Raw genomic sequence first — 129792 nt, 5'->3', positions numbered from 1 at the left:
CCACCACCACCACCAACACCACCAACACCACTTGATCTGCGCTTGGGCTGAATCAAATTCTTCTTAGTTTAGTAAGATTATTAAGTAGGAAAATAGTCCAAAACTAAAAGTCAAATTATATTCCATAACACCTCGGGATTTAAGAATTTAGCAAATTTCATAATTTGAATATCAACACCTTTAGATTTAAATTTTGACTGAAACTTGTATAATACTGTTTCATGATAGAGTTGATAGATTACTTATTAGTTACATATAAGTCAGTCTTTGTCTATAAAGCTTTAAAACATGATTATAAAACATATCTACAATTAAGATGTGAAAGTTAAGCAGCTGATTCAAGATAAAAATACAGGTACAATAAATCGAATAACATTTTTAAGGTTTAATATTTCTAAAAAAAACTTACGTCTTAGGTACCCTAAAAATTTACCGGATCTAATAATAAGCCGATTTTGAATATAAGCCACTTATTTCTTGCACTGAAAATTACTCCAAAATAAGCCTGGTTTGAAAAAACGCGAGTCATGAGTTGACATTGTCATTTTGGAAAGATTATAGAATACTTGAGGTCTTATGTGCAGCAAACACCTGTGTACTTTATGCACTCAAAATTTTGAGTGTAAGCCACTGTTCCTGTGCATTACACGCATCCTCTAAAAGAAGGGATTTTATATTAAGATATTTTAAAGTCATCGATATGCACGCGTTGATAATGTATTCAAATCGTTTAAAAGTATTAACGTATGTTAACTTTGTGGATTTAAACTAAAACAGCAAACAAAGTTAAATATCTAATTTATAAATGATTCAACTTTTTGATTATTGTAACATAATCATTGTGAAGAAACGGCTGTATGTCGAATGTCGTCCTTATCAAGTCGTTTTAATGATCGGTCTATTTTTAACAGTGTCCATCAGTATGCAAACCGATTACCACAGAACGGGGCCTAAAGTAGATAAGTAATGTTTTTAATCAAATCATAATTATTGCTTATCATCCTATACACAAATTAACTGTAAAGTCCGACTAGAAAGTGCATGCTTTTGACACCGAAAACTGTTAAACAAACATTGGCAAGTCAACAGATGGCTGGTTACGTAATGGCGAATACACTGGCTTAAACTTGCAAGATGCAAGGGACAGTGGTCGGAATGGATGTATATTCTAATGCATGAAAATAAAATCGAATTAAAGACACTTGACCACTGTTCATTTAACTCGCCGGACAGCTACAGACCTATTGCCTTACTTTCGTGTTTCCTAAAAATCTTGGAAAAACTGCTGCTAAACAGAACTAAATATGCAACCTTTCCTAATCTTCAACAACAAGGTTTTCAGCAGAGACTTGGGTGTATAACTGCCTCCTTTAATCTACAAAAGATTCTTTACCATTGTATTGAACATAGAAGTCCTGCCTACGTCGACTCCTAGACACCCCAAAACAGCGCTCGATACAGTCTGGGGACACTGCCTCGCGTACAAACTGCATACACTCGACTTGAAGGGACGTCTGTGGACCCTTATAGACGGCTGCCACGTAAATACATCCTGTTCAGTCGTATCTAATCAGTCGTACTCTGACTGGTTCCCTGTAGCTCAAGGAGTCGGGCAAGGTGGAGTTCTTTCTACATTCTTATACCTTGTGCATATCAACGATATGCTACAAGAACTTCAGTCCATCCACATTGGTATATAGTTACAGATTTTAAAGGAAAAAAATAGAACTATGTTCAAGTATTAAGCATTGGTTTTTTTTATATTTTACATGCATATAATTTGTATATATGATAAAGTTTATCGTCGTTTTGTTATTAAATGACCAATTTCGATTTAGTAACGTGTTTCAGTCCATCATTTTAAAAAATCAAACAAAGCAGAAACATTCAGAGTGAAGAGTTGAGAAAAATGACATAACTAGCTCAAGTCCAACATTGGCTGATGACATTTCTTTAATAGCACTTTCGCCCAGCGGTCCTCAAAGAACGCTAGAAATAGCATACGACTACTCCAAACGATGGAGATTCAATTTCAACGCAAACTAATCCAGTATTCCCAGATTTCGCCCATTAGAGACCCCTATTGACTATTCATTTTTATGGCAACTTGTTGCTCATCCTCTTCACCTAGCAACATCGTAAAACCACCTAGGAATTATATTACACTAAATCCTATACCCTTGTGAACGAAGACCAAACGCATGTAAAAGAGGAAGAGGAGCTTATTTTGCACTGAAGATTATCTAAATCCAAGAAATATTTCTTAACTCTACAAAAAAGTTCTCCTCCTCTCCGTCCTTCATGGATCTGAGTTATGGTGCGACTCGTGGCAAAAGGATACTCACAACACTTTTCTTATTTAATCTGCAAACATGCAATGGCGCTTCCATAATGTCATCTGTCATTGTGTCAACTCAGAAACAATTTATGACAATTTTAAGTTCTTGAACTAAGTGATGCATATTATCAGAGGTGTGATTTTCATCTAATTCACATATTGTGCAGTTCGTTTTTGTGAATGATCATATGGTAAACATTGTTGTATCGCGTAGGAAATGTATGTATCCTTTAAAAAGCATATGTAGGATATGAAGCACAAAGTTCCATTACCAAAATCGTGGATTTTAAATAAATTCAAAAAACATAATAGTTCAAGACGTCAGCGACAATTCCGAATAAAAACTAATCTACGAGATTATACTTTAGAAAGATTATAGAAAAATATATAGGTTGATTATCCCCATGGCTTCTTTTCCAATTGCATTATATTTAAAAACATAAAACGCTATTCCATTGCACATTTGAGTTAAATTACCAGAAAATAGCAAGTTCTGGTCCTGAATTCAATTTTGAGTAAATATAAATATATAATGTCTACTCTGGTCAATGTCGAGACAAAGATTGTAAAACACATTCAGCAAAATATACAAACAAACCAAATTTAACCTGACACAAACATCCAATAAAAACCTAGATCCCAAATATCAACTGACCAACTCATGATCAACCAATGCACTTAGGATACATGTATAGGGGTAAAAAAAAAAAGGTGGATCTAGCTTTTTAATTGTATATTGTTAAATGTATCTTATAACAATAACTTTATGTATTTATATAAACAATTTTTATACTCGTACATCTATAATTGAAGTGTTGCTCTAAGTTTGACCAATTAATGCACCGCCTCTTGTTATGGCAGGTGTGACCAGTCAGCAGAGAAAGCTCACTCCTCCATGGCACCTGATCCTACCTTAATTTTTGTAGAGGTCCATGTTTGTTCTGCTTCTGTTTGTATTTTTAAGGTCTTCCGTTGGAAACGGAAGACCTTTCTATTATTGTGCGGGTTAAGATTTTTCTTATTAAGGTCTTCCGTTTTTAAGGTCTTCCGTTTCCAACGGAAGACCTTTCTATTATTGTGCGGGAAAAAAATTAACATTATTCTTATTTTTCTTTTTTTTTTTTTGTTTCCTAGACGCGAACTTTGAGGCTTCATATCTTGCTCATTTCTGAACGGTTTTTGTTCAAATTTTCAGGGCTAATGTACTTTACAACACACTATCTTAAGCAATTCATAAAATGTAGAATTCCTTTTCCGTTAAAGAGTTATTCCCCTTTTAAATTTTTTTAGGGCCTTTTGTTTCCAGACAAAGGCTCCGAGACTGTGATAGCAGGGAATAGAAATCCAACGAATTTGAATAACAGAGACATTGTAGTTGTGCACATCTGTTTTTGTTTTTAGATTACGTTTTTTATTTAGGAAAAGGTAGGGGGTCAAAAAACTGGATTCAAAAAAGTGCAAAAATTTAGACATGTTTTCCTTTATATCTTTTAAACGAAAAACATTTTGTTAAAACATGTAGAATAAAAGTTGTGCAAAATATCAAGGGCTTTCATTTGACACCAATAAAAAAGGGCTGGTCCCTTAAATTAAGGGCCAATGGCCCCTAAAATATTTTGCTTGATAACTCAAAAACGGTTAGGATTTTGATATGGCTGTCGCTGGAAAAGTTGTTTGTTGGAATCTCATAAAGGTCGTTACAATGTTATTTTGTATGAGATTTGTGTAGTATGAGTGTAAAAAGCTTTACATGTTAACATGTACCTGTTTTATTTTGACAAGTTAACGAAAGTCTTTGCGCGTACAACTGGCATAAAGTTACCGCAGAAAGTATGATGGTTTATACAAACGGCATTAATTCATAAGAATTTTTTTTTTAGAATGCGTGCTTTATTTTAGGAGTTTAAGTCATTGTTGTTAAGTTCTTATTATGCACAATCCTTAAAAACGGGATTTGGGAAACCAATCATTGTTTTTCTTTTCTAGTAAACCACAAAATATGGAATGAAAAAAAAATCTATGCATTACATTTTAGTTATTAACTCCATGCATTTAAAATCTACCTTGAATCAGAGCTGTGTGTGTGTACCATTACGTAAGCTCTCCCTCGCCCGCGGCCGAGAAAATCGGTCACCATAATCGCGGCTGGACTACCTAGCGGTCAGCGGTTATCTAATACACGAGAGTTGCTTCTCTCATATATGAGTTTATTTATCCGCAAACTCAAGAATTGTTTTCGTTTTGATTACACATATTTTTTTATGGATTAAACGATTGTGTGTCAATTAAGAAATCGTTCAGTTAATTAATAAAGGAATGTCATTTTCAATCTAAAGCATTAATAGACATAGATCAATTGTGGGTTTTTAAGTTTAAAATACATAACTTCTATTTGATAGAGTAAGGTCATTATACTGCAATCTTTTCAAAGCTTCCTGGGTTTGTGCGTTGTACCTTTACGTAATCTATCGTTCGCCCACGGCCGAACTCGAGGATCTCAGCCACGGCTGCACTACATAGCGGTTATTTAATACACGAGATTCGCACACCGAGACGCACACTTCCATGCATATGAACGTGTTTGAGTTAATTTAGCCGTAAATACAAGAACTGTTTTAATTTTATGTTATCAAAGTTTGTCCATTTTGTATTTATTTACAGCGAATTACAGAATACCGGTAGAGTTTTCAATAGCTTGTTGGATTGCTCAATAGGGTATTCAATTTGGTCAGCAAGGTATCACATCAGGTTTAAATCTAGGTCCTGTGGTTACTCAAGTGTAGATTGTTATTTTGCACTCAACCCATTCATTTTACACAAAGAAAACCTCTAGAACACTCCCTCCTATTGTTAGCTATTCTATTCATAGACTTTTAAAAAGAATGTCCACCTTGACAGCACTGGATTCTATAGAGCATCAATTCTGCTTGGAGTAATTTGAATTTTGTTTTCCAAAAAATGTAATTCAAAAGGCAGTTCTGAAGAAACACATAAAAGAGAAAAGTATAACTTTAAAAAGGAGGTATTTTTCCCTGCAAAAAATCATTAAAAATTTTGGTTCCCTGATTCCTGGTGCATCTTACAGCACTAATAGTTTTTTTTTGTGCTGACTGCTTAATTAGTTCAGACTTTTTTAGCAGTAATGTAGGATAACAGAGAGAAACAAAAAGGCCCAAAACGTGCAAATGTTAACCAGATTAACTCACTCTATTGCTGTCATACCTGAGTAATCACATGACCTAGATTTAAACCTAATGTGATACCTTGCTGACCAAATTGAATACCCTATTGATCAATCTAGCAAGCTATTGAAAACTCTACTGGTATTCTGTAATTCGCTGTAATTAAATTTGAGTGTACATGAATATTAATGAACGATATTACTCCAAATCGGAAACACCGTCAGACATAAATTAATGGTTGGTTTGTTTATGTAAAATATTTTATAAACTGTACAAATAATGCTTTAAATCAACAACAACAACCCCTAAATATCAAACATTTAAATGATGATCATCCATCGCACATGGCTGAGGAGATCCGGCGCGAGTAGACAAGTGATCCGCGGTCGGTTCGTGATCTTCTACATGTACCTTATCACGCGTTCATGTTTCATATTTTTGCACGGACACAACTATATTTTATTATGTTTTCAACTATTATATTGGTTTAAGGTGAAAAGATAAATTTATTTTACTTGTACAGTTGATTAAGCATTGATGTATACGATAGCGTACAAGGTAGTTTAAAAATCAAATCAAATTATAATCAAAGTTCCATGTTACATGTTTGCGGTAGGTGCTAGCACGATAAAAGAATGTCCTGAGTTGAGGCATCCGATGATTATTTAAAAGGATATTCACATGAGTTTTAAACACTTTAGATTAGATTCTAATCACTTCTGTAGTTTTTCTACATGTTCGTTTCATTGTGGAAGCGAACTCATTGCTGCCCCCCCCCCCCTCCCGCCCCGCTGAAAGGAGCTCGCGCTGTATTTTTTTTATTTTTTTTTTATTGGCGAAACGATATCAAGATCTGTCGAAAATCATTTTTGGTGGCTTCTCATGTGTAACATTTTGTTTCACTTTCCCACCCGTTTGTTTATTCGGTCAGTCTGTGTTAATTCAACCGCCACGTGCGACCGAGAATCTTGTGTCGCTTCAGCGCACACAGCTCAGAACATATACAGCCCCGGGTCATCAATTGTTATGTTAATTGAGAAACAATTGGAATGGTGCTTTTACTACATAAAATAATAAATAAAAAATATCATCCAGAAAAAATGTTACCCTAACTCAATAGTCAATTCCAAAAGTAAAATCCGCATGATTACAAACTGAAATCGAGTTTTCAGTATTCGGCGGGATTTGATTTTTCTTCTAACATTAGTATTTTTATTGGTTTCAGAGAATACGATGTAAAAAAAACAAACAGTAAATAAATCTGATATTATTTACATTGATAATGTTGGAAAACATTTAAAATTAAATTAGTCACATTCGTTAGAAAACAATTTTATACAAACATCCGTTAATTTTTTCCTATGTCGTATCATTCGCGTAAATAAATATGTTCTGTACATATCCATGCACCTCAGAAAAAATTCAAATGATTAAACAAAAAAGGAAGTTGTAATTACTATTTCGGATTTTTTTTTCAAAGTAATTTAACACTGTATTGAAAAGAACAAGAAATAAAAATGATTTAATTTTTTGACTCAATCTTCGTATATATATTACCGGCGCTCCTTACATGTACATGTACATGTATAACGGCGTACAGTGTATAGATTATCATGATCTATTTGAATTAAGTACTATACGTAAAGATTCCCATAATAATTAATTGCATGACTGTGTACATTGTAGGCAAATCCCTGTGCGTTAATTACTTTTAAGACCTCTTGTTTTCCGTTAACAGTGGTTTAAATAATTAAAATAATTACTTGTAAAAATATCTATAATCGGGATTCCAAAGAACTTACTTCCTGCAATTCATAGAAATTATCAGTATGTTTTCTTTCTATGTGTACATTTAATTTTGTTCAAATAATTAATAAATTTTCTATCATTTAAATTGTGTGCTTCATCAAATACTGATTCCGATTACATTGAAGTCATTAATTTTTCCATTGGCTATTGACAAAAAAAAGAGACGCTTGACCATCAAATGAAAACAAATACACAGAGTTTGATTGACAGGTTCAGCCAGGTGCAGGTCTCACCCGATGTCAATTCAATTCAATTCTTTATTCGCTCAAGTTCACTGGTATTTGAGGTTCAAAATCAGTATATACAAATGTACACGAATACAGTCAAGGATCACATGTACAGAAGAAGTAATAATGACCAAAAAAAGGTTAAAATCACAATACAATAGGTTGTTAAAGTTAGTTTCTGGAAGAACAGACTATGAAAATTTTCTTAATAAATATTGACAAGTTTTTTAGTTTTTCTACATTAAAAGTATTCATGTCCGAGGTTATGTGTGCCGCTTGTACAAAGCCGAATGGTCTTAGTAAGAGTTATCGATGTATATAAATAATAAAAAAAAAATACATGCTTATCAAAACATGCTCGTGTAAGTTAAAGTTGATTAAGGCTTGTTCCAACAGAAATCATGTTTTGCTAATTGTATTTAATATTTTTTATGTATAGCGAATTTTAATATTGTACAGTCATTTTACCGGTAACGAATCAGTATGCGGTTTCGTCGTGCATGCAACTATTATTACCGGATTTCCAAATGTTTTTATTTTATGTTTAAATCGCGTTTCTTTGTCCTTCTAAACTGTAGTATCAAACTTCCGAAAATATAAGGAAGTAATTTCAACACCCCCTCCATTTTCCTAGTTTTGAGAATTCGTTTCCCAGTATCGAATTAAGCGTCCTTTATCACTTCTGACCGAATATTTTGAGGCGAATTAATTTCAAAAATATACTAGAGGTACATGTTAAAGGACTTATAAATGAAGAAGGAAAAACAATTGTGGGAATATGTCATTTAAACAAATAATATGATCGTTATTTTTATCATACCGTTTTCCCGTCAAATTAAAACTGGACTTGAACAGTTTTCATTTGCGTTACTTTATAATATTGAATTTTCATAAAAAAACACTTTATAATAGTAATTGATGATAAGAAGTTGCCATTTTCCTTTGTTTTTCCCGTATATCTATCAATATATGCAGCCAAATAATACTTCTGTCGCAATGAACCGAAACTAGGAAAACTACACGTGGTTCTATTTGAAGTCGTAATTTCATTCAAAGCTCCATTATTATTTGATATGATGCATTATCTTTTAAAATGAATTATATTTACTAATTATCCACTAAATAGGGATCAATAACAAACTTATTTTCATAGTTAGGCTTAATTGTTTTCACACTTTCGTTTTTTCTGCTTTGAACTTCCGGCAGCTCATATCTGGGTCACATTTTTCATTTGTAAACTATTCGGTAAATAATCGTGCAAATGGCAAACAACTTCACGCACTGATAGAATATTTATTTCTGTTTTATAATTACCTAGCTAGGATTTTTTAAAACCTCAACTTCGTCTTCCACTAGTAATTTTTCTAAAAATTATTCGATACTGGCAAATATTCGTTACCGGTAAAACGACTGGACCAGTACTGAAACATCGTATAAAAACGTTATATATACATGTACTCTGTAACTAGTCGTCTTTTAATACATACACCTTTCTTTTGTTTGTTAAAAATGAATTCAATTTTGTAAAAAGATAAGTATATCATTTCCTCTAGATTTTTTTTCCATGAAAATACCTACAAAAGAGTTTTGCCATTTACAAACAATTTAAAGTACATGTAATGTAAAACACGGGCGCCATTTTGAAACAAATTGTCAGAGAGTTCCGAATGAAATCTGATGAACGTTTCACATGGTTCTCGCACGCTTTGCTCGAAGCGATTTACACGCTTCGTCCGAAACTCTGCACGCTTTGTCCGAAACGCTAAACGGTTTACACGAAACGCTACACGATTCACACGAAACGGTTAACACGAAACGTTTCTTGCACGTAAGTCGCACGCTTTTTTGGTGTAGTAGTACGTTTCAGGGTCTGTACATTTTGTCAGCACGCAACAATTCTAAATAGTACATTGTTTTCAAAACTTTAGAAATATTTAAATAAAGAAGTTATCTTAGAGAAAAGGTTACGTGTTTTGTAAACGGGTTCGGTTTAAAAAAAAAAAACCACAATTCCTGACATGACCCATGAGTACATACTGTTTACAACAATGCTTGCTACCCTCTGAAAATTTAACTCGCCATTAAATATTTCATTTTTAGCTCACCGAGCTGAAAGCTCAAGTGAGCTATTCTGATCACATTTTGTCTGTCGCCCGTCTGTCTGTCTGTCTGTCTGTCCGTCCGTCCGTCTGTCCGTCTGTCTGTCTGTCCGTCTGTCTGTAAACTTTTCACATTTTCAACATTTTCTCAAGAACCACTGGGCCAATTTCAACCAAACTTAGCACAAAGCATCCTTAGCCTAAGGGGATTTAAATTTGTGAAAATTAAGCATCACGTCCTTTTGCAAAGGGAGATAATTAGGAATTTATGAAAATTTTCGAGAAATTTTCAAAAATCTTCTCTCATGAACCATAAGACCAGGAAAGCTGAAACTTGTGTAGAAGCATCATCTGGTAGTGTAGATTCTAATTTGTGAAAATCATGACCCCCGGGGCTAGGGTGGGGCCACAATGGGGGGTCGAAGTTTTACATAGGAATATATAAAGTAAATCTTTAAAAAATCTTCTTTTCATGAACCATAAGACCAGGAAAGCTGAAACTTGTGTGGAAGCATCCTCAGGTAGTGTAAATTCTAATTTGTGAAAATCATGACCCCTGAGGGTAGGGTGGGGCCACAATGGGGGGTCGAAATTTAACATAGGAATATATAGGGTAAATCTTTAAAAATCTTCTTCTCATGAACCATAAGACCAGGAAAGCTGAAACTTGTGTGGAAGCATCCTCAGGTAGTGTAAATTCTAATTTGTGAAAATCATGACCCTCGAGGGTAGGGTGGGGCCACAATGGGGGGTCAAAGTTTTACATAGGAATATATAGAGTAAATCTTTAAAAATCTTCTTCTCCTGAACCATAAGACCAGGAAAGCTGAAACTTGTGTGGAAGCATTCTCAGGTAGTCTAAATTTTAATTTGTGAAAATCATGACCCCCGGGGTTAGGGTGGGGCCACAATTGGGGGTCGAAATTTAACATAGGAATATATAGAGTAAATCTTTAAAAATCTTCTTCTCATGAACCATAAGACCAGGAAAGCTGAAACTTGTGTGGAAGCATCCTCAGGTAGTGTAAATTCATAGTTGTGAAATTCATGATCCCCAGGGGTAGGGTGGGGCCACAATGAGGTGTCGAAGTTTTATTACATAGGAATATATAGAGTAAATCTTTAAAAATCTTCTTCTCAGAAACTAATCAGCCAGGAAAGCTGAAACTTGTGTGGAAGCATCCTCAGGTAGTGTAAATTCAAAGTTGTGAAAATCATGACCCCCGGGTGTAGGGTGGGGCCACAATGGGGGATCGAAGTTTTACATAGGAATATATAGAGTAAATCTTTAAAAATCTTTTTCTCAAAAACTAATCAGCCAGTAAAGCTGTCACTTGTGTGGAAGCATCATCAGGTAGTGTAGATTCATAGTTGTGAAAATCATGACCCCGGGGGTAGGGTGGGGCCACAATGGAAGGTCAAAGTTTTACATAGGAATATATATGGTAAATCTTTAAAAATCTTCTTCTCAGAAACTAATCAGCTAGGAAAGCTAAAACTTGTGTGGAAGCGTCCTCAGGTAGTGTAAATTTAAAGTTGTGAAAATCATGATCCCCAGGGGTAGGGTGGGGCCACAATGGGGGTTCAAAGTTTAACAAAGGAATATATATGGTAAATCTTTAAAAATCTTCTTCTCAGAAACTAATCAGCCAGATGATTCTTTATAATTGTTAAGACTTTGGCCCCAGGACAATTCTTTGGCCTCACAAGAAGGTTCAGAGTTTATGTACGTTTATATCCCATATATAAACAATTGTTAAGGATCTTTTTGAGAACTGCAATACTCAACATATGATATGACTATAAAATCGTCCTGTTAGAAAAGGGACTAATGATTATAAACATAAGAATATCCAGGGGAAAATGGATTTTATTTATACGGGATCTACATGTATTATTGTACATTGTCCAGATAGTTTGTATTATGACTCCATTAAGCTGATTTTATCATACCTATTGTTCCTCAGGTGAGCGATGTGGCCCATGGGCCTCTTGTTTAAATAATGTTTGTTACGATTACATAAACTAAAACATTTTCTTATTTTCTTTTTCAAAACACGTTTTATATGCAGGATTTCAACCACAACACGTTTTTATAACAAAAACAGAACTGAAAGTTTAGAAATTATAATCGTTTGACACCACATCACATATATTTTCAACTCGCAGCAACAACGGAAGACCTACTCGTGGCTTTGCCACGAGCTCTGCTCTAGTTTTTCTTTTTTTGTTTTGTTTCCTAGACGCGAAATTTGAGGCTTCATATCTTGCTCATTTCTGAACGGTTTTTGCTCAAATTTGCAGGGCTAATGTATTTTACAAAACACTATCTTAAGCAATTCATAAAATTTAGAATTCCCTTTTCGTTAAAGAGTTATTCCCCTTTTAAAATTTTTTAGGGCCTTTTGTTTCCAGACAAAGGCTCCGAGACTATGATAGCAGGGAATGGGAATCCAACGAATTTGAATAGCAGAGACATTGTAGTGGTGCACATCGGTTTTTGTTTTTCGATTACTTTCCTTATTTAGAAAAAGGTAGGGGGTCAAAAAACAGGATTCAAAAAATTGCAAAAATTTAGACATATTTTCCTTTATATCTTTTAAACGAAAAATAATTTGTTAAAACATGTAGAATAAAAGTTGTGCAGAATACCAAGGGCTTTTATTTGACACCAATAAGAAAGGGCTGGACCCTTAAATTAAGGGCCAATAGCCCCTAAAAGTATTTGCTTTATAACTCAAAAACGGTTAGGATTTTGATATGGTTGTCGCTGGAAAAGTTGTTTGTTGGGATCTCATAAAGGTCGTAACAATATTATTTTGTAAGTGATTTGTGTAGTATGAGTGTAAAAAACTTTACATGTTGACATGTACCTGTTTTCATTTGACAAGTAAATGAAAGTCTTTGTGCGTACAACTGGCATAAAGTTGCGGCAGAAAGTATGCTGGTTTATACAGGAGGCAATAATTTATTAGAATATTTTGTTGTTGTTGGAGTACATGCCTTTTTTTTAGGAGTTTAAGTCATTGTTGCTAAGTTCTTATAGTGCACAATCATTAAAAACGGCAATTGGAAAACAAAACATTATTTTTCTTTTCTAGTAAACCACAAAATATGGAATTAAAAAACTCTATGCATTACATTTTATTTATGAACTCCATGCATTTAAAATCTACCTTGAATCAGAGCTGTGTGTATGTGTACCATTACGTAAGTTCTCCCTCGCCCGCGGCCGAGAATATCGGTCACCATGCTCGCGGCTGGACTACCTAGCGGTCAGCAGTTATCTAATACCCGAGAGCTGTGCCTCTCATATACATGTATGAGTTTATTTAGCCGCGAACTCAAGAATTGGTTTCGTCTTGATTACACATAATTTTTTATGGATTAAACGATTGGGTGTCAATTAAGAAATCGTTCAGTTAATTAATAAAGGCAATGTCATTCTCAATCTAAAGCAATAATAGACACAGATCAATTGTGGGTTTTAAGTTTAAAATAAATAACTTCTATTTGATAGAGTATGTTCATTTTACTGCAAACTTTTCAAATCTTCCTGGGTTCTGAGCTGTGCCTGTCTGTGCGTTGTACATGTACCTTTACGTAATATATCCTTCGCCCACGGCCGATGAGATCAGCCACGGCTGCACTACCTAGCGGTAATTAAGCGGTTATTTAATAGACAAGATTCTCACACCGCGACGCACACTTACATGCATATGAACGTGTTTGAGTTAATATAGCCGTAAAAACGGGAACTCCATCTTGTATTTATTCAATTGAACATTTGAGTGTAAATGAATATTAATGAGCGATATTACTCCAAATCGTACACATCGTAAGACATAAATTAATGGTTACTTAAATTTTTTAATGTCAAATATTTTAAACACTGTACAAATAATGTTTTAAATCACCCCCCCCCCCCCACACACACACACACACACAAATAGTAAAGCTTTAAATGGTGATCGTCCCTCGCACATGGCTGAGGAGAACCGGCGCGAGTGGACAAGTAATCCGCGGTCGGTTCGTGTTCTTCTACATGTACCTTATCACGCGTTCATGTTTCATATTTTGCACGGACACAACTACATTTTATTATGTTTTCAACTAGTATATTCGTTTAGGATGAAAAGAAAGATGAAAATATAAATTCATTAAACTTGTACAGTTGATTAAGCATTGATTTATAGATAGCGTACAAGGTAGTTTAAAAATCAAATTATAATCAAAGTTCCATGTAACATGTTTGCGGTAGGTGCTAGCACGATAAAAAAAAATGTCCTGAATTAAGGCATTCGATGATTTTTTTTTTTAAAAATTTTCACATGAATTTTAAACAACTTTAGATTAGATTCTATCGGTCACATATTAATCACTTCTGTAGTTTTTCTACATGGTCGTTCGTTTCTTTGTAGAAGCGAACTCATTGCTGCCCCCCCCCCTCCCGTCCCGCTGACAGGAGTTCGCGCTGGATTTTTTTAATTGTCAAGATCTATCGAAAATCATTTTTGGTGGCTTCTTTTCATGTGTAACATTTTGTTTCACTTTCCTACCCGTTTGTTTATTCGGTCAGTCTGTGTAAATTCAATCGCCACGTGCTACCGAGAATCTTGTGTCGCTTCAGCGCACACAGCTCTGAACATATATAGCCCCAGGTCATCAATTGTTATATAAATGAGTAACAGTTGACATTGTGCTTTTACATAAAATAATAAAAAATAAAATCATCCAGAAAAAAAGTTACCGTAACTCAATAGTCAATACCAAAAATAAAATCCGTATGATTGCAAACTGAAATCGGTTTTTCAGTATTCGGCGGGATTTGATTTTTCTGCTAACATTAGTATTTTTATTGGTTTCAGAGATTACGATGTAAAAACACAAACAGTAAATACACCTGATATTATTTACATTGATAATGTTGAAAAATATTTAAAATTAAATTAGTCACATTCGTAAGATAAAAATGTTCTACGAACAACCGATTATTTTTTTCCTATGTCGTATCATTCGTAAATAAGTATGTTCTGTACATATATATACATGTATTTCAGAAAAAAATCAAATGATTACACAAAAAAGAAAGTTGTAATTAGTATTTCGGAATTTTTTTCTGAAAGTAATTTCACATTGTATTGAAAAGAACAAGAAATAAAAATGATTTAATTTTTTGACTCAATATTCGTATATATTACCGGCGCTTCGTACATGTGTAACGGCGTACAGTGTATAGATTATTATAATCTGTTCGAATTTAATACCATGCGTAAAGATTCCCATAATAATTACTAGTAATTGCATGACTGTGTACATTGAAGGCAAATCCCTGTGTGTTAATTACTTCTAAGACTCTTTGTTTTCCGTTAACAGTGGTTTAAATAATTTTCAGATAATTAATAAATTTTTTGTAATTTAAATTGTATGCTTCATCAAATACTGATTCCGATTACCTTGAAGTCATTAATTTTCCATTGGCTATTGACAAAAAAAAAGAGACGCTTGACAATCCAATGAAAACAAATACACAGAGTTTGATTGACAGGTTCAGCCAGGTGCAGAAGACACCCGATGTCCGAGGTTATGTGTCCTGCTTGTACACAGTCAAATGGTCTCAGTAAGAGTTATCGATGTAAATAAATAAAAAAATATATATGCTTATAAAAACATGATCGTTTAAGTTACAGCGAAGTACATTGAAGCGTTTTTAGGGGTTTACTCCAGAAAAGTTTATACCTAATGTTTTGACTGACCTTTGTCCAATCAGATCGTAGCTGGGCGGAGTTAAGACATTGCCGCTCGTGACTTGAATGAGAGAAAGAAAAGAGAGAGAGATTATAAGTGGTGCCGATAAAGGAATAATCATTAATTATAAACTTGCAAACAAATTAATTAAAGTCTGTATGTAAAAATTACATGTATATCCTATATTGTATAACTTTAAAGCGTTTTAAAAACGATTGTGAAAATTTCTTCGGCCGCGCGCCGTCGACAACATGCACATGGATAAGAATGACGTAGCTTATATCCAACTAAATTTCCGAGCATGGAGTCCGAGAATACGGACATTAAATATTTTGAAATGCGAACGAATGATCACTTATGAACATGATGAATTTAGATGTAGTGTAAAGGAAAGGCAACGAAGGCGGATGCTTAGTGGAAAAGTAAAACGTCTAAGGTAAAGAATGTTTCACACTGAGTAACCATGAAGAAAGTTTTTATACAAAGTAAATTTACAACCTATGTTTAATTCCAGAAAGATTCGTCAAACTTTGATTTGATTATTAACGGTAACACTTGTAATAAAAACAGTTTCTTAAATATTCGTACAGTCTTCGATGTTTGACATTACCTTATCCTATTAAAGTACTGATCTATATCTAGATATCGTTGTTCCCTGGTTAAAGAATTTCAAAACACTTCAAAGTTTCATAAATTTATAAGATATACTATACTATGTCCCGAGTTTTTTCTTCCACCACTTTTTGCTTGATATATTCAATATATGATTCAATAATAGTAAATACCTTATTGCTCAAACTACGTTCATCCACTTACATGTATATGAAAAATGTCCAGATTATGTGTTGAAACGCCCCCTCTACCGCTTCAGGTTTCAATACACATCCCAATATTGAAAGTCTAAGGGGATTTTGCATTGCATCAGCCATTGATAAGCCCGGATGATAACGTTAAAAAATTGCGCGAGGTATCCCGATTACTTCCGAATGAAGAAAAGATGTTAACATTTCCCATTATAAATATCCGTAAGAAAATTGTTTGCGTTCCTGTGAAATTTTATGAGTGAAAATTGTTCAATAAAGATAATTTGATATATTCCCTTTCATCAATTTCAGTTGTGTTTCTTTCACAGGTATGTGTATTTTTATTAAAAATCATCAAAAATTGATGGAAACAATAACTTGGGACATACTATAGACCGTGATTTGTCACTTTATACGATAACTATTGTTGATAGATAGTTCACTCATCTGCGTCATCTATAATTTACTCCATTAACCAGTTAACTCTCTCTCTCTCTCTCTCTCTCTCTCTCTCTCTCTCTCTCTCTCTCTCAAATTAAGTCACGACCAGTATTGTCTCAACTCCGCCTTCTACAATCTGAATGGACAAAAGTCAGTCAAAACACTACGTAACAACCTTTCTGGAGGAAATGCCTATTAAAAGCTTCATCATTTCTTGTAGAATTTTTTTCATTAAAATATCTACATGTACAAAAGAGTTTTGCCAATCACAAACAGTTTAAAGTAATGTAAAACACGGGCGCCATTTTGAAACAATTAAATTGTCAGAGAGTTCCAAATGAAATCTGATGAATGTTTCACGCGGTTCTAGCACGCTTTGCCCGAAACGATTTACACGCTTTGCCCGAAACAGTAAACGGTTTACAAGAAACGCTTCACAATCACACGAAACGCTAAACGGTCTACACGAAACGTTTCTCGCACGTAAGTCGCACGTTTTTGGTGTAGTAGTACGTTTCAGGGTCTGTAAATTTTGTCATCGCGCAACATTCTAAACTTGCACATATTTTTAAAAAATTTAGAAATATTTTTAAATAAAGAAGTTATCTTACAGAAAAGGTTACGTGTTTTGTATGCGGGTTCGGTTTTTAAATCAAAGTACTGATGTACTGACGGGAGTTGATTTTATCGAATATTATTTATTTTAAAATCAACGATATGCTAGTTTGCTTGGCAAGTAGTTTGTAATCTGCATTTAAATTATGCACATTTTTGTAATATGATTTCTGACTTTTCCGACAAGAATTTCGAGAAAACCTCTAATGAATCATGTTGTGTTATATTTTGTAATAGAATTGATTTCATCAAACTGTGTTTTGGTATTCCAAATATTTCAAAAATTGTATGGATCCAACCAATAATGAACTCTAGTCTCGTTCAACCAGATCTTCGGCTGTCTCCGTTAATCTCCGACAAGTAAGAGATACCAGGTCACGTGATAGCTTGATGATGCGACCTCTAAATATAGACTGACTCTCTACTTGCCGGAGATGTAAGGAGACAGCCGATGGTTGAACGAAACTATATATTGAACTCTGGCGTAGGAATACACACGACTACAAAAAACTTCTAATTGTTCGTACCATTAAAAATCTGACTATTTCCAAGGTATTTATAAATAAGTTTCCTTTAAAAAATGCTTCAGCGTATATAACATCGAATTTATCGATTATTTTCAAGAACGAAGTCTTGTCAGCGGCGAAGATTTGTGCTTAGGTGCAAACACAGTTTCAGTTTCGGTTTGCTAGAGTAACTGCATAGGAGAGATGATTAAAATCAACTCCCCAAAAACACATTTCCTGACATGAATCATGAGTACATGTAACAATGCTTGCTACCCTCTGAAAATTTAACTCCCCATTAAACATCTCATTTTCAAAAAAATGTTTGAAACGATTACATAAACTGTGTTCGACAGATAGTTTTCCTTAAACATTTTCTTTCTTTCTTTTTCAAAACACGTTTTATATACATGCTTTCAATCACAACACATTTTTATAACAAAAGCAGAACTGAAAGTTTAGTCATTATAATTTATTGACACCATATCACATACATTTTCAACTCGCAGCAACAACGGAAGACCTACTCGTGGCTTTGCCACGAGCTCTGCTCTAGTTCCTTTGGACTTTTGATTTTGTAACACTATTTGTTATCACCACTTTTTATCTCTAGCTACTTTTACATTGTACATGTATGGGTTTTTTTCTTGTTTTAATTACCATTACGTTGTAAAAAATATACAGATATGCATGTTTAAGTTTTTTTTAGAGCAATGAATAGAGAACAATTCTAATTTGTTTATATTATCATTGCATTATACTGATTTTTTTTATTTATACTGTTGAAATATAATCATAATAGTAACATGCCACGTTCCATAATAATGCTGCCCTAATTTGAAAATAAAATTTATTTTATTCTATATTACAATTTAAATATATCAAAATATTCTGGCTCTAGATGGATATATAATTATAATTGTCTGTTGCTTTAATTACTGAAACTGTTCGGTCAAAACAAAATGGTTTATCTAAATACTATATGGGACACTTAAAAAAAATATATCCGAGATTTGCAGCTCTTTCTTTTAATAGCTTATACAATGACGGTTTTGTACCCGACTATTACTAGTAACTATGTAATTTTTTTAAGCCAAGTTCACCTTATATATAACCAAGCTGTTGCAATTAAAATTTTAGAAATCTTAAAAGACTACTTTCATTTATCCGATATAGGCCTTAACAATCAACGTAATCCAGAATAAAAATAATCTTGTGTCCTCCACATTTCCAGATAAGTCCTCTCGCAAAGAAATCAAAGGATGATATAAAGTATATATTATGCATATAAAGTATAACATAAAGATTAAGCTGTTGCAAGACAAATGGTATTTATCTAATATACGCCAAATCTGATCTAATACGATTATCCTCTTCTTCTCGACTTCTGTCATTCGTGTCCAATATAGTTCTGTATCTTGCTAGAAGTTGCGACTTGAATACATCTGAAACAGGCGCAATGTTTAACAACTCAAACCAAACAGCGTAATTGAATGCACTGACCACGCAGCGGCCGTGCGTCATCATGTCTTTTAGCCCAGTATTGTTAGCTTTAAAGTCGGCTTGGGAAACAAGTGAATAATGCTCTTCACTTTTGCAAGACACCCTTCGTATCTTGTACAAATTTGTGACATAAAATACCATAATAACGTGAGTGTTTTCATTGAGAAACTTGATCAACTGCCTGGCGCAGTCGTGACCCTTGTTTGAGCAAGGAGAATTATTTGTATATATGGTTATTGTGGTCAACAACGATTTATCCCTTTGATTCAGTTCATCTAGCAATAGTTCCTCTGCATGTTTGTTGCCATGTGCGTTTTGTATTATCAAAGGGGTGTCTTCAGAATTGATCCTGCAGATTAGATATGTTGTCATGGCCTTGTTCCATCCGTGTCGGTGATCCAGAACTGTCTCATACATATGCCGTATCTTGGAATCATTGTGTTCTGTGTATGTATTTAAAAAAAGATTTTAAGAAAGTTAAAAGAAATCTGACAAAGTAAAAATTCATCCTGAAAAGTGGGGAAAAAATTAGAGTATTAAAAGAGTTTGCTTAAGCCTACTTCGGCTATTTCATTTAAAATGCAAAATTTCAAACCAAAGATTTGAAATACAAATAATCAACCTTTGACTTGTTGCAGACTCGGTTTTATAAATAAGTTTGTTGGCAAATTGTTGCCATTACTGTATACACGTATCAGATATATGTTCAGCCATCACTAAACTATCAGTAAAAAGTCAAATAGACACTATCAATTACACCGAAACATAATGCTCCCTAACACAGAGGGTTAAAGTATTCAAAACACGAGTAGTCACCACCGGGATGCCAAAAATTAAATGCATCTATACTACTATATAAAATTATAGACTCGACATTTTTAGCTTTAATACCGATAAATCGGAAGAGTAGTGTCTTTTGTTTTATATATTTTAAACATCATTGGTACTTGAAGATTACCAATTTGTTTTTATTTTTTCTCAATCAGGCTTCTTTAATTAATAATCAACGAAAATTCCTCGAAAAATCCCGGAAATCATCTGAATTTTTTGCATTTTATAATCTTGCGCATGCGCATTACATTCACGCTAAATCACTAGAGGCTATATCATATTTGCATGGATAAACTTGGAAACGATAAAACAAATGTGTGTTAATTTTCATTGGAAATTTTTTTATGTTCATCAAAGGAAATACGGGAAATAACTTTTAGACAGTGTATTTACTAAAAAAAATCCCGAGAGTTTTGAATGTCAACAAGATGTGTTAAAAGCGTTGTTGAAATATGTTGGATTCTGCAATTATAGATTTAAACTTTTCGAGGAAAGGTATTTCAAGCTTCAAAATGGTTTTAGTGAACAATTTGACTGTTATATTCAATGTAACTTAATTTTCTCCAAAATCGTTTTGGAGCGATTCAGCAATTTTCTGCTACATTACGGGTATATGGGAGGTATTTCATCGTCGGAACCCACGGGTTTTCTATCCGTTGCACTGCAGTGTAACGGATAGAAAACCCGTGGGTTCCGACGATGGAGGCATTTTGACTGTGATGAAGGCATTTCCCGAGACACAGTTAGATTATTCCAACTCAACAGTGTACTGAAATTAATAGCATTATTGTAGGCTTGAAGTTTCGTTATGCAAATGTCAACAATATACGGTGTTTCGATGTATATATTTTGTAAATGCCCGATATCATATGCAACGTTAACCCGTGCACGCACGGGTAAAAGTCTAGTTGTATTTAAATCCATAAAACCCCTCTACCAGAATTGTAAAATTCATGGTCCCTGGAACAAAGGTTGATGTCCTAGAGAAGGGGCCAATATGGTCATACAGTGAAAATGTATTGACTCGTAGCCACAAAATCAAATCTAGAAAATCTTCCTCACACGTACATTCTTTCAAATATTAATTGCATAGTTCTGATTTCCACGAATTCCCTACCTACATATTTTTTGGTGAAATATATGGCCCTAAATTGCGGCCAATATTGCCATAGAGAGAAAAGGTATTAAATCTTCTAAAAAATTTCTTCTCTATTCCCATGTATATTTGAGAAAAAATAAATGTATGATTCTGATATCCACGAAGTCCTCTATCAGATTTCTAAAAACTATCTGGTTAATGAGACAGGGTTTCAGTACCTACAGAAGGGACAATATGACCATACAGTTAAAATGTATTTAATTTTAGTTTCTTCATCTTTACTCCTTTAATATAAATGATGATTTACCGTTTGTGTCGCTGGATGAACCATGCAATTACTTTTTTTGATAGACTTCTTATTTCGACACATATTGACACCTTGAAAGCTATATCTTATGTTGTGTATGTATTTACGGTGGAAAGTTGAACTGATGAAGACTTGACGAAGGCTGCAATAAGTGCGACGGTAATTTCATGTAGTTGGTCGATATTATAACATTTCAAAAGAGTTTGTCATAAATCGACATGTACATTAACTAGTTATAATTTTTCAATTATTTCCAGCTTGAAGATGCATGTATATAAACAACATCTTTGCAGTGAATATTGCAATTATTTAAAATAATTTCTTATTGATGTGATTTTTTTTTAAATTAACTTACCTATTTCTATTTCGCCAGGCATCATCCTAAATGTAAATAAATTAAATGCATTTTTAATAAACAAATTTGAGGTCTTTAAAAATTTTCTTTCAAATTGTTTTATTTAAACATTGCATAATATTCTAAAAACTGCTTCAATTTTAAACATTATTCTGAATACTTTAGTTCTATTCAATATCAATTTCTTCGCCGATTTTCTTAATATTTCACGGTTTAAAATTGTAAATAACATACTCTTCGTTAATTGTCCATACTAATGTTGATAAGGGTGTAAGTACATACCTTGTTGTACCTACACTGGTTATAACTATACATGTTTTTTTCACGTTATGTACATGTACATGGATGTACCTACCGTTCCTAAAATAATTTCTAGTTTACAAAAACTATATGATCTCAAGATTTTCATTAGTAAAAGACAAGTCATAGATATATATATATATATATATATATATATATATATATATATATATATATATATATATATATATATATATATATATATATATTTTAAATATAACTGTCTTTAGCTAATTAACATGCACTAAATGATGTCAATGAATTTTAAATATTTATATATCTATTTATTCAAAAAAGATTCTGTTCACCTACGATAAGTTGGGGGTTTTTTTCGATTAGTTGCAATGCCTGAAATTGTCATAAGAACTAGGTTGTACTATCTGTAGAGCTACTTAGTGACACAGTTGCGATCATTAATTAACTTATATGCAAATGCACAATTACTCACTATTTTTATAAGTATTCTAAATTTATTAAAACTATATTTACCTGCACGATTTTCCGAAGGTTCAATCAAAGGTTGACAATTAATATTTTCTTTTCCTACGGTTTTGTTTCTTTATATTATCCTGCTGTGATATCAAATGGCCAAAAAAAAAAGATATATTAACGAAGGAACAAGGTAGGGTTATTACACAAGTAAGTGTTGTAACTTGCCTGCTTTGGGTGCTCTTTTCGTGCCCGAGGCGGCTATGGAACAAACATTTTGTCGCATTTTCTTACACTGTATATTGTAGTTTACAAAAATTATCCATGTTCAATACGTAATGAAGACTGCATATAGGCTTAATATTATTTGGTGTCTCTGCACTTTCCCTTTTCCTTTTCTTTCCGCTTCTAGTCACAAATGATGCCTGTGAGATATAGTTTGTACTATAAGTGTTTCAATTTTTACTAAGTATTTTACACAGGTTGAGTGTTTGCCTTTGACCTTCTTACTCAAAATAAATTATTTGACTTTTCAATCGAGGCAAACTGTGAACAAACTTTTCACGCCGCAATGAGTTATAAAATTGGTTGAAAACTTCTTATTTTGCGCAAAAGCACATTTGCCCTTTTGTATCATCTTTAACAATCACAAAAGACGGCAAGGTCGGATGCAGAACGATTCATTATTGCAACGACAAGGTCACTGGGGATCTGAAAAGATTTTCCTCGTAATTAAATGGAAACAATGTCCACAAATAATTGGAAATAGTTTGTTATACTTTTGATTTGAAATAATAATAAGGTAATACCTTTCTTAAGAATCACTATCTTTTGATTTCCTGGATGCATCGAGTCTTCAATAACAACACCCCCCCCCCCCCCCTTCAAAAGGCATGCAAAGTGTTATTAGATAACAAAGGAGAAAACTTTTTATAATGGTAAAGACATTTTTTGTAAAATCTCTGGTATAGTACTAATTTGTATTATTAGATGGGAACTTGAATAATGATCAACATTCATCTTATTCACCTTTTTCATTGGCTCGTTTTCTTAAGATCCATGACGAGTTGTCGGATACATTCAAACAGTATTCTTTTACTACATAAAAATTCAAATGTTGATCAAAGATGATAAACCACATTGCCACTAGTAGTCTTTATCGGTCTCCATGCATGAGCACGTAATATACATGTACCTTGTTATAGTGGCGGTTCTTATAAGAGTTCATGTCAATGGTGTCCTGATAAATAGAGTCTTTGTAGTAGTGTTATTTGAACTTTCTATTGACATGGTTACATGATGTAGAATAGTGTGCAACTCTTTTTTCTGTTTGCACAAATCTCTTCAAAGAGGATTTTACGCCCGACAATTAAATATTTAGCTAAACACGTTTACAGTTTAAGTGCAAGGGAAGAACTATTTGATTTTGTTCAACCTTATTAAATCGTTTGTCGTGCATATTAATTGCATTGTTTGTATTGAGATCCAGTCGCTATTAAAACACTGAAGTATTGATGAAGCATTAGAATTCACTGTAGATTCTTTTTGTTATTATAAAGTAAAGTTATATTATAAAGTAAAATCGGGGACAATTGAAGGAATTGATGTAAGAAGCGTCGAATGTAAAGGAAAACAATAACCCAATGAAGACGCTGGATTAATAAAGAAGCATCAGAGGCACTAGGCATTGCTCACTAAGTAGTCCCCTACCGATGATCAATGTGGGGGGGGGGGGGGGGGGGCTACAATGAATTTAATCGCGGTTTGTCAGTTATTCTATTTAAACTATGTAGCTTCATTATGTCCAACAGATAAAATATGAATATTTTTACTTTTCACAGCGTAAAGCTCTGTCATTCGGTCGACTGAACGATGAAAGGAAAATACTCAAATGAGATTGATTTTTTAAACAATTACGCTGACTTTCTTGTCTTTATCAATCTAACTTAAACTTCACTGGGAGAAAAAACGGACTTGCACGGACAGATCTCTGTCCTTTAAGAAGTTATATTAAAAATTGATACCCTTGACATGTATGGAAGGATTTGCTGTTTAGTCTGTGTAACGTGCTGATTGGCAATAAAGACAATTTTCGTAAATTTTACCATTTTGTTATAGATTATAGTAATTGAGGAAACATTCTTATATAGCTGTAAAAATTGGGGGGGGGGGGGGGGTTCTTACTTATTAGGTAGTGACCATTGTATACAAAATTTAAAAACTTGATTTTAAAATTTGAAAATTTCCTACCCTTAAGTTAACCGATAAAATTATAAACTTAGAGATGTCCCTTTTATGTCATTGTGGAAAATAACAAATATCTTAAAAGGTAAAATAGAAAAACCGTCCAGCCGATAAAAACAAATGCAAATAATCTCAAAAATAGTTTTCTTTAATCGTGTTAGTGTATACCTGTAAATTTTTGCATTATGATAAACATATACAAGTTTGTTTTGGCCTAGATATGCATTATGTATGTGATAAAAAGAAAAGCAGGGATCGGAAACAATTTTACCGGTATAATATGAATTTTTGAAATTATTTTAAAAAAAATGAATGGAAATATCTATGATAAAAGGCGAAGTTCCAGTAAAGTAAATTTCCTTGTGCTTATTGTATACAAAGTTAGTGTACAAATTTGCTTACATTTAATTTACATTATATCCGAATACACATTTTTGCATAAATTAAAATGTTATACATATGTATCTATAATTGGTTATTTTCATATAATCCAAATCTGTCTGAATACGTTTATCCTCATCCTCTCTACTTCTCTCCTTCCCGTCTTCTATACTGTCGTACAATGTAATTGTTATCCAATTAGTTAAATATACCTATTAAATTTACCGTTTGATCCTTTTTATTGCCTGACCTCAGTTCTCGTCTGCAAAGCAAATAAAATATTGCAATCAAAGAATATTTCATTTAACCGTGCTTGCTTGCTTAATAATACTCTATAGTGTCGAATCATTATTTTCACAACGAACATATTTGCATGACCTGTTCAAGGTGTATAGTTTTAGCAAATTTGTATTTCACTTGTGCGTATATATAATATTACCATAAGTCATAATAAACGATCAGGTACTGAGCAAAATGTATGTGACATAAAAATAAATCTGCAAATATGCCCTGTTTTAGACAATGGAAGTAATCAAGTATTTTATCTTATTTATAATTATGTAGCATTTGATCAATATACGGATTATGGATAATATTTAACAATAATGACCCTGCTTGGTTAGGAGAGGTTATAATCGTCCCGATTACACAGAACATTTTGTTTATCTAAAAAATGTTAAAGATTACAAAGCAATTTACAATTTTTTATAATGTGCATCTAGAGGAAAAATACAAATCATGAAATTACTCTGGTACATGTACTGTTAAAATGTATGATGAGACTGTATCTTTGGAACCAGATTTGATGAGAGTGGAGGATAATCATTAAATTTCAAACACATATTACATGTATCAATAAGTTTAACTTGAATATTATATATTTATCTCCAGAGAGAAAACTTCAATCATATCTTAACATTTCATTTGTCAATCATAAAAAGTTTAAATTTAATTTTTTGTTTTTAAGAAATTTTTTTTTTTTTACCAGTTTATAAAGTGTTTTCGACCACAAATTATATTTTAATTTCAATTGATGATCTGACAATTATGAAAAATCTAAGTGTAAGATTTCTTTTATTTTAAGAAAGTAAAACGTTATTTTGTTTACACTTTAAGGAGAGATGAGCGTTAAATAAATCTTCTGTCACCACTTGTCTACCAGGATAAAATTAATATCTTAAAAACCTTATTGCACGTCTATAGGACAGCCCCTTTCATATCACAAGATACATGTATGATGTAGCTATTCATTAAATCATTAGAGGAGTTCCAGGAAATAGGTTTTCATTTAAAAACAAAACTTTTAAATCCCTAACAGTAACTCCACCTCATTTCAGTTAGACTGTGAAAAGACGTACTAATATTTTTACACACAAGACTCCGTCAAAATTGTGTGTTATTTAATGTAGAACTTCATAGATGCAATATAACATCAAGCCCTCCCTATTCGCCTGGAAAGATTGAAGACGCACATCTCGCTTTTCCTTAGTATGCTACTGTTAGGGTGGAACATTTTAATAATTCACGTGCGGAGCCTGTCAAGCGAGAATTATATACTTCCACCTTTTTATCGGGACGGACCGGAAGTGAGACTGTTGAAATAAAATCAAACTCGCACAAATAATTTTAAAAGAAAACAACAAGAGGGACAACAATAAAATGCTCACTCAATTTATGTAATCGAAGATAATTATGCAATGTACATGTATCCATTAATATAATATGAAAGCAAATGACAGAGGAAATGTTCATATGTATATTATAATATTCATGGTCGTCTTGACGGCTTTGTTTGACCTCTGACCTCTTTACGAAGTTCAAGGACATCGATTTGGCATCAGTTTAATGTCATCCATCGCTATTAAACTGTTACTCCATATGAAATAATGGCCTGAGCTTCCCTCGGTGCCTTGAAACCCAATCTATGTATTAAAAGAAGAAAACCAATACAATTAATACCCAGGTGTCGTGCATTTGACATTTAGATCATTAATTCAAAATGTTTAAACTTTTCTACTCCTAACGACGAATTTCTTGTGTATAATTAATATATCTTTTCAATTAACTTCAAGTCAAATTTAGGGCTGGTAAGTACATTGCTGTGAATGTCAGTGACCTCCTGTAACAAGAGCATTCATATAATAATTTTTTTGCTAGATTTAACAAACGCACATATGCAGTAAACATGAAAATCACTTCATTTGGTGATCAAGTACATTTCATTGTCTCCTGAACCTTAGAACATTATGTTACATTATGTTAGGACCAAGTGCCGATGTAGAAATTAAATTACACAGGTGCAAACTTTATGCAAGAATAAGACTTAAATCAATTACATTTAGGTGTATATTTCAATGCTCTCTCTCTCTCTCTCTCTCTCTCTCTCTCTCTTACAAAGGTTTCCTGGTCCAGATGGATGTCCAGATGAGCCCTGTGCCATTGGTTTCCCTGCGTTCCTTGTTTCTTGAAATGCACTTGGTAGTCATCCTTGTAGGTAAACACCATCAGATCCCCCACGTCCTCTCCACTCATGTAGTAGGCGAAGGTCAAGCAATAGTCTTTATCTGCAAAAACACCCAACAAAGTCAGAAACTATAGTAGAACGTTAAGCGTAAGTCTCCATCAGCAGAAAAAAACACCCTACAGAGTCAGCAACTTTATTGAGTTGCAAGTTTTTTTTCCGGTTTTTTGTTTTCATTCTCCACATATACGTTTTAAGATACATGTACATGTATATAAAATACCATTTTGTATCCCCTTTGATCACAAGTCAAATTCTTTCGATAGGAAAACGACAATACCTTCAAAGGCAATGTTTTTGTCATAGAAATAGTTGTTATCCCAAGAGGATAGCCAAGATGTATCAAGGTACAGGTAGTGATGTCCTTCGAATGCTGTGACTGAGCTTCCTGCCTGCAAACAAAGACTCAGCTGTAACGTATGTTTTGATTGGTTAACTTGTCAATTAATGGTTGGCGTTTATGACGTTTCATGATCTAGGTTATTTCCAAATTCATTTCAGCACCCAAAGGTAAATTACATCACTAGTTCGCGTTGAACTGAAATTGGAACAATTCATCTCCACAAATCAAGAGTTTGCGATCCGCTCCGCTCTACATAAAATTTTTAACCGATTAGGCAGAATTTGACGGGGTTAGAAACCTTGCACGCTGGTTGATGTCATACAAGTTCGCATAATCTAGTAAGAAATGGTGTTCAGTAATGATGTTAATTGTGAATTAATCAGTGTTGAACCGTTGTCAAATAAATTTGAGACGGACTAGTAAGTATATGACTTTCTGTTATCGATTTTTAGTCAGAGTAAATCCACATTTTCTACAAATTTGATTTTATTTCATTCATGGGAGCAAGCGATATTGCTTTATTGTTTCTGTTTATAACGTATTCTCCTATTGGTCAGAACAAGAGGTCACATATTTGTTGTCTTTTCGGTCAAGGGTTTATGTAGAGCGGAGCGGATCAGAAACCCTTGAGATGGGAAGATCTTTCAAATTATGACTATTTAGAAAGGCAGTCCAATAGTTTTAGAGGCGCTGTCTCTATCTGAATACATTCATATCTTTGACCCGCTCGGACAATTGCCGGAATGGATCAAAGATCTGATTGATCAGATTGGCGGTATCTAGAAACAGTATTTGCTCCATAAAGTAGCTTTTATAATCATAATTCAAACTACCTATCATATATATCATTATTCGAATATATAAATAAAGCATTAGTTATAATGTTACATGAAAGAATATAATCAATTAATTACTAGTACTTGAAATACAGGACAACGAATCTCACAAAGAATATAAATCCTGAACTGTAAATGTTATCATAATTAATAAAACATAAATATAACGATCGACTGTTCTTTGTTTTTTTGGTTGTTTTTTTTTTTTTGGGGGGGGGGGTTATTTATTAAAAAAAAATTGTGCTTCTTTTGTGGAAAGTTAGATATAAAAGTATGTTTTCTTGTTTTCTAGTTCATGTAGCCAAAACTTGCAGATAGACTACAAACAATCTCCATAATGGAGTAATACTCCAAACAGCTCTTCCCGGGGGGGGGGGGGGGGGGGGTGTCACTTGATCACAAACTTTAGTCGTATCAGGATTTGCATGTGCATACTAAATTTCACTTGCGGATATTATTAAAATTAATTTAAAAAATTAGTCTTATTGTACATGTAAAAAAAATTAGGGAATTTACGAACCGAACTTCTATGCCAGGCTGAAGGGTCAGTATCAAGGAAACATGCAGAGTCGTAATCCTCTTCAAACACGCAGACACGACCTAATTAGAAGAAAGATAATTATGATTAATTAAACTATGAGACGGTAGAATCTGAAATATTCATCAAAACTAATTAAACCCATTACACGCTGCTCAATCGCACTTCGATGCCCAGAAACATTAATTTGTTGGTAAAGGTGGCCCACTACATCGTGGAATAGTTTCTAAAATCAGCAGAAATTTTTTTGAATGTGATATTAGATTATTATAGATGGCATAAGTGAGTATAAGTAAGTACATTATATAAGTCAACTATGCGAATGAACGTACAATTTTGGATAAAAGTTATTTTTCAAAAATATCCCAAGCGGATTAGAACTCATGATCTGCGGTCCACAAGTCCGATATTGAGCTATGGTGGTATACAAGCATATTGGTTGATACAAACAATCTAACAAAACATTTTTAAATCGCAATCTTGTGACGTAGTGCCTAAAAAAGTATACGTCTTACATGTATGCGTGTTTTGAACTCGATCTACACCAAGATACTGAAATCCATGTAAATCTTTTTTTGTAAACTGTGAAATCAATAATATTCGTGAAACTGTATCTTCATACAATATTAATAAAAGTAAATCCACAGTTCAATGCCAATGCACCTGTAAACAAGAGGCCCATGGGCCACATCGCTCACCTGAGGAACAATAGGTATGATAAAGTCAGCTTAATGGAGTCATAATACAAACAATCTGGACAATGTACAATAATACATGTAGATCCTGTATAAATAAAATCCATTTTTCCCCCTTGGAACTCGGATAGCCCTGATTGCTGCCAATATTTACAAGAGCAGACTTAAATCACCGCTCCTGCACATATATAGGGACTCAAAGTTACGCAGGCAGGGATGACCGCACACCTACGCAATTCACAGGTACCAACGTTAACGCAAGCAGAGATAACGCAAGCAGGGATGACTGCATACTTGCGCTAGAAAGGCCAGAACACCAGAAGGGATGACCATACACTATTGCTCCGCTGCAACCACCACCAAGACAAGCAGGTATGACCGCACACTTGTATTAATGCGATACAGGGCAGGAAGGACCGCACACTCTGTATTGTAGCTTAGAAAAACACGAAGATTAGATAGAGCAAGGATGTCCACACCCTCAATCTCTCCGTACCTGTTCAAGTTTAACCCCAAACAGTCGCTCGTCGCAATGCAATATACACTGTCCCTATATATGTGCCGGCCTAAAATAATTCATAGTATCTAAAAATTGGAAATCAAAAATAAACAAACTAATCCGGCCTAACCCAAAACTACTTATGCAGAACAACTTATATACATTGAATATTTATTATTGTATAAAAATAATCATCACAATAATTGGTTAACAGTGGATGCATTAATTAAAATAATCAAGAATCAATAAATCAAGGGCAATAACTCAAAACAGTAATACAAAAAGATTCTAATGAAAAAATAGCTGCCTGCTTCAATTTTATAGTCATATCACATGTTGAGTATTGCAGTTCTCAAAAAGATCCTTTACAATTGTTTATATATGGGATATTTAGCTACATCAAACTCTGAACCTTCTTGTGAGGCCGAAGAATTGTCCTGGAGCCAAAGTCTTAACAATTATAAAGAATCATCTTGCTGATTAGTTTCTGAGAAGAAGATTTTTTAAGATTTACTCTATATATATTCCTATGTAAAACTTAAACACCCCCCCCCCCCTCATGTGGCCTCACCCTACCCCCCAGGGATCATGATTTTCACAACTTTGAATCTACACTACCTGAGGATACTTCCCACAAGTTTCAGCTTTCCTAGCTGATTAGTTTCTGAGAAGAAGATTTTTAAAGATTTACTCTATATATTCCTATGTAAAACTTCGACCCCCCATTGTGGCCCCACCCTACCCCCAGGGGTCATGATTTTCACAACTTTGAATCTACACTACCTGAGGATGCTTCCACACAAATTTCAGCTTTGCTAGCTGATTAGTTTCTGAGAAGAAGATTTTTAAAGATTTACTCAATATATTCCTATGGTTAACTTCGACCCCCCATTGTGGCCCCACCCTACCCCCGGGGGTCATTATTTTCACAACTTTGAATCTACACTACCTGAGGATGCTTCCACACAAGTTTCAGCTTTCCTGGCTGTTTAGTTTCTGAGAAGATTTTTAAAGATTTACTCTATATATTCCTATGTAAAACTTCGACCCCCCATTGTGGCCCCACCCTGCCCCCGGGGGTCATGAATTTCACAACTTTGAATCTACACTACCTGAGGATGCTTCCACACAAGTTTCAGCTTTCCTGGCTTTCTGGTTCTTGAGAAGAAGATTTTTGAAAAATTCTCGAAATTTTTCATTAATTTCTAATTATCTCCCCTTGAAAACGGGTGTGACCCTTAATTTTCACAACTTTGAATACCCTTTGCCTAAGGATGATTTGTACCAAGTTTGGTTGAAATTGGCCTAGTAGTTCTTGAGAAGATGTTGAAAATGTGAAAAGTTTACGGACAGACGGACGGACAGACGGACGGACAGACGGACGACAGACAAAATATGATCAGAATAGCTCACTTGAGCTTTCAGCTCAGGTGAGCTAAAAATGGCGATTAGACTTATTAATTCCAGCCGATTTCTATTAAATTTTATATTCTAAAAATTATTCTTTTAGTTTTTAGTATTGTGTAAATACAATCATTGGTAAACTATATCTTTAAAGTGCAATTATAACGCCATTGTTAAAAAATTGAGAAAAGAAGGTTAGATACGATTTACTACCCTCGCGCGAAAGACACCAATTGGCCAATTGTTTTTAGCAAAAAAGAAAAGGATTATAATTGTAACATAATTATGATGAAAATATGAAAAGTTTTATAGATGTTTAAAAGGTGAACCAACCTTCACAATTCCGGCCGGGAAAACCTTGTTCACAGTCACATCTGTAAGGGTTTTGTTCGTCAGGTGTTTCGACGCAACTTCCGCCGTTTTGACACGGAGAAGACGAACAGTGATCAGATGGAATGGTGATCTCACATTCATCTCCTGAAAAGCCTGGTGGACAAGAGCAGTAATAGCCAAAAGAATATGAGAAACAAGACCCGCCATTTTGACATGGATGCGGATCGCAATGGTCAGTTGTCAGTGACGTGTTACATGTCGGTCCCGTGTAGTCGCTCGGGCATTGACAGGAAAAGGTAACTTTTCCGGATGTACATGTTCCACCATTCTTGCACGGGAAATCTACACAGTAATTTTGAACTACAAAGAAAACGAATATTTCAAAATTAATTTTTACGTACCTATAATTTAGCAGAAAGAAGAAGAAACCAACTTTCCGATGCCAGTTTTTAGTCTGGCACATTGTGTAAACAATAGCCTGGTTATAGCTACGGTGTACGGTTTACCGGATGTTGACTGAACAACCGTTGAAATCATTATCCGCACAAAAATGTAGCTCCAACTTAAAGAGAACATGGATTCCCATCCTAATAAGTAAATGTGATCAAGTCCATACAAATGATCTGTAGAACCGTGGTCAGCAGTGGCATTTTATTCATATTTCTGACCCGGAGCAGACAGGCTCCTCACTGGACTTAATTACTCATTTCTCATTGAACATAAACACTTAAACCGAGCGCAGCGAAAGGCTTAATGGTAACACATATAATTATATAAGAAAATCAGTGAAAGATAAAAGTTGAATCAAGGGTACAAAGGGCTAAAAAAAAAAATCTTCCAGCCCATGGGCGCCGCCATTTTGGTCGCCATTTTGATCGACAAAGTTAACTCATTCATTAAATAAGTGGCGCTTTTCTATATTTATTGTCCAATAACTCTATTCAAGCTCTCCAAGTTTACAATGGAAAGTAATTTAAATGAAAATGATTGAATTTGCAAACCAGATAAGTTTCATCAGTGCTTTAATCAGGAAATAAGACTAGTTTCACGTATGTCTTATCAAATTATTAAATGAAAAATAAAAACATTAAATATCAAGGAACCGATCTTTTAGACACTGAATAATGTATAAATACAAAATAGATAAGTATTGAAAAAGAAATAAAAACATCTCGGAATTACGTACTTTTCTTCGTCTATTTCCGAAGACACAACTTTTACGTTTTACGTATGAAACATGACGTCGTAATGTAGACAGCACGCACAGCTCAGTCAAACGTTGGTTTATGATTTGATTAGGCAGGTAGATCCTACTGTCTGCGTTTCAAAGCATAAAAATCTGCGCTCGGTTCAACGGTCACACCGTTAACATATTAAGCTAACTGTATAACGTATATGCTTTAACCAATTTCTATAAACGCTATGTCATTGACAAATTCAGCCTGCGGGCTGACTAATTAAGTTGGGATGAAACTGAAAATGCGCTTGCATAAATTGGAATTCTGGAAAGGAATTAGACAGACTGTGTTAAAAAGAATTTTGAAGAAGTTACGGAACTGATCAGTTTCTGGGTCAAACTGCGCATCGTCGTACTGGAAGACAGGCGCCTCAATGGACTTAATAACACATTTCCCCTTAAACAAAAACAATTATACGTATACGCTCTATGTATAACATATGTGCTTTAAACAATTTCTGTAATATTTCCGTGAAGATTAATCGACCAAATAAATGTATTTATTAAATTGTATTTATGGCATTTTCCCTATAAACTGAAATGAGTGTTTAAAATACATAATACACACAGGTCTCCTGAGTTACTAATGTGAACTTTTAAAAAGCAAAACCCACAACTTGAAGAAAATACGTTACGTTCAGGATATTTCAATGTGTATAAATCTGAGCTCTACTATTTATATGAATACTGTAGTGAATATTACCATCGGGTTCGGAATTCCATAAATAACAACATAAATATATATCCATTGTAAACAAAGTTCAGTTGTTACCTGTACCTTGCCCGAGTTGGACGTAGATTTTATCCGTCAGACTTAAGAGGTTTTTAACAACTCATAACTCATATTTGTGAGTATCATTGACAAATATATACCGTCACAACAATGGTGTCAGAAGTGTTTGTATATGTCTGATTATTTTTCAGATTAAATACCCCGCACATTAGTTCGTGCATTTTGGCGCCATAATTAATTTTTTTTCTGTCTTCCAAATTCGATCTAGGAAGATATTTATTCATTTCAATTAAATTATTGGTATATTTTTTAAAGAACTGTATTACTTTTCTTGTTTATTTTGATTTTTTTTTCCTATTGTTTTTCTTTTCTTATATTTTTTTTCGAGTATACACTTACATGTTGTTTATAAAGATCAACTACAACTTGACAATTTCGTCGGAATGTCTGATGATTTAGTTCATACGTATATTAAGATCAGTACTAGGTAGGTGTATACAGGAGTAAAAGATCAAGATCATGACTACTCCTTTTGAGGTAAACATGAAAGAAACAGATTTGCTGAAAAGGATTGAGAGGTTAAAAAAAGAGCTTGTTGAGAAAGAAGAAATGATTAGAGAGAGAGAGAATGTTATTAGAGAAAGAGAGAATATTATTAGAGAAAGAGAGGGAGAATTGAAAGACAGAGACCGTACATTAGATAAGAAAGAAAAGGAAATAGCACTGATGTACAAAAGCAGAGGAAAGAGAGATGCATTTGTGGATGATGTGCATGGTATGGGTGAAAGGAGAGAGAATGATCTTAAAGAAATAATATATGATAGACAGTTAGATGATCAATTAGGCAGATTTGAAGAGCAGAAAGAGAAAATACTAAACAAGAGTGACCAGTGTCATATCATGAGACATCAACTTCAGGATATCAAACAGAAGACACATGAAACTCTTGAAGAATTTGCGGAGAAGATAGATAAAATATTTACCGAGGCTTACCCATACAGCTGTCCAGAGTTTTTTAGGAGCACTATTACCATTGATGCATTCTTAAAGGGTTGTATAGAGAAAAGAGCTGCAATAGTTACACTTGATAAAGATCCTAAAACACTTGACGAAGCAGTTCAATACATGAATACCGCAATTACTAACCAATTATTGATCATGGAACCAAAGAAAGCTGGCAGAAGAGTCACATTTGAATATAAAGATGAAATACTACTCAGCACAGATACCAAAAGAGAGAGTGAATGTTTCAAGTGTGGGGAGCTCGACTTAACAAAAATAAGGCCACAACCACATACCCGATTTAAATATTAGATTTAATTATAACCACATACCAGTATGAAATAGAATGATTGTCCAGTTTAATAAAAATTAAAACAACAAAGATGCAAATATAACGTGTTTCTAAACGTCAAGAATACAACCTGACATAATGTTAATGAATTATCAGGAAATACTTAAAATTAATCTATGTGATTTAAGTTCTGCAGTCAAGGATGTCGGATACTCTGATATCATTGTCTGATTTTATTTTATTAAGATCTTTGAACTTAATGTAATTTGCTAATGGATAACAATAATCAAACCAATGTAGGGTTTTAACTTAAACAAATATATTTTAGGACTGAACAATCAATGTTCATTACTTTTAAATACATGTATTAGTTTTTAATAAGGCCAATATTTTTATGCCTCTTGATAACAGTGTTATCTGTTTTTATTTAATCTTTGCATATATGAAATATCACACTTTTGGAGTGCTTATTTACAGTCGGATTGTCTGATTGTGAACAGCTGTCTAATAGTGTGTTACTTAGTAATTTATTAGAAATAATACACGTATATGTTTGAAAGTTTTACACACCAATCCTTTTAAATATGATGGGGAGGAATGTAGTGAATATTACCATCGGGTTCGGAATTCCATAAATAACAACATAAATATATATCCATTGTAAACAAAGTTCAGTTGTTACCTGTACCTTGCCCGAGTTGGACGTAGATTTTATCCGTCAGACTTTAGAGGTTTTTAACAACTCATAACTCATATTTGTGAGTATCATTGACAAATATATACCGTCACAACAATACTGCCAATCAAATAAATTATCTTTCAGAAAATGGGGAATTTTTTTTCTTCGAGTTTTACAATTTATAAAAAATTTTCAAGACTAGCGTGAATTACGACGAAAGAGTTCTTAAAAAGTTTAAAATAGAATTCCATATTAGTTATACACTAGCTACAAATGGTACATTATTTTAACTCTTTTTCTAAGGAAATTAGAATCATGTATTTACCATGAATACATGTTCGCTTTTTTTTAATACGGATATCGCAAAACATTGACTCATACAACAGGGATTGCATGAAGATTAAGTTTACTTTAGAAACTTTACATTTTACTTTCATTTTGTTTACTAAGTCTTACTTTCACATTCATCTCCTGTGAATCCTGTTGCACAATCACATCTGTAGCCAACAGTTTTGGTTGCGTCTGCAATACAGGTTGCACTGTTTTGACAATTGTTGCCCTCACAGGGGTTGCTAGTCACTGGGACTACAAACCAAATGCACATTTTGATCACAAAAATGTATTATTAATTTAACTGTATGCATTTTGGAGCACCATTTTTTATTTAATTCTTGTTTCATACGACAACTTACTTTCACATTTATCTCCTGTAAATCCTGCAGCACAGTTACATTTATAGCCGACAGTCTTGGTTGCATCCGCAACACACGTTGCACTGTTCTGACACGTGTTGCCTTCACAGGGGCTGGTAGTCACTATGTCTAAAGATTCAAAATGTACATTTTGAACACAAAAATGCATTAACAGTAAGCATTTATTTGGCAAATTAACATTTTTTTAAATTTATTTTCAGTTTGGACAGAGTACTAACTTTCACATTTATCTCCCGTGAATCCTGTTGCACAGTCACACCTGTACCCTTCAGTTTTAGTTGCGTCCGCAACACAGGTTGCACCGTTTCGACAAGTGTTGCCGCTACAAGGGTTAGTAGTCACTGTGTCAAAAAACAAAAACAAAATATTGGACTGCAATTCGTGAATTTTTGTATGTAAATAGAATATATTCGTGAATTTTTTGTATTTAAATATAAATATAAATAAAACTCTTGCTGGAAATAGGTGTTGTCAAATGCATGTAAATTTCTTTATTATTTTTGTCCTTGGGAAAGTTGTCTTTTTCTAAATGCAGTCGGGTAAACCCAGTTTCTGCGTAAGCTTCAACGTCCATGAAATACACGTTAAGATTTAGGTAAACGTCCAACTTCCAAACATAAAGGATCATAAACTAATGGCTTGCAAAGATGGTATGAATCATAAACATGGAGATGCCATTACAGGAATATCTCTTTGAAATTATCGAAAAACGATCTTTTAATCTTAAAGACCAAGTTAAGTCTTAAATCATGGAGGAAATAATTACCACATAATTAGTTATAAGAAGGTGCTTGACAATTATAGTTCAAGTTCAAGTTCAAGTTCTTTATTCCAGGAGACAAATGTCTCATAGGTTATACATATGAACATATACATATTAAATAAACAGTAAGAAAAACAAAGTGTACATAATCAATTTGGATAATTCACATGGAGAGTTCGTTGCTTGTTTGCATAATATAAATATTTACCTAAATTACACAGTTCTTTAGTATTAGAGGTAGATAATAACTGTATAACTTTATAGACACTTGGTTTTCGGGAGTAGTATTTTTTAATATACTTATCTCTTAAACTACAAAGTGATGGACAAATAAGTAAAAAATGGAACTCATCTTCAATTACATTTAAGTTGCAAGCTTCACATTTTCGACAATCACGTGTTAAATTATCATACCTCCCTGTTTCAATCTTTAAGTCATGTGAGGACAACCGTAAACGTGTAATTAATTTACGATATTTTACATGAATTGGTTTCTTTAGGTAAACTTGTAAACAAAAATGATCAACAACATGTTTATATAATATACATTTTGATGCATTGCTTATATCGTTAACAACTTTTTGTTTAAAGACATCACACATTCTATTATATATAATATCTAAAATAACAGACTCTTTCATAGTACTTTGATATAAATCGGCTAAGCCTAAGATGGACAATTCTTTCCTAATATTTGAAATCCATATGTCATTATTTTTCACCATGTCTTCGTAGCATGCTTTTAAAATACAGTTTTTACTGTTTCTTAATTAAAACCAGTATTTAAAAATTTTTTCTTTCCTGAAAATCTCTAATGGAAATCTACCTACTTCATAATAAACTGCACTGTTGCAAGTATTTTTTCTGACACCCAAAACCTTCTTACAAAAATTTATATGGACTTTTTCTACATCTTGACCTTTATGGAATCCCCAAATTTCAGCACCATAACTAAGTACACTTTTTACATAAGTATCAAAAACATTCAATTGAGTTTCAACATTAAAATTCAAATCTTTCATTTTACTAGATATGCTGAACATTGCTTTATTTCCCTGTGCTGCACAGTGCTTTTGTGTAGATAAAAATTTACCACTGTAGTTAAACAACATACCAAGGTAGTTAAATTGATTCACTACTTCTACGTATTTGCTATTGTATTCCCATTTTTCATTGTCTTTAACACATTTTCCGTTTCTAAAAATTACAATCTTGGTTTTTTGTACATTAACAGATAAGTTCCATTCATCAGTATATCTGTGCAATGTGTTCAGCATATCCTGTAAACCCTCGGGCGATTCTGCCAAAAGGACAGTATCATCAGCATACATAATTAAAAACATATTAATCATTTGTAATTCAATTGATGTACAATTACTATTTATAAAATATCTTTCAAAATCATTAAGGTACATTGAAAATAATAATGGAGACAATATTTCACCTTGTAGAACTCCAGCTGAGATTCTAAATGTTTCTGTAAATGTACCTTTATGTTTAACACATGCTCTTACATTCTTATACAGAGACTTAATAATACGTAACAATTTTCCTCCAAAACCCTCCATTTGCAATTTATACCATAGTTTTGATCTATCAATTAAGTCAAAGGCCTTTGTATAATCCACAAAACAACAGTACAATCTTTTTTTTTGTTTTTTAAAGTTCTACTTATGAGATTCTGTAGTACAAATATGGCATCAATTGTACCTACCCCTGGTTTAAAACCAAACTGAGCATCAGTAATGATATTATATCTCTGGTCCCATTCTAACAATCTAGTATTTATAATACTTGTAAATAGTTTTCCCAAGCAACTAACTAATGTGATACCTCTATAATTGTTTAAATCTTGCATTTCACCTTTTTTAAAAATTGGTACAATACAACCTTTTGACCAATTGTCTGGGTAAAAACCAGAGTCGAATATATTATTAAAAAGTCTACACAAAATAGGTATCATAACCTCTTTACATTTCGAAAAAAAATCATTAATTACACCATCTTCAGCATTACTCTTGTTACTTTTCAGTTTCAAAATAGCTTTCTCAACCTCTAATTCTGAAATACTCACATCTAACTCTTCATAACATGGTAATATTTCATAATCATCACTAGTGTTGTCATAAGTAGTAGTTTTTACATTTTCAAAAAGGTTCTTAAAATGCTCAAAAAACTCTTTGGCACTTACATCACAACTGATTTTTTTATTATTCTTAAATAAACGAAAAAACTGCTTTGGGTTACATTTTCTTAGGTATTCCATTCTGTCTCCCTGATATCGTTCGTAGTTATGCTTAAACTTCTGGACTGTTTTTTTATAAACCTTTTTCTTTGCACAAAGTACAATTCTATTTACATCCGACTTGCATACATTAAAATTATGCAGTGCACCTCTATAATCACGGTATTTTGATTTACAAATATCATTAAACCAGGGTTTATCAATACAACGTTCTGCATCTATAACTGTATTTGCCAGTCCACTAGTGATAATACAATAGGGCTTCATTATTTTACAGAGTGTCTTACTAAAATTCGCTACACAATTGTCAACATCTTCTTGTGTATATAACTGGTTTTCTACATATGACAAAAATAAATCATAGTGTTCACTTATTGACCATGTAGCTTCTAAATCAGCACCTTCTTTCCATCTAACTGAAGTACATTGATTTATACTCCCGTTCCCTTGTGAAGTGTTTGCACAGCACAAGGCTTTTGATCCCCCATCTATGTAGTTAGTTTTAATACAAAAAGAAACAGGTGCATGATCGGAGAAGCAGTTAAAAATACCTGTTGAAAAATAAGCAATATTGTCAAAATTGTACACATCTGTAAGTAAATAATCTATCGTACTAGTTCCATTGGCGTTATAAAAAGTGATATTACCATTATAGTCATTTTCATTTCTTCCATTAACAATTTTCAATCCTGTAGTTCTACACAAATTAATCAACTTTTTACCAGAGGTGTTAACTCCTCTGTCTGCATTATGTCTACAGTATACATTGACATTATTGTCATAGTCTACAAATGACTGTAAATTCTTTTCTACTGACTTTTCAAGCTTGTCATCAGAAATAAAATCATCCAAAGTTCCACACCGGGCATTAAAGTCCCCTACCACATATATATGACCTTTACGGTGAAAACTACAATAAGATTCTTCTAAATAATCAAAAATATCAACTTTCTCTTTTTTATAAAACAAACTACTTTCTGGGGGTATATAATATGCAGCTACAAAAATGGGTGTACCTTGTTTACTTTTATGTTCAAAACGTATCCAGACAACAGTACTACAAAATTGGTCTACAATTGATATGTTCATGTCTAACATGTTTTTGATAAGTAAAAGTTGATTAAGGGGTAGCTGCAGGACTGTTGCTCTTGGTCTGAAAAAATTCGAATCGACGACATGGAAGCCCATAGTAAAAAAAACTGCAATATACGGCGCACAAAAAATTGCGCTAGTTTTGGACTGATTAATCTTGTTCAAATATGGGCGATTAACCCCACATAAATGATCTTACCCGTGTTTAACAATGTAAGCAGATACATTTACATGTAAAATTAATATTATATGTTTTAGTGATTGACCGGCACTCTGCACTGCTAATTTTCACTTTCGATTTTGTTCACTTTCTTTCACATTTATCGCCAGTAAATCCTGCAGCACAGTCGCACCTGTAATTGACAGCTTTGGTTGAGTCTGCAACACAGGTTGCACCATTTCGACAAGTGTTGCCTTCACAGGGATTGGTGGTCACTGGGACTTTAAAATAACAAGAAATGTTTGTAAAACACTTATGCCCCCCTCCCTTGGAAACATCCACAAAGAAAATCTGCCAATAACTGGAATATATCTAAGTCCAAGGAATTTAACTCTGTCGAAAATTGCTCTATCATACCCAAAATCAAACTTGACCTAGATATTATTTAGATAAACCTGTATACCAAATTTCATATCAATATGTGCACCATATGCAAAGAAAATGAGCAGAAACTGCAAATAACTGGAATTTTTCTACGTCCAACTGCCATAACTCTGTCGAAAATTGCTCGGTCGTACCCAATATCGAACTTGACCTAGATATTATCATGATAAATCTGTATACCAATTTTTCATTTCAATATGTTCATCCTCTGCGAAGAATATAAACGGAAACTGTTGGTGGACCGACCGACCGACAGACAGACAGACAGACAGACCGACAGACAGCAGCAAAGCAATATGCCCTCCCTTCTACGAAGGGAGGCATAAACTGACATAAAACCACAAGAAAATGCATACTGTGTAGTGTTGCATTGACTTGATTGTATATCCTTTTATCTTGTTTTCAATTTCAATGAAATACTAACTTTCACATTTATCTCCCGTGAATCCTGTTGCACAATCACACCTGTATCCGTCTGTTTTGGTTGCGTCCGCAACACAGGTTGCGCCGTTCTGACACGTGTTGCTGTCACAGGGGTTGCTAGTTTGGGAGTCTAATTGCACAAAAAACCCAATTATATTTGTAAATGATTTAGATAAACAAATAGTTCTTTACTTGATACCGTTTTTCCTAACGCCAAGTTTTACAAAAATTTGCTTTGATATTTCTATACTGATTATTACGTTAACTGTTTTGCATTCAGGTCACTTGGCATAAACTTTCGAGCTCGTTTTAATCCATTAAATGTACCACTTTTTAAATTTTCTATTAAGCATTGCAATATTGCAGATCGATTTATTTATACCACAACAAACAAAGAAAACCCATGATTATCATTGTTCTTTTAATTCATATATTTATACATGTATGAATAACAAAAAAAATTCCGAAGTAAAAACATTGCATTGTTCATTTTTAGTTATTCAGTGCAAGCTGCAACTTTTTGATACGTGATGTATTACTAAGTAAATCTGTTTTAATTCATGGAATGCTAAAAAAAAGTCTTTAGACTACAATTTATCAAAAATATCACTAAGTCAGTATGAATCAAAGCAATAACATATAAAGCAGATAGCTTAAATTTATGAGTAGGTGCACATTTCAGAATTAGTCACAAACTTTGTTTAACATCCATGAATTGAATTGGCATGATAAGAAAAAACCTTACCAGGACAAAAAAATTTGGACTTACTTTCGCAGCGATCTCCAGAGAATCCTGTAGGACAAGTACAGACGTACTTAGATCCGGTCGGCGGGTTTGATTCGTCACAGGTTCCGCCATTTATACACGGATTTGGACTGCAGGGGGTGTTAGTGCCTGGAATGTTAGGAAATATCTCCATGAAAGGCAAAAACAAAAGTCAGATGACAGGTTAAATACGCACACAGGGTTCGCTCCCTTTTCACTTGAATATAGCTTACTCGTACCTTTATAATAGTACTGCGGTGTTAATACTTGTCGGATTATTATACTAGACAACTTAAAGAATAATTCTTGAAAGACTTAAGTTTGTGTAATGAAATTTGTGTATTATTAATCATTACAAAGCTCAAGATGTTAGTAAAATGAATAATTAACCTAAAAATTTTTAATTTAAAATTGTAATTTTTTATTGAAAATGAATTCATGCAGAATTATTAAAATCAATAATTATCTTAAAAGAATCTACATTCTAAGGAAGGGATTGGAGTCATTAATCCTGCCCGCATGTGGTATTTGTACTTTTGTACACCCATTCACAGACAACACCCGCCAACAGTTAGTAATATGACCCCTTCCTACCCCCTTTCTTCACTGAAAGACGTTGCGCGCGGAGAAACCAGTAGAATCTCACGTGGAACCAATTTTTCGATGCACGTGTTTTAACTAACGACATAATAATGCTGTACATGTACAGGCAGAATAAAATTACTCTGTTAGGTGTCTTGCTTTTCTGAATCAATATTATTAATGACAATTTAGATGGCGCAATCTTAAAGAACCGCAACATTTGATTCTGCATTGAAATACCACAGATAAAGTTAGTTCGATTCTGTACAAGTACATGTTGCAAAAATGCATCTTACCCTGATCTGAGATGAAGAGGCTAAGTGCTCAACAGAATTACCACCGCCATCCAGCATTATTAATTATATGCAACAGCAGAATACCATACACTTCCTATATCTTTATACAAAGCTCTTTTATTTAAGGAGATTTACATGGTCTAAAAATGGCCACGATCATCTAGGCCTTTTAATCATTATTAATAACATCAACAACAAATTGCAATACACAAAAATTAAGATAACTTCACATTTCAAAATTAGCCCAATTTTATATATATGTACGCCTACTTGAAATGAACATGACGAGGCGAAAATAAAACAGGAGCGAAAATTTCACTGGTTACAGTACTACACTTACAGAGGCCTGGACGGAGAGAGATGTTGTCCACTCCTAACAGCTGAGGTCCCATGACACCTTCTATGCTGATCTGTAAATAAGTCACCCACTCTTACAGCAGATTTAAGATTAAGCAAACATAATAGAAGTACACGAATCTAGAAAAATAATGCTACATAATCTGTAAGTTTTAGCATGATTGTGTGTTGATGTCTGATAATATAGAAAAGCGAATTCATTGAAGCAAAAAAAAATGAATTTACATGGAAAACATATGAAACCAATAATAAACTAACTGTAAGCAATTGAGAATCTCTGTCAAAAGTAATTGATAAGCTATTATAGACCTCAAAGTACAAAAAGCATTATAATTAATATTGCATTGAGCCCATGCGTGGATCGGGGTGGAAAGGGGGGGGGTCAAGACACCCCCCCCCCCCCCCCCGGAAAATTCAAACTAATAAAATTCACATTGAAAAGTTTGCGGGAAAGTCCTTGGAACCTGCAACTCCAGGAAAAAATTCTTCATCCACGCATGGAATTAATGGAGTCGGTTAACAAAAAGATTTGCTGTATACCCAGAAGAAACTGCAAATATCATAATCCATTACTTAACTGACTTGAATTCGGTTTGCAACGACGTCGTTTGGAGGATACGTCCCAAGTTTCTATATTTGTATATCGAATATCGTAGATGACCTTTATATTTGATTTTTTTCCCCTTTGCAAGGTCAATCTTGGGTCACACGGTGCTGCACCATGCAAACAATGTCAATATACAAGTTGCTGTCCTTTAAAAAAAGGACTACAATACGTGGACCATTTGCATGTTTCCAACGAAAACGTGAAAGCCTTAAGATTATCAAAGTTTCCACCGACTCTAGCCGCCTACTTTCAACCACTAAATTTGTTCATTGGATAACGTATTTGTATAGCCCTTACTTTCTATCTCAGAATTTAAAGGGTTCATACTTCTAAAATAATTATGATCTATCTATGAATGAAGTCTGCATATATAGTATCAGGCATTCGGCGAATTCTACTATTTGCGCACACATTACTTTGTTAACTATGCAGTGACAGCTTTGTTTAAATTAATTTCATACTTTTCTTGAGATTCAAACTTTTATACAGAGACTTCATTATTCAATCAAACTTAAATGCTTAAAAAGTTTTAATCGGGAAGTACTCTAGCCTCGCCTACTATAAAAGTAAAGTTATGTTACATATGTATACGGAAAACAACATCGTCGCAAACCACGGTTTTGAGTCCACAAGTTTTCTATGGAGAGAATCGATGTGAATCACACGTGGGTCACCGACGATGGGAAAACAACAAAACATTGCAAATTATGCTATTTGATGCATGTTGTAGTTTCAGCATAACATTAACTTATTTTATAATACTTACAGTTCATATCACATGGCGATTATTTCTTTAAAAGGAATACTTTGTTTCTGTACTGACTACTGTTTACCGATAACTTTACAATTACAGCGCCCTTTGAACTTATGTGTGCATATGGCATGGAATCCCGATCCCGATTCAGATAAACTTGTGCTAGCCTGGTTCCCTGAGCTACCCATTACGCACAGGAACCAGGCTAGCTCATGCGCAGGCTGAATTTTCCCCATAGCATCCGGTTTAACCTCGCTTATATATTTTCTGCGTGGACCTCAGGGTCCACGCAAAAAATGGCACAGAGTAATCAAAATTTTTGTTTTTGAAATTTTAAAGTATTTACAGAGAGCTGTGAAAAATATAATCATTAAACCGACAAAGGGAGAAAACACATATGAATATACATGTAAAGGTCGTATATTTCAACACCGGAAATGCATGGACAAGTCCATTTTCAAGATATTTGTTACATATATCATACAATGTTAATCATTACAAATTTTATGAAATGCAATGAATACTTATCATTACCACTAAGTTCTCAACAGCTTCTATGGACACCGTCTCCGTCTTCCAGGAATAATTGGTGGTCGTTTTCAGGTTCTTGACTTTAGTTTTTGTCTTTCCGGTTCCTTCCACGTACACGTTGAGTTCGGTTTGAACGCCTCTATCTTCGAAACTCCCGAGAGAGTAAACGAACGACAAGCAGCGGTCAACAGCTGAAATTCAAATCAAGTCCATCAAGTGTCACAAAAAAGCACCATTAAGAGACATGCGCAGATCAAAAGGGGGCCGGGAAAAAAATAAATGCGATTTTTTCATTCAACTAGATAACCTTCTTGTAAATTGTCATATTCAAGTACAAACTTGTGTATGAATTTGTTTTAAATGATAATATTTATGCCCCTGAAATCTGTATAGAACATGACAACGTTGCAAAATTCGACACTTAAAGCATTTGATACTTTGGTTTTGTGTCGAAAAAGTATTATCATATTAGACAAAACAAAGGCAAAGCAGTTGCAGGACACTAAAGACTTATTTCTCTTTACTGATCATAGACAGTTAAGTTTATTACATATCATACAAATTTGATTTCATTCAAATTTAACTTTTACAACTCTAAAAAAAATTAACTTTTTTTCAGTCATTATTGAGGTCTCAGTTCCCTTCCTTTTTTACCGAGTTTAAAATTTATGATCTATAAATAATTCTTACTAATAAAAGTGTTTATTATCAGTATATAAGAAGAATAAACTTTAGGAGGAAAATTATATAAAAAAAAAAAAAACAAACACAGATTTATGCAGTAAATTAACGAATTTCTTACAATGATGTTTATTAAAAAAAATATTTAAAAAAAAATTTGGAAAATACAGCAGCTATATACAGTAGACTTGTATACCTGTAAATCTAGCGGTGGTTTTGAGAACAGCCTTAGACCCGTAATCCCATTGGACGCTATCATAGTATGGAGTCATCGTAAGGAACTGATACCCACTGCCACGAGTTATCGTTCCTGCCGAACAGCCATTCCAGCTACATAGCCTCTATAAATAGACAGAGTTTATGCGTAAAGAATGTACTGTAAAAAAATATACTCTTAACCAACTTTTATTGGCGACGACTTTATTTTGCGATTAACCGGAGATAAAGTGTTTTGTAGAGATAGAATTTTTTGGGTTAAGTTGTCGATTATCTAGAAAATTATATGACAAAGACATAATATGAGGTTTTGTTAATTACTAACGACGAATGTCTCGTAAACATCGCTATAATTTCTCGAACGCGAATAAATGTTGGTTTACAGTAATTGATACTGTATATTTGGATTGGCAGTCAGTCAAGCTACAGTAGATACATGTAGTAATTACAGAAAACAAACATGATAAGATTTAATACAGTTTATTAAGATGTCAAGCTATTCCAGCTACATAGTAATAACAGAAATTATTAGTTTTATTTTCGCGTCGCAAATTTTGCAAAAATAAAATAGCGTAACCTTACTACTTGCGACAATCATTTTAGCGATTTTAAATTTTTGTTTAACCGATATTATTTCTGCGATGTTCATCATATACGATACTCAACTGATCGCTAAAAAAAATATACCGGATATACTGTTATCGAGTGCAAAATATTTTTGTAATATTCGTTAAATCTTCGTCTTTGTTACTGAGTATATACAACTGTAACTAAACATGTATGCTGATTAGTTTCAAACAAAAAATGCGTTTGCAGTAGAAAATTCAAATGATTTTATTATTCTAATTTTCTATTGATATTATAACTTAGTAATTTCGCGTATTCAATCTGAGGACTCTCATATGAAAGAAAACACTGTTACAAAGTGATGTCCATTGATTGTGCAGGATATTTTTTTCTGTATTGTTGAACAAACAGTTACATGTTACAAATATAATTTAAAAACATTTTCCCTCAATCGCTTATTGTTTCTCTTTTCTGTGTATATGCACGGTAAGATCATCACTATAAATATAGTTAAAACTGAAAAAACGCACTTACTGTAAACCAATTTTTATTCGCGGCGACTTTATTTCGCGATCAACTGTCGATAAATTGGTTCGCGATGACTAATGTTCGCGACCAAGCCTTATCCAGACCTGTATTGTTATAAAAGCTATCGACAAAGGATCGGTTCGCGACGAGAAATATTCGCAACGACAAGGCTCTCGCTAACCTCGCGAAAAATTGTCGCACGCGAATAAAAGTTGGTTTACAGTATATACATGTATATGTGTTAACTTTATATGAGTGTTATAAGTTTACCGTGTTAAAACTCCACAGAATGTCTGAGGATGGGTCCTGGTCAAATAAACATGTCCCAAAGTCCTCTTCAAGGTTACAAAGGTTATAAGATGGCGCTATACGAAAAGTAAAATGCAAGGTATTATCATAATTATTGTAATATATTTATATAAATTTGTAATTAACAATATTCTGTCCGAAAGTACTATGACATAAACATCACTTTATACATCATTCTGTCAAACAACGCTGACGCGGGTTATGTTTTATTTTTCTGCAATTCCCGTTTCCTTCATACTCACATGAACCACAAAAGAAATCTTCTTTTATTGTTTAAACTCAAATACCTCTGAACTCGTCGCAGTTTTTGCCTGAGAGGCCATTTTGACAGGAGCAGGTGTACGATCCGTCACCACTTCCCTCGGTACAGAGAGATCCTGTTTTACAGGGAGAACTGATACACCCTGTAAACAAAGAAAAATAAAAACTGTAAACTTAACTATATAATAACTGTATTAAAAACTTAAGGCTCTTTTACCGAGAGAAACATTCATCCTGTAAACAAAGAAATATAATTCCTGTAAACACATTGCATAACCAGCAATATGGAGAGAAACTGTGGTGAAAAGGGCACTTTTTACAGGGAGAACTCGCACATCCTGTAAGGAAAGAAATATAATTCCTGTTAACACAACAATATAAAGATTCTTATGTCTGATATTTTTTACATACAGAGTGTTGAATGCATATCCAATACAGATCCCTAGGTAAAGAGAGATTCTGTCACAGAAAATCAGTTTTGTTTTTCAAACACTACTCCACTGAAACAGTAACAGTATTTTTGGTATAAAGTAGAAGATAAAGAGCATGAAAGTTTCAAAAAATCTCAAATCTAGCTCTAGACACTACAAATAATCTTTTAGATAGCCAAAAATGCAAATTTAAATCAACTGATTTTATTTTACTATTTACCAGTCTATACTATTGAAGAAAAAAAATCATTTACGATGATGCATGCATGCCATGAGGTAACACTTGCAATTGTATCAAGATTCAAAAAGATGGGACACAAATTGACAAGGTACCTGATTTCACGGCTTCCACTTTGACGGTGAAGCCTGCCCCGGGTGTGTGAGTCTTTTGGCTGTTGAATCGGATCAGGAATGGGGACGCCTCTCCTGTGTTTGTCTGACTGTAGGTTCTCGGTGTCGTAGATTTACCGCATATTCTAAGATAACGAACATGATAAAATACTTGTATACATGTACTAATAACATACAATGTAAATATTTCTTTCTGCGTTACATTGTATTAAGCTTATACCATAGGAGTATGTCAAGTAGATTTTCTGTACAAACTATCAAATTACGACATAAAATCATTGTACGTAAACAAATGCAAATAAAGGTGTTTTTTTTTTATTTGTCAGAGTCATGACGTTTTTTGATAGTAATGGGTTAATTATTAATCGAAATAAGACTATTTCGTGTGATACAGGAAATGTGCATCAATGTCTTACTCTTTCCCTTTGTCCCCTATCAGATAGTATCGTAGTTCTATCCAATGGTAGCAGTCGTCTTGGCTACTGAAGGGAAGGTCAACAGAGGTCACTGTGGCCTTTATCAGGGAGTCGGACTCTGCCTAGAAACGGAAACCACCAGAATATTCTGAATACGACTTAATATAATCCACGTGGTGAGAATTAGATAAGTCGTGGCCGCAAGAGTCTAAACCAGCTAAAGTTGAATGATCTTGCATTTGCAATAGTTCTATTTTTTGGGCCAAAATTTATTCTATGACAATTCAGGATCTTGGTTAAAAGACGCATTATACATTCAATAATTTAAGTAATTAAAAATGAATCAGTGGACTGCATTGTAAACAAATAAACAACTTAACGGAAAACATCTTTTAAACATTTCAATACTTTGATTTCTAAATATTCTAACCAAAACTGATAAAATTTTAGGACCATAAAATCATGCTTATTCACGCCCTTTAACAATGAATTAGACGCAAGATTGCCACTTTCGAACAGTTTAAACATATAAAAGTAAGAAAGTAAAAATTAACGGCGACTAACAAGGTTAAGGTGAATATATATAAATCTTTTTTAAAAAAATTTACGTCACACTTCCGTACCTTGACAAGCCAAGTACATGATTTGCCTGAAGAGTATGACGTCATACTTATTTCCTCAGAACCTCCATTTGAAAGAACTATGGTCTTACCACACCCTAGAAAAAGTACAGTAGAATTCATACATGAAAAGTGGAGAATAATATTAATGTTGAACTTGTTTTACATTCAACTATTAAAACATTTACACATGTAAACTGGTTGTTTATTGCTTACAGTGTTTTAAAGTCTATAAAACCATTTTCATTATTCATTTGACATGGAAGTACCAATAAGTACTGTAGTTACCCTTACTTCTACACAACATTTTCTTGTGAAAACAATAATTTTCCAAGGATATTGTTTTCTTACGAAAAAATATTGTTTTCTTTCCGAGAATATAGAAGCTTCCTGTGATTATTATTTAGATTCATATAGGATGAAACAATAATTTTTAATAAATCCTATAATATGTAAAAGATAAAGCCAGAAGTACAAAAGACATCTCCAACAAGTACTTTCAATACTTTGATTAATGATTATTCACTTTTCACTGACCTGCATCTGTATCGAGTTCATCACAGGTTGCGCCCTTGAGCCCGGAAGGACAATGGCAGTGGCACGTGGATTGGTCCAATGCCTGCATCCGGAAACCCTCGTTCTGACAGGAAACCGTGCAAGATGCTATAAAAACATAACCAAAGCCGTTACAGGTGGATGTTAACGGTCTGTTCGGCTAGTCGGATAATTGTATAAGTAAATATGTAATTTCTTCTATAATGACGAAAGAATAAACTAGATAAAACACGTGATTGCGGCATATATGTTTGACAAATACCAACTGAAGTTATGAACAAATCCTATTTTTTAAATGTGTTTAAAACTTGTTTCAATTCTCAGCCTCTGTTAGTTATTGAATGATGTTAGTTACTCTCTCTCTCTCTCTCTCTCTCTCTCTCTCTCTCTCTCTCTCTCTCTCTCTCTCTCTCTCTCTCTCTTGTTCCTTTGTTCGTTCGTTCGTTACTCCAGTTTTAATTGGACGTTGTCTTCGTTTTATGTAAGAAGTTCAGAACTCACCGGAAGGGCAACCATACTCCTTGTTCACTTCCGCCATGTCATAGAAAGACAGGTCGTATTTGCTCTCCGATATCAGAAACTCGAGGTTTTGATCGGGTATGGTCATTGTGGCTTTTCCGTTTGAAGTAAATGCCTGCAATATGATTGGGACATAAAAATTACTTTTAGAAATAGGATATTTTTTCAGTGTTACGCACGACATATAAATGGCGTGGTCATTGCTGAAAATGCCTTGCACATTATGTCAAAGCTCGTTGACGAGAAATTTATATTAATTTGTGACTATTTATTACACCCATATTAAACAGAAAGATTGCATTTATTATTGTCCTTTTCTATTTCTCGATTACGTTTACATAGTTTTGTGTTTTATTTTACTAATCTTTTGACTGTGTTTTGAGCTAAAAAAAACCGTCCGACGAAATCTTCTTTTCTGTAAGCCCCTAACCCTTTTATCGACCCATTTCCTCATCTAGAGGCATTGTGACTAGCAAAATGACCATCGGGAATTTCCGGCAGAACTCGGAAAATACTCTTAATGTTGATCCCAATCCATTTGAAGTATTGATAGAAGATGAATGTTATCTTCATTACGTTTGTAAATTTTACGGTTGGATTTACTGCATTTTAGATCCAGTCTTCACTTAAAATAGATTGCCCGACCTGTTTTAGATTAATGAAGCTATCATGGACAAGGAGGTACATGTGATAAATTCAAGGTTGTGTTCCGCTTGTAAGAAAGGCATGACCATTTTCATTTTCCGCTTGTCTAGAGGACCAGCAACTCGATGGGGTTTTTTTTCATAAAATCGTATCGCTACTCGACGTTTACTTAAGCACAAGTTAATGATTAAGAAAGCAACTGCAATTGCTGTAATTGCATCAACGCTTCTGTAATAGGGGATCGTCTTGAACACCGATATAATACATTTAAGCAATCACAACTTTTCGGGCCAGTTCGGCAGAGATCGGAAAAAAAACACGCTCTGTCGGAAATGTCCGAGAAGTTACGATTGACATTTTAGTAGCTTTTCCGAGCTCTACCGGAAAAGTCCGTGAAGTTTTGATTGTGTGCCACTACATCAAGTGAGAAATGACCTACCGTCAAGTGGTACTGTAGAATGGAGGCGTAGTCGTACACCTCGTTGTTCTTTGTATGCATATTGAGGGCGTACTGGTCGTTGTAATTACTGACGATATTCTCCCAAGTGATCTTCACGAAGTATTTCCTCCTGTTTCTCTGCTGCTCGTGGAGACCTCCCATCGCATGGTGCATTTCATGAAGTACTACATATTCCTTCAAGTGGAAAATAGAGAATGTAAGATCTAGTTTTTCACAAATCAACCTTATTACATGTATATTTGAGGTGCATACACTGTATCAGTATTTTCACAATATTAAGATATCTGTTATTTTGTACAAAGTTTTTGAATTTACTTGGTTGCAGTAAATACAAAATTTACATGACAACTTTACTGCAACACTGTAAATTCAAAATTTACAACATGACATATCTACTAATTTTAATCAGATTGCGTGAATTTATCTTTTGTTTAATATCAAATAAATATTTCTGTGATAAATCACAAAGATGAAGAATTTATAATGAAAGAAAACTATACAGGCAGAATATCAACGTAAATGTAACAATTGTAGCTCATGGGTGAAAAGTTTTAAAAATAGTTCTATCAAGTATTAATAATATTATTTATATGTAACAATTATTGGACTAGACTATATACGATGTTTTAAGCGAATAAACGCAAAATAGCCATTAAATACATGTATAGTTGCATCCTCAGTTTACTTAAGTTATGTTCATCGGTCGCGATCTTTGGGGAAAAAAGGTACTTTTCTTTCTGGTTTCTAACAGCAATTTTTGTATTTTAAGGGTTTATAACTCTGTCATAATTTGACATCCATTTTGCTTATAATATCTTGATTGTCCGTCACTTCCGGTCCGCTCAAACGGCATTTTTGGAAAATTGCGTTTTAAAAAATTTTCAAATTAAAAAATTTGGATATTTTTTAAAATCAAAATATGTTTTAAACTTATCAAATTTTAATATCAGTAGGTCGTCTGTCACTTCCAGTTGTCACTGAAAGTTATTCTAAAATTTCGATTTGTAAAATTTTCAAACATAATATATATTTTGTAGACATTTTTGTGCTGAATACAAAACTAAAAATCGTTTTAAAATCCAAGAACGCATTGCAGAGATGTTGCATTTTAAAAATGACCTTTACCGGAAATCTTATAGTTTTGCAGTGTAGGTCCAAAAAATAGTTTGAAAAAAAATTAATATAGTAGCTCAAACCAAATCTGATTCAGAAAATTGTAATTTTGTACCTTAAATAATTCGGTTTTATAATTTGGTCGTCCTTTAAATTTCCATTTTTTAAGACAAACATAAAATTATTCGGGCTTTTACAGTCGTTCTTAAGATATTTTGATTTAAATAAAATAATTTCATTTTTAATGATTTTGCCTAATTAAATTGGATCTATTAAATCTTAGATTTGAGTTGTGCTTTTAAAACTTTTTCAAAGTTTGCCATTTTCGCCATTCAAATAATGTCGTTATTGTAAATTAACTAATCAATTATTATTAATTCATTTCCCATCACAGAAAGCCCAAATGTTTAGTAGCACAAAAAAAAAAAGGAAAATGATTTTTTCTGTTTAAATACTAACGCACATTTGTAGATAGTAATTATTTAAATAATAAATGCTTTTCTTAAATTGATCAAGGTATCAATCAATATACGGGGCATATAGATTTAAACCCTGTCAGTATCTACAGAGCTATGAATGACAATTGATTTTCGTAAGATATAAAGGGAATCATACTCGGTAAATGTAAATAAAATATAATGATAAACTTACATCCAAGCAGCCGTCCCCCAAGTTAAGATCCTGTCCGTTATCCCGTTTAATGTTGCCAACATATGAATAACACCTATTAATCAAAAAATAGAATTAGGTAGCTTTCATTGGCGGAAAACACTGTAATACAAGTATATAATTATGCAAACAAAGCCACAAACTGGCACAGAAACTATTCGCTTGTGGCCAAAAAATATCATAGCAGCACTTCATACATGCATTGGAATGTAAACGTGTTTCTCATCAACACTTCAAGTTATATTTGTCCATTTTGGGCTGAATAGACTTGATAGCCTTTTAAGTTTGTACATTTAGACTTTCCAAATAAATTTTAATACAGTGATATTACCAAATATGCATCGGACACCACCACTCCCCTCACCCCCGGAAAAGACAAATATCCCTCAGAAACCCCATTTTTCTGGATCTGCGCATATACATTGTACCGGTGGTTAAAAAATATGATAAAATCACAGGCGCTTGAAGTTAAAAATATTGAATAGAATCATGTTTTCCCTTTTAAAAATGTTGAAGAGCAATAAAGTAATTTGACATAATACAGATGATTTAAGTATCAACTATTTACCCATTCTGGTCCCCCGTGATTTTGACGAAATACTGGTCTGCACTAGTTTTGGGTCGCCATTTTACGCATGTTGTCCTGGAAATGTTTGCTGCTGTGTTCTCCACGAGGGCGAGAGCTTTGCTATATCTGGAACCTACCAAATACGTGAATACGTGCTGAACCTATGAAATACATTAACTAAGGGACAAGCCTATGAGATCTAAATACATGAAATCGTGCAGAATCTATAAAATACAATAACTAAAAGACGAACCGGCCTTAAGATAGGTTAATACGTGCTGAACCTATGAAATACATTACCTACGGAGCGAGCCTGTGAGATACGTGCATACGTGCAGAATCTATAAAATACATTAACTAGGGTACAAGCCTATAAAATATGCTTATTTAAAAAGAACTAACCTATGTGACATGTCAATTTAAAAATGCAGAACTATGGTATTAGTTAGTAAATACGTTATTATATATAGTTATTAGTGAAAACATTCTAAACTTTTGAGTGAAATGCATGATACGTGCCGTGCAGAACCCATGGTATAAGTGAATAGATGTACATGAAAATCCTAGGAAATACGTTTACTAACCTACGTGACATGTCAATTTAAAAATGCAAAACTATGGTATAAGTAAATACGTTAATACATTTTTTTAGTAGCATGCTATCATAGTTCATATGTCAGAGATAGATTGAAGATAACCCGTAAGAAAGCGTCATCCCAAATCAATATGAATTATCCCCAATGAATATCTATGAAAAAAATGAAATACCAAAAGTATCCGCAGATAACTCATACGGTATGACGCCACCTGGCCACAGGACGCTTTTGGATATACCAAAATTACGAGTTTCTATAGCCTGGAGATAACAAAAAAACAAAGAAAAAATGGTTAAGGTACAAGTTATTAAGGTATGAGTATACTCCTTTAGTAAACTAGTCCGAAGCTTATATTTTATTTGAAAGTTTTATGAATAAATCCGAAACTAAAACTGAAGTTTACGAAAATATCTCTTTAACTTTACAGTTTCGTTATCTAACAGCAAGAGTAATTAACTTGGTGAAAGTTGTCTCTATTTGAGAGGCAAAAAAGTACCTTAGAAATCGTGTCGGGTTCGTGCGCCCGCCTCTTTACGTTCATGCGCGGATCTAGAGGGAGGTGGGGTAGGGAAGGGGGGGGGGTCATACCCTCTCCCCCATGGTAAATTTTAACTCATCATTAAATTCATATAGTAAAATTACCAAAAATGTTCCTAGGAACTCTCTCTCTCTCTCTTTCTTCCTCATGGCAATCAAAATTATCCCACCGACCTACCCCCCCCCCCCCCCCCACTTCCCGCGCATGACAGCTACATGTATCCTCACCTTTTTGATCCCGACGACTGGGGGTAGGGGGTGTTTGTCCTTGCTGTCATCCTTCTCTTGTTCTTTGTTCGGGTGGAGGTTTTTCGGCTGTGATGAAAAAAAATTCCCAAGTTAATTGTAAGAATATCTTCTATGGTCGTAAAATCAATACCAATGTTTCCATACAGGTTTTGATACGCTGTATTAAGATAATGTATCCCTAAGCATAGCCTCTCCGTTTTCCTGTCGAAATTTACATTCATAAAATAATTTTTCAAAGTCTAAAATCAGATCATGGGTTCGAGTTCTAAGGAATGAATTACGACAGTAACTTTTTACCTCTGCATGTCTTGAAAAAAAAAACGTGGTATAGTTCTCTTCATTTTTAAATTAACCAATGGTTCGCTAGAATGTGCTTCTATGTGCATTGAATAAAATTTGTTTCGCAAAATTCATTTGGGATGATCATTCATGGGTAGGAGAAATACACTTGCTAAGTTTAAGACCATAAAAATGAACAGGAGCATAAAAAAATATCGAGTTCGGGCGAAAACAAAAATGTGCATTGCCCATGAAAAAAGGATACAAAAACGGTACAAAATATCGTTTAAATAAATCGCTTCTGATAAGGCACCTTACAAGTATTTCGAAACCAAGGAATGTATATTGTCGTAAATGTCTTATTTAAAGTGTTGTAATGTTAAATTAAATTACATGTATATGCTTATTTTTTGAATATCGGCGGTCCCAAACACCAGGCTTTGCAAACAAATTATCATATCGCGCTAACGCGGGATATTCAATTTGTCTGCACGACATTGTGCATTATAGGACCGATGATATAAAAAAAATTAGCATTCAATGTTTAACAAGTTTTCGTTCGAACTGAGAGGTTGCGTATCCTATAGATCAATGCAAAATAGACACATGTAACATTAAATAAATAGTGCCTGTTTGGGAGGGTAACTGTTGAAATTGACACCCCGAGACAACCATTGTCAACCGACGCGAAGCGGAGGTTGACAATGGTTTTCGAGGGGTGTCAATTTCAAAAGTTACCCTCCCATACAGGCACTATTTATTTTATTATACTGAATGTCTTAATTTTAAAGAAAATTTGATTGCTTTTATATAAAAATGAAGTGAATTCTACGGCGAACCGTACGCGCATAACATACGCGCATGCAACAATTCGTTGTGTTACCCGTTGCCAAGTGCGTTGCTAACGCTAAGTGTAATAAAACGGATTACCAACTGCGTCTAAACCAATCAGATTTCAGTATTTAACATGAAAGTATACTAAATTTCAATATTACACTGTACGTGTCTGACCTTGACCTCTGGCCTTTACCTCTGACCTTGACTTCTTACCTTGACCTCTTTGTTCCCGATAAGCACGCTCTGGCTCTCGGCTTCTTCTTCGTCGCTCGGGCTCAATTCATCCTAAACGAGTCGGTTGACGAATAAGTTAATAAATATAATTATGTAGTTTAACGAGGCGTTAACATTTACCATCTTCCACATTTATTTTCAATTGTTCAAACATAAAATTTTTAAATTACTGACATTACGGAGAAAAAAATTATAGCTTTTCAAGTGAATGCTAATGACATTTTACTGGGATATAAAATAGCTGGAGGTATGTCAGGCAGAACAATTTATAAATAAGTGATATTATTTATCATATTTTATTACTATCTCACATGACTGAACCCACTTAGGTGGAATGGGACACCCGTCGGTATTGATGTCGATAGCAGAGCATTATAATCAAAATACTTTCTCAATTTTAAAATGCCTAAATATTTGACCAAAAATATATCTTTTATATTATTTTGGTTTTTTTTTTCAAAAGGTAAAAGTTATATGAGCAACTCATGCCTTAAAGACTCGTAGCTAATCCTCATCGCTATTGCGCCACGTTGTTATAACAAGATGGATCGTGATAAGGCTTGGTCTGGCTCCGTCGTCACCAATTTTCCTCAAGTCAATACTCAGCCTCAAATCTGAGGTATGACCTCAAGTTTATGCACTTTTCATTACAGGATTTGAGTTAAGGAATGAGTTGAGGGATTTGAAAATTTTGGTGACGGTGGAACCTGGTTCTGTATACAGAAACCATTTCGGAAAGGAAAAGAATGAAATTGTACGTGATTTTATTGTTTATATCGGTAGGAAGTACGTCAAAATATGGAGATGTCCCACACTGACTTAAGACACATTCTCATTGTTAAGTCTTTTAGAGCAATGCTTAAATTTAGAACAATTATTATAGCTGAATTACCCGTTCTAAGGAGTTATCTTGTCCTCCGTTTGACCTCAATCGACCATCTGTATTAACGCTCTTTTTGCTGATGTAATTTTCAAGTGCGCGTAAAAAGCTGCGCAATTGTAAATCTGAAATGGAGGTACATGTATATGATTATGCATATATCATATAAATGAAATACATGAAGAATGCATGTCTGAATTGATTGTCCATAAAATTGATAGATACTATTTAGTACTTTTAAATTTCCACATCATATACGGATCGGCATGTATAAATAATACTGTAACATTATAAATGATACAAACTAAAATGAGATCAAATTAAGAAATCAATTTGCAAAAGTAAGGTATGTGTATTTTGTTTTTACGTCTTGAAATAAACTGATTTATACAATGTATTGGAACATGCTAAGCATTGGCAAGTATAGCAGTCCTTTCACATTCGGGTACAAGATGACATCATTAACGTTTTAAGAACAGATAAATATCAAATTCTCATAATTTTGAGCACAACAACCCCCCCCCCCTCTCTCTCTCTCTCTCTCTCTCTCTCTCTCTCTCTCTCATTTTTAAGTGGGTTTCTTTAAGTAGTTAAGTTAAATGTTTGGGTTCAAAAAGTCACTCTTTTCGTAGAATAATCCCCTCTAAACCCCCTTTATGTCCCACTACATAGTTTTGAGTTCCGTACCATAGGCGCCCTCTATCTTAATCGATGTATAAATATAAAATTTATCCCCACTACACTATAAAATCATATAAAGCATAGGCATGATTTTTTTTTAATAACCGAAATATAGAAGGGGAACGCTTATATTCCGGATTAAGACTCAAAACTAATGCGAAAACTATTGTCCAATAACGGTGCGTCATGATGTCTGCGCTTCGACAATCAAAGAAACGAATACTTGTTTATTAAGTTACAGAGATGGCATAGAAAGGTTTTGCGCAGGTAACACAATAACGTACCCAAATACCTTTAACAAGCAGAGGATTAAAGAACGCAACTCAGGCGTCCAATTCCATTATTTCATTTTACTACGGATCAGGACGTGTTCATGCAAATGTTTTTATTTTTTAAATTGAAAACTGATAGGGTTTGTTGCGCAGACACTTGTTTCGTATGCATGTTTATGTACATGTGTCAACCCCCCACCATGCATTACCCTGTCCTATAGCACATGTTCTATTTTTCGTCTCATTTTTGAGGATTTAAAAAAGGAAATACGTCTTTGAAGTGCAAATCAATTTAACATAACATTCTTCATAGGCGAGCCTTTTTTTGTAACCCAGATATTTCAAATTAAAAAAGAACAATTTTTTTAATTTTTTTACGGGGATCTACGATGAAAGATTCTGACATTTAATTTCCATTCGGAAATTCTCGGAACACCTCAAGCAATTTTTCAACATTGTCAGCCAAGACTTTTCTTTCGTTTGCAAAGCTAATCCCCTTAGCATTTTATTTTCAAAATTGAAATTGTCAAGTTGGAAAGAGTGCATGTTTCAAAGAACATATCTGAAGACTTTTTTCTTACATTTGTTAAATATCGTCTGTATCTTTGATAAGGTTGAGATATGTCGCATTTATACTATATTACTTCTTGGGTTATTAGTACTGTATATTGTCATCTGTTAATACACGTTTTGTTTTTTCATAGGTCTGTATAAACTGTCGAGATACTAGCTGTTGTGTCTATTTCTTGTACCCTATTGTCAATATACAGTATGTTGTTTTCGAACGTTTATGTTCAAAAATAAAGTGTTTAATTATTTGAAAAGTAAAATGCAAATTCTGGTGGCAGAAAATACCTGGTTTAAAGGTAGCGATCATTGCAAAAAAAAATTATGCTACCATGAGTTATGTATTTTTCTTGGAATGTCTGTCACCTACATGTACATACATGCATATTCTATGAGCCACCAAATAAAAGGTTTATTTCTTCAATTTTTCATACATAATGTATATCCACCATCCATTACCTTATGTTATATAAGATAATTTGTTCTCAATTTTAAGCCAAGAAACTTAGTTTACTAAGATGCTAAGAGAGAACGTGAAGTAGTTGGGTAAACCCCGTGTATACACCTTAACAAAATGTGCGCCATTAACAAATTAAGTAACAATATACCGTAAACCAAGATTATTTCATAATTTTCTGGAGAAAAGTTTGTTTGCGACATCCAATTTTCGCGAGTAAGCCGCACATAGACCCGTGTTGTTATTACAACTATACGACAAGGGCTGTTTCGCTGCGATAAATATTTGCTACGACGAGACTCTCGCGAACCTCGCCAAATTTTCCCTCTCACGGATAATAGTTGGTCTAGAGAATACAGTTGTTAAATGGGGTCTCAGGCAACAGTTGATCTGTCGAACCGGCTCGCTTCGCGTCGGTTGACAATGGTTTCCTCGGGGTGTCAGTTTCAACTGTTACCCTCCCAAACAGGCACTATTTATATAATAGTTATCAAATCTTAATACCTTATTTGGATTTGATATTGTAAGCAGTCCTTTTATGCACATTTATTGTCATAATGACACATATATGAATGACTTCCTATCATAAGATGTTTTGTCAATTATTAGATTTATATTATTTTAAAATAAAAAGGTACGTTTAAAAATACCTTGCAAAAAGGCAGTCGGCAATAGTTGATTTTATTTCTTCTTTTTTTATTTTTATGTATTAACAGTGTTAAGAAACAAATAGAGGTCGCGACATATTCATGTAAAATATGTAGATAAATAATTGGAATAATCAGAAATAATGATAGAAAAATAAAACAGGGAATAATTTAAAAAAACAACAGTTCCATGTAAAGTTATCTTTTGTGTCAAACAGACTAACAACAAATGTCTTCTAAAATAGCTTCCCTTTTGCGATTATCGGACATTATTACTTATTAGGTTTGTTACTGACTGTTTAAAGAAATTTGTGGGGTCGGTAAAGTCCATAGAAGGCGAGGCGGAGCCGAGCCTTCTATGGACTTTACCGACCCCACAAATTTCTTTAAACAGTCAGTTACAAACCTAATAAGTGTTTTGTTTTGTCGAGGACCTAAAGTTTGATATGTAAACAAACGTTTGTGTAGAAAATCAGTTCAAATAACGTTACGTCCGCCATGTTGCGTTATAAATTTTGACGCTTGCCTTTTAAAGAAATTTGTAAGGCAGCCACGTGACGCGTTTCATCCAATGACGTCGCGACATTCTAGTCCGAGGCAAAACAATGTCATTTATTCTCGTCCCTTTGGTTATAAGTCTGAAATATCAACCCATTGGTTGTAGGCATTTCGAAGTGAGACCTGTAGCCTCATTTTTTTTTATTGTATACAATGCTGCATGAAATGTGTTGATTTAAATCAAGGCGTTTGATAAAAAACTGAGGATTCGGGTTTCTTAAAAAAAACCCGACGGCACGTAATACATGTTTGTTAAAGGGATCTAAACACGATTTTGGATGAAAATTTAATTTTTAACTTTTGTTTATAAATTGGTTTACTTGTGTAATTTGAATGATTTAACAAAATTTGAATGTTAGAAGTCAAGTTCCAAGCGAGATACAGAGGAAAGAAATCGTTGTACATGTCTTCTAAACAAAGATCAAGTAATAGATTTGTCCACAACTAACTTAAAGTAAAGAAATTGCCATTTCTTTGACAAAATAACTTGTGCCAACAAGACAAGCTGATTTAATGTATTCATGAATAATTTTATCAAATACAAAATGCAAAATTAGATTGAAACTTATACCAATACAACACATATGTAAATAATATAACAGGACTCGAGCTTTGTTTACAAAACAATGAATTTTAACCTCTGCATCTCGCTTGTAACTCGACGTTTGACTTTCAAATTTTGACAAAACATTACACACATTCATATTGATCGTTTTTTAAATTAAAAATAAAAAATGATGCTCAAATCATGTCCCTGTCCCTTTAACTAGAAAACCGAGAAATAGTGATCTTTGTAGCATTGTCTTTTTAGTAGAATATTTAATTATTTTACAATTAAATGAATCGAAAATTTAGATGAGTGTAGGAATTTAACCACATAAATGTAATTAAGATACCAAACAGTTCAAAACAATTATAAATATTTGCACAAAATTTAATTCTCTCTCGTAAAATACAGAAGTACAGATTTTTACCTTCTGTCTGAGGCGGCGGCGGCGGTGGACTAGGTTTGGCCATTGCGAAGAAAACCCCCACGGCTAGGAGCACAGCAAGACGTAGAAGTCCCTTCATGGTTTGTTCCGAATCTGCGCAATTCTGGACCCCAGCCTTACTTACCCAATCCTTTTTATATACAACCCAGGTAAATGAAGGTGATGGGATTTTTTTTGTGTGTTAAAACCAACGAGGCGGACCTTCGATACGGCAACCCGATCTTTAAGTGCAGACTGAGATTTACGGATGGCCGAAAACGCGATTTTTGTTTTGATCAGGCAAAAAACCGTGACCGGCAATGAACTGTGATTGAACCATTTTTAATGATAATAGCAAATTGCCGAAATAAGTTCCAAATTCTGTATATATAAGGCAAAGCAGGAATCTATAGCATCTTATCAACTTTAACATTTTTTGTACCTGGTGTTTTTATATACAGTTTTATGATTGTGTTTTTATATACAGTTTTATGATTTATCCTTCTTTGAAAAATTCCTTTTATGAATTTACCTATACATGTACGTTCATGTTTGTACATGTGTTTACATCTGTATATTTGCATCATTATATACTTAAATTTACATCTACCCAGTATGATTTCCTCTAATTCTTACGGAAACTTATTGTAATTCATAGCTCTGTAGAACTTGACCGGACTGAAATCTACCAACCCCGTTTACCGATTAGTCAAAACCTACAGCGACTGAAACTGACAGGACTGAAATCTACACGCCCCGTTTACCGATTGGTCGAAACCTACGGCAAAGAGAAGCATTTTATTGTTAAAATGAGTGCGAATTTTCTACGGGTTTTCTCAACTTATCCGCAAGTCTCGCACTCTGTCACGTTTTCTTACCCCCGCCCAAATATCGCTCATATTTCAAGACAGTAACCATAATCACACGGGTGATGCTAAATTATCAAATACTTCCGGTTCGAAGTATAACCAATATAATACGAGCTTGGACTTTGGATAGTTTTGTCAAACAGCATTATGACGTAGGCATGTATATTTCTTCGTTGGCCACTCAGCCATGAGTCTTTGAAATCAACAAGATTTGTCTGGTTTTTAAGCTAAGGCTACGCAATTTGTGTATATTTCACTTGAAACCAGCTTAACTTGTTATGATGCAAGAAATAGACAGCTACGTCCTACCGAAAGTCCAAGGTCTTGTTAAAATGGTTCTATTTTTGACACAGCCCCTCGCATCAACGCTTCAGTGCCCCATTTTCAAAAATTTGTAGTACTTTCAACATAACTATATCGACTACAAAAAATTAATATAAAATGGATTTTTGTCAGGGATTTAAATTACAAATATGAAGGAGAACACATAATTGTGTAGCATAAACGTCGGAACCCCCCCCCCCCCCCCCCCGCCCCGTATTTTTTTTTTGGCAAAGTTATTATAATACATAACCGTAACCAGAGACCTTTTTTTGTCAAGATTTTTGATAAGTTAACCCCCCCCCCCACCCCCCCCCCCCCCACCCTTGAATTTGCTTTCGACACCACTGCGTAATTTATAAAACTGCAAATCACGTTAGCTATCTAGAAGTTCATCCTCACAACGCAATGAAAACAGAACTTACCCACCCCAATTATACGGCTCTTCCGAACGCGGAGCAATCTGCAGAATGCGGAGCACATTGTAAGTCACACGAAAAAACTCAGGTCTTTAGCTTTCCTATATTAAACTCAAAATGTTGAATTCAAATTTATTTTAAGTCTAAATCATAAAGGGGTGATAAAGCTTTCAAATGATACAAAATTCTAACAAATCGAAAAAGAATTTTTTCCGCTGTTGATGTTTAAACATCAAATTCGGCGATAATTTTGTGAACAAAATATTTCAGAAACAAATGTAACCGTTCGACGCCATTTCAACGCAATTTTTAAGGATACCAATGTGTCAAAATCATTAATCTACATTCTGTCAAATTTTCAAGTCATTAGCTTAACTTTGTAACGAATTATGTGCGGAACATGGTCAATAAAAATTGGATCGTACGAACGCGGATGTCGGTTCTGCTGAACGTGAGGAATATGTTGAAATGGAACTGACAGAACGCGGATATCATTGAACAAATACATGTCTAAACGTGTAATTTTTTTTCTATTGTAGCACATATGATAGATGCAGCGTGCTGTAACTTCCTATCAAAACAAAAGATTTAAAAGATATAATAGACCATTGCATGGAAAACCATGGAAACGAACTTCTGAAATATAGAAAGAACTTCGGTTGAATGAAAACAACGGAAAATTTATTTACCAAACAAGATTACATTAATATGTTATTCCTTCAAATGTTGTTATCGGATGTGTTATTTGATATTTGCGTTGAAATATACTATACATTGATCGCCATTATTCATATCTATAAATCATATTCGTTCGGGCATAGCCCAATATACTAGATAAGAAGTAAATTTGCTGCATACTCAAAAAAGGAAAATACAGTTGCTAAGCGATGAAGTTTATGTTATATTTGGATATTTCAAACCTCACAATTTTTTTCTTTCTGTGTGAATTGTCGATATTGTCGTATGAGAAAAGAAAAAAAATTCTCATCTAAAACCTGTTTATCTAGTTAGCTGCGAATGCAATGAGTTCTTTTTTTTAGATATATCACATTAGGCTAAACAAGGTTAAAACAATTATCTATTGTATATAAAAATATCAACTATTTTCACTAAACCCTGAACATTTCTTTTCAAAGTGCGTTAATATCGACGATATCAACGCACTTTGAAAAAATATATTTTTTTTCAAAGTGCGTTGACTATGTCCCAAAATTAACGCACTTTGAAAAAAAATTTCAAAGTGCGTAATTTTTCAAAGTGCTTTGAAACAAACCTGCATTCAAGATCGTAGCTGCTACATGTCGTAAAACATACATGTTAAAATTCGCAATAAGTTATAGGATGAACAAAATATCACAAGATATAATAAATTTCATTTTTCGTACAATATTGAAAGTGATTACTAAGGTAGCCATCTTGAATTTGATGCTTAGCATTAAAAATTTAGGCTATATCTACGAATATCTACGTAGTTGCTATGTTGGCTTACCGCGTGAAATTAACAATTTATGCGCATGTAATACATTTGTAAGTCTTTACAGTTGAATATTTCCTATTTCAAATCAGAGAAAGGAAAGTTGAAGATTTTTAAATTAGCTTTTTCGTGTGAACTAAACACTGCTCCGCGTTCTGCGGAGTCCTACGCGTTCGGAAGAGCCTAGATGTAGGTGATACTGAAATAATGTTTCTTAAGACTTTTATTCCACCACCAGTAAGCATCTTTATTCGATATTTTTAATTTCGAATCATTAGGCTAGTGTTTGTTTTATAAAAAGTCGACAACTGTTCCTCGTTCGAGTCAATTCAAATTAAAGAGCATTCGCAACTTTGTGTATGCCAACAAACTTGATTATTCAAGTCTTCTGATCAGTATTTCCATTTAATCAGGTGATTAAGCTCTAAGAGAAATTATGTAGAGTTAAAAAACTATTTCAAAGTTTATTTAAAACAAACTTTACATTAAAGCAGATTTATCTCCGAAATGACGTACTAAATTGTATTGCGCAAGGTCACAATAACCGCATAACACAACGTTGCATCATCGTTTTAATGTAAGGGAGTGTCTCAAAAGCCTTATATAAATCAAACTGTATGGGATAAATAGAACATCTATAATTGTGTAATTTTATATTTGCTTTATCCAACTCGTTGAAATGTTTACAAGCCTCGCGATTTAGTACCGGAAAATTGGCAGATAACTCGCAATTGTTTTAGATATTGTAAACATTGTAACACACTTTATTATGTCATTGTTTTAGCACGTGGAGGGGGTCATACATCTACATTTAGGAGTGGAGTGTGACGACCATCTAACCCAGAGGTGGGGGCACTCTCTTCTATAGTTTGTTTTACCATAAACGCGAATGAAAAAAAAAATTGGAGAGAAAAGGTGGTAAAAATTCATCGTTGTGGCAAAACTTTTATCATCTCCTTTTTAAAATTATGTTCATCTAACCCGACAAAACTGTGCTTACACTGGTTAAATGTAGGATATAAAAAATTAAAAGGCTGACATAAAAATTGTTGGGGGTCAGGGGCTCCCCCCCCCTGCCCCCGTGCTGCTACCTGCCAATTAAACGTCACAGCTTGATGCCTGTACTCAGGAAAGAAAATATCTCAAGTGTATATATCTAACCATCTTCCCAAGTCAAGGGTTTCTGATCCGCCCTGCTCTACATATTTAAATTTATGTAGAGCGGAGCGGATCAGAAACCCTTGACTTGGGAAGATGATATCTAACAAGCCTTAGTACGTATTTCTTTACTTTCTACAGCTCTTTTTTTCTATTGACTGTGTTGTCATATTTTGGTAGTGTGCTTATTTTAAAGTGCCATTCCTAATATTTCCAAGTGTATATTACTTGACAATATAAACGTACATTTAACTATTGTTGACTTTGCAGTATTATATATCTGAAGTGTCATCTAATGTCACCTGGATTTAGACAATATGTTATATCATATTGAGTTGTTTCTTAAGTAATGTCACGGAATTATTTGTTTGTCATTATAAATAAAAAAAAAATTAAGCAGCAAAATGCGTGACGACCGAGGGAGTCCTTTGGTCAACTTCGTCTGCAGAACATTTTACTCTCCATGGAAAAAGGTTAAAATTGTGTTATCAAATTGACTCTTAAAAGAGTGAAATTCAAGCTTTTCATTTTTTTTTTATTCCGGGTTGTTTTACTGAAGTGTAAAGTACAGATTCATTCTTGCATTCATCTTTTTCATTACATTAACATGGATTGCAATATACAAGGGGTCTATTTACTAAACAGAAGGAATAAACCTCAAATGCTTGTTAATATTTTAATGTTTGGTCTGTGTGAAAGTTTCTTCTTTTTTTTTTTTTGAAAAAAAAACTCTCTATATTTTTCTCCTGTTTTGTCAAAATGTGTGGTCTACGACACGCAAACCTATGTAATGAATGCAAACCCTGCATGCAACCTTTATCCGTGCAGAAACAATATACATTTACTTAGTCTAGACAACTCTAATACCCAAACTATAAAAAGAAAACTGCATGCACTTTAATAGCAAGATTACACCAATTTCAATAGGAAGGGCGTAATTTGAGCACATGAGAATACATTGTATGTGTAATTCCCTCCTGTCCAATTAAACTGACTTAGGCGATCACATCTCTCTCTCTCTCTCTCTCTCTCTCTCTCTCTCTCTCTCTCTCTCTCTCTCTCTCTCCGTACCATCAGGGAACACCTCTCCCCCACCCAGAGGCAGAGACCTTCAATAATTTTTATTTTAGCTCTCCTCAAAACTGATTAAGTACTAGAAATTTAATTCAGTTTTTAAAACGAAAAGATTCTATTATTCCCTGTCCATGCATCAATTATTTTTTAAAAAAATATAACTTTTTTCTTTAGAACTGTCTTCCACCACGAAGCGACAGCTTAAGGGGGTTATGGGTTATGGGTTTTGTTACTCCCTTTCTTAAAACACTAAGACGCTCTCTGCTTCAACCATTATTGCTAAAAAAAAAAAAAAAAGGTTTTAACACATTTTATTTCAATTTAGTCGTTCTCTCTTTATGTAAATAACTTGAATCAACTGTCAATGTGTTCACTTTTGTAGAGTATATAGACTATTTTCCCTGTTTACAGTTGGTAAAAAATCGCTTTTGAAAATACAAATCATACTTCAAGACCAATTATTAGAAACGGAAATATTCACCCTGGTTTTATTTTCGTCCTCCTTGTTAAATAGTGGAGCGAAGTTAAGCATGGGTGAATTCATATGTTTTAAACAATCTGTCTTTATTTACAACTTTGTCTGGGAAAAATCTAGACGGGGCGAAACCGTTTACAAGTGGAAAAGAGCGAAAATAACACGGGGCGAAAATAACCCTGTATACAGTATTTACTACAGTGGATGAAAATTTGTGTTTATCACAAAAGCAATAATCAGTGCTTTATAATTCGTTTTATATTGATATTTGAGTCTGAGACGTTGTTCAAAGCATTGCTAATACTAAATAGCTGGTAAATTGCTTTCAACTGGTTAGGAAAGAGATCGGATTTTGATTGATTTTATTTTTAAAGAAAAAGAGGTAAAATACTCATCATTGAATGCAAATACTGTTGATACGTCATCTCGAACACTCATTTTATAAATACCATGGAAATATCAAAGTATCTTTTTAATCCCTCCCCTATATTCTTCTTTAAGTATCTCTACCTCAATATCCCAATTTTTCGGTTATCTCGAAATTCGTTTCCGTTCCTTTGAGTTCAAGATAACAAAGTTTGACTGTACATATCTATATATTACGAAATTGCTACAGTTATGTTTCAATTGAATTGATGTAAAGCTACAAAATGTATATCATATTGAGTTTTACATTAAATTAAAAAATGTATATCATATTGAGATTTTAATTAATTTTCTGCTTTTATCCTCTCATTTTTTTAGGTTTTTCTTAATAATTTTTTTTATCTATTCTATCATTTTGGATATTCTTTTTAAAATTCCTTTGAAACACATAGAAGTACGGAAAAACGACAGAAAAGCGAGCCAGCAATGAATTCCCTTACAGATATGTGGAAGAAATGTCAGGAGGGCTGACTGGTCGCAGCCATTTTAGACTAAATTTAGATTAACCTCCTTTAGAAGAGAAGCTTTCTATGATAAAAAAAAACCAACCAGGAAAATGTAAATTTTAACGCTTATTTTATAAAAGTACATGAGTTTTTAAAAGGCTTCAAAAAACACCTTCAAAAGTTTTAGACCAATCAATCTACTAGGTGATTTGTTGACATTTCAGCCTCATTTTTCATAAGGACAACTTTGCCTTTTATGATAATTAAGTTTTCTCTTCCATCTATGTAATCATGTGATCGATAATGTGATAGATCATGTACATTACTCACGTTATATCAACGGTTTTTAAAAAAGACATTCAAAAACAGACTTCATACAATGTCCGCAACCAACAGAAATTCATGAACGACAAGAAATGTTTTGTGTGTGTGTGTAATGAATCAAGATTTATTAATAAAATCTTCTATATGCATATAAGTGCATAATTCACAGAGAAAAGGGTAAATCCTTATTCACATAACACAATAAGTCAAACCCTGCATCATTCTAGAGTTATCTCGCTTTGAACTAGGACTCTTATGATCGACTTTATTTAAATCCCCATTCGTTATAAGACAGGTGCTGGCCGACATTCCCCCGTAACCCTGTCTCTTAATCCTCCACGAATAATCCCCATAACAATGTCTCGTGGTTACCTGGACAGGTGAATTTGTCCCAGGTAAAAAAGGACAATCAACAATGCTGATAAATTAACATTGCTCAATGAATTAATAAAGTCGGTTTCTTCGTACTTTAACAATTAATGTATTTATTTATCTTTCTAAAAATAGGCGCGCTTTTAATTTAAACCTCGTCCGTGAAAGTACGTATTTTCATTCAAAACTTTCCTAATACAGAAGAGGTATTGAAAATCCATTTAAAATGATTGAACATATATCGCCGATCGAGCGAGCACGGGCCAATAATAAAGAGATTCTTCGGTCATAACATCCTGTGTACGTTCACGAGACCCGGGACACGGATTATTTCCTCAGCTAATCGAATGTGTCGATTATCATAAATTCCGCTGTGAAAGGTATGTTGATGAAATTGACCCATTATTTTAATTTCAATATCAATATTCATACCCGGTGATTTTACATACATGTAATGATAGATTTCCATCCAACAGTTTTGTTTAAGTAGCACAATAAAACTAATCGGATTTTAAACTACACGTTAAATTAGACTTTCTAAGTGTTTGACATTTTCCTCTGAGAGAGAGAGAGAGAGAGAGAGAGAGAGAGAGAGAGAGAGAGAGAGAGAGTATGGGGGTATTGGGTTGGGAGAAAATGGGGGTGGAAATGGGATATAAAAAAAGAAAAAGAAAACGGGCTTCTTTGGGCCTCACTTAAAAGGTAAATAAATTGGCCGATGTAGAACTGTTTACCTGTCGTCTTTCTGTTTTTGTTTGTACATGTATGTATGTAAATGTATAAATTAAATATACAGATCAAGTTACATTTAAGCGCCCCCTCCCTTTTTCAAAGCCCGACACTGGCTATGTCAGCCTTTAAATCTCTCTCTCTCTCTCTTTCTCTGTGTACATGTACCGTTAGATGGGCTATGAGAGTGCATGCATTTATACTAACCTAACGGCCAGATAGCGAGACCCATCACCCTGATTCATCTATCGATCGGTAAAAGGACTTGTTTCTAATGTCTTCCGTGGTCCTCACTTAGAGATTGCATTACTTGTGTTTTGACTGGATTCTTAAAAAACAATATTCAAATTTGAACCGAACTTTGAAGGTCTGTTATAATTTTTTCTCCAATATTTTCCTTGCGTAATCTCTCTCTCTCTCTCTCTCTCTCTCTCTCTCTCTCTCTCTCTCTCTCTCATCGTCTTCATAACATAATTGACAGCTTTGTAAGGGAATCGGAGTCTGTTCCTATAATTAATGTTTAAAGATTAACAGGAAGGAATATACAAAACATCAATGCAGTTGTATTTGCTTGCCATATCATCACGTTTATCATATTGAGCTTGGCTTTTTTAACAAAATCTAATTATAAAATGAAAATCAAATAGCTATTATTGGTATTTATCAAAATAACTCCATTTTGTGTAAACATGTTCAAGGGTGTGTGTTTGAATAGGCCTAACCATTATATGGCATTAGCATTGATTCTGTTGTTTTGTTCCGCTGGTTATTTGAGAGAGAGAAAGAGAGAGAGAGAGAGAGAGTCCAATATAACCATTAACATTATTAACAAGTATAAAAGGGGAAAAAGCTTTCATTGTAGAAAGAATTCTTTAAACATGCGCGCATCACTTGCGAAGTGAAGAAATTGTTATTGGCGATGAAACTTTTAATGTTCACAGGTAACAAGCCATCGATAAAAGGGCCGTTCATAAAGGTTTCATAGTTTCAATTTCCCGAACAAATTGCCATTTTCCATATCCAATGGCTCGTATAATCATCTTCCAAATATATCATACATTTCTCGCAGCGAGGCGGTAATCTGTGTACTTGTAGTGGGGGTAACAGGGAGAAAGTCAATCGCAATTTGGTCCCTATCAGCCATCATTTTGCGGTTGCTAGGTAGAGGTAAACAATAGGTAGACCTGACGAGTTTAGTGCCTGTATCAACCTGAATTTATATTTGTTTTATATTACCACGGGAAATTTACACATAGCATCAATATATCGCATTTTAGATGTTTTTCATAGATTATGTATTTTTCTTTATTTTTTTCGATAGTGTTTGGAGACTTTTTTTTAATGAGAGAGAAAGGATATATAAAGATTCAAACAACAATACAGAACCCAAGCCCAACCCGAATTAATAGTTTCATCCCATAATTAAACGCATTCCTAAAATTCATCTTTTAAACTTTTTCGATAAAGTATTTATCCCCAATTCTACAAGCATTCATTCCATTAATAATAGTAAAATCAAGACAAGCTCACTTATGATTTTATTCTCCTTTTTTGCAAAAAAAATATTGAGTATAACCATAACAGAAAAGTGAGCTTGCCCAAGTATAATGGTACCAGAACCAAGCGTTATAATTATACGAAATCTGATGAACTCATAACTTCCGGAGACCTATAACTGCTTGTATTTTGCTTGTCCGCAAAGAATAAGAACGTTTACCTCACCCTAATTTCCTGTAAGCTCTAAAGCTCTATCATCAAGAGAGCTAGATGGTTGCGGCCATTTTTAGACATTGTTAATCTCCTAAAGAAAAGAGCAGTGTAAAAAAAATAGCAAAATATGAAAAATGTCCAAACTGAAATATCTATATTATTTTCTTTACTAAATGTAAGTTTATAAAAATAAAGGAAGATCTCATGGTTAGTTTTTTGACCACCCAGCATCCCTACCCCCCCCCCCCCCCAAAACAAAAAGATTATCTGGTTTGCTGTAAATTTTTATTATTTATCAACAAACGTTACAGTTAAATGGACCACGACCCATGTTCACCCGATCGCACCTCACCCAAAAAACTTAACACAACAGTATCTGGTCCTATAACCATCCTGTTCTGTTCCCGCGAGGAATTAATAAACAGACGCGATATGTCAGGCAATGCTGGAAAAATTCAATATAGATCTCAAAACCAACTCTCATTTCATGCAAATAGATTGTAACAATCTATGTTTCGCATCAGCAATTTTTTTTTCACAGGGTCGCGTTTCTCCAATTTCATTTAAATATTTTATTGGAAAAAAATGCTAGCATTATCTTCGAGTTCATTCCATGCCTTTTGGCTTTTCAGCACAATCTTTTTCCTGTAGAATGACATATTCAGGTATATAGGAAGATCGATGAATGCAGAGAGATGTGAGTGTATTATTTCAAAACAATTCATTACAGTACTTTAAAAAAAATGACAGCAAAACCTGCATATACCGACACTGTAATATTTCGCTTCCCTTCTACTTTGACTTCAGTTGACTTCGCGAGGACCTGCTTATTCTGATTCAAACGTTTTCTTCGATAAAAGTAACGGGTTTGATAGATAAGCTAAGTGTCTTTTTCTTCCTGAAAAATAAGACACGACTTGAACCCCTCCCCCCTTCCCATACACGTGACCCTTTATACATAGATAGAAAACTTCAACATTTCCTAAGAATAATTTACAGCATTCCAAACCCAAAATCCCAAAATTCAACTCCAGTCTATTGGTCATTATACATTTCCTTTTAAACGTGTTTTTGAAGAGAAATTTATAGAAGATTACTGAGAATACTTCTGTAATCGTAAAAAAAAAAGAGAGAGAAAAAGTTGTATATCATTTTGCTCTGTGCAGTTCGTCATCTTTATCAAGACTTTGCGTGTTCTTGAAAAGGGAGTAAATCTCGACACGTTTGGTCTGATTTTTTTAAGAGTGAAAAAGACAGTTATTGTTTACAGTTGATTTGTCCTTATTTTATCCAGGAACGGAGAATAAACCCGGACGATGCCCAGCGAACGGAAGCACGGGGGTCATGGGGGTCACGGGGGTCACGGTCGCCATGACCACGGCGGAGGTCACGGTTCAACGAAAACAAGTAAACGTCCATCTTCCTCTGCTAAAAAACGAACGGCGCCTGCAGAAGATAAAGAGGAAGAAGTGATAGCATCCGTGCAGTCAGTAAACGAGATTAACGGTAATTCTCGCGAGAGCGGGGGAAATGACATCACAGATATGGAGGAAGTGACAAATGGACTCAAAGCGGAAGAAAGTACATCAGAAGCAGAGGACACTGCAAAAAGAGACGAAGACGATGCAAAACCGGAAGTGACGATAACAGAACCGGAAGACAGTGCAAATGAAGACAGGGAACTCTGGGCGGAGAAATCGAGAGAAGATGACGGATTCAACATCCGATCGTTTAACGACAACATTCTGGAGTTTACGGAAATCTTTGATTCTGATCGCTATAAGAATGTGGACGAGGATTACCCGGTGGAGGATCTAATAGGCGTGGTGGCGCAGATCTCAAACACCATCGAGGAATTCAAACAGCAGACGCAGAACAGTCAGCAGCAGCTCGAGGGGCTACGAATGAAAATGAAGCAAGTCAAGGAAAACATCCAATTCAGTGTATCCCGAAAGGCTTTCGATATCAGAACAGGTAAGAAATCTTTAATGTTATGAACCACAAACTTGAAATCACGAATTACCTAACGCAGTTGCGTTTTCCACAAAACGCAAAATTTTAATAAAGTCGGAATTCAGTGATGCTTCAAAGAGATATGTTTAACTGACCACATATAACATATTTCATTATGATTGTGATAATGATATAATAGTATTGTCATGTGTTTGGTCATTTTTGAGGGTGATATTTTTGTCTTATGGCCCGAGTGGTCCCATTCATTCAATTACCCCCAAACAAATATCGCCCAAATATTGACAATGTTCTCAGTACAAATATTGGAGTACTTCTCCCAGTCATATAGAACAGTCGGTTTAATATTCTCTAATTGAATGTATGCGTTCCAACCAGCTTACAACAATAACTAAACAAATATTCGCGAAATTTGACAGGTTGGCAAACACATTCGATGATTTGATTTTTTGCTTTCGATTTGTTTGTTTGAGTAGTACCCTATAAAAAAAAGCTTAGGTCTTTCTATGTGGTTTGATTTTGTTTACTAATAAGCAATTCAACTTGATTGAAATGAAGCATTTTAATATCAGAGTGCTCGTAATTTGAGATAACCATTGAATATTTTGTACTTACTCTCCAGCTTGGGTTTTAGCAATCATTAAATTTTAATTTCAAAATTTTTAAAGATAAAATATTCGTGTCTGGTTTTAATTTAATTTTTTTTCCAATTCAGAAACAAATATACAAGTTGCCGTCAGTTTCATCTTCGAATTAGCCTTTAAGTAACTACCACTTGTGTACTTTAAGTATTTCCTCATTTTAAAATGTTTAAACCATATACTATAGTATATCCTCTTAAATTGACGATTCCTCTGCTTTTTCACTCTTTCCATCCCAAACCCCCACCCCTACCCCAACCCCACCCCACCCCCACCCTACAACGCCATTAAAAAGCGTCTAAGAAACGACTCTTCATGTGGGCCCATTTTCTCAGATCGCTTGTTTACTAGTACGGTGTATATATATGTAGACCCTTACCCAGCGACAGTTCTGTTGGACCTGTTCCTGCTGAGTCCCGCTGTTAAATCGGGTCAGTAAATCGTGTCGTCCTTACAACCAGAAGATCACGGGCTGTTTACCTATCTCAACACAACATGATAGGGGGGAGATCGCGTCCTCGGGTAGTCTTAGAGGCCTCTAGTGGTGTTTACAAAGATATTGAAAATCGTTCTCCAGAGTCAAAGTGTTTGTTTGAAGGTCGCTTTAATGGAAGATAACAGGAATGCAGAGCAGTTGATTGCCAGTATTGAAAAAACAGTGTCAAACTAATGGAGGGTAGATTAACCCAAACCCCCAGCTCTATTAGAAAACGCACGGCTCCTCAAAAATAGAACCAAAACCAAAATAAATAAATAGAACTGAACTGAACTAATAGAAGGTATAGATTAACCAAAACCCCCAGCTCTATTAGCAAAAGCCCGGCTCCTCAAAAATAGAACCAAAAATAAATGAATAAATAGAACTGAATTTTATTTTTAAAATTGAAAAAGTTTAGTTCAATAAATAGAATTTGTATCTGACATTATAATAATCATCGCGCTCACGTTAATATAATGATTGTTATACCCAATATTGTTATGGTTGCATCATCATCATCATCATCATCATCATCATCATCATCATCATCATGTTCTTCTTCTTCTGTGATGACGTCAACAACTTCTTAATAAACGCTTCTTCTGTGATGACGTCAACAAATTCTTAATTAACGCCGTTTAAATCTATTGTCGTAAGACAACACAGATAAACATAGCCCCTTTTGGCGAAAAATACGGGTTGTATGTTTACCTGTCAACAGGTAAATTGTTGAGGGACAGTTTAGGGTGTGGTCCTTGGCGAGAAATCAAGAATTGTTTTGTAAACATGTCAATATTAGACTCGATGAAACACAAAAAGACGCAGTTCATTAAGCAAAAAAAATAAAAAATACATCATTATCTTTCATGTAAAAATTAATGGAGTGTTTTTTCTTTACTTTAAAAGTGATTGAAGACTGTTTTTTTCTTAACCTTTTCTAGTCGAACGTGTTTCTTTTTCTTTTCAAACATTGTATTATTATGAATCCTAGGTTTATATAAAACGAAAGGTGATCGAATGATAAATCAAAACTGTTGCTCTTATTTTGAAATATAGATTTTTAAAGTCACTGAGAAACATAAAATTACTAAAATGTTATTTTTTGTTTGTTTGCCATTTCTATCATATCAATAGAGTGTATGAATTCACATTTAAACTTTTATATATCAATTGGCAATTTTAACTTTATTTATGAGCAATAAGTGATTTCTGTTCTGGAACAGCACAGGAAAATAATAAGCCATCCATTTTCACTTGAACAGAGAAGCAGGCTTTTGATGTTAGTAAAGGTTCCACCCCATAAACTACAAAGTTGATTTGTTTCGAGGAGACGTGCGGAAATATTCGCGTTTAAAAGATAGGGAAATTTCAGTGATGGCGTTGTAATTTCAACTCATCCATTAACTCAAGAAAAACAGTCAATTTAGGCTTTTAAACAAGCACCAGCATATTTAAATATTTCAAGTGTTCTCTCTCACATTCTAAATGATCAAAGATGTATTTGCCCCAGTTTACGTCTGTTGTTACGTGTGTGAGGGATAATTTAATATCGGTCAGTTGGCCTTTGCTAAATATTTGTTCGGCGTTCAGCTTTAACGTTTGACGGGACTTGTTCTAATTTTATACACCCGTCTTGATATCGATACACGTTTTTCTGTGGATTTTTCTTTTTTTAAAAAGAGTATTGATTTATAAAAAAAAAATCTCGTAATTGTAAGTAGTCATTATTTATTTATTTATTTTCCTTTTTTTTGGGGGGGGGGGTCTTAATTTTGCAAAGTAACAAACATCGGTATATATAGAATACCATTTTTTTCCTTTGTAGAAATATGAATAATTAATTGATTTGTTTTTGGCCGCGATGTTAACTGATGCATTTGTGAAAAATTTATAAAAGTTTTGAATCCGTAGTTGTTTATTCTTCTCACTCCGTCATTTTATATTTGCATAAAGGACAATTAATTGTGTCAAATTTAAACATACTAATATACAGATTGATATGTTGCTTTTGTAGCAAGTCATTGTACATGTGATATCGACAAAAAAGCTGAGAGAAGACTAGTACAAACTATATTTTTCACCAATTGAATACAATAAATTTTGTTTTATAATTTAGTTATTCATTTACTTATTCATTTTGTAAATTGACACCCTCGATTTACGTTTTTTTTTTTTTGTCTTTAGTTCATCACAATTCAGTAGGAAATCATTTTTGTCGTATCTGCACATTAAACAAACAAAATGGATTTTAAAAAATATTATTTCTTAAACAAAGTATTTATTTGAAATTAATAAAAGATCATTTGATGCATTTTCAAGCTTAGATTTTTTTTACTTATCTTTATGGTTGTTTCCAAACTTGAAATTTTAATCGTTTGCCGCTTTAGACCGTCATCCGAAACTAATATATATATATATATATAAGAAACCAACAAGATCTCAGGAAACATTCCATTTATATATATGATTAAATCTTAATCAATATGAAGTTTACTTTAGATGAAAGGGTACAGTTAGTTGGCGTTCCGGGGAATTTTAAGATCTTGCGCGATCCGACTTAATCCTAGTTCCACGTCGATCTACCCTGTCGAACTCATAATGTGACATGCGCAGATGTAGAGGGAAATTCAAATTTGGAAAATTCAAATTTATTAAATTCTTAAATAAAGTAAGATACCAAAATTAGACACCGGACGGGCAAAATGTTTCTGGATCCGCCCATAAAGTCTCTTTAGATTTCTATACAACAAAAATCTAGCAAAATATCTTATTGTTATATAATTATATACATTGTTTTATCTTATATATTTTCAGATGATGACCTGCAAAGCGTCGAAGAACGAGAGTTGACCGAAAAACTAGCTAAACTGAATGCAGAAATTGCGAAAGCCAACTCTGATCTGTCCGAGGCACTGAAATTATCCGCTGAAACCGAAAGCACAGCCGTCCGTGCTCAGATAGCAGCGGAAAGGGCAAAGGAAGAGGCGAAACGAATAGAGGAAGAGGTAGAGTTGCGCGCGCAACAGGAAGAGAGGAGAAAACGCGAAGAGGCAAAAAAGATGGAGGAGTTGCGAAAGCAACAGGAAGAGGAAGCTCGTAAACAAGAAGAAGAGAAAAGAGCGAAAGAAGCCGAATGGAAGCGGCGGGAAACAGCTGGGACGGAGAAAGCCGCAGTTTGGGAAAACTGGCCTGCACACGAGTAAGGGATCTTTTAAAGGGTGTTATATACTCTGGATCTTCTGTACCTTTGTTCTGAGAGAGAGAGAGAGAGAGAGAGAGAGAGAGAGAGAGACAGAGAGACAGAGAGAGAGAGACAGACAGACAGACAGACAGACAGACAGACAGACAGACAGATTTAACGATATTACATAACAAATTGAAATTAGAATACCAACATAAGCGTTCTCTATAATTTAATATTTTTAAATGAGGTGTATTATAATATGAAATGAAGTTCTTATATATACATTTAAATTGTGGTTTTAATTATTGTACATACATTGTAATACATTTCAGCATTTTACAAGAAGATTTTAAAAATACAACAGGATTGTTGTAAATTCTTATTTCTGATTTCAATGTGTTTTTAAAACACGTGATTTAAATAGAACTTTCTCTAATTTCAGTTGATATTTTTTTTAAATTTATTCAATATAATTTCAGAATGCAACTATCGGGTAGCAGCGATCTTGCTTGCATTATTCGCGGCAAACCTAACAGCTTTGATGAGTCATCAGTCACGTGCAAAGAAATTGACCAATTAGATATCGACCTGATATACGGGCCTCAAGAAGAACTGATGGGCAGCATCATTCAACTGGCTCCTACGTCAGAGAACATTAAGTTACAGGTTAATATAATAATATTATCTAGAAATTTTCTTGAACGTGGCTGTGTGATCAACAACTTATTGTCGAGACAACAACTGATAAACTAAAAATATTACATTCTCACTTGCATTCTGATAGACAGTTGATGTGTTAAACAATTCTGTTTATTTACCAAACTCTTCTATGTTTGGAGGCTCAAAAATATTCAATATGGTCATGGCCTACTTGCTTCATTAATTAAAAAATCTTGTTTCAAAAGATTAAAAAGTTAAATTCAACGTGACCCCATTTTAAGCTTTCATTTTCTTCAGTCCTCAAACCATAGAAATGTAAGTTTCAAATTCAGCAAAAATTTAATTTCAGCAATATCAATTTTAAATCTTATTCAAACACTTTTTTAAATGATAATGTAAGATTAACCTTTCTATGCATCCCAAAATCTGCCAACATACAATGTGTTAAAGGAAGAACATTTGAAGTATTTAAAGTAACATAAATATAAAAAAGTTTTACAAATATATATATATATATATATATATATATATATATATATATATATATATATATATATATATATATATATATATATTCATTATTAGCATTTAGCAGAAGAAGTCACTCATAAAATAAAAAACGAACATCCGGCTTAAAACTTAGACTCTATTCTAATCGTTATCGTTGATTTTTTTTTTTTTGGATTTTTTTTTTTTGCCCCATCAGAGATTATTTTTTTTTCAAGTATTTCCTGCAGGATTAAAACAAAACTTCAACAGAGTTATTTACACTGGGACTGTAGCCTCTTAAGATGTTTTATGGGGACTCTCCAAATCTTTTGTTTTTTTATCCCCTACTGCTAGAAACGGGTCATATGCGGCCACTCGGCGTTATTTCTGACTCTCAAGAGCAGGGACATATATTTGTATTGTTAAAATGTCGTTAGAGAAGCCCTCACTTGAGTTTGCTGTAAATCTTTATAAAACGAATTTACCCCTTTTAAGAGGCATAATTTAGAACGCTCTGAGAAATGTCCGCATAGAGTGGTTACATGCTATATAGAGACGGATTTTAAAGGCTAGAATAGGCTTCATCCTTATCGTTCATAACGATGTCACGATATGGCACCAAATAATTTGGATGCAATTTGGTTTTGTTAATTTTTCGTACGTTTTGTAAGCAATACAAGTTAGTTCAATCCAAACCGTAATTATTTCAAATCAAATTTTATTTAAAGGACTACAATGTATATATGGTTTGAGCCTAAAATGGCCCCCTTAAATGAACATTGTCATTTTACTGTAATTCTTTGTTTTATTTGTACAAATATACATTTGAAGTTTTTTCATAATTTAAAGTTTTGATAAAACAAAAAAGATGGAACAAAAATGGACGTCAAAAATATCAACAAATATGTCTATCTATAAACTCTTAAAACTATATTAAACGCATTTATAGTTTAAAGAATACCGAAATAACGAAATAATAGGGATTTGTCCAGACTTTATTACTTTATCTGACTTTCAGAGAATGTTGAAGTACAACGTATACATGTAACTACATGTACATTGTAATATATAATTATATGTAAAATATATATGTTACGTGAACTAAAATGCGTTCAGATTTTACGCGCCTGTCCATTTTCCCAGTTAATAGTTCATCATTCTTTAATTTATATCGTTTATTTCAGAGTCCCATTTACGTGGCTATTCCTTTCACAATTTCCCGAGCGAGCGGTCATTCCCGAGAGGCCTTTGTAAAGGCGGACATTAAAGGAGAGTGGCGAGAGATTCCGAGTACGGAAGTGACGTATGACAACCATAAGGTGTATATTCAACGTTTCCAATTTTTATTTTAATTTAAGTTTCACGGTTTACCTTTTATACCTTAGATAAAATGGGGGGGGGGGTAAATAAATATTTTATTCTTTATTTTTGTTTTTGTTTTTTTTGGTGGTTTTTTTTTGGGGGGGGGGGTGTTCCACAAAATGAAAAAAACCCAAGAGTTTCAGTATCATTTTAAGTCAGATTTTACTATCTTTAACTCAAAGCATTTTACTTTAATGGTCAATCGCGTGATAAAAATTTCGCGCTTTCTGCGCTGTGTATTGTGCATAATTTACAGAAAATTGTTTCAATGTTGTAAAACGTAAAAGCAGAGAAAAAATTCAGGTGCATAGTATATAATAATTTTGTTTTGAAAAAGTTCCTAACAATGAAATGTGCCTTTAGAGAAAGAAAATCTCTGAATAAACTTCAGGTCCATATTTCATAGTAGAGACGGAATGCTCTGTTATTTTAGTTTAAATTTATTGCTTAATAGAGCTGTTAAACTCTCAGCACGTTAAAATGGGTCGCGATTTTCGTGCAAAGGGGAAAAACTCTATTGTTCTTTAAGTAGCGAGTTCTGTTTCAATTAAGAAAAAAATTAAAATAAATGATCGAAATCAAGTAGTTTTCATCAAGTACCCCCCCCCCCCCCCCCCCCCGGAAAAAAAGAATCGTAATGAGATGAATACCGATTCAAATACAGTTCTATAATGTCCCTTGGGAAATACTGAGTATTCACTTTAAATGTTATTGTTGATGTAGGATGACATTAACTTCCTGGGAATATTACCCGCCACAACATTTCCCAAATTATGTGACTTTTTTTTTCTTCTGACATATTGATCTTTTGACATCACCCTTTAAGCAAACGCTATGATTTATCACTAACCTTTTTTTTCTTATTTCACTATATTCATGAACAGTTCATGTATTTTTATATAGGATTTGAAATTCGTCCAAGTGGAAATTAAAGATTTTCTGACACTAGCAGTGATGACACGACTGAAGAGAGATTACGTCACGTTTTCCAAGCGACCGTCCAAACTGACGTCATCGTGTGACCACCGAATCACAGTAACGGTTGCCAGGGACACATTCTACAGAAAAGAACACATCTTACTTCAGGCAAGAGACCATATGTCTGCTTAATTTGAAAAAGAAGTGCTGAGGGGTAACATAATGCATAACATACTATTGATTGTAACGACAAGAAATAAATGCCATGATCTAAGCAAGAAAAACAGAATCAATGTTATGGAGGGGGGGGGGGGGGGGGCTTTTATTAAACAATTTTTTTTCAGCCAATTAAGAAGTGCGTTCCAAAGAAAATAAATTATATTTAAATGTATCTGAAATGTAACAAAACATAATGTTATATTCATACAAGCCTTTATCCTCACTCTTTTTCTCAGAAAGTACAAAAAAGTATCCCCCGGATAAATGAAAAGAGCCCCCCCCCCCCTTCACAACCCGCCTTATTCTACTTTTAAAAAGAGTATACTAAACTACATGCTTTTAAAGAACTGATAAAATGGAGATTTATATACATAGAAAATGAACAACAAACAATTCTTGATCCATAGAAAATCCCATCACTGCAACCCCCTGAATGATAGCTATTGATACCAGTGAATATTTGGCTTGCATTTTTAAACATGTCGATATTATTGTCATTGTTCTCTTTTCAAGAAGAACTCGATGTTGCATCGCAAGCTGGGATGCTTTACAGAAACAGAATACACCAATCAATGATTTATTTAATGTATTTTGACATCTACTATGAAAGAGTCTTCCTTACAGAAAAATCATTACCGCAAATATGACTTTTGTTTTCTATTGATCTGTGTTAAATAAAATATTCTAGTGAAAAGATGGATGGTCTTTCTAGAAATTGAATTGTTCTACATGCATCAAATATTTATATAAGTATGTGAAATCCATAAACTCAAAATATTTTTTTTTTTTTTTTTTTTTTTTTTTTTTTTTTTTTTTTTTGTAATGAATTTATTAATTTCATACAAGAACAGTTATATCATAATGACAAAGCATGAAAGTTTTCAAAAAATGTTAAATGGCCTAAATTGAAAAAACTTGTCTCAGAGAGAGAGAGAGAGAGAGAGAGAGAGAGAGAGAGAGAGAGAGAGAGAGAGAGAATTATGTAAATAAATGTTGCCATATTTCCCATCTGTTATTAAATTCATTCATTTTATTTTCCACACCTGCAGTGTATTTTATTGCCTTAATATATGATTCGATCTCATGTAGTACTCCAAGGACTGATAAGTTACTTTTAAAGCATCTGCTTCTGTATATGTATTGCTTAACTAGCAAAAATATAACATTGCTCTGTCTAATATTTTCTTTAGTTTTGTATTCTCCAAACATGAAAGTATCTTGATTCAGTTCAATATCTATATTCTTTATTTGACAAAAGTTTATGAAGTTATTAAGAAGCTGCTGTACAGTTGGGCAATTCCACATTAGGTGGCAAATTGTTTCCTCTTCACTATGACATAGATTACATAATTTTGAATCAACTTTCCCAATTTTAAACATAATACTATTTGTTGTTAAAATATTATGATTGATGCGATATTGTAGCCATTGTAACTTAGCACTATTGGTAGTAAAAAATGGGATAGAATATATCTTTTTCCATTGTAAGTCAGTAATTTCAAAGATTTTCCCCCACTTTTCCTGTGCACCTGGCTTGACTTCTGATCTATTTAATACATCATACATAGCTTTTGATCCTTTTCTTGTTGTGACAAAAATCTGGATATTTATCGGAATAAAAGGTTTATCTAAACATACATCTCTGTATATATTACACTTTCTCATATCAGATATTATAGCCTGCTTGATTCCTAAAAAAGTTACATAGTTTGTTTTTATATTAAACTTCAATTTTAGTGTATCTAAAGATATAAAATTCCCCCGTTCATTCAGTAGGTCGTTGACATATATGATATTATTTTTATACCAAGATCTGTAAAAAACTGTTTCTTTCCCTATTTTAAATCTTTTATTATGCCACAAAGGCTGGCTAATATATTCTTTCCAATTACTAATTTGGTTTTTATCTTGAATGTCCTTGAACGCCATAAAAACATCTTTCCAAAAATCATTTTTAATATTCTCTTTTAGGCCAACTAAGTATTCAGTTCCTGTGCTTAATAAAAGTTCGATATCTACTATGTTTTGTAACAAGGTTTTCCACTTTGAATTGTTATTAAAAAGAATTCTTCTTATCCATGTAGATTTTAATCCTTTTATATAATTTTCTAAGTCAAGCATTTTCAGCCCTCCATGAGAATATTTTTGTGTAACAATCTTTCTTTTTACTTTATCAACATCAGAGTTCCATAGAAATCTAAAAATAATGCTATTTAGTTCTTTCATTAGTATAGGTTGCGGGTTTGGTAAAGTTATAAATAAGTGGTTAAGTTGAGATATGATTAGAGATTTTATAAGAGTTATTCTTCCAATTGGTGTTAAGTTACGCTTTTTCCATTGTTCTATTATACTTTTTATTTTTACCAGTTTTTTGTCATAATTCAATTTATTTATTCTTGTTAAGTCCACATCATAGTGAATGCCCAAAAGTTTAAAGTTTGATGTCCATTCGAAATTAATTTCTGTACAGATTTTGTCTTCTGAATATTTTTTACTTCCTATCCATACAATCTGGGTTTTTGCATTATTCATTTTAAGCCCTGACATGATATAAAACTTCTCCAACTCTTCCATTGTTGCATTTAATGACTTTTCTGATCCATCCAGAATTATAACTGTATCATCAGCATACTGTGATATTATATATTCATTATCGTTTATTTTTATACCTTTAATATCTTTGTTATGTTTTATATTTATTGACAATATTTCAGCACATAGCAAAAAAATGTATGGAGAAATAGGGTCTCCTTGTCTGCAGCCTCTTTCTAAATTAAAAAAATTAGATAAGATGCCTGCTTGAGTTACACATGACACAGACTTATTTTGAAAAGTTTTAACCCAATTTGAAATTGACGGGCCAAAATTGAAGTAGGATAGGACTTTATAAATGAATTTCCAAGACACCGAGTCAAAGGCTTTTTCAAAATCAATCATAGCTAGGACTCCAGGAATATTACTTATTTCAGTGTAGTTCATTAAATCATATATTAATCTCGTATTTTCGCCAATATATCTGCCTGAAATGAAACCCGATTGGTCTGAACTTATTATTTTGTTTAAAGTGTTTTTAATCCTTCTAGCTATACATCCTGATCCAATTTTATAAACTGTATTAAGTAGAGTTATAGGTCTCCAATTTGCAATGTTAAATTTACTTTTACCCTCTTTTGGTACACATGTTATTATCCCCTGTTTCTGTGTTGATGATAATTCTCCAATTTCATAACCCCAGTTTAAAGATCTTATAATGAAATATCCTAACTTGTTCCAAAACATTTTAAAAAATTCAGCTGTAAAGCCATCACTTCCAGGGCTTTTGTTATTTGACATGTTTTTTAATATTGTTAATGCTTCATCATATGTAATTTTTCCCTCTAATTTTTCACGTTCTGAGTCATTTAATTTCATAACATCTGTGAAAGTTATTCTATTCAAATCAAATTCCGCTGTATCTACATTTGTTTTTGCATTATATAAATTTTTATAGAAAATTGCTACTTCTTTTAAAATGTGTTCCTGTTTATTAATTTCTACATGTACATTGTTGTCCTGTTTTATAAGCTTAGGTATAATTTTATTTACATAATGTCTGTTTTCCAAATTTAAAAAGTAACTGGTAGGTTTTTCGCCTTCGCTTAGCCATTTCGCTCGTGATCTAACTAAATTTCCCATTTGCTTATGCTTTCTTATGTTTTCTAGTTCTTGTTTTTTTTCATATATTATATCTAACTCAAAATATTGTTTATACGATACATGTATTTTACAAGCGCGGATCTAGAGTAGGTTCGGGGGGGGGGGGGGGGGTCCGAAACCTCTTGACAATAATTAACATCAAATTCCAAAAAAAGTAAAATTACCAAATATGATCCTTGGCCACCCCCCCCCTTTTAGACAAACAAAATTATCCTTCGTTACCACCCCATCCCCCAGGAAAAATTTCTGGATCCGCGCATGCGATTGATTAGGTACTCGGTATATTTTTTGAAATATACGACCAACGTTATCTTATGTAAGTCGGTGCTCTGTCTTTAGGTACAGCCGGTGGACTCGGCAACAGTACACGATCTCCAGTCCAAAAACGGGAACTGTAAACACCTGCTGGCCTCCAGTCCCATCCTACAGACGCAGTGGGAGTCCCACGAGTTCCACAAACCCATAGTGGTACTTCTCTCTCTCTCTCTCTCTCTCTCATCCCTCTCTCTCCTCTCTCTCCTCTCTCTCTCTCTCTCCTCTCTCTCTCTCTCTCTGTGAGCTAAGCTGAACTGAACATTAATATAGATCTTTTATTAGGTATTAAAAAAAACAATAAAAGTTGAATGTTTTCAATGCATTTTTTGAAGTTGTATTTTGTATTTAGAAGACCTACATATTTTGATTTTGACCATATTTTACTATACAGAAATCCGCGTTATGTGACCTATGTCCTCCCTCGTGTTACTCAAATCTCGTTTTCTCGCCAGATAACGTTACCACTGTCCCCCGAACCCCGCAAAGGCGCGAAAAATCGCCCAGATGAGGAAACTGAAAGAGGAGAAGATGAAGAATCCGCAGAAGATCAACCCCCTCCCACTGGACGTTAGAGAGAAGGAGGAAAACCAGGGAAAGCAGAACAAGACCAAACCTAAAAAGAAGACGCTCCAAGAACAGCTGGCGGAAATCAATGCGCCACCGGAAGAAGAGAAACCGAAACCGACCAAGTGGTACATGGGGGACTACGCCCACAACGACGGTATGTTGTCTGGTGGGGGGGGGGGGGGGGGCGGGGTAGTAGGGTAGTGAATGGGGGAGTGTATGTTGTTTTGTGGGGGAGGCGGGGGTAGTAGGGGGAGTCAATGGGGGAGGGTACGTGTGATTTAGGCAACCAAAAGCATGGTACATTGGCGATAATGTTGGTATGTTATCGGGATAGGGGATGTTGAGGGGTGTTGGTGGATGTTTAAGCGACCAAGTGGTACATCGACGTTTGGAGGGGGGGGGGGGGTAGGGCACGCTTTCAACGACGGTAAATGTCGGGGTAGGAAGTTGAGGAGCGGGTTCACGAAATCAATAATGCACATAAACAAGTATGCTTTGTACAATTCATGATTTCGCAATTACGTTAAATACTGACAACTTTGAGACTTAGACTTTTAATGAAGTAATTAGTTGTGTATTGTTGTCTAGCTTTTAAAGCAGCTGTTCTTTGAAAAATAGTTTGAATAGTTTGTAAATTAATATAGTAATGAACATATCTCTGTTAATTCGACATCAAACGCAGAAATTACTTTTTTTATAATATAATATCTAACAGATGACGAAAACGATAATCTGTATCTGGTGGCGCGGACCGGAACAGGAAAATGGTTTGTCGTGCCGGAAGTGGACATCGCGCAAGTCAAGTTGGATCTGCTGCAGTTTACTATCGAAAAACCTTTAGAGCAGTAAGTAACTGGCCGCTGAGTACCCTATTATACCTGGTACTACCATGCATACATTGCAGTATGCTGTTACCTTCTAATTCTCTTCGTATCATGTAGAAAACTATAGGTTCTTTATTCGTTCTTAGCAGGAGCACTTTTTTTATCTTGGTTACACGTTTACATGTATGTATGCCCCCCCCCCCCCCCCCCCCCCCCCCCCCCCGCCAAGAAAAAATAATTAAATGTTGATTTCTTTCCTATAGTAAAAGAATGCGTATACAGGGATTGATTTACTTTAATTCGATCTGATAGCTTTGATAGGACGCATTATCTATAATTTAAAACACAGATTCCCCACCCACCCACCCATCCCAGCTTCTTTGTTACGTGCAGAGATAACCCTAAAGAAATCAAATACTCCAAAAGAAAACTTTAAAACATCATAAATAAAGTACTTTTAGGGCTTAGTTTTTTTCTTCAAAATGAAAATTTATTAAATGTGGATTAGGTATGTCAAACAGTCGCCTGACTGGATCCATTGTTTTTCCAGGTTCATGGTCCTACGTGTTCGAACCAACACAGAAGAGGAACTGCTTCCGTTCATGTCGTCCGCCATCTTTGAATTGCTACAAAAACGATATGTTCAAGTTGTAATCAAACAGAGGTATTACATAATAAGATACATTTAATGTCAAATAAAGAATATACATGTGTTTGGAGAAAACCCATAATAAAAAGAAAATTTACAAAAAAAATGAACAAAAAAATCAACTCTGTAAAATATTTTTCCCTCATGCATTATCTACTTTGTTTAATCTGTCATTTAGATCTGATAATCCGTTTGACACACGGCTCGAAGTAGCTCCCGTCAGCCGAATCAACAAAGTAATCAAGCATTTGAACGAAGACGGATTTGAAGACGGACCGGATCCGAGTCAGATAGTAGGCGTTTGCGAAGGGGACATCATCGAAATCAACTTCCGGGGCAATATTCAAAATAACTCTAGCGTGAAATGTCCGAAATTTGTGTACAATTCTAATCTTCCTTCGTCCACCGAGTTTTTCCTGTCGGAGGTGGACCAGTACCTACAGCGGAATTTCCACGTGTTCCGGGGAGTAGTGGAAGTTTACAGGGTCCAGTACGTGGTTCCGGACAAAAAGACGGTGGCCCGGAAAGAGTCCGTGCTCGATGAGAACTCTTTTTGTGTGCGGAAGGAGAAAAAGAAGATTCTGATATGTGAAATTCCTATCACTATACCCAAGGTATTCATGACCTCACTCAGGAATGGGCATATAGTTATAAAGAGTTCGGTTACTAATGCGTGTGCCGCTTTGGGGTGGGGTGTTTGTGGGAGGTGATGGGGATTGTGATGTTTCTATTTGCCATGTAAAGAATAGTAGTAGTGGTAACTAACTCTACATGCAATGGGAAAATTGTAAGCGCATCTGGCATAAACGGTACTGCAGAAAGACATTAACTGATTTTTGTAATTTTTTATTATGACATCATAGAAATCACTGGCTTGCGATGGAGATTTGTTGATGTTCTCGTTTAAAGAGATTTTTTTTTTCTAATTAATTACGAGAGAGAGAGAGAGAGAGAGAGAGAGAGAGAGAGATATCAAAGAGAGAGAGAGATCATAGAGAGAGAGAAATACAAAGAGAAAAAAAGAGAGAGAGATATAAAGATGTCCCCTCGTTTAACTCATTAACAATATATTTGCAGTATCACGTGGAACCTGCACCTTTGCCTGTCCAAGCACCGGTTGTCATTCGGAACGATTCGGACCCCGTTAACGACGACTTAATGCGCCATCTAGCGGCAGACATGGGTGACGAATGGCGGAAAGTGGCGATGACTCTAAATATCAGCAGGGCGCGGATCCAGGCAATTCTCAGAAACACGCAGATAGGCGAGTCAACGGAGGAAGACGCGCGCTATCAGATGTTGATCACATGGTTGAAGAAAATGCCGAAATCCATTGATAAGGTGGGATAAAACAGAATAAACGGCGTAAGATAAAGGCTCTCCTCCGTCTAAAAGATTCCCTCTACTGTAAAATCAGTAAGGCCTGCAACTTTGGCTATTTTTGTCCTTTGTATCTTTATACCGGAAGTGGTCAAAGTTTGCGTTATCCAATATTAAAACAAAACAAGTATGTATGGATATCAATACCTTTATCTAGGAATGTAAACCTTTCGGACGTTAAAATATAAATATCAACTGAGGCGGACGTCAGTCACTTCCGGTCAAGATCAGGAGCATACACTGAGGAGTTGCAAGACTTACCGATTTCATAGCGAGGGGGTGAATTTTTTATACGCATTTTTTTATTGGTAGCGCCAATGGTGTAAGGGTTGTATGATATAGAGATATCTATTTTATTTGTTCATAAAACTAGTGTTTAGGCCTTTTTGCGAGCTGTCCCGGATGGTTGAATCCACACTTACTAAAGGTTATGTCCCTTGGCCGCCATTCTTTGTAGTGTAGGGTTTGTATCTTAGTCACAATTCATTTGACAAAAGAAGCCCCCCCCCGTCTGAAGCTTATATTGACCACCCCAGGATAGGGCAGTGCTATCCAAATATTAAAGGAAATAATTAAAACATTTAGTTAAAAATTCCATCGCAGGACGCCAAAATGTTTGAAGTGTTCGACCTTTTAACCTTTAGGTTGACTCTGCAATGGAAAATATATTCCAATTCTTCTTTGCAAAGTGTTAATTTGTCTATAAAACAATTGACATAAATTACTATAATTTTATTAATTTTCAATTGTTAACGGGCCAATTGAAACTTTAAAATAACATACCCCCTCCCTTCGCTTATAAAGAAAGAAATGGTCGAATTTCTAAGTAATGACCATACTTTAATCGATGTGAGTTTTTTATTACCCCTTTTCACCTCTAAGACGATATTTCTTTGACGAAATTTCTAAGCTTGCAGCTTGTCTACAAATATGTCATTAGGCCAAAAAAAAAAATATGTGTGTTTCCGGTTTCCCGACCGATCCTATTTTTTATGCGCCGACCCTAACACTTTTTATTCCAAATCCAGATTACCAACCGTAATTGGTTTAAACAATAAAGTCTTACAAATCAGAGTTCAAAAAACGCTTGTAACTATTCAATAGAAAACACCACTTATCAAAGCGTTTTAAAGATTTCTAAGTGCAGATTGACAGTATGGATGAAAGTTATCCTTGGTTATTTTAGCTAAATTATCAATGCAATAAATAGTTTCAAAGGGCAGTGATGTGTTAAAAATTAATTTAAAGATGTACAAGAAAAAAGCAGAGGCAAAGTTTTTTTTTTATGTTTCTGGGTGTGGATCAGACTGCAGACATCGTAAGTCTTTAATTCTATAAACATATGATAAATATGATTTTAAAATGCTGCAGTTCAATTGCAAATGAAATTTTTAAAATAAGTCTTAAACCATTAATTATGTAGGTATTCATTTTTTTTTTTGGAATTATTGAAAAGATTTAATTCTAAGGCTCTCGTCTGATCAACCAGAATTTCCTCTGTTTCTGAATTCAACACTTACAGTTACGATATTAATGTTTACTGTTATGTCAGTTGACTAGGAAAATAGAACTAATAACCAATTTATGATATATTTGTGGTAATGAGTATTATACTCTGTTAATTTATAGTGGCTGTCATATTTATATTTTCTATTTACATGAAAATAAAATCAGACTTCGTATACATTCCAAATAAACCTTAGATTTATTAAGAAAGCTTTAATTCTGCAACAGTTGCCTCTATCCACGATTGCTTCACCTGTAAAATACATTTTCTTATTGTATAGAAAAATCATATGCTGGGAAAGGGGAAAACTTAAAAGCTCATTTAAAAAAAAAAAAAAAAAAAAAAAAAAAAGCCGACCTACCTACCCTATTTTAAAATTTGATGAAATAGGAAACACACATATTTTTTTTTTTGGCCTTATGCCATTGCTAGAACTTATTCGTTGATAAAGGGATTAACATGAAATGTGCACATGGGATACATTTTTTACTGGATTTTCTTTTGATAATTTAGGTTACAGTTTTGACCAATGCATTTATGAAGAATGGCCGACCTGATTTGGCAGAGCAAGTCCGCATCAAAGACGAGGCATTTAAACGGAATTGAAGAAATCGCAATAAAAGTCGGATCGGAGTCGGTTAAAGTAACTTCGTTAAAAATTAATGCCAATATTTGCACCAAACGGAGGTTTATGCATGCTGTGATAATTTTCATAATGTATCTTCATTGTATGTGTTTTATATTATTACACAACATATTAAGCTCGAAATAAGTGATCCTTCTTAATTTAGATTCTACACACATATATTGATGCAAGAAGGATTCATGTGTAGAAAAAATAGCACAATGTTTATATAGAAACAACCTACATATACATGTATAGAACAATGCATGTGAGAAAATGTGCTTAATAATACACTTTACCATGTATATTATTTAACACATCTTCTGATTTTTAATGTGATATTTCATATTTTACATGTATTTTTTACAAAACATTTGTACTATTTACTATTGGCTTCCTGCAATAAGTTCTTGTTGCCAAGCAATTGTGTTTATTTATTTGTTTGCTTTTTTAAAGAGATGTCCTTGCTATTTTGATAAGAACTATGTATTTAGAACTTGAATTTGTAATAGACAACACAGTATAAGTAATAATTTCTGTAGTTTACCTTGTTAATCAACATCTGCGAGCAATTTCTCGGTAACTTGGGATAAAAATTACGATGGATGAATAATTATCTTTTCAAGTGGGAGTTACCGCTCTTTATCACATAGATAGTGTACCTTAAGACCAGTGTTTACACGTCATTATATGCACTCCTGAGTTATTGAGACCTTATCCATTACAGTTTTGATTATAATGGTCGTATGTGTTGTCTGCAAATGAATCGCTTCCTTAATTATCCAGTAGACGTGAGTAAAATGCTGTTATAGCAACGGATTCGTGTAATTTATCACACATGAAAACAGTTGCGTCATCATTAAATTATTTGACATTGTTATTTATTGTCATGCACTGAATTAAATAAAGAGTCTAGATTCTAAAAAAAAATATTTCTTGAGTTCTTCCTTTTTCTTTCACTCCGAAATACACTAAATAAAACAATGCTTATTATTAGTTACTAGACATTACTTGACATTGCATATGATATTGGACATTTAAGAAATAGATACACCGTATTGTTGACATTTACATAACCAAGCTTTAAGCGGCCTACAAAAACGCTATTAATTTTACTACACTCTGCTTAGTTAGAATAATCTAACAGTGACTGTGTCTCGGGACAGTCCTTCGCCACATTTAAAATGCTTCCCATATACCCGTACCCGTAATGTAACTGAAAATTGAAGAATCGCTCCGAAACGATTTTGGAAAAAATTAATGAAGCTGTATTGAAATTAATAGTCAAATTATACATAACAAACCATTTGAGTCTGTATAAATACCTTTCATCTAAAAAATTTATTCATATTAATGAAGAATTCAACACTTTTTTACCAACGTCTTTTTTTTTACTCGCTTCGAATTTACACACCATGTTGACATTCGGAACTCTTGGGATTTTTCATGTTAAATGCACTGAGTTAGACTTATCTCCCGTATTTCCTTTGATGACAAATTTTCCATGAAAATTTACACGTATTTGTAATATCGTTTCTGAGTTTATCCATGCAAATGTAATATTGTGGTAACATAAAATAAAGAGCCTCCCGTGATTTAGCGTGAATGTAATACGCATGCGCAAGATTGTAAAATCCAAAATTATCCACATGATTTCCGGATTTTTTAAAGGAATTTCTATTGATTATTAATTCGCGAAGCTTGATTGAGAAAGATTAAAAACATATTGTAATCTTCAAGTACCAATAATGTTTAAAAATATATAAATCAAAAGACAGTACTCTTCCGATTTCTCGGTATTAATGCCCAAAAATTCGAGTCTATTATTTTAATAAATAGTATAAATAAAGGTGTCTAAGACCCACCGTAACCAACTTTCTTCAAGTCAATACTCAATCTAAAGTCTGAGTTTTGACCTCAAATTAATGCACTTTTCCCATAAGGTTTTGAGTTTAGGACTGAGTTAAGTGATTTGAGAATGTTGGTGACGGCGGGGCCATATCAGGTAACCTTTGTGTCTGGTGCCTCGACGGATGGAGATGACCGGGCATGTAGTACTTCTTTTAGACGCCTTTAAAAAATTATAAAAAATGGACACCTAATTGAAATCATATTATAAGATTCAAGCCCAACTATAATTGTGTTCCGTCGGGGCCACTACTATCTTGAAGTTCGCACTATCTCCCTTTGGGCAAAGATGAGAGAAGGCGAAGGAGCGATAGTAGTTTCGTATAACGTATTTCAAATGGCATAAAATTCATGAACAAGCATGATGATGAAATACGTTAATTGTAATAAATGACTTCATACATCTAGCCACGCAAGCACAAGGGAATGTAGATACTGCAGCGTGGCAAACATCGTGAGTCAGAAAAACTTCATTAAAACATGATGTCTCAAAGAACTATACATGTATTAAGATACATTCTCTATTAATGCATATTTCATAACACAAACATCGAAAAGCTTAAAATTCAAATTCTTTATTTAGTGTGTCAATCCCATTGTAGCTATATTTAGACAGATATCGCAATCACGTGACACTAAACCAATGTCCAAAACAACTCGGTTCGTTTACATGATTGTGCAATTTCCGGATGAGTTTTAATGACCTATAAATTGATAGGTGATGAATTATGATGCGTGAAACTTTCCGTACGATGAAATTTTGAGTAGCTCTTTTTATTTCCGTTGTCATAATCAAGAAGTAAAACATCTATTTTGAGTCACCGTGCCACTTTAATTCCGCGATTCCACTACTTTGTATCAAATCGAGAGAATAAAAATCTCAGGCACCAATTTTTTGTTATAATTTTATGTACACGAACTGCAGTTCAATTTCCATTTCTTTATTGCAAACAAAAGACATACGTCTCATAGCAGTTATAATGAAGAACAATGCAGACACAGGGGCCAAGCCCGTTAATTTCAACATTAGTTTCAATGTAACCATAAATAAATAACTTTCTTTAATTATACTGCAAGTATATTTTTTATATACAGTTGCAAGTCTACCTGTCAATATAAATACTTGACTCCAACTAATTGTACTAGTACTCCGATTTTAAATCTCATTAATCCAAAACTTATATAGTTGTTTTCACTTTAGCACTCATGTGCATATGACAGCAATATAAAAGGATGTGCAAGGTCGATTAAAAAACCACTAAGTACAAAAACAATCGCAGCAAAAATATTTGTTTTTCAGCATTGACATTTTTTTTGAATGAGTCCATTCATACAATGGTCATTCTATTGAGTTAACTTACCATTACAAACCAATGCTTAATCATAGAACTACGCGTACAGTAAAATTCTAAATAATTACATGCTTAAAATTGCGCTACGCGTACAGTATGAAATAATGACATCTCATGATATTCTGAAGAATTTTTCTACTTTAATTTGCAATGACATCAAACTCCACTCAGATTACTTTTGAGGTATATATCTACATCTACATGTCCCCTATTCAGTCATAATGATTGTATGTCGTACATAATAATCATTTCAATTTTGGAATGTGACCTTGGATATTGATTGTCAAAAAGTTCATTGAAAATCATGTTACAAAAGGAATACAACGTTTTATTCTTGTCCCAGTTTATTACCATATACTGAATTGTTAAGGAAGTTTTTTTAATTCATTTATCATTTAATTTGATTATAATCAAAGCTACATCCATTATTTGTTTATTAGCTTCGACAAACAACGCTACACAAAACTGTACACTTCCCTTCCTACACTGTGCATGTAGTTCATTTTTACAGCGCGTAGAATCAGTGGATCGGTATTTAAAGTTCCTTCCGTGATCTTGTCTTAGATTTTTGACATCATCTTTATAAGACACTTTAAACATTTAGATAAAGTTCCTTCCTTGATTTTGTCTTGAAGATTTTGACTCCATCTTAATCAGACATTTTAAACATTTAGATAGAGTTTAGACATCATTTCTTTGAAGAAATTCGGAGAGAGAGAGAGAGAGAGAGAGAGAGAGAGAGAGAGAGAGAGAGAGAGAGATTTACATTTCATTTGTAATTCACTACTAGGAGACAGTTTTTAATTCAGTTTCCATATAAAATAACCCTTTTATCGTTGAAAGTAATGCACATTGTGACAAAATCCAACAAAGCAGTTTCAGTCAAAATCCACGTGCTACACGTTTCGGTAGATTATGTTTCGTTTCGGTAGATTTCGTTTCGTTTCATTAGAATTGATAAATTGGTAAAAGCGAGCAACTGCACTCAAATCCAAGCTTTAATTATAATCGGACTATAGCAGCTGAGTGATTATCTTACCTACACAAACTCCCGTTTTCACACATATTTTCTATACCAGATTTTGATATGTTTGTAAAACGTGGACAAACTCTCTCAGAACATTTAACATTTTATTTTCCCCCCGGGAAGCATGCCATTGTGTTTACACCATGTCTCTATATACACAAACACAACATCTAAATAACGGCCATCTGGGAGACTCTGACTCTCGTAAGCTAGCTGGGAATGTTCTACGTATCCTCCCACTTCTTTGAAAAAAGCTCGCAGATTGGCTAGATTTTCGTTTCCTGTCGGCCAATCAAATTTTTGCCCCGCCCATGCGCGATATTCGATTGTCCACACATCTACAATGATTTTTCTAGAAACCAAATCTTCTGTTATGCTATTCAGCACGTGTATTTCCCCTCCCTCTACGTCCAAAGAAAAATAGTTCACATGAAAAACACCAATAATTGTTAAAACGTCACGCAAATTGAAACATGGAATCTTTACTCTTTGAACATTGTTCAGATGAACCAAATGCGATTTCGGCATATTTTTCTCAACACCTCCTACTTCATCTTGTTCATTTCCCATTATGAACGACGCCTCTTTTTCATTCGACACGCATGCGCACAAACGCCAAACTTGCCTCTGCAGCCTATCGATGCTGCGACATGATTTGGGGTTTCCCTCTATAAGTAGCCCAGTCCAGTTATGTTTCCTTTCCAACCATAAAGTGTTTGAGCGCACTTTTCCATCGTAGGCGCCCATTTCTATGAAAAATCCATTCTTCTGAGGGAAGATGTCGTACACAGTTTGGTCTTGGTAAGCCTGAGAATAATGCTGATCCACGGACTCTGAAAAAGATATTTTGCTCTGAGGTTTCATCAAATTTCGCCATATTTCTGATGTAGCCCTCCTGACGTTGTTTGCTCTTGTGAGATCCATCGCCAATTTACTCCTTGAAACATTTTCATCTCCAGAGATAATATTGAAAGGCAATTTAAGATTTTTTGCCGAAAACGCAAACACGTACATGTATATCAGAATGAAACAGACGGTTATGCTGAGAACAACTTTATGGCTCCACTTCATCATATTTGAACTGTGATGCAGAGGTAGAATAGGTTCAGGCCTCCTTCGTGCATATAAAGTTAGAATTGCTAGTAACAAAGGAAGAGTTAAAGCGCAAGCCTTCGTATATAAAGATCATGAGCTCAGATGAACGGAACGTTGCACACATCCGCCGGATAAAATCTGTATATATATATTCATGAATATTCATGCCTTAGAAGAACATGCATGGTATATATAAGTCTTTGTTATTTTATGTGTGTGGTGAGATACCAGTACCTGCTTATAAATCTCCCGCGTGAATGTCTTATTTCAGATTCAAATTTAATACCAATTCTCTCAGATTGCTTGACGTTCACATTGTATACGGTTCACTGATTTGCGGGTTACTTCTATCTCGTGGGTTCCGGTCCTATATATGATCATCTTTTTAGGTACAATAACCTGAGACGTGTTACGTATTCATTGATTTCTAATTGTTCAAGTTCATATACATGTACTTTATCAGTGGGAAAAGTCTTTTCTTTTAAATGTCAGTTTTCAACAAAGATATTTGTTTGAGTTTCATCATGCGCATAGGTATAGGATGTAATTGCATATGTTCAGTTTGTGTTCAGTTACGGGTGCGGGTTTTTTATTATCTCCTTATAGATTTTTGGCGTAAGTTAACTTCAACAGTGATGGTGTGAGTGCGCTGCTATGAAAGTATTTATTATTCATTGAAATGAAAGTTTAAAAAATCAAACAGCATAACAAATGACAAATATTTAGCGAATTCTGAAATGATTTGGGCATTTGTTCAATTTCAAACAAATGAGTTCAGACTGAAAAAAAATGTCCTTAACTTATGAAAACAGCAGTTCGTTTGATATGAAAAAAAAATTAGAATGCGACATCCATAAACAAAAGCTGTTAATTGTTGATTTGTCTGTAAAACTTCTACAGTGGATTTCGCGTGACACCTCGATGTTAACCATACCGAACTTAAATACAAAACTTTCTGGTTGAAACCCATTGTATCATACAAGGTCATTCTATATTTCTTTTCTTCAACTTTTGATTATCAAATTTCAGATTTTAATCATTTTTGGAAATGTATTTGTACCCGCAAATCACACCAAAACCTCCATGCCCTGCTCTATGGGGCCACGATCGGTTGGTTCTTTAATTCTCGCACAGACTGGACGGACTTCCTCTATAACTCTGTGTTGATGTGTGTTTTTTGTGGGGGGTTTTTGGTTCAATTTATGTGTTTTAGTTAACTGCATATATGTACTTGTGAAAAACATCAAAAAACACATTTAAACAAGAGGTTCATGGGCCACATCGCTCATCTAATAAACAGTTCTTGTGTAAATTTCTTTTGAAATTTTTAAACATCAAATCTTTGAAAATATGGTAAATCTAAATAGTAGGCTACTTTATTTATTGTTTAATATATTGTCAAATCTTGGAGTGCCTTATAAGACATATATGAAGGGTAATATGTTGACCATCTTTCTTTGAAGAAACTGAGAGAGAGAGAGAGAGAGGGGGGGGGTACATTTCATTTGTAATTCACTAATAGGAGACATTGTTTTTAATTCAGTTTCCATAAATAAATTACCCTTTTATCGTTGAAAGTAATACACATTGTGATAAAATCCAACAAAGCAGTTTCAGTCAAAATCCACGTGCTGGACGTTTCGGTAGATTTCGTTTCGTTTCGGTAGATTTCGTTTCGTTTCAGTTCGTTTCGGTTTCATTTCGTTTTACATTTTACAGGTACCCAAGTTTTCAGCATAAATTCCATGATGTATATGTGTAAGTCACACATATTAGTTATATACCATTAGAATTGATAAATTCAAGGCTTTCTGAAATGTTTTAGCCTGTGCATATTTGAAACACGGCATATTTCGGCCAAAAACGTCACAGGTTCTTTAAATTACAGAGGAAAGAAATAGAGAAGAAGATTGAAAGAGAGAGATAGAGAGAGTCCTTTGAAAAGAAAAGGAAATTTACATAATCATACCAAGAGATACTTTGAGAAGAAAGTAGAATGAGAGAGGACATTTGAATTTTGTTATAAACCAATCTCAGAGGTGTGTTTCAGTTTTACACTTATTTTATAATTAAGTACAGAACAAAAGGTGTCATTCTTCGTGTTTTTATAACAACTATACTCTGCTTTTTACCTGAGATTTACCTGTATTTTTAAATACAATTAAAAGAAGTGTTATGAACATGTAACCTGGTGGTGCACTTAATCATTACGATTACTGATTTATAATATCTTAATTTTTAAAACCTTTTTTGAAAACTAATTTTGATAAATACAGTTTTGTTGTTACATGCAGCTATTAAATTGAAATACGACAAGCACTAGCTACTTGCACTTCTGAACTGTTATTCATTATATTTAAACTAAAAATTTACAATTCATGTCAAAAAAACCCATCATGATTAATATATTTCAAACTCTTTATTTAAATTGTTTATTATAATGTTAACACACTAGTAAAAGCGTGGAATTGTACTTGAATAGAAGCTTTAATTATAATCGGGCTGTAGCAACCAATTGATTATTTTACCTAAACAAAATCCCGTTTTTCACACATATTTTCTATACCAGATTTTGATATGTTTGTAAAACGTGGACAAACTTTCTCAGAACATTTAACATTTTATTTTTCCCCCGGGAAGCATGCCATTGTGTTTACACCAAGTCTCTATATACACAAACACAACATCTAAATATTGACCATCTGGGAGACTTTGTCTCTCGTAGGCTAGCTGGGAATGGTCTACGTATCCTCCCACTTCTTTGAAAAAAGCTCGCAGATTGGCTAGATTTTCGTTTCCTCTCGGCCAATCAAATTTTTGCCCCGCCCATGCGCGATATTCGATTGTCCACACATCTACAATGATTTTTCTAGAAACCAAATCTTCTGTTATGCTATTCAGCACGTGCATTTCCCCTCCCTCTACATCCAAAGAAAAATAGTTCACATGAAAAACACCAATAATTGTTAAAACGTCACGCAAATTGAAACATGGAATCTGTGCTCTTTGAAAATTGTTCAGATGAACCAAATGCGATTTCGGCATATTATTCTCAACACCTCCTACTTCATTTCCCATTTTGAACGAAACCTCATTTTCATTCGACACGCATGCGCACAAACGCCAAATTTGTCTATGTAGCACATCGATGCTGCGACATGATTTAGGGTTTCCCTCTATAAGTAGCCCAATCCAGTTATGTTTCCTCTCCAACCATAAAGTATTTGAGTGCACTTTTCCATCATAGGCGCCCTCAAAACTGAAAAGTTAGAAAAGTCAAAATGAAAGCGTAAATCAGTGTTTAGAAATGTCAATCCCTTCAAAATTAGAGAAATCCATTGTATCACGGCATTGGAAATCTGGAAGTCTCAACATATAAATAACATACGTCCCTGGTCACTGGTTCATTTTCACGCCATTTAAACCCTAACTGCACTCCCTCAAACGGTTGCACCATGAAGATGCTACTTATGTTTCTTTTTTCCTTTGCAGGACACATCTGATTACATTTTCCTGTTGAATTTGGGGCCAGTCTTTCCATCACACAAAATGAGTTAAATGTTGATATAGACGGTTATATTTATATAACATTATCGTAGTCTTGAAGCGTTCTAAAGATTGTGACAATTCAATGTAGTTTCGGAGTTTTTTAGGATTAGTTTCCGAAATGGGGAGACGCGGATGCGGAACGGGACGCAAAAGCTAACAAAAACAATTTCTTTAAGTTAATGAATCTCTTAAGGCTGATTGGTACTTCTAAATAATTAAAGAATATGATTTAATCTTTTATTTGTAACAAAATGCCTCATGCTATATGTTAACAATTGCTGACGACTAAGCAGAGAAACAAATAGATTTGTTTTATCAAAATCAATTAATATTCTAATCTTCTAGATAATAATTGAACAACAATCTTAACTAACGGTTAAGACTTTTTGTTTGCTAGTTATTAAGCTGGTATGAAACCAGATTTTAATTATTTTTTTTACTCTACTCTCCCCTCCCCCCCCCCCCCAATCAAAAAGCTCTTATAGTAACTGTTTGATTGGGGTATGATTGCAAACATTGACACTTACTTCCTTCGTATCCATAAGACTGTTATCGATATCAAACAGACGCAATAAATTAGCCAGATTCTATAAAATTTAGAAGTCTTTCGTTTCCAAGATAAAACAATTTTTGTGCATCATATGAAATTATAGAATATGAACCATGATTTTTATATATGTTTAATGGCAGCATGATATAGGTTGTGACCTCTGTAATATTTGATTTTCTATATTTTTTAATGTAATCTCATGAAAGCTATATTCCTATTGGCTTCTACATGCCTTTAGAATTGAATCTAGGTTGAAAACGAATCACTTTTTTTCTTATCTTTTCAGTACTGAGCCCTAGATTTTAGATCAGATGATGTTTTTCATTACCAAAATATTTCTATGTTCATAGAGATTAAAACAAAATATTTCATTGGCGCACAATTTTGGATCAGCCTATGGGAAAGTAGGTTTCTTCCAAGTATTAAATTCAGTATAATGTTAGCAATTAAGAAGAAGGATCAGTTACTTTGCTCCTGTCATCCCTATCTAATCTCTACAATTTAGTTGCATGATCAAACTGATATGGTTTCTATCAGTGCTTTACGAGACAATATGTACTTTATCTTTGCTGTCCACAGGGTAGCCCAAAATAATGAACGTCCCTGGGCGGAGGTTTATGACTTCATATTCGATAGACTGACGGCGGTCAGGCAAGACATGACGATACAGCAAATGGACGGACCAGGGGCGATAACTCTGAATAGACTGTGATGTTATACATCTATGCTGGATACAGGTAATCATGGCTCTGGAGAACTAAAAAATTTATCAGCTTCAAATTGTTAATCTGTATTCAATTTCATTTTTAGCATTAAGAAGAAGGTAGAGTTTGAATTATTAAGTTCTAATAGAATATGCTGCCTTGTTTCAATTGTAAGCTGGCCAAAAGTACATGTAATCAAAATTATAGAATTATCTTTTTGGAATGGAGTTAAAACTTGATTAGATTAGATAAATTTTGTAATACAGAAAAGCTGTATATTCAACTTAAAGTAAAAATGTAAGCTATTCTGACCATTTTAACTACAAAATTTTTACCCCCCCCCCCCCCCCGAAGTAAAACTTTCAAACTCTCTCACTATGCACTTCTCCAGAATTAGCGGGTTTCTTATTGGTCAATATTGGTACACTTATAATTCGGAGAGAATTTTAAAATGGAAAAGAAGTTGCTGTTGTAAAATGAAGAATCGAGAGACAGGTGCATCCTATACAAAGGTGATATGATACACAGGAACGAAGAACATATATCAAGGTAACTTTATTCACAACATAGAAGGTCCCGATGAAATTTCCAAAGCTCGTATTATCTCTCATTTCCATATAAGATCTCGTGCCATTAAAACGGCGTCATTTTTTCAAAAATTGGTTATGTATTTTTTTTCATATCTCTTTAAAACATACATTGTGACCAAATCGTTATTCAAGTTAATGTTCATGATACTTAAGATTTTTAGAGAGCTATAAAGAGTGTTTAATAAGTATTTGGATGCTTTGTTGGTGATTCAAACGAAAAATGTTTTTTTTTACACATTGCACAGATTACAAACCCTAGTATTGAAGAACCATGGTCCGGATTTTGGTCAATATTCTTTTTTGGGAGTTGATTTTAATCAACTCTTCTATGCAGTTACTCAGACAAACCGAAAGTGAAACAGTGTTTGGACCTCATCACAAATCATCGCTGGTGACAAGACTTAGTTCTTGAACATAATTGATAAATTCGATGTAATGTATGCTAAAGCATTGTTTTTCAAGGAAACTTATTTATAAATAGCTTGAAAATAGTCAGATTTTAAATGGTACGAACAATTTAGATATTTTTTGTAGTCGTATGTATTCCTACGCCAGAGTTCAATATAGTCTCGTTCAACATGACGCTCGGCTGTCTCCGTAAATCTCCGACAAGCAGAGAGTCTCCCTTGCTTGTCGGAGATTTACGGTGTCAGCCGAGCGTATGGTTGATCGAGACTATAGAGTTCAATATTGCTTGGATCCATACAATTTTCGAGAAATATTTCTATTACTGATACATAGTTTGATTGAATTAATTTTATCTTTAAATATTATTTAAGATGATTCATATGGGGGGTTTCTCGACATTCTTGTCGAAAAAGTCCAAAAATTCATATTATGAAAATGTGCGTAATTCAAATACAAATAAGAAACTACATGTACTTGTCATGCAAAATAACATATCATTGATTTTAAAATAAATAAACATCGATAAAATCAACTCTCGTCAGTTCTTCAGTACTTTGATTTTCTGTTTTTTATCATTTACAATGCTTTAAGAATGAAATTTTAAAGTCAGACGTAGGGTTATAAGCAAGATACAGGGCTCACAGTTCCTTGTCATGTTAACAAGACTCGTGCCCTGTTTTTGTTTAGATAGGTTTAATATACCAGTAAAAATCTTTTTCTAACCTATTTGTCAATCTTCCAGACCTATTCATTTTAATCATGAATAAACAGTTTCTAACATACGGCACATTCATTTTAGATCTCAAACTGGAATTTTCACTTCAACAAGGCTTCAACAAAGGTTTTGTTTACATATCAACGTATTGTAAGCTCTGTAACTCCCTTATATCTCAACAAATTTGTTGACTATTAAAAACGCATTAATTACCTAGGCATTGTAAACATCAAAATTAGAAAATCAAATTTTGACCAAATCTTGACCATGCCCCTTTAACGTAATATTTTTTTTATCATCTAATCCGGAAACTGAAGTCTTTAACGTTTTTCTTTTTTCAGTACGAAGTCAAATGTTTCCAGTGATTAGTTGCATCCTCTTTGGTGAATGACAGAATGTTTTGACCAGCTTGGCGATGTGAACCCAATGTATTGTCTTTGAAATTGATTATTTCCACTTTAACTTATACATGTAAAAAAAACTTTTAAAGTCTACTGTAGTCATTCGGGAAAAATCAAGGTCGAAGTTCTGGGAAAGGGGGAGGGGGCAGGGTAAACAACTCCTATAGTTCTTCCATTGTACATGTACCAGTTTCAGGCAAATCACTATATACATCAAACAAGGAAAAAAAACCACTTTTAGACATAAAATATTTGAAATATAATTTTAGACCAGATACGACTGTAGTCTCTGTAGAACAAAATTTAAGGTGTATTTGTTAAAATGGACGAAAATCAAAGTATTTTGATTTAAGTCATAATTTATTCCATTCTTGATTTATTTGTAAGAGACTAATATAACTACATAAAAAGTAAATAGTGACATTTTTACTGAACATTTTTAGCATAAATAACTCTGCAACCAGACACATGTAAAATGCATTTTCACAAGGCTGTAGCCAATTCAGAACAATCACACTTTGAACATTAATGTTTATTAAATCATTTGAATTTTGTAAGCAGAAACATTGGTATAGTAGAACAAATGGTATAATGCACAAGCTGCTAACTGTACCTTAGGAAATGAAAAACATGTCTGAAACATGTTTTGAAAAAGCAAATATGTATTCTGGAGATCCTGGATACAAAGCAATAATTGGCTAATGCATGGTTTTTGCTCTCTTAATAACACATGGTTTCATTTTAATGTTTTAAAGGTACGTTGAAGTTTTGTGGTATATCACTAAGGTCTTAACGTATCTCTGTCTTCAGAAATGGCGATAATCAAGATTGATGATCAAGTGTTTTCACATACTAGAACTCAGATTTTATGGGAATTTTGTCAAGAGAGTTTATCATACTGGGATTCTTTCGTTATTTCTCCAAGCTCTTGATACGCAGTGTTGTCTTCAGCTTTGTCATACACAGACTGCGAAAAATTATCCAACTGTTCAGTACCCTTGATTCTTCCGACGAAGCGTTTATCAAGGTTTTCTTTGTTATTTTGTTTTCTGAAAATGTTGTTTCTTAGTTGTCTATAAAAGAATATAGGCATCTTCATGAATAATTTAGCAGAAACAAAATTCACATGACTTAAATTGAACAATTGATGAAAGCAAATTGAATTTTTTTTAAATGTATTTGCCTACCTGATTATTAAAAACACGTTAAGTGTTACACTAAGAATGATAATGGTAACACAGACATAGAGCGCATTTGATAACTGGCTGGTTGATGCAGGGTCACTAGAAGATGACTCCAACACTGAAAAACAAACTCAAGTTCAAAAAGCCATATCATCAAGATCGACGTATAATATAATATTATATCAAAAGTGGAATTGTATGTACGGATATATATCAATTGCAATGCTTTGTAAAACCATGTATTACCATTTTCAATATCAATTTAAAAACTGAAAACATTTCTAAAAAAAATACAATTTTATCTTTTTAAATTTATCACTATAATAAAGCATCGGAAAAAAACGTAGAAATTGTTTAAATATTTTTTGGTTCTGATCCGAAAACTACCGTCACATCACATAACGTAGACATTGATAAGTCAATGGATGTCATAGACAGTTTCCAAGCTTCAACGAGCATCATTAAAAATATATATTTTATTACAAAGTATAATTGTTTTTGAAATTTCACAACCATTGATACCTTGGTCACAAAGATCTCCATGGAAACCATCGCCACAGCCCCGTCTACATTGTCCGGTCACGTGATGACACTGTTCTCCATATGAATAGCGACAGTTTCCACACTTCATCGAACATTTTGGTCCATAGGTATTGTTATTGCATGCTACAATAGTTTTAATATTTGTGCAATTTAAAAGCTTTTTTAAAAAATTTAATTGAAGAGTTTTATAGGACAGAAATAGTTCCAAATGAATAAGCCTAATATAGCAGCAATAGCAAGTTATCTTAAGGTCAAGATCTAGTAAATGATTTCAGACTGTTTTTTGGTGCTACAACCATTATGACGTCATAATTGATTTGATGAATTTTTTCCCGTATTTTACCGCTTTCTAGGAATAATGTAGAAAATAAAACATTATTTTGACATTCTATATTTAATCACGGGAAAAGTAATCGCGGTACCTATATTCTATTTGACATCATTTTAAAGAGGAGGTCAAGAGCTTATTTAATGCAAGTTATCCTAAATATATTTACATAAGCTTGCCATTTTTGTTTCGAATTGAAACGGTTTAATTTTGCTGTCAGGTATATAAATGGTATATAAATGGAATTATGTTGAAATCTGAAGGAACTTGTAATCAAACTAACTTTGTAAAACTGCAAAATAAGTTCAGGTCTTTCAGTTTGACAAATAACATGTACAAAATGTTCATCACCTTGAGTACAATGACTTCCTTGATATCCACTATCACATCCATTAGGACAGGTACCATTGACGTAGTGGCACTGTGCTTCGTCAAGACAGTGACCGCAGAGTGAGCTGCAGTTCTGTCCAAAGGTATCACCATCACATTCTAGTAAATAATCAAATATATGTTCGTATCAGATGGCAATATCAATTGGACAGGTTTTAAACATTCATTATAATGTTCACATTTACTTACTCACTAAAAATATGTTCTGACTAAGTGCTTCTATTGCGTTTGAAAAGTATACTTTTTAATGAATTCAGTATTTAAGATATATTACATTTAAAAATATAGTTTTTACATGTTTTAGTACTTTTTCTAAAATTCAGCTGATTAACACATATTAAATGAAAAAAAAAGAAATCCTTACGTGTATCGCAGGTTTCACCGTTCAACCCCACCTGACATCCTCCCTCACACTGCCCTGTCACCCTGTTACATCTGTTTGGAACTCCACAGTTGACGTTACACTGTTCCTGACAGTTAGACCCATACCAGCCGTCAGGACAAGCTATGTATAGACAAAACATAGCGTCAATTATAAGACACTCTTTTTTCAAAATTTGTCTAAGCAATTCAATGTCAGCTCTCGTTTTTTTTTACAGCAAAAAAAAGCAGCGAAACATATTTGAAGAAACTGCATTTTTAAATTATAACTATGATCTTGTTGTAAAACGACTTAGTTCGTAACAAAAAAAAATACATGTAATATGTGTTTACAGTGGTAGACGATAAACTACTCCGGAAAAACAAAGCCTCAATCAATCAGTTTTCCCTGAGATACTGTAAACGTATTATATTTGGCGTGTGCGATATTTTGCAGTTAATCATTTTTCATCAAGTTAGCGTGGAATTGCTTTAATACACCTATCTATCTACATATATTACTAAGTATATGTTTAACATTTGGTGTTGTTCTTGATTTTGCAGAAGCCTTATTTCGCCAAATAAACTTATTAGAATACAGGGGCAAATGTAATACGTTTACAGTATTAGACATAAGTTCCCAAAGTTTATACTTGCTATATGTCATACTTTAAGCAGTTCAAAACCCAATATTATGACTATAAGTGTTAGTACCTAAATTGCACGTATCGCCATAAAATCCGCTGGCACATCCGTTCAGGCAACTTCCGTTCACGTGATGACAAGGTTCTTTGTTTTTACAGTTTCCACAATTCTGTTGACACTCCAGACCGTACGTTTGATCAAGACATTCTGAAAAAAGGTTTTTTACTAATCAAGTTCTGATTACTGTCCAAAAATAGTTACAGAACTAATTAGTAACAATAAAGTAAACTCTTTAATTGATAGAATAATCTATTGACTGGATTAAAACCTCTCACTTCCATTACAAGTTGGACCTTTGTATCCTGGTACACAGCCCAGACAGGTTCCATCCACGATGTGACAGTGACCTTCTTGACAGTTCTGTGGACACGATAAAGAACAGTCCTCTCCGTAATATCCTGGTGTGGGGCATCCTATTGAAACATTTTAAGTAATAATATTTACTAAGGACAAAACCTCAATACTCCAAACTAAAACAGTTCTACTTACAACACACTGTATGTTTACGGTATACGTATCTTTTTCGAAACGAAATAAAAAAATTCTACAACCATTCACCTATTAACTTCTATAATACATAAACACCATTACTAAACAATCGTTAGCTCATCAATTTACAAACACTTTTTTATTAAATTTACTCACCGTGCACTTCTACTTCACACAGCTCGCTAAATGCGTACGGAGAATATCCATCAGGATACGGGGGGTGAGTCCTGTTGTTGTAGTAGATGACGTATCTCCCGTGTGTGATACACGTTATGTTTGTAGGGTTGGGTATTGTGGCTCTGGTGTAGTTGGTGTCCTTGAAACATAGTACTCCATTGTCTTTATTGGTTGAGTTTGATACGTAGACAGAGTATCCCAGTAATCTACCAGTGTAACCATTGCGTTCATCTATGAAAAAAACAAACAAACAAATCACACTTAATTTAAAACACTTATTTGAAATATTTGAAAAGCATTCATAAAATACACATCAGGGTGAGTTCTGTTATTTTAGCATTATCTTCCACGTGAAGTAAACGTTTTGTTTGTACAATTAGATGATGTTTCCCAGGTATGCTAAGTGTCTTTTTAAAACGTAATGACTTAAGAAATTAAGTACGAGTTTTCGTGAATGTTGCAGAATAACCTCCGAGGTCGAGAAATGTTGTTTTAAAATATAAAAGCCGAGGCGTTAGCCGAGGCTTTTATATTTCAAACAACATTTCGAGACCGAGGAGGTTATCCTGCAACATTCACGATAACAAGAACTTTATTTCTATTCTTCTAACAGCCCATTATTTCTACAGATCGTTTCTTCTATAGAGAGACGATCTAGGTCATTTTGACGGCTGTTCCGTGTAACCCCAACGGTTTTGTTAGTAATGTTTACATGTGTATCGATCAAAGGAATCACATGCAGACGACAGACGTTTTCTTTGGATTTTTAATACTCTTCACTTATTTATAAAATATCTTTGAATCATGTTCCTAATATTTTAAGGGCAATTTAATACGATTATTACTACTACACGTGATATATTTTATGTAAAAACATGCAGTGAAAATGTGTTAGGGAGGTCCTAGGAACAGCCGCATTGATCTCTTAAAAATAAACATTTGAGGCAATACACATCCTTTTGACTGGAACTAACACCTGAAATTGACATGGTTTTAAAAAAATTACGGTTTGAATTTGTACTTTTATGATCAGTGCGAGACAAATAGGTATTTCTGATAATATAAAAGAAGATGGGGGAATAAGATGGCGCAAATTCCCATTCGGTTTAATAGTGAAATACAATTTTGAATTTCTTTTTTCCCAATTAAATGTATTCAAATATATTTTAATACACGTTTGCAAAAGCACAATTCCTAACTATATTCAGTTTTTAATATATTTAACAAAAGATATGGAAAAAAAGATTGCCAGAATGTTTGCGGTATCGAATCCATCTCATAAAAACCCTAGGTATTTAAGCTAACCTTAAATACCTAGGGTTTTTATGGTGGTATCGAACCCGTAACATAACAAGAGGCCCATGGGCCACATCGCTCACCTGAGGAACAATAGGTATGATAAAATCAGCTTAATGGAGTCATAATACAAACTATCTGGACAATGTACAATAATACATGTAGATCCTGTATAAATAAAATCCATTTTCCCCTGGATATTCTTATGTTTATAATCATTAGTCCCCTTTCTGACAGGATGATTTTATAGTCATATCATATGATGAGTATTGCAGTTCTCAAAAAGATCCTTAACAATAGTTTATATATCGGATATAAACGTACATCAAACTCTGAACCTTCTCGTGAGGCCAAAGAATTGTCCTGGGGCCAAAGTCTGAATAATTATAAAGAATCATCTGGCTGATTAGTTTCTGAGAAGATTTTTAAAGATTTACCCTATATATTCCTTTGTTAAACTTTGACCCCCCATTGTGGCCCCACCCTACCCCTGAGGATCATGATTTTCACAACCTTGAATCTACACAACCTGAGGATGCTTTCACACAAGTTTCAGCTTTCCTGGCTGATTAGTTTTTGAGAAGAAGATTTTTAAATATTTACTCTGTTTATTCCTATGTAAAACATCGACCTCCCATTGTGGCCCAAACCTATCCCCAGGGGTCATGATTTTCACAAATTTGAATCTACACTACTTGAGGATGCTTCCACACAAGTGCCAGCTTTCCTGGCTAATTAGTTTCTGAGAAGAAGATTTTTAAAGATTTACTCTATATAATCATATGTTAAACTTCGATCCCCCATTGTGGCCCCAACCTACCCCCAGGGGTTATTATTTTCACAACTTTGAATCTACACTACCTGAGGATGCTTCCACACAAGTTTCAGCTTTGCCGGCTGATTAGGTTCTGAGAAGCAGATTTTTAAAGATTTACTCTATATATTCATATGTTAAACTTCGATCCCCCATTGTGGCCCCACCCTACCCCCGGGGGTCATGATTTTCACAACTTTGAATTTACACTACCTGAGGATGCATCCACACAAGTGTCAGCTTTCCTGGCTGATTTGTTTTTGAGAAGCAGATTTTTAAAGATATACTGTATATATTCATATGTAAAACTTCGATCCCCCATTGTGGCCCCATCCTACCCCAGGGGGTCATGATTTTCATAACTATGAATCTACACTACCTGAGGATGCATCCACACAAGTGTCAGCTTTCCTGGCTGATTAGTTTCTGAGAAGATTTTTCAAGATATACTGTATATATTCCTATGTAAAACTTCGACCCCCCCCCCATTGTGGCCCCACCCTCAGGTGAGCTAAAAAGATTAAGTTTACAATACAATAAGTTGTTAAAGTTGGTTTCTGGAAGAACAGACTTTGAACATTTTCTTAATAACTATTGACAAATTTTTTACTTTTTTAATCTTTAGTTTTTAAGATCTGTGTACAAACATAGAATTGTGAGCAAATCTTTGTATCTTGCTTATAATTCGAAGCTTAACACTCAAATATGGTTAGTAAATAGAAATTGTAAACAATTAAACACAAGAAACATGCACTATAACAAATAAAGAACACAATTTATTTTTTCGAAATGAATCATATATATATACATGTATATACCTACATATTTCCGTCAGCGATATCAAACTCTATTTAAACTGAATAAACTCGAGAAAATGTCGAGCATCTCAACAAAATCTATTGCATTAATCTACCATTACGCAAAAGAAAATGCCGAATTACCGATAGAAGGAATTGTATTTCAGTACCCCTACATCAGATTTTGCTTAATTTGCGCAGGTAAACAGTTAACTGTTTGATTTACCGAAGTATCTGTTTGAATTGATACGTAAAAGTCACGAAATACCTGTAGACGATAGTTTCCAGGTTTAAAAGCGTAAAAATTGAAAACGAAACGAAAATCCGAACAAGCTAACACCAACACACTTGTTTGATCCTTGTTGGAACAATTAGAAAATTAATTAATAAACAATAAAAACAGAGGGAAATGCACTTTAGTACGTTGTTAATGCATCAAATTTTATCATTTTCGCAGGTAAACATTTACCGAAGTCTATGTTCCAAATACAAGGCGATTGTTTCCCAAGTTAAAAAGCAAAATGAAACGAAAAAATGAAAACAAGCTAAAACCAACATCACAAGTGAAAATGACAACGCGTTAAAATATATAACCTCAATTTACTTCACAATAATCGGCACCAATGTTATTTCCATGTTTCATAGATTATATTCGCACGTGAACTGTTGCACAACAAACTGCCAGCTTCAAACAAAGAACCTCGTTTTCGAGATGCGGTAGACTGGCGATGCCTGTCATAAGACCAGTCTATCGCAATGAATTGCCAGTCTACGATATATGGAATAACGAGCCATTCTTTATAAGTATTTTCGCAATTATCTCAAATTTGGAACAGAAATCGCCTATAATTTTTGCAATTTATATTTTCCTTTCCCTAAGGATGATTTATGCTAAATTACGTTAAGATTAACTCGGTACATGTAGTTCTTGAGAAGAAGATTTTTAAAAATGCACCCCCCTTTTTCTACAGTTTCAAGATTTTCTCCGCTTTGAATACAGATCGGACTTTTATTTCTGCAATTTATATTCGCCCTCCCATAAGGATGCTTTGTGCCAAATTTGGTTGAAATTGGATAAGCGGTTTTAGAGAAGAAGTTCAAAATGTAAAAAGTTTACAGACGGACAGACGGACGACGGACAAAATGTGATCAGAATAGCTCACTTGAGCTTTCAGCTCAGGTGAGCTAAAAACCCTAGATATATACGGTTAGCTTACGTCAGGTACTCTAACCACTGACCCATTTCAGACACAAAAAAGTAGGCTGTTTAAATGTTATGTCTGACTCTGACAACGAATTTACGGACTCGTATTATTTTTTTCAAAACGTTCAATTGTTGGGATACAAAATGATATTTTTCATGTATAGTGGGTCTTCTTCCCACTTTTTGTTGAATGAAATGGGTTTGTTTTCCAATAGACCTTATTTAGACTATGAGAAAAATTTGGAGCACAGACCCACTCTATAAAAGAAAATGCCTTCAAATTCTAAAACATGACAGTATTTGCAGGTTTTGATGCGTATACGGCAGAGCCTACCGGAAACGCACGAGAAGTTGCAAATGTGAGCAAACCTACCATTCGAGTCCCTTTCAGTTGAGTTTAAAATGAAATAGCCATTGTTAAAATTCTCTATGCGAGTAAGTTTCTTTTTAGAATATTACTAAAATGTTCGTACTGCTATTCATACAAGTTAAATTTCTGCTACTTTCAGACACTGGAATAAATTCAAATTGGTAAGCAAAGGTAATTACTACTGTGATATAATTTACATATAGTAATTATAGCACTTGTAAACCAAGAGAAATTTGCAACATGTAACGGTCTTTAACAAGATATTGTATGGTTCAAATTTAAATAAAAATTAGCAATGTGATTGTCATGACGCAGTCATTATAATACATTTGTATATTAAATATATTACAAGGATAAACATTTAACGGTGGGTTTTAAATTAACAAAGGTTTAAGTATATATTTGACAAAGGTGGAAATTGATAAAAATGCCAAATGACGTCATCATCTTTGTGACCTTTTGATATGACCTTGAAATTTAATGGGCATAAAGTTTTAACACTGGTAATGGTTGTGTCCAAATTTCAGGTCTTTACTTTGAACGGAACACAAGTTACATATTCATTTTTAAATGATAGAAGACTAAACTGCACAACAATTATATGAACACCATTCAGATGAAGGTTTCGAAATTATCAGAATATGCGGAACCTCATTTTTTTCTGCCTTGAGTTATCTATGGATACATTTTATATTATTTCTTAAGATAAATAATGGATTAAAATTATCTTTTACATAATATCTAAACTATGTTTAACAAATAACCATGAAATTGATGTGTTAAAGAATTGCAATGCTTTAATATTAAGGTGTTTTGAGCATAATGTAAGATATTGTAATGTTGTATCAATACTTATATGTCGCAGGGTCTCGGAAATAAATAACGCTGAACCCCTGGTACTGATTTCAGCTATACACTGGTTCTTTATTTCGAGGATTATATTAACAAATAAAACCTGTAAGTACAAAGTACAAACAAAATCACACTCACAAACAGTTACACAACTCATACGCAACATCGCACAATAATTTAGAATATTTGAATATAATAAATTAAAAGTAAATTACAATTAATATATTTCAATTACAAGGTAAACGGAAGCTTACCAGGTATCCAGAACCATGAGTTTACAAAATATATGAAATATCTTGCACATGTACGGAAAAGGTACACTTTACTGTCTCTACCATGAAGATAAGAGTCGTGGGGTTAGGGAATTGGCGGGATTTACATGTACGTTATTTAAAGTGAGTTAGTAAGGTCATGCATATTAATGAATTCAGTCGTAAATTTCTATTGGTCAGCTGGGGCCTGTTTCACAAAGATTTCCTAAGATGTTTCCTAAGATAGAACTTAAGATATGCCTTAGTTATAAGATTGGTCATAGCTGTTTCACAAAACTTTCTTAGTGTAACGCAGCTGACTTAATCTTATATCTTAAAATACATAGTAAGCCACTTTCAAATCATTTCATTAATTCCTTACTGATATCGATCATGTCAATTCTCTTCAATATGGCATGGGTGTAAACTTTCTCAGTAAGCGTAAAACACATTCCCTTATTCACCTAGAAACAAATTAGAAAAAAGTTAAAACGTGTAAAAACAGTGCAAATAGTTCGTGCATACACAAGTATATAAAAAATACAGTGTAGTCCGATATGCTTAATCCTAAACTAAAAATACTTTTTGGGATATCCAAATATGACTTTACTATATCTTACGGTATATTTCAAAATGGAATACAATACTCACATGCATTTAGAATGGAAAGATGTGGAACTTTTAAACTAAGTTTAATGTAACGCGTGGTTTCTTTCAATGGTTGATATAAGAATAGTTTGTTTTTTTTTTACAAAAGAAAACATTGCAAATAAATGCATCTTGGATGATAGAGGAAGTGGGGATAAAAGGCAACCATTTCTTAATGAAACAGCATTCCCAAGGATGATTTAGCATCGACATACCTAAACCACTTGCCGGTCACTCCTACCACTCCAAACAAAAACTGAAATAAACAGCCCCACACCCCACCGCAAAGAAAACACATAAAATTGTTTCGGTAAAAGAAAAACTTATTTGGTGGAAGGATAGGACAAATCATCCAGTCATTCTGTATATTGTTTTATTTAGTATTTATTCCTATTTTTATCAAACTACTAAAGATATCAGTGACTCTCGGGCATGAATAATTTCATTATCATCAGTGCACTAGCTATAACAATACCCGCTACCCATCTGCGCGTGCGACCAGATAATCTTAAAAAAGGTTAAAATTAAAAGTGTACACAAAAAAATTAATTGAAGAAATATAATTATGCTTATTTCGATAGTTCTAAAATTTTCATTTCAGAAGTAAAGTGAACAAGTCCTAATGATTTGTTTTTCTTGTATTTTTGTTCAACTTTAATGTGCATGTGATTCATTTCATTATAAAACAAACAGTCGCCATGTTAAGTTTGTTCATAAGACATCGATTTACCTGTCTTAAAGTTAAGACATAACTTAGGAATTTCATAAGATAAGACTGGAATAGTGAAACGGATAAGTAATGAACTTAGGAAAAAGTTCTTTCCCAAGATATAACTTAGTCCTAAGTATGCTTTGTGAAACGGGCCACTTCACTATAGTAGTGAAGAATAAACACGTGATCAACAAATACCCGTAAACAGAATCCTCACGTGACTAACCAAAACTCATTCACACATTCACTCATTCACCTCTCAATCACGCTCGATTAGCAATGTGTGCAAAATATAAAACTTTAAAATAACGATTGGACACTAGTTCATATGCATGCAAGTACAATAAGAATATGTTAATCAGAAAATTGTTTTTTTTTTTAATGCAATTTGTTTAAATAATCAATCCAACACATGGGGTACTAATGGACCATTTGGTAATACAATCATAATTGTCTGTACATGTATAATGTTTTATCTGTAAAACCGCTTCCTTTAAAGCATAAACTTATGAATGTTTTTTTTTATTGCCAAATCGTCTCTTTAATACATTCTTACCCCAGACAACATTATCCGTCCTGTACTGTATATAGATGTTATGTATACTGAGAACTTCTCCCAGATCTACCCGCCATTCTGCTGTTGATCTATAATTGGCTGATATCACACATTGTCCTCCAAAAGCAGACAGGTCTGTATACAGTCCGTCCACAGCAAGATCCGCCCCCACACATCGTCGTTACCGTAACGGTTGTAAGGATGCTGCTGCCATGCTGATTTGTTCAATGCAAGATTATCTGTAAAACAGTGGTTATATGTAACACTGAAAGGATACAGCTCTATGTCATGCTGGCGTAGACAAAGCCATGTTCTCTGTAAAACAAAAGGATTAAGAATTTACTTCACACGCCAATAATTCCTATAACATTTATGCTTTTCTTAAGTCAGAGACATAAATCTACATGTATATGTATGTTGTGCTGAATATCGTTCATCCACATGGAAACTTGGTCCCCAATCACATGTACGGATGCTGCCGCCAGTCTGGTTTATTTAAAATGATGTTTGCTACATGTACATAAAAAGATTATTATTAATTTTATCGACTCATGAACTTCAATTTGAGAGAAGTAATTAACTTTATTAATGTTTATGTATGAAATTAATAATACAGGGAGTCAAGTACAGTATAGTTAGCAATTAAAAAAACCATTCATCAATGAATGGATGCATTTAATACGAGCATGTCAATAAAGCATTTTTGTTTATAACTAGTGCTATGGTGGGGTGGAGGGGCCTACTTTAAACTTTAAACTTTAAAGTTTTAAAACTATGAACACAAGTGTTACTTTGAGGTATATAACGATTAAAGATAGGTCAATACAAGGAATGCAGAACAGAACTTATACTTTTATAACCAGTTCGTTTAATTTGTTTTAGTTGTTTTGATGTTAATGATATATATTTACATTTCCCAGTGTCTTTGCCTGTGATAACGCTACGTATTGATTTTGTACTATATAACTCATAAAGCCAAATTGAGGCGCCAGCGGGATTTGCTTATTTATATTTAAAAATTTAATCGTATGATGGCATAAAATTATATAAATATAAGTAATAAGGAATCATTCTTTGAATATTATGAGGTGATAATTTCGGTCGGGGCGTGATCAAATCTATCATAAAGCCCTTCGGGCTTTATTGGATTTGATCACGCCCCGACTGAAATTATCACCTCTTAATACTCAAAGAATGATTCCTTATTCCTTATATAAGCATATTTTAAACGTATAAAATGTCAAGTTCTGTGTTTTCGTTGTAATACTCTCATGTAACGTACGTATTAAAGGGGCATACTATTATGAAGGTACATTGTAATTAATATCAAATCTGTAGTGTGTTATTTTGGGCTAAAAGTATAAGCATCAAACTGCTTGGTTTCATCAGGATTGTTAGTACGGTGCATTTGCGTCAAAATTGGCGACCGTGTGGGAGGAGACAGCGATAAGTAATTTATTGTGAAAAGGGCTGAGAAATGGACCGATTTCTGCCCCTCAACCTGAATATGAAAACAATAAGTCACAATATGTATTCCTTGGTATTTAAATAAATGAATGAGTCAGTAGAATGCCTTACCATATGCTCTTCCAAGACTGATCCATACATACAGAAACGAGCAAAACAAAACTGCCTCCATTATGGCTGTTCTTTATCTAAAACATCCAGGAAGTAAAAATCAAGGCTTTTAAATAAACAAATATACATACCCAATTAAATAAACAGATCATTCGTAAAAAAAAAAAAAAAAACCCGTATGAACTAGAATATCGATCTTCCTCGCGGAAAGGGTGATTTCATGCAGGTACATGTACATATACATGTATATATATAGTGTAAAAACTGGGTTTTTTTCTTCTACAAGATATAAGCATCTTCTTTTCTTCTACAAGATATAAGCATCTTCCTCTTGACCCTTCATATTCTGTACAATAGGAAAAGAAAGACTTAATTCTAAATTTTAAAGAATCATGCTAAACATGTATTACGTCTGTTTGAAATGAAACCATAACAGTCTTCTGGAGACGAAAGAAGTACGTGTACATGTCCCACTCTTAGCATGTGCACTTTTTAAAATATTCCACAATTACGATTTCAAACTTTCAGTAAAGTTCATCAAAATACTCATATAAATATTTATAATCGGATATTTCTATGACTTAACAATTATTTTTTTTTTAAAGATAATCAAACAGTTACTATAAGAGTTTTTTGATGGGGGGGGGGGGGGGGTCAAGGGGAGGGTGGAGTAAAAAAAAAAATACTAATTAAAATCTGGTCCCATACCAGCTTCATAACTAGCGAATAAAAATCCTTAACCGTTAGGTAAGATTGTTGTTCAATTATTATCTAAAAATGAGAAATGGTCTACATTATTGATTTTGATACAAAACTATTTGTTTCTCTGCTTAGGCCTCTATAGCTCTCGTGTGTTCTGGATTCGGACATAATCGATATAGTTTACGCCATGCGCAGCAGTCCGGGTTTCGGAGTGTGTGCAGACTTGCAGCTATAAATCACAAAGTTATGTGTGTAAATATCTTTGAAATCTTATATCTTTGGTAAAAAATGTTTTCAAATATCTCAGACTCTTTAAGTTAAGTATTTTGCAAATCTATTCAATTTGGTTATTATTTTGAAACGTTTACAGAGTTAAAAATTTACCATTTCCGGATCTTTTTTTTTTGTCCGTGGAGGGGGGTTGTTTGCCAGAGAAAGTAAATGATCTGTTCTCTATAAAGAAGATGGGGGAATAAGATGGCACGAATGCCCATTCGGTTTAGTAGTGAAATACAATTTTGTTTTTATTTTTCCCCAATTAAGTCTATTCAAATATATTATAGTACAACTTTGCAAAAGCAAAATTTCTAACTATAGTCAGTTTTTAATACATTTAACAAAAAATAAGAGAAAAAAATATTGTCTGAAATTTTGGTGGTATCGAACCCGTAACATAAAAACCCTAGATATATACGGTTAGCTTATGCCAGGTACTCTAACCACTGAGCCATTTCAGACAAAACAAATGTGGCTTTTTAAATATTATGTGTGACTAAGGTCACTAATTACCGGACTTGTATTATTTTTTCAATATGTTCAGTTGTTGGGATACAAAATGATATTTTTAATGTATAGTGGGTCACCTCTCCACGTTTTTGTTGATTGAAATCGGTTTGTTTTCCATTAGACCTTAGACTATGAGAAAAATATGGAGCACAGACCCATTCTATAAAAGAAAATGCCTTGAAGTTCTAAAAAATGACAATATTTGCAGGGTTTGATACGTATACGCCTGTTTGAGTCAACATATTCCAAGTATTGAACATACCTACAGGTTACAAATCAATGATTCGTTAAATATGTATTGTTTTAAATGATTTAAAAAAAACCCATCAGATTTATTGATACTTTGATTTTTTAGTAGCCTGTCCGACCGCGTATGGGCATTTTACACGCCTTATCCACCCATCTTCTTTACTAGGTGAATTTTCCGGGGGATTGGGGTCCAATACCCCTTTTCCTGAATTCGCGCATGTTGACAGACTCAATATGTTTTCATCGTTGGGACGAATAGACCTAGGCCGAGCAATGCTAGTGGCGAATAGATTGTGGCCTGCATGCTTGTTTGAAAGATGGCGGAAAGACTCAAGACCTTGCGAAAGTGATTCTCAAACAACTAAATTTAACACAAGATGATAAGGTGTTCTTCAGCGGCAACCTCTATTTCGCCAAATATCAGTTCCACGAATTCGAGTGAAAATGTCGTGCCACCATGCACATGTAATTGGACAAGAAGATTCATTGATAAGTTTGGAATACGTTATGAATGTAAAACGCCCACAAACATTGTCACAGAACACATCTCTGCGGTGTCTTATAACCTTTTCCCCGAAGAAGTTAATAATCTTGAGAAACTATCAGATATCTTAGGATGTTTATACAATTTCAACCACGGCAGTTTGTTTGATATCAATCACAGAGGTCTAAATTTCTTCACGCCAAACGAGGAGCAACTGCGAGAGGAAGTTACAATAAAAGAAATCGATTTGTAAGTGCAGCAGTAGTAAGGAAGCATGTTGCCGATAAATGGTGTAATGTTTTTGTCCAGTCAGAATGTCTGGGAAAAGTATTTAAATTGATATTATCATGGTAACGATAGAAGGCATGTACAGTGTACATGCATCATGTGTATGGTCTTCAAGTTTTACATGAAACATTCCGTTTTACAGGTTCATTACAATATCTTGATTTAGCTATACTGGCGTGCGACCAGTTCTCGCCAAGTACCATTTCTCACCAATACATTGTGACGTCAATTTTTGTATTATAGCATTGAATCATGATTTTTTTAAGTACACAGTCTCATAACTCATAAACTTTTGCTCCTTTAAGCTGGCCTGAGTGCTTAGGGTACAAGACTGCACAGATATGGCTCTGACGAAACGCATAGCCATATGCCGCAATAGGCATTGTCCCTTGGTGCCCTATGTGGTCAGGTCAACAAAATACAGTTTTCACCCCTTTATATAAAATACTATCCTCCCACTAACTGTCCTACCTTGAAAATATATCACAAATGCATAATATGTCTACATACAATTGGATATAGAATACAAATACATATGTGGGGCTGTATATAATGTGTTTGTATCAATAATAACACATTGCTTTGAGGGATTGTGGACTTGCAAATAAAATTGGTTTCCCTCGGACTGAAATGTCACATTTTCATTGGATTAAACATGGCACGTGATTGCCTCATAAATCTCTATGTAGGTTCTTTGAGGATTTATATTAGGCAATATGACCGTCATTGGCAGCCGCCTCACCTACTCATCTCGATATATCATATTATTTAACACAGAAATCGTGTTCAGTAAGTCCTTAAATATTTAGAGTAGTTGCCCTTTGGAATTATTTTAAATTAGAGTAGTTGCCCTTTGAATATTGACGTCACATTGTTGTGTCTGGAGCAGAACAAAATGGCAGTGTCGAAATTTGCTCAAATCTCTGCAGAGGTTTAAAATTGAATAGCAACAAAACATTGTAAGTAATATGGGTGAAGCAAAGATTTTTAAAGCGTATTTGAAAGGTAATATTGATATTTTTGAAGAGTTTAAATAAGTTTAATTGGACGAGATGTAAGGCATTTTGTACATGGCTTTGCGTAGATCATCGCTATTTGTGAATAAATATGTCGCTCGGGGAAACAAAACACTTATTAGGTTAGTTACTGACTCACTATGGAAATATTCGGTCTTCCCATAAACTAGAGTTATCGTTACTGAAAGAGTTATCTTCCCCTCATAGCAGGTATGCATTACTTCCGGTTATTTGAAGATGAGTAAGCAGTGCGGGAGTTTACATATACGACGTCAATTAATAACGACTTTTCTTACAGCAAAAACATTTGATGATATTTAAATTACCAAACAGAAAACATCAAAAGTTATCTAAAAAATTAAAATGAATGCAAAGAATGCGTTTGAATACAATGTATAACGTGATGTACATAGTTTTGCTTAATCGGCAAACATTGCGAGTGAATGACATTTACGATTCTTTTTTGGGGGTGACATTACTACTTTTGTGTGCTAACGGATGGATAGTGGTATTGTGGTTTCTCTGATAAAATGAATCCACCTGTTACACAGAAATAAAAGATGTTATAAATATTAGAGTGGGAGGAGTTGAAAATCAACTTTCTTCTTTAGAAATCAAATATAGAAATATATATTCTTAACGAACTGTCCCTATTTTTTTTCTTCTGAGGACAACGCAAAAAACAATGTAGACCTAAGGGAAAGTATGCATTTATATAATTCTGATTAAATTCAAAGATACATAAATATACGAGATACCCCCCCCCCCCCCCCCCCCCGCTATTTTCACAGACTGGGATTTTGAAAATGTGTGAAGTGATTTTTTTAGTTTATTAATTGTTTTTCGTCTTGATTTTCGTTTGGTTGGTCTGCTCTTCTAACCCCCAGCACACTTTTTCAAAATACGATGTTTGCGCTAGCCTGTTGAGATGCACTCGTTCGAAATGCCATGCTCTCATGAAAAAAAATATGTATGTACACGCAGTGGGTATTGGTATCTTACCAGGCACCGACGGTCATCAATTCAGGCAGCTGTAGTGTACCTGTCATGCAGGATGTTTAATCGATGACAATCATTTGAATTTCTCAACAAAACAGATTTGTTGTAGAAAATTGATACCGGTATTATAGGGTTAAGAGGAATGACAGCATTGAAAATGGAGCTCAGTGCTCTTAAATAGAGATATCATCGAAATTTGAATTTGTCTTTGGTTTAAAATAAGAGATCCCTTTTCTTTTTAGTCTTTGAGGAGACGCTTAAACAATTTTTTGTAGTCTGTTTGTTTTACTATTAGTACATTTATTACTTTTATCATTTATCTCATTGCCCTTTATATAATTGAACTGGTCTTTATTCACGTACCATCTATAGCAAACACCATTTTAGGAATAAACTTCTTATGAAAAATTAAGAATGGAATGAACTATATATAAAAATATAGGAGTGAATGTTGTCAATCAAAATCGGAACGCAACTTTAAATCAAAACGTGATTGCAAGCGGTCTATGCGAAAAATTGCGCAAAAGCTAGGTTGCAGATGTTTTCATCCATTATCTCTTAAATTCCCATGATGGTGAAATTGAAATATATAGTCATTCATTTATCTAAATGAAATCCATCAAGAGTAAGTATAGTAAGGTCCGCCAATGTTCAGTGCAGATACATACATACGTAGGTATAATGCCTATCTTTGTACCTCGACCTCCTGATAGATTGAAATATTCTCTTTTGAGAGGTGGACAGACAAAACCATCCATGTCTTTAGGATTGCTTTGCATGTCTACTTCTCTGTATAATAAAATGTACATGTATCAGCAGCGCTCTTCTAAAACCACACACTTCACCGCCAGCAACTGCATTATTTATTGGTAGATGGAAGGCGCGTGGCATCAAGGGGGGGGGGGCACCCTCCCCTCTTCTTGCAAAAGATATTTTTCATAAATTTACATATAAAAAAAGTGAATAAAAAAGTTACCCCCCCCCTTACCTTTTTCGTAGTAAATAAATAAAAAGTGAATCTGTAAAAAGAATGAAATGAATCATTATTTAAGCTAGGTCTGCTGTACAGTAAAGTACATTATACCCCCCCCCCCCCCCCCCCAACGATTTAGGATTTTCACGATTTGAGAGGTTGTAATTTTCTTTTTCTTTTTTTAAATTTTCTGGTTAAGTAGTTTTTTTTATGAGCCCCCCCCCCCCCCCCCCAATCCACGTTCAAAAACCATGGTATGTGCCTGGATATGGTACGATTAGGCGCGATCGTCAAATCTCTGTACTTTTTTTTTTTTAGTATTTCAGTATAACAGCATCTTTTAATTGCACAGTCGTCTTTCTATTTTGACAATTTACACCAATAACCGATTAAACAAGACAAAAAACGTTTGTTTCAACCATTTGTTTATAGTGGTTACATAGCGCTATACCTGCTCTAATGGAGAGATAACTCGTGTTACGAACGATAACTCCAGGTTATGAAAATCCCGAATAATGGGTTGATCAATCTCATAGACAGCTCGGCTTCGCCTCACTATCTATGAGATTGATCAACCATATATCTTTCCGTATTGAGTCAGTAACTAACCTAATAAGTAATAGTATACCCTTGCATATGTGTATGACAACTTCATGTGTGTTATATCAAATGTACCTCCCATTGTAACTAACTATGCTTACTTAACAGTTCAATATTTATATATTTCATCCATTAGTTGTAATAATCATGTTGTTTTATTGTTTTAATGCATATGCCCCTGAGGGCCCTTGATTGGTGAATAAACATAATTTATATATATCATAACTGCAGGGGTGTGTGCATACAAATTGAGTAACGCGCATTAGCCCATTATGAAAATTTGTATGCAAACTTCGCTGCAGTTATGAGACTGTATACTTCAAAAATCATGATTTAATGCTTATATTTACATTATTTTAACTTCATGCCTTGTCTGCAAATGTGATTTATACCTTAAAATTCCTATCTTATCCTAAGGCCTAAAAAAAAAATTTGTGTGTTTAGGGTAACACTGATGAAAAAATTAGGTTAGGTAGGTAGGGATTTTTTTTATTTTATCATATTTTTTTTGCATGAATCCTAAGAATGTTTGTTTGTTTCATATTTAAAAACGTATTTTTTATTTGAAATAAGATAAAATTCACAATCGGATAAAATCAGACATCTAAAAATGGTAGGATCGGGCCATTTTTGTAGGTTAGGTCGGGTTACCCAAAACACACAACTTTTTTTTTTAGGCCTAAGGGTAAGTTCATATTAATGGAAGAGCCACAGTAACAGCCGCAAGCGTGAACTTTGATTTTCCGTGTGACGTTGCAGTTAACAGCGTTCAACGTTTGTGACGTCATAATAAAACTCGTCATTTTAACCTTTGAGTACCCTGTGTACACTACAGTGTTATAACTGCCGTAGCTTCCAACACACTTTACAAGCAAAAAATATGTGGAATGTACCGGTAAATATATAAGTTTATGTGTTGATAAAATGATGTCACAATGTCCTTGCAAGAAATGGTACTCGGCGAGAACTGGTCGCAGGCCAGTATAGCTTGAATAAGCTACACGACTGTATATGGCTTTATTAAGCTATTCAGAGTACATGTAGCTTGATATTAAGACTGTTTATATGCAGTTTTTCATAAAAATGTTTATTATAAGAAATATACATTATTAACTTATAACTCATAATCACACCTTTGACCATTAAAAATTAACCCTAATTAGAGATAGTTTAAACATTGCAATTTTTAAGCACTTTTAAGCAAAAAATATATTTTAATTGTTTGTGTAAATGTTCACCAGTTTGTGTGCATTGGGGCAATGGATAAGACTGATTTCTTCACATAATGTGCTGAATTATTGCCAGTTAATTGTCTTGTTTACCATAAACATTCAAGAAGTAACTGTGTGGTTGTGAATCTGTTTTCCTAAAACTTTCAGAACTTTTGAGTGCAAAGTCTCTTAGCTCTACAAGTATTGCTTACAGACCAGTTTAAAGTTGAAAACTATCACTGCACTGAAGTTTTATACGTTTTTTTATACCTTATACATGCTAAAAGATTACACATAGAAGAAAATGAATGACAAAATAGCTAAATAAAGCTACTCTGAATAGCTTTATAAAGCTATATAGCTTATTCAAGCTGTATAGCTAAATCAAAGACCAAACTTTGGCCCAAACAAAGGTCAATGAAAGGTGTATCCATGCGAATTGTAGAGTATTAATTAAAACAATGCCTCAATTCAACTTCATGCAGCCTAACCTAGTAACCTAGTATAGCTAGTGTTCTTTTGATTTAAGATTAAATGAACATTGCCAGCCTGGGACCAATTCTCATCAAGATCCAATTTCCGCCAGTGTTTTTACATCCTTTTTTAAACATGTTAAATGTAATTTTCAATGTTGATATAGTGACATAACAATGCTCTGGCGAGAAATGGTACCTGACGAGAATTTGTCGTATGCCAGTATGCATGTATGTTAGACTATTATAATTTTTTTTTTTTTTCAGATCAAAGTACTCAACATTTGTGAAAAAATTTGGAGTGAGTCTGTGGTACTTATTAAAAGAGAAACAGACTGCGATTCCAGAGGCAAAGTACTGCTGCCTGTTTGAACAATTTCTGGAGATGTTTGGGCTAGATGTCATGTAAGTACACATTTAGAAAACCTACAAGATTTAAGGAAAAATTTTGTTGTGGTAATTTAAGAATTATGTAACTTATCAATATAAATAAGTGTTTTCAAATTGGGTTTTGATATATGATAACTTAATGGTTGTCAGTTATTACACACAGCCTTCATATTTCTCTGACTGCATGGTTCTTGTTTGAATTCTCTAAAACCTGTTGAATTCATCTGAACACTCGATTCCCCACAAATGTCATCACCTTTATAAACATTTTTTGATGGAATCATCTGAATATTGTACATATCTGAGAGGTATAGATCAGAAACCCTTGACTTGGGAAGATGACAATGAAAGGGCTACACCATGTAACGTTGATATACAAATGTTTCCAAGTTTATCATATTTATGATATTCAAATGATTAAAGTTTGTTTTTGTTTTTTTTCAAATTATGTACACTTTTTAGGATGGCATCTTAGCTAGCCAAGAGTGTTTGGTCCACTTAGCTCCCCCATAGCCAAGGATTTTTGGTTAAGTACCTCCACTCCCCCACAGATCGAAAACCCTTGGCTAGCAATCAAAGATGTTACTAGGAAGGGGGATGGGTAAAATTGGATCAAACATTTTCTCATACATGCATACTAAAGAAAAATCTTCAGAAAATCTACTATGCCACTGCATTAAAGGCAGTTTAATCTTTATTATAAAGATCCCCAGCAGTAGAACTGCATGCATGATCAAATAAATAAGATGAGCATTGTTTTATTCAAATGCATGCAAGTTGTTTAGAAGTATATATCTTTGTGTTGTAGAATGTTGAATCTTTGTTTGTAGGGCAAAGCCTGTAATAGAATCAGAATCAACCGAAATTTTACGACAGAAAGTTTCAGCAAGAGCAGACATTGTGTGCATAAGTCCCAGAGATGTTGAGAAATGTATTCTGGCAGTCTGTGGGGTAATAAACGCATTAAATATCACATACAATGGATGTAAAAAGAAATTGAATTATACTGTGATGATGTCGCAATGGATATTTACTCATTTATACTGTTGAAATGACAGTTAAGATCTTTTGGATCTTAAAGGCTATCAGAGAGGGATTTAACAAAACAAAAGGGGTTAAAACATGTTATGAAAAGATTCTACTTCAACTGTCAGACGAGCAGAAAAATAGTTAACAAAAGTACCTTCAAACAACTCAATGCTCTGAGCACTTAAATATGTACACTCTCAATTTAGGTGACCGATGGGTGCTGTGTTTGTGAAGCAGACACAGAACCCACGGCAGCAAAACTAAGAAGGACAGGAGATGCCCCCGGAAGAGAAGATCTGAGGTTACCTGATGGATTACCTGCACAACACGTGGGCGATCTCCTGACCTACCTAGACAAGTCTATTTGCAAAGAAGCAATTCTGGGAATGACGGTGGAAAAAACAGCAGTATGTTTTATACATTTATTTGAATACTGTGGTTTCATTAATATTCAAGGATATCAATTTTCGTGGATAAAGTGAAAATCACAGTTTCAAGGATACGTAAATTCGTGGCCAATGACCATATCAATACAAAATGTCAATAGAAATTGCACTTCAATGAATGGTTAAATTTGTGGGTCAACTTAATAACGAAATCCACGAAAATTGGTATTCAACGATATTGATGAAACCACAGTATATTTACATTTGCCACAATTGGGGGTCGAATTTTGACATAGGAATGTATAGAGAGAATCCTATAAAAATCTCTTCTCATAAGCCATTTGGCCAGAAAAGCTAAAACTTGTATGGAAGCATCCTGGGGTAGTATGGATTCAAGTTTCTTCATATCATCATCCCGGGGTAAGGGTTTAGCCACAATGAGGAAGGGGGGGGGGTGTCTAATATTTCATAAGAAGATTTAAAGAAAAATCTTTAAAAATCTTCTGATAAAACATTCAGCCAAAAAAAAAGCTGTGCAGACTAAAGTTTTATCAAATCATGATTTCTTAGAGAAAAGTGGGGCCACAAAGATTGGATGGGGTTGTTAAAAATTTTAGAGAAAAATCTTCCCACAAATACTAAAACAACAATTAGGCTTGATATTAACCATAGAGTTATGTGGATAAATATCTGAAGATTTTTTTTAACTTTTTGTATTAGATTTATTGTACTAAATTGTCAAGATAGTTTGAATTCGAAATGTAATGTTGATTTGATAGGCTACTGTTGCTCAGGTGGGCGTTATGGCCCCTGGGCCTCATGTCCAGTGTCAAGGTCTGTGATAGCACTACAAATCAATTAATTTTGTAATGTACAGTCCAATACATTTCATCATTGACCATCTTAGAATTTAATCATACAAATGCTGAAAATTTATAAAGTAATTTGGAATCATTCTTTGAATATCATGAGGTGATCAAATATTTAAGGTAGCTCACGGGTTGAACGATTCAGATAAAATTAATTATATTCTTCAACACAGTAACAGAGGAGATGCGTCCATATGCATTGACATGATATTGTTGTGCATGCTTTACAATTTATTGTGTTTACCCAAAGGGTGGTTCCAATATTTTGCCTTCTGACCAATGTGTTTACCACAAGTGGAAAAATATTACAGCCTGCTACAACTTTATTTATTCTCTTGTTTCTTTACAGGTCACTTTCACAAGGTTGTTCGTAATGGACGAAACATTGAAAAAGATTCAGAGTTCATCGTCTCATGGGTCAGTCAAACTCAAGGAAGAAGAGAGGCCTGTTCTGTATTACAGTAAACCTTACAATTATCTGCTGCAGGACGACAGAAAGGAAATCGTTAAAGCACTTCTGACTCTTACAGTGATGGAAAAGCGGCGAGCTAAAAAGAGTTAAACCTTCTCTTGTACCATTTGATTTTTGAACAGTGTTCGCTACAGGAACTGCTGTATGTTTCTATGGTGCTTTATATTTTAGTTTTACACTGTAGAGTAAATGTGTTAATTTTCAATGTTAGGTTGTTTTGTTTTGGGTTTTTTTTTGTCCAATTGTTCTCCCATTCTTTTCAAACATCATGGAACAACACAAAACATTTGGGATCTACACTGATGGAACTTTGACATTTTTATGTTTTATTCCTTTGAAAAATTTTGACAGACTGAGTCATGTTATTTTGTCAAATCCAGACTGTTCTCATTCCTTGCAATCATGATATATACAAATAATTTTGTCATGAACTGATGCAAATGCAAAGTACTCTGCAATCTTTAGTTTTAAAACATCAATTTCATAAACACTTATTAGCCTTAAAACATTCAGGAACTATGTAGGCATGTTGTCATGATCAGTTTTCATATTCCCAACCTCATTTCTCTTTAGTTTTATATCTGCAGGTGCCAGATATCCGTTATTTTTTGTATTTGTTGAATTTTTCCAAATAAAGATATTCGAACCACTTTACTTCATGTTTTTCATAAACTATACTCTGTCCAAAGATATCCTTGATTCACAATTTATATACAATTTAATTTTTAATTAATGATTTGAACAAAGAAAGTGAATTGTAATCTCATTAACCTTCAACTGCCATTTTTGTACCTCTCAACACATCTAATTTACATTTCTAAATTTCTAAGACTATTTTGATTTTAAATATATGGGATTTTTTTTTTGTTGGGTGGAGGGATACCTTGGCTAAATAACCATTAATGGTTAATACATGTACATGTATTTAAAAAAAGAGACAGTTTGTGATCAATAATAAAGTTTGCTTTTAATTTCTATCAAATGTCATACAATACAGAGTCATATTAACAAGATGTGATAAACAGAACTGCGTTCTCTTCCTTTCTCTACCTCAACTGGGTGGACTGCATGATATTACTCTGTAAAACAACAATTATCCATTATTCTCATATTGTCTGTGTCCATCATTCCTCGAAAGTGATATAAACCATTTGTATTTGAATATAAGAAAAGATCTTCTGCCAAAAATTGCTTAAATGGTTGACTATTTGCACATATCATTAAATAAATAGTCTGTCACTGTGACACATTAGTTCTTCAGTCATGTAGTCTGAATCAAACCAAAACTGTCACT

General features: G+C 33.9%; 6 protein-coding genes and 1 pseudogene across 10 annotated transcripts; 2 read left to right on the top strand and 5 right to left on the bottom strand.

The window, feature by feature from the left end:
- Window positions 1-19059: 19059 nt before the first annotated feature.
- LOC128170893 (uncharacterized) lies at window positions 19060-21885 on the bottom strand. Its single transcript, XM_052836651.1, has 2 exons — window positions 21864-21885; window positions 19060-19714 (listed from the first exon to the last, which is right to left on the bottom strand). The coding sequence occupies exons 1-2, from the start codon at window positions 21883-21885 to the stop codon at window positions 19101-19103; spliced, it is 636 nt and encodes a 211-aa protein (XP_052692611.1). The 3' UTR covers window positions 19060-19100.
- Window positions 21886-26874: 4989 nt separating this feature from the next.
- Window positions 26875-62891, bottom strand: LOC128172873 (neurogenic locus notch homolog protein 1-like). Of its 5 annotated transcripts, XM_052838581.1 has the most exons (28): window positions 62740-62891; window positions 58596-58708; window positions 57683-57754; window positions 56333-56419; window positions 55740-55827; window positions 54972-55104; window positions 54386-54458; window positions 52601-52795; window positions 51499-51631; window positions 50980-51105; window positions 50446-50540; window positions 49823-49944; window positions 49389-49531; window positions 48651-48767; window positions 48325-48419; window positions 46940-47084; window positions 46066-46253; window positions 44154-44223; window positions 42939-43064; window positions 42171-42299; window positions 37261-37383; window positions 37022-37150; window positions 36786-36914; window positions 32387-32746; window positions 29438-29517; window positions 28019-28130; window positions 27612-27781; window positions 26875-27139 (listed from the first exon to the last, which is right to left on the bottom strand). In XM_052838581.1, the coding sequence occupies exons 1-28, from the start codon at window positions 62834-62836 to the stop codon at window positions 27035-27037; spliced, it is 3555 nt and encodes a 1184-aa protein (XP_052694541.1). In that variant the 5' UTR covers window positions 62837-62891; the 3' UTR covers window positions 26875-27034. The 5 variants fall into 5 exon arrangements, with proteins under 5 accessions (XP_052694541.1, XP_052694543.1, XP_052694542.1 ...); XM_052838583.1 differs by lacking the exon at window positions 37022-37150; XM_052838582.1 differs by lacking the exon at window positions 37261-37383.
- An 8105-nt stretch (window positions 62892-70996) lies between these two features.
- On the top strand, window positions 70997-92950 carry LOC128172547 (death domain-containing protein 1-like). The gene is given in 14 exon segments (XM_052838304.1): window positions 70997-71190; window positions 73828-74507; window positions 78438-78822; window positions 79287-79473; window positions 81141-81275; window positions 82222-82404; window positions 86491-86619; window positions 86919-86930; window positions 86932-87187; window positions 87749-87878; window positions 88408-88521; window positions 88685-89120; window positions 89584-89847; window positions 91907-92950. Coding segments are annotated over 13 exon segments (2982 nt in total). The 5' UTR covers window positions 70997-71190; window positions 73828-73849; the 3' UTR covers window positions 92000-92950.
- A 3280-nt stretch (window positions 92951-96230) lies between these two features.
- On the bottom strand, window positions 96231-97441 carry LOC128172622 (uncharacterized). The gene has a single exon (XM_052838396.1). It carries the CDS (start codon window positions 97377-97379, stop codon window positions 96402-96404), a length of 978 nt encoding a protein of 325 aa, XP_052694356.1. The 5' UTR covers window positions 97380-97441; the 3' UTR covers window positions 96231-96401.
- A 2484-nt stretch (window positions 97442-99925) lies between these two features.
- On the bottom strand, window positions 99926-101980 carry LOC128174464 (uncharacterized). Its single transcript, XM_052840015.1, has 2 exons — window positions 101967-101980; window positions 99926-100659 (listed from the first exon to the last, which is right to left on the bottom strand). Exons 1-2 carry the CDS (start codon window positions 101978-101980, stop codon window positions 100014-100016), a joined length of 660 nt encoding a protein of 219 aa, XP_052695975.1. The 3' UTR covers window positions 99926-100013.
- Window positions 101981-104635: 2655 nt separating this feature from the next.
- On the bottom strand, window positions 104636-117632 carry LOC128173628 (multiple epidermal growth factor-like domains protein 10; annotated as a pseudogene).
- Window positions 117633-119610: 1978 nt separating this feature from the next.
- Window positions 119611-129152, top strand: LOC128173477 (uncharacterized). The gene is made up of 5 exons (XM_052839180.1): window positions 119611-120041; window positions 125620-125757; window positions 126573-126693; window positions 126978-127178; window positions 128376-129152. Exons 1-5 carry the CDS (start codon window positions 119686-119688, stop codon window positions 128586-128588), a joined length of 1029 nt encoding a protein of 342 aa, XP_052695140.1. The 5' UTR covers window positions 119611-119685; the 3' UTR covers window positions 128589-129152.
- Window positions 129153-129792: the final 640 nt, after the last annotated feature.

The sequence above is a fragment of the Crassostrea angulata genome, chromosome 2 (assembly GCF_025612915.1).
Source record: "Crassostrea angulata isolate pt1a10 chromosome 2, ASM2561291v2, whole genome shotgun sequence".
Classification (NCBI taxonomy): Eukaryota; Metazoa; Mollusca; class Bivalvia; order Ostreida; family Ostreidae; genus Magallana; species Magallana angulata.
This window is presented reverse-complemented; position numbering and strand designations above follow the sequence as displayed.

Coding starts and splice junctions, on each gene's coding strand:
- LOC128173477 (XM_052839180.1), top strand. CDS start 119,686: ATGATAAGGTGTTCTTCAGCGGCAACCTCTATTTCGCCAAATATCAGT. Junction 125,758..126,572: donor ATGTTTGGGCTAGATGTCAT/GTAAGTACACAT, acceptor CTTTGTTTGTAG/GGCAAAGCCTGTAATAGAAT. Junction 126,694..126,977: donor GTATTCTGGCAGTCTGTGGG/GTAATAAACGCA, acceptor CTCTCAATTTAG/GTGACCGATGGGTGCTGTGT.
- LOC128172622 (XM_052838396.1), bottom strand. CDS start 97,379: ATGATGAAGTGGAGCCATAAAGTTGTTCTCAGCATAACCGTCTGTTTC.
- LOC128172873 (XM_052838581.1), bottom strand. CDS start 62,836: ATGAAGGGACTTCTACGTCTTGCTGTGCTCCTAGCCGTGGGGGTTTTC. Junction 47,085..48,324: donor TTCTGTGGAGTTTTAACACG/GTAAACTTATAA, acceptor GTCTATTTATAG/AGGCTATGTAGCTGGAATGG. Junction 46,254..46,939: donor AACCACCGCTAGATTTACAG/GTATACAAGTCT, acceptor TTTGAATTTCAG/CTGTTGACCGCTGCTTGTCG.
- LOC128170893 (XM_052836651.1), bottom strand. CDS start 21,885: ATGCCTGGCGAAATAGAAATAG. Junction 19,715..21,863: donor GCCTGGCGAAATAGAAATAG/GTAAGTTAATTT, acceptor ATACATACACAG/AACACAATGATTCCAAGATA.